Source organism: Eleutherodactylus coqui, chromosome 2, assembly GCF_035609145.1.
Source record: "Eleutherodactylus coqui strain aEleCoq1 chromosome 2, aEleCoq1.hap1, whole genome shotgun sequence".
NCBI classification, from domain to species: Eukaryota; Metazoa; Chordata; class Amphibia; order Anura; family Eleutherodactylidae; genus Eleutherodactylus; species Eleutherodactylus coqui.
Window position 1 is genome coordinate 84,414,814 of NC_089838.1, and position 144,179 is coordinate 84,558,992.

The window sequence follows — 144,179 nt, forward strand, 5'->3', positions numbered from 1 at the left end:
GAGAGGAGGAGAGAAAGTTTAGCAATCACGCTGCTAAACTCCCTCCCACCTCCCTTCTCTGGCCGCTGTCATTGGCTCCCATAGGAGTCTATGCAGCGGCCGATGTATTCTGGCCGGGAAGATCCAGGACTATCTTTCCTGCCTGGCGTAAAAGCGCCTGACGCTATATATTGGCCCGGCTGGGCGCTTTTACGCTGCGGGAATACGCCTGTGTGATCTGATGCATTGGAATCCAATTCATCAGATGGTAGCGTATATCGGCCGGCCGTAAAAACGGTGGCCGATATACTCTCGTGTGAAAAAGCCCTCACGCTGAGAGTTCCATAGTCTCACTGTAAAGAACCCCCTTCTATGTTGGTGCAGAAGCCTTCTTTCCTCTAGAAGCAGAGGGCGCCCCCTTGTTACTGTCAGTGCTGTGCATAAATAGATGATGGAGAGATCTCTGTATTGTCCCCTGATATATTATACAAAGTTACTAGGTCGCCCCTCAGCAGTCTTTTATCTAAACTAAACAATTACAATTTTATAACTTCTCTGCGTATTTGTGTAGTTTATATAGATTTATTATTTTTTTAATACTTTTGCACAATGAAAACATGCTTTTAAAGAAAAATTTGAATCTGCATCATCACATTCCAAGACCTTTCTTCATACACACCCCGACGCTCCATCATGTACCCTTACGTCCTGGAGCAGGAAGGGGTTAAACAGTATTGATTGAACTTTCTATAACGCTATTTTTTAGTTCCTAAAGGGGACTTGAAGTTTAGATTGTTCGAGTGTTAGGATAGTACACTGCATTACTTATGTAATGCATTCTACTAAGCTATGACAGCAGCCTATTAGACTCTGCAGGAGGCAGGGCCTAATAGGCTGATTTCCATGGCATACATGGAGGCCTTTGTGGGGCTTTAAAGCTGCCATGAGAAGCTTTGGAACCTTGCAATCATACTGTGGGGTGCTGATAGGTGACAGAAAGAGCCTCCACCCCGTTATCTGCTTACATGCTGCAGTTGTTATTGATTGTGGTATGTAAGGGGTTAAACTGCCAGGATCTGAGGTTTCTGCATCTGGTGGTTAGAGTAGGAACCTGGCTGTCAGTCTTAAAACGATGCATGTATAGGTTTTAAGACCATTAGTGAGGTTGGTAAAAAGGCATATTGGCTGTCACTTAGGCGACTCTTAGGGCTCCTACTCACTTGCGTTTTTTTAACGCCATGTTAACGCTGCGTTTTCTCAACGCAAATGTCAATGGGACTTTCTATTGTTAAAAACGCATCGCAAGTTTGTGCTTTTCGATTTTTGTGCGATGCGTTTTTAACATTAGAGAGTCGCATTGACATTCACATTTAAAAAACGTAGCATTAAAAAAATGCAAGTGGGTAGGAGCCCTAACACAAGCATTTTTTGCTGCATATTACGTGCGTTTTTGCGCACGTAATATACAGCACTAATGCTCCATGTATTTCAATGTGGCCTCTCACACTAGGGCTTTTTGCACTGAGTATTTTAGGGTGGATACCCACTTGCGTTTTTCTTGCGCATTTTTCAAAACGTGATTGTCAATGGGACTCTCTATTGTTAAAAACGCATCGCACAAAAATCACACAGCACAAACGTGCGATGCGTTTTTAACATTAGAAAGTTCCATTGACAATCGCGTGGGAAAAAAATGCAGTGATATCGCGTGAAAAAAGGGCGCAAGAAAAATGCAAGTGGATGTCCACCCTTAGGCATGCAAAATTGCACACAGCATATATAATTATTCGGCATTTAGGCAAGGTGCGTAAAAAATACAGTAAATACGCAATTGCACATGTAATACTGCATTTTACTGCATTTTTTACACCGGGAGAGTAAAAAAGGTTGTGGCTTGCTTGCCTACTTCGTTATTGCACAAAAATACACAGGCAGGCAAATGCGCACAAAAACACAAAAATTCTGCTCTGCAAACAGTAAAATGCGGTATAAAAAACACTGCATTTTTACAGACACTTGTGTGAGAGTGGCCTACGGGGATAATATCATGGTTATGAGGGATCATCAGTAGCCATGAGTAATTAATGGAATAATCGGTTTGTGTCGATATCAGGACAATTTCACGAAAATCCTCGTGGATTGGGAAGGTCGATTCCAACTTCTATTAAAGCCAATGGGAGTAAAAATTGGGTCAACTAATTTACCCTCCAGAAGGTCCCCAACACAGCCAAAGGCCCCCAAATTGCATGGGAATACAGTCACACATCTTTGGAACACTGTGCTCCTTGTAAAAATTGGTCAAAATAGTGTACAGTTGTGTAGGGGTTGATTGTAGCACACGGGGGTCACTGAAGATAAAAGAAGGCCCACATAGTAACATAGTATTTTAGGCCGAATGAAGACAATGTCCATCTAGTTCAGTTCTAGACCCAGATCAACAACCCACTAGTCACCTAAAATCTATATCCTGTAATATGCTTCCGCTCTAGAAAGACATCTAGTCTCCTCTTAAATTCCTCCGTGGATTTTGCCATCACCACATCCTCTGACAGAGAGTTCCACTGCCTCACTGCTCTTACAGTAAAGAACCCTTCTCTGTTTTTGTGATGAAACCTGCTTTCCTCTAAACGTAGCGGATGCCCTCTTGTTACCGTCGCAGTCCTGGGTATAAGCAGATCATGGGAGAGATGCTTGTATTTTCCTCTCATGTATTTATACAAAGTTATTTGGTCACCCCTTAGGCCTCATGTCCACGGGGAAAATCAGATCCGCTGCAGATTCTACATGTAGAATCTGCAGCGGGTCCCTCCTGCCCCGCGGACATGAGCGCTGAAAATAGAAATTTAAAAGCATTTACCTTTCCGTAGCGGGCGGCGAAGGTCAGCTGTTCCTCACGGCCGGATCTTCATTTTCGGCCGGCGGATGAATTCCTGACGCCGGCGGCACGTCGCCGGCACGTCGTCGACATGCCGCGCGCATGCGCCGGGCACATCCGCCGAGCCGAAGCAAGGGAGATGCGGCCGTGAGGAAGAGCAGAGCTTCGCGGCCCGCTGCGGGTGAGTAAATGCTTTTAATTCCTATTTTAGGTCTCCCGCGGATCCGGACGGCTTCCATAGGCTTCAATAGAAGCCCGCGGGAGCCGTCCCTGCGGGAGACCCGCATGAAAATGGAGCATGGTCCAGATTTTTTCATGCTCCATTTTTTTTAAAATGCCTTTTATTGACGATCCGCGGGTATTTATCTACCCGCGGGTGGTCAATGCATCCCTATGGGGTGCGGATCCGCGCGGGAGATCCGCTGCGGATTTTAAATCTCATTTTGCCCGTGGACATGAGCCCTTAGCCGTATTTTTTCCAGGGTAAATAATCCCAATTTTGATAGCCTTTCTGGGTATTACAGTCCCTTCATTCCATGTATTAACCCCCTCAAGCACTGTAACATCTTTCCTGAGCACCGGTGACCAGAACTGTACACAGTATTCTATGTGAGGCCTGACAAATGCCTTATATAGTGGGAGAATAATGTTTTTGTCCTTCGCCCCTATACCTCTTTTAATGCACCCAAGACCTTATTTGCCTTTGCAGCAGCTGACTGGCATTGGTTGCTCCAGTTAAGTCTACAGTCCACTAGTACCCCCAGGTCTTTTTCCATATCACTTTTCCCTAGCAGCATCCCATTTAGTGTATATTGGTGACATCCATTTCTCTTGCCTATGTGCATAACCTTACATTTTTCAACACTGAACTTCATTTGCCATTTTTCTGCTCAAGCCCCCAGCTTATCTAGGTCCATTTGTAGCCGTACATTGTCTTCTGTTGTGTTAATTATCTTGTATAATTTTGTATCATCTGCAAATCTTGATATTTTGCCGTGCAGCCCCTCTATCAGGTCGTTGATAAATATGTTGAACAGAGTGGGGCCTAATACCGAACCCTGTGGCACCCCACTAGCAACGGTGGCCCAATCAGAGTATGAACCATTTATTACTAACCTCTGCTTTCTATCTCTGAGACAGTTCTTTACTCAGATACACACGTTTTCACCCAATCCGAGCTGCCTCATTTTGTATATCAACCTATTATGCGGCATGGTGTCAAATGCTTTAGAGAAATCCAGATATACAAGATCAATAGACTCTCCCAGGTCCAGCCTAGAACTTACTTCAGCGTAGAAGCTGATCAGATTGGTCTGACATGATCGACCCTTCATGAACCCATGCTGGTGAGGAGTTATTCCGTTGTTCTCCTTGAGGTATTGTACGATGGCGTCTCTCAGAAACCCCTCGAATATTTTTCCAGTTACTGAAGTGAGACTTACCAGCCTGTAGTTATCAGACTCTCTTTTGGTCCCCTTTTTGTATATTAGAACTACATTGGCAATGCACTAATCCAGTGGTACAACCCCGATCTTGATAGTATCCATAAATATTAAAAATAGCGGCCTAGCTATCACATCACTTAATTCCCTTAGAACCCTTGGGTGTGTTCCATCTGGGCCTGGTGATTTATCGATTTTAATCCTCTTTAGCTGGTTCCGCACTTCCTACTGTGTTAGGTATGTAATATTTTGTGAGGGGTTCATTTTGTTCCCCTGCATCTCATGTGACATTTCCTTTTTGTTCGTGAATACACTTGAAAAGAAACTATTTAATAGGTTTGCCTTCCCCCCATCATCTTCAATGATTTCACCTGCATTATTTGTTGAAGGGCCAGTGCTCTCAGTGCAAATCCTTTTGCTGTTAATTTAGTTGAAGAATAGTTTAGGGTTGTTTTTGCTCTCTTTGGCGATCAGTCTTTCTGCCTCCTCCTTAGCAGTTTTGATCTTTTCTTTGCATATTTTGTTTTTTTCATTGTATGATTTTAGTGCTTCTTCGCTGCCTTCTTGCTTTAGTAGTTTAAACGCTTTCTTTTTTTCATTTATTGCCCCCCTTACCGTTTTGTCGAGCCACAATTGTTTTTTTTTTACTTGTAGTTCTCTTATTTTTAAAGGGAATGAACTGCTCACATGAGGTGATTAGGATGTTTTTAAACTTCCCCCATTTGTCGTCTGTATTGTTATTTTTGAGGACACTGTCCCAATTAATGTTACCGATAGTAGTTCTAAGCTGATCAAATTTTGCTTTACTAAAGTTTAGTTTATTTGTCGCTCCCTGATAAGGCTTCCTATTGAATGACAGCTGGAAGTTGATTATATTGTGGTCACTGTTCCCTAAGTGCCCCTCAACCTGTACCCCCGTTATTCGGTCCGGTTTGTTAGTTAATACTAAGTCCAGAGTGGCCCTCGCTCTAGTTGGTTCCCGCACAAGTTGGATAAGGTAGTTATCTTTAATTGTTCACAAGAATTTTTCACCCCTATGAGATTTGCAGGTCTCGTTATCCCATATTATATCCGGATAATTAAAGTCTCCCATGATAATTACTTTGTTGTGGTTTGACACCACTTCTATCTGCCTTAATAGTAAGGTTTCAGTTTCTTGTGTTACTTTTGGTGGTCTATAGAAAACCCCTATCAGGATTTTGTTATTTCTTCCTCCCTGTATTTCTACCCACAGAGATTCCACCTGTTCTTCTCCTACTCCTATATCCTCCCGTAGTCTCAGCATTAAGTACGATTTAACATACAGACACACCCCTCCCCCTTTCTAGTTTCCACGGTCTCTTCTGAATAGATTGTAACCTTGTAAATTGGCCACCCAATCGCACTTATCATCAAGCCATGTTTCCGTTATTCCAAGTATATCATAGTTTTCATCAGTCATTCTCACTTCAAGCTTGCCCACTTTGCCGATCAGACTTCTTGCATTTGTAGCCATACAATTTCTACGGTTGTTTTTGTTCTTTAAATTCATTTTGCTACTAATGGTACTATTGGCTGTTCTGCCAGTTCAAGCTGTACTAACCCCACCCCCTGCTCGACCCCCATTCCCATTACTTAGACCCAGGTTGCTAGCTACACTGATTACCCCCTTGTTTCTCTTTTTGCCCTCACACATAGGGTCCCCTAGATCAAAAATTGCATGAAGGAAGATAGCAGGAGGGCTGTTTGTTATAAAAACAATATCATACATTTTACAAGGCCAAATTCTGCCAGGTGAACACAACAGTCAAGCACGGGCCTCCTACTCCTCCTCCTCCAAAGAAAAGCAGTAGAGTTACCAAAAATTACTCAAAGGGAGACAGAAGTTGTGCTGCTTGTTTTAAAAGCAATGTTAAATTCTACCAGGTGAACAGAACAGCCAAGCACGGACCTTCTCCAAGGAAAAGCTGTACATCTCTTTTTCGTATGCTAGAAATTTTTCGTTTTGGGAGAAGTAGGAGGAGGAAGAGGAAGGAATTGAGGATGAGACAGACAAGAATGAATGTCCCACAGCTCTTGGGGGTAACATGAAACATGGGCTACCACACAGAGCTTGCGTTTTGGCTCTGTTTTCGTGGAAGTTGGAGCGATTTTTTTTTATGTTCCCATAGCTGGGAGATGGAGGGCTGGTTGCTGATCTGGAACACACTGGAATATGGGGTAGATGTCAATGTTGGTGAAGATGGTGGTGGTTCTGTAGTGGCCCAGAATAATGGGGCACCTCCATAATGTGTGCTATCTCTTGTGTGTATTGTCTTGTACCTTGTCTTTGAATGAGGGATGAATCAGCAAAATGTGTGTTGGAATTTGCAGCACTGAATGGGTTAATGTCTGCAAATGGGGTGTCTCTGTCTGGAAATGTATCATTTTATGTTGTAAGTTTGGAGTCATGTGATCATGATAGATATATGTGTTTGCAAGTGTTGGTGAAGAGAGAGAAGGAGTTGGAGTAGTGGTTCTTCTGTTTCGGTCCTACCCCTCACCTTCAGTCTGTATGGGCCGGAATGGAGGAAGCTAAGAGACATCCCCAGCCGTCCCTGGGCCAGTTACACCTAGGAGATGCCAATGATATTCTCCCACTGAGGTACAGAGAGAGAGAGAGTGAACCGCCATGGCAGTGTAGAGTGTGCGCAAGACATAAGTGCAGGACGGTAGAGAGTTGAAGAGTGGAGAAGGTGTTTGTGCCGGGCACGGAGCCCCACATATAACGGAGACTGTGGATTCCTTGGTGACCCGTGATTTCCTCCCTGCCGCACCACCTTGTGATTTTTGCATAAATTGTCCTGCTGGTGTGAACTGTACCGTGTTGAACTGTAAATAAGTTTGCACATGTAAAGAAGAAATGCCGATCGTTCCCGACTCTGCTAGTTAAACTAACTCTGTGAGTGTGCACCAGTTCTTTCATCACCCAGATTCACCGCAGAGGTAAACTGCATTGTGGGTTACCCTGTTTGCAGGCCTTCCTTTAGCTACTTGGAGAGGTCCTGTGCTACCCACAGAGGGAGATGGTAGAGCCCCGTGACAATGCCCAAACTCTACCATGCTGTCTCCTAGTCTGAGGGCTCACTCCTGGATGCCCCTACACAAAACTGCCTCTCTGTGCTCAGAGGCTACTGCATGAACACGGAGGGTGAGCAGTGGAATACGGAGCAGGATAAGACTGACCCTTTGCCCTCCGGCCCAGGTGGCCTCTCCAAGGCGACGGGTGGTGAGAGTCCATACATGTTGAGTTAAGGTTGTTAACGTTCATGCCGCCGATCTTACAGATGACTGCTCTTCTGTCAAGTCCAGTGAGCAGACCTAGCTATGTGCCTGATGTTGGTGCTGCTGTTACTAGTAGTAGCTGATGGTGATGGTACAGCCCTTATGTTTGTCTGCGACACCCTATTCCCTGGCTTAGCATGGCGCTACTTGGCAACATCCGCCTCTTCCTCCTCCCATTGTGAGTTGCTATCATAACTCTCCCGATCTGTCCATATTGGGTCAAGCACCTCATCATCTTCCACCTCCTCTTCCTCTTCATCGTCCTTGTCCTCCTGAGTGGATTCTATGTCACAGTGAGCATCAGGACCTCGTACTTCCATTTCTACATCCCCCTGAGTGACCCCATGCACAACCCACCCTCATCTGCCTCTTCGGAGGAGAAAAATAGTTGGTCATTAGTGCATTCAATGTCTTGATCTTCTCCCTCTTTCTGGTTGTTTGGACTGCCCGGTTGACATCCATGACACTGAATGATGAAACAGCTCCTCAGACTAATTAGCATGGCCTGCTTTGGAGGGTGCAGGGGATTTGGCATGGGGTGAAGTAGAGGGGAGATGCCCATGGCCAACTGGTGCAGACTGACTGCTGTGTGCCTATGACAGGGAGGAAGAAGAGGGTGTGGTACTTGAGGCGCACTGTGTCATCCACTATATGACCTGTCCTGCATCTTGTGGATGGAATGCAGAGCCACATCCAAGGAACAGCAGCGGGCTTGTCTCTCCTCCTGCAGAAGGTGGAGCCGTTGCTTCAGTGGGAGGTGCTTGAAGTGCCAACTTAGCCCGTCCTCTACCACCGCCACCGACACGTTCCCTACACCTTGCTTTCTTCATGTTTCTTTTTAATTTATTTTTGTTTACTTCTTTGGCCGGTCTCACATGACCGGATTAGAATTGCGGATTCCGCAATTGCTGTCCGCATGGACGATTCGTGGTAAATCGCAGGCATTGAAAGGCATGTAGTTTGAAAGTTTCCTTCACACCTGCAGGTACAAATTGCGTATTTAGCGAGCAGAAGAAAACTCACAGCATGCTCTATTTTAACCCGGATTCCACGCAGTTAGGCTCTATTGATTAACATTACGTATAGGTGTATACACTCTGCCTGTTATATATGGCTAGGTCATGTGATGCAGGGTCCAATAAACCTGTTATTCCTATGCAAGATGGAGGACACATTCGGTGACATCAGCAAGGTGCCTTGGCTAATGATTGGCTACATGCTGACCTCTGCAGCAGGAATTATGGGAAATTCGATTTTCTAGCAATTCATGCCAAAAAGCTTTCAATTTTGCCGATCAAGATGAGTAACACCAGTCCTCAGTCTTGGGATATAACAATACCATCGTGTGGTCCGTAGTATTATGGGATGCAATAACACCATTGATATGAGGGGTCTCTAGTATTATGGGATGCAATAACACCATTGATATGAGGGGTCACTACTATTATGGGATGCAATAACACCATTGATATGAGGGGTCTCTAGTATTATGGGATGCAATAATACCATTGATATGAGGGGTCTCTAGCAGTATGGGATATAATAATAATATCATTAATACGAGGGATCTCTACTATTATGGGATGTAATAACACCATTGTTATGGGGATCTCTAGTATTATGGGATGTGAAAACACCATTGTTATGGGGGTCTCTAGTATTATGGGATGTAATAACACCATTGTTATGGGGGGCTCTAGTATTATGGGCTGTAATAACACCATTGTTATGGGGGGCTCTAGTATTATGGGATGTAGTAGTAGCATTATTATGAGGGGTCCTCATGGGATGACAACACTTTGTAGGTTCCTTCTGCCACCGTGGTGATTCGTGAAATGTCTGGTCTGGAGCAGTGTGACCCCCATAGACGGAGCACTAGGGGGGGATCTATGCTCCGTCCCCGCACTAGGACCCCGCAGCTCCCTCCCTCGGCCCTCCCTCCCCGCCGCAGCTCCCTCCCCTCCTCCCTCCATCTCTCTCCTCCCTCAGTCCGCTGCCTCGTCTCTCCATCCCCCGGCACACAGTCAGCCCGCAGCCGGCATGGCCTCCGTTAGCTTCAAACCCCATCGCCTGGAGCTGCTGGCTGCCTACCATGATGTCATCCAGGAGCAGACCCCCGTAGACTGGTGAGTACGGCTGGCAGTAGGACCCTGCTGTGCCCGGGGCACCTGGCACTGTGCTGTGGGCATCCGCACGTGTGCGGGCACTGCATTGTGCTGCAGCATTAGGTGAGCGTGCAGTGGGCATGGCCATGCTGGGGTGACATTGTCATTCTTCACAGGGCATCATCAGGGTTAATTGCACCAGCGGTGGGTGAGTGGGGTGCATTGGATAAAATGGTGCAGTACATAAGGTAATGTGGAAGGGCAGGGCTGGGGGAGGGGCCTTAGTCCCTGCAGGGATTGGGGTGTCTAGTGACTGTAGATGTAGGGCACAACTACAAAAACAGTGTAGTGATGTTTTATCATGAGCAGCATGGCAACAGCTGGCATATCCTAAGTGATGCTTGGCACATGATGGCATAAAGGGGTGGGGCACAGCACAGTTAGGATGCACATTTGGGGCCACCTGTCATGTTATAAGCCATGGTGCAGGATCTGCAGGTGGGCACTGAGGGATTTGTTGGCCTGATTGGATTAATAACAGGCAGGCTTCTGTAGCTGTCATTGATTCTCAGGCTGGGCTGGTGTTAGTGCAGCGAGCTGCCTCCAATTGTACATTTTTTTCCCCTCTTCATTGTTGTGTGATTGGATTGGCTGTATTTGCAGCTAGAATAGCAGGCTGGTGCTGCATTGGCAGGCAGATGGCATTGTACCCTCATAGGATGCTGAGCTGTGCAGAGAGGGTCTCTAGGAGATCTGCCTCTTTGTGTCTGCTGGATTGGAGGACATTGCTGGAGAACAGGGAGGGTGGGTCACCACATAGGAAAGACTCCAGGTCTCTGCTCAGTTATCTGAGATGATTTAGGGGGGATTGTGTGGGAGGGGGCCTTGGGGAGACATTGAGAACTTACATTTGGGTGGGGAAGGAATGAAGGGAGGAGGAGGAAGGGGGTGTGAGATCAGACAAATCATTACAGCATGTGAGAAAATGGTTGAGATCAGCTCATAGGATTGCTGGAACTTCCTATACTGGGGGGTTAATTTACCTTTTTAGGGGGTAGAAGAAACCTGTGGGTGTTACAGGAGGGGGGATGATGCAGCTCCATTACTAAATCTCCAGGCCAGCTCTGTCTATTGAATTGTCCTCTTGGCTCACAATCCCCACTGCTGTGTATTACCTCATCCCTTGTATTTCTTTACTTCTTCTTTGTTCCCCCTTGTTTGTTTTTGCTCTGTAGCTTGTGTTTATTTTTCTTATATAATATGTATCTACATGTATTTCTTCTCAGTCTGCAACATGTTACAGTCTGTCTTCAGCTGGCCTTACATGTAATGTTTTATGCACCTCTGGATGAGTTCTGAGATTTTTTTATTATTGAAGCCGATGGAACAGATTTCTTTTTCTGATCATTTGTTCTAATGGACTTAATTGTCTCCTATTAAAAAAATTGTCTGTTGCAGCATGTGATTCATTCTCAGATAATGGTCCTGCTATTCCTTACGGGGCTGCACACACCCACCGGCACATGTTTTATTGCCTTTGTCTTTCTTGATAACTCCCTGCAATGTTGCACTTTTAGACTCTCTTCACCATTTTTCTGCATTCTTAACCCCTGTTCTAGCCTTTTGCTTATCTCGATCTCTGGCCACATACTTCAGGTTGTTAAGTAAACAATGCCTCCAGGATTCTTCCTTAAATGTATTTGCCATATTTGGAGTTGGGAAGGAATTCCCCACCACACTAATATGGGGCAGCTGGCATTTGTCTCATTGGAGGGGGATTGCCTTCCTCTGGATCAACACTGTAGTATTATAAATTGGAGTTGAGGGACCTGTGTCTTTTCTACCTTATAAAATATGTAACCGTGGTCATTAAATTCCTATATTATTCACCTTTTTTATTATAGGGAATTTAATGTGTTCTGCAAGGTAGAATGTGGCTATAACTATATTAGTCCAGGGGTTTTCCAGTGAAATACCGTTGATGACCTGTCCTCAGGGTAGGTCATCAATAGTTGATCAGGGGTTTGCTGCTTTTGACCAAGGTTGATCAGCTGATTGAGCGCCCTCTGTCAGCGCCGCAATACACAGGGGTTGGAGTAGAAACTGCTGCTCGACCCTTGTAGTGGCTGGCACTTGTAACTGCAGGCACAGCTGTCATTAAAATCAGTGGGAGCTATGCCTGCAGTTGCAAGTGCCAGCCACTACATGGGTCGGAGCAGCAGCTTGCACTCCGACCCCTGTGTATTGCAAAACTGGCATCAGGTGCCTGATTAACTGATCTGCCAGGGTCCCGAGCAGGGGCCCTCAGCCAGTCAACTATTGATGACTCATCCTAAGGTCAGGTCATCAATGGTATTTCTCTGGAAAATGTCCTTAGAGAATGAGCGTGTTTGCAGTAAGACAGTCTTAAAATGTGCCAGACTCATCACAACTGAATTATAAATCTGTTGAATTTTGAGACTGTTTAGTCTTAGTGTATATCACGTATTAGTTGGCTTAGTAAATGCCAAATATTGTACCAAAATTTGTGTAATTTTCTGTAATTTGACACAATTTAAGCCACACCCATTTTCAGGCGAACTGGAAAAGGTATTTAAAAACGAACAGTAAGTATGGTGCAAAGCATATATCTGTTTTCTGGTTCTATTTGCACCATAAGGGCTTATTCAGACGACTGTATATCACCCGGTTTTTACGCCTGGCCTATATATGGTGTCCCTCTCTGCAGGAATGGGGAGGAGGCTGGAAGAGTCGGGAGCAGTGCACTTAGCTCCCGCCCCCTCTTCGCCCTCACCACTATTTGCATTGAGATGGGAAGGGGCGGAGCTAAGACACAGAACTTGGCTCCGCCCCATCCCCCCTCACCTGCCCATTGCAAATAGTGGCGAGGGGCGGAGAGAGGGCGGGAGCTCAGTGCACTGCTGAGAGGGACACCGTATATCGGGCAGGCATGAAAATGCGGCCGATATACGGTCGTCTGAAGTCGCCCTAAAACTGTTGCATTGTGAATACTACATCTGTCCCAATGGGTCACTAGGGCAGGGCTTAAAATCTTTCTAAAGGGCACCTGATAAAAGTTCATCAGTTGGCACAACTTCAGCCACAGAATGATCTCTGGAAGTTGCTTTCAGGCTCAATTACCAAAGTTAGCCTTTGTTAGTGGTCAGGACTGCAGCAGAGTGTGTTTTGAGTCTGCCCAACCCTAGATCCCTCCCCCTTAGGCCGGGCTCACACAAGTGGATTTGAATTGCAGATTCTGTGACCGCGTATGATCCGTGGTAATACACGGATCAATCAAATCCATTAAATTGCACAGTTCCTCATGTTTTGTGGCTGTACACAAGGACACGGCTGGGGTCACAGCTGGTATACGCATCGGGCCTGGACAAGCGGATTCCGCCTACGGCCGTGTGAGCCCGGCCTTGCTGTGGTGTTTATGCGCCAAACCTGTCGCCATGTTCTTCCTTTTTTTTTTTTTTTTGTAGATCAGTGTTTCCTGACTTCAGCCTTCGTGTATCGCCCCAATAGGTCGTGATTTTAGGATGTCTTACAGAGAGAACACCTGTAGAAATTTCTGAGGCGATGACAATAATTACATCCCTGGTGCAATACTAAGGAAATCCTGAGAACATGTTGGGTTACTTGAGGACTGGAATAAGGAAACACTGTTCTAGACCTCTAATAAAGCCCTTTTATTATATTGCTCTACTTGACGTCTATTTTGGGTGACCGTAGACATTACATGTCTGTTAGCATGGCCACACGATTTTGCTGGTATCTACTGACTATCTGACATTGTGGGCCATAGACATCAGGTTATTAGCAGACTGCTGCAGACCTCAACAACCCCGTAATGTATGTGACCCGCGCCATGGACCATCCCAGTTCACGACCAGACTGCTCTCCACCCAGCATTCTTGTTTCGCGTCTCTGCCAAGACTCCACCGAGGTTCCTCATCCCTGTCCACACCGCCTTCGGTTCCTTGTTGAGATACTTATCACTTTTGGGAGTTGCTTGTCTTCCTAAATAAATGCTGGTTATGAGCCATTTCATAGTTCTCATTTCTTGGGATGAGCTAGGAGTCCAGTGATGCATATTCTGGCACACTTCCCTTTTGTTTCAGTCTACTAATGAAATCTGAGTCCTGATGCTGAGATTGGCTGGACGCTTAGCTTCACTGCATTACACGTTTGGCCGTACTGAGCCGGGATACAGCTGTGTCTTGTACCACTGCATTGTGCGGACATCTGATAACTGGCAGCAGCAGCTGGTGTTAGAGCATGGGGAACAAGCCGGAATGGAGTTTTCTGTTGTGCAGAATCTGTAGGCTATAACGCTAATGCTATCTAAAGGACATAACGCATGATCTGTTTTGGCAGGGGTGTCAAACTCATTTTCACCAAGGGCCACATCCGCCTTATGGGTGCCTTCAAAGAGCCAATTGTAAGATTGTATACTAATAGTGGCCAGGGTAGCGGTGGGCTGCCGTCCCAGTGGGCCCAGTAGCGGTGGGCTGCCGTCCCAGTGGGCCCAGTAGCGGTGGGCTGCCGTCCCAGTGGGCCCAGTAGCGGTGGGCTGCCGTCCCAGTGGGCCCAGTAGCGGTGGGCTGCCGTCCCAGTGGGCCCAGTAGCGGTGGGCTGCCGTCCCAGTGGGCCCAGTAGCGGTGGGCTGCCGTCCCAGTGGGCCCAGTAGCGGTGGGCTGCCGTGGGTCACGGAGTTTCTCCCATTGTTTTCAATGGGGAAGCCTCGCATTGCACCATGTGCACCTAGCATGTGGTGTGATACTGCCGTCGGCCCCATTGAAAACTGGGAGATGCAATGCGAGGGCACACACAAGATAGAACATGCTGCAATTTGTTTCCTGCATCACACCACCCTGAAGGAAAATGTTGCTCATGTGTATGACCCCATTCAAAAGAATGGGGTTCATATTTGTACGTCTTCCCTGTGTAAGGGCGCGGTCACATGAGCGTAGGCGTATTTTCGTTCGCATGTGCGCAGCGTTTAATCGCCGGAAAGAACGTTTTTCGGCGATCATGACCAGAGCTAGAAAGCGTATTATCGTTTGTTCCTACTTTGCAAACTATCTTTTCGGCCATCGAATATGCGTTGGCGCATATTTCGGTCACATATGTTCCTTTTTTTTTCGGGTTGCCGTTTTTACGCGCCGTAAAATCGCCTGTGCGAACGAATACATTGGAAACCAATGCCTCAGATGGTCACGTTTATACGATTGGGCGCAAAAACGCGCCGTTTATGCGCTCGTGTGAACGCACCCTAAAGGCGGTCTAATTTATTTGACTTCGCCATTACAATTAACATAGATTAGTTAACATACTTATTGTCAGTTTCTACATAAAATAACCACATTTTAGTCTTTAAGGTGTCCTTCTTTGTCAAGTTGATAGTAAATTTTATGCTGTGTGTGAAAGTGCCCCAAGACCGCATTCACACAAACTTATATGCGCAGTGTATTACACACACAAGGTTGGTGCACCTAATGGGCAAGGAATAGAGCCCATTGACTTCAATGGGTTTGTGCGCTCATATTTTGTTTGTGCAAAAAATGCAGAGCGTGTTCGATTTATTTGCGCAGGGAAAGAGCAAATATTCAATTGATTACCCATTTCAATGAAGGAGAGCATTGTTGTGTGTTTTATTGCAAATGGTACAGTAAAACGGGAGCAAATACTCAATACCCATTGGTCAAATACGTGCCGCAAATGCATGCGTAAATGTGCTTCCACCCGTGTGATACCCGCCTAATGGTATGTCTACATGGGGCGAAAATGCTGTGGAATGTCTGCTGATTACCCGCATCTGATTTCAGAACGTACAGCGCTCACCCCGAAGTCATCGGCTGTCAGCGCTCCCTATACCAGGCAGCTGGCGGCCTATACTGAGCGCAGCTCCGCTTGACCATTCTGGATAACTGTGTGCACATAACCTGAAAGCTCCAATACACATCAGCCTATGACAAATGTTGTCAGTCAAAATGGTTGTTCATTAGGGCAAATAAAACAACGAACGACTGTCTTAGCAGACTGATGGCAGACCATCATCTGGAAAGGCGAAAGATGTGGAGTTCACAGAAAGATTGGTCATCTGTCGTCCAGTGTCATCAAACATGTCTGGACACCAGTAATGGTCAGTATGGACTATAGTGTGTATGGCTGTGTCTGCAAAACAAGTGTTCACTAGACGACTGTTCAGCGGCCACCTTTCTTCTATCTAATGTGTCTGGTCACCTTAAAGGACTTGTCTCACTCCTACCTATTGATTCTCAGTATAGGTCATCCATGGCAGAGTAGTGTGGGTTCACCTCCTGGGACCCCTAGCTGTTGGCTGTTCTCCATGGCCGGTGTCTTAAGCCGTCTATACACATTCAACCATTATTATTTGTCCAACAGCTCTTTCCCCCTGCTGCCACATACACATGAACTAATTGGTTCTGTCGAATGTTCACGTGTTAAGGTTCTTTAAAATTGGGATCCCCAGGTGTGTAGAAAAAAAACCCACTTGTACCTCACCGCTCCAGTGATCTCTGCTGTGACGTTTGGTTTACAGGCTACAGCAGCCAATGACAGAGCACTTTCATACTTGCTAGGCCCTGTCTCTGTCGAGTCAGTGTGGACCAGCAGCTTGACTCTTCTGTTTGCACAAATCTCGTAGACATGATGGAAGTAATTTACATACATTCTGTGGAAAATCTGCAGCAATTCTGCCACAGCTAATCGCAGATAACCTTAAGACTACTGTTGCTCATTGTTAATGGCGGGGTGATAAAATCGTCCTGATTTTTGCTAAAATCTGATCTGATCATCCCAACCCAATTTTTTTGCAAATATGGCTAGAAAATTGTTGTACAAATACAAGTCATGTGTTAATTCATATGGTAATGCACATGTTGGAAACTATTGGCATAAGATGATGTGCAAGGCATCATTCTCTTTGTAGTTTTATAACATATTTACACGCTGTAATTCCAATACAAGTTAAAGTAAAATTAGAACAAAAATTGCTTTTTGTTTTTTTTGGAACTGAGCCACTTGAGAGAAGGCTGAAAAGAAAAAAAAAAAGAAAATAATAGACACCTTGCATATCATCCTATGCCCAATATTTTCAGAAGTATGAATTATCAAAGAATATGGGTCTTGGTGACATTCAGGAAATTGGCCAGAATTACCTGATGGGTCAAAAAAAATTGAGTTTTTTTTTAAAATATAAATTCTACTAATGAACAAATTAGCATAAAAGTCAGTGATGGTTGCGTTTTGAGGGGGGGGGGGGGGGGGTGTAGTCGTAAACATTCCCGCTATCCAGCTATTGTTGTTCAGCGTAAGTGCGTGCGCAGACTAAACTATGAACGAGAATTTCTTTGCTTTTTGTTTGTTGTTTAGTTTAGAAATGCTATAATTTCTTTCCTAAGAGAGCACCTAGACAATGAGTGAGGAGAAAGAAAAGGCCATTCATGCTCCTCTGGGTAATCTGCAAATAAGGGGGAATAATACCTTCACAGCGCCACCTATTGGAAGGCAGCATTCCTTCAAGCCAAAGTTAGACTCTTTATAAAAGCCTTGTTACAAGGAGCATGAATGAGGTTACAAGGTCTCCTCACTCACTGTCTAGGTGCTCTCTAGGAGAAAAGATAGCGTTTCTGACCCCCGTCCCAGGCCCCTCACTAGTGAAGCCAGACTCCTACTGTACACTGATGAGGGACAAACACCTTGAAACAGCTGTCTGTGCATGGAGTCTGTCTTTGCTTTTAATTCACAGTCATTGTTACAAGGCTTGTAACAATGGGGGGAAGCCTAATACTCACTTGGTCCACGGCATCCCGATTCCTCCCGATTGTCTCTGGCGGCGGCGCTGCGGTAAACTTCGTCTTCCTCATATCACAGCTGAGCTCCTGCTGGTGACGGGGCTTTGAATAGCCCGCCTGCAGCACAGCGAGTGCTGTGATTGACTAATCAAGCGCTAGCAGCCAATCACAGCAATTCAGTGAATTACATAGATTTTTTTTTTGGGTGGAGGGGGGGGGGCACTTTAGCTAGGTCCTATTTTCAGAGGAGGCCTTATATTTTAAGCCTTCCTTGAAAACCCAATAGGTCTTACCATTGGGGTAGGACCTATTTTCGGGGAAACTCTGTACTAGCAGTTATTTACTCCTAGGGATCATACATTTATCTTATGGAAAGGTTCATCAACTCATGCTGCTTGTGGCAAATTCTGACCTCCCATTGCATTTATCTGACTAAGTGATTTTTGTTTTTGCCCCACTGCTCAGTGATCCAGTTTTAGCCCTCTTACATACCTTGCCTTTCAGTTTCCTTTAGGCCCCATTCACATAACCTTTAATGGCCCAGATTCCATGCTATTTTTACATATGGATTATAAAATCTGTGTAATGGGGAAAAATGTTTTGTATGGGGCTAAATCTACATGTAAATCCATGGCAGAACGTCAAGGCTCATTCTTGGATTTCAACCATGGACTAATTGTCGAGGGAACGTTCCCATAGACAGAAATGGCACTCGCACTGGTCATCTCTTGTAATATCCCATGTATACGAATCCACAACAATCTACATGTTCACACACATTAGTGGGAGCACCAGCATTGTATTTAGCTACAATTTTCTTGACTAGATATGGTCTGTCTGTCAGATTGATTCTTGACATCCTCCTCTGACCCATTTGTCGACGAGTTGTTTAGGTCCATAGGATCCCCTTTTGCTGGATGTTTATCCCTTATCACACCATTTTTGGTCTACTCAATACAATCGCATGAAAAAAGCGCACCAGGATGACCCCTTTTGGAACGTTGGCACTGGCTAGTCTATCACCAAAGTCACCCAGCTCGCCATTTCCCCCCCCCCCCCCATTCTCACGTGGATTCACGCTGAGACTGATTCGCCAGAGGACTTGCTCCCTTAGTTTTTGGTTGCTCCCCAGGGTCATGGGGCTAATTTCCGTACGGGGCGGCTCCAGTTGTGAAAGAGCTGGTGTCTCGCATTAAGTGGTCATTCAGTCCATGTATCTCTCATGGAATAAAGTTGATCCTATTTCTACATGAATGTACAAAAGAATTGAGAGAATCCCAAATCCCAGCTCCTTATATGGTAATTCTTCCCTTTAGAGATTTAGTACAATATAAACTGGTTCTACAGTCATTTCGGGAAATTCTTCACGTATGAAGCACGCTCCTTCTGTTTATTTGATGGATTTTACACCGATGGCACCTTGAACTTTAAAAGTAAACCTGTCCAGCATACTGACACGTGTGATTCATGTAGGCGTATGGGCACGGCGTATTACACACATGGGTTTTGCGCACACAATACACTGTATCGCTCACCTATAAGCGGCCATGTTGCTGCTCACACAAATTGCGCAAAATATGCGATCAAGAAAAATCACTGCATCAACTATCTTGGCGCATATTATGTGTGCATACACACCAAGATGGTACATGGCAATTGGCGGTATTTCCGCAGCGGAAGACCTGCGATCCTGCGCGGTAGATTGCGGATGGGTTTCAGGTTTGCTGTGCATGCAAGTTCTATGTCTATAGGGAGAGGGGGGGGGGGGGTGTATAAGAGTCCGGAGACAAATGTGTATGTTAATTTGTTTGGCAAGAAGCATCAGCTGCTAAATGCCTGTGGTGCTGTTTATCTAGTGGAAAACAATAGAAATGGATAAAAGGAGTGATAATCTGTAGGAATCTCGTTTCCTTGGGGAAATATTTGGAGACTGTCACAGGAGGCCAGACAGTAGAACAAGAAGCCTCTGGGTTTGCAATGGTATGTTCAGTGTTAAACAATATGGTCCAAGAAAAGCAACTCTTGTAGGGTAGAATACCTCCGTCGCGTGGCATCTGATGAAGCCTCGTGTTCAACTGCATTGATTTTTCAATAGAATTTAAACAATTCTTTTATAACACTACAATACCTCATTAGCTTTTTTCTTTCTTTCTCTGGATCAAATAGGTGGAACTGGATGGACATGGTGTTTCCCTAAAAATAAGCCCTGCGCCCACCCCCTCACCCCCTCCCCTTGGAGGGAGGATTTTCAGAGAAGCTTGAAATATAAGCCCTACCCACATTACATTAAAAAAGGAATACTTGACCCAGCAGGCTCGGCCCAGGTCCCTCCCTCTGCTCTGCAGAGGTCTGGCGCAGGTCCCGCAGTCTTCGGCTGCTCATACAAGATCACCTCCTGGTTGCAAGATTTATAAATCCCGCCTCCAGGAAGCGGAAGCAATAGCTGTGATTGGTTCTTCGAGTGCTGCATTGATAGGCTGGGCCGCAGTGCTCAAAGAACCAATCGCAGCCACTGCATTGTGTAGGCGGGATTTATAAATTGGCTAAATGGCGGCTCAGCCAATTCGTAAATGCCGCCTCTACAAAGTGATGGCTGTGATTGACTGAGCAGAACCAATCGCAGCCATCTTGTCAGGGAGGCGGGATTTCTGAATTGGCTGAGCAGCACTCGAAAAAGCAATCAGTGCATCACTCGATGAACGGATGTGATGGCTGTGGCTGGTTCCTTGAGCGCTACATTCATTGGTTTAGCAGCGCTCGAAGAACAAATTGCAGCCACTGCTTTGTGAAGGCGGGATTTATGAATCCCGTAACCAAGAGGTGATCTTGTGTTGGCAGCCGAGGAGTTTAGGAACTGCTCTGGAGAGCAGCGAGAGGGACCCAGACCAAGCCTACTGGGTAAGTATAATAAGATCTCTCTGAAAATAAGACCTAGCACCTCTTTTCGGGCAAACAATATAGGACTGGGTCTTATTTTCAGGGATATGCGTATGTCTTTTTTCGGCCTTACATGCTATGTTACTATGAAAAGGATCAAAATGAGCCATCAACACACATCAGTTATCACTCTGAACTAAGCAGAGTGTGAGCAAATGTAGACCTGCCTAATATCCAGTACGGTAGTTTCCTTCATTGGACAGTTGGAAGGAAAAACAAACACAAACTTTGTTTGTTTTTTGTGTTTAGTACATTTAGTAGATTGTCATAGGCAATAATCCTGATATTGGCAGAAATATTCTGCAGTTCTCACCCTATTTTCAGGTTCTTGAGGATCAGTCCGTAACCTTCTGTACAGTACAACAGCTACACTATTTGATGTCTTAGGCCTTGAGAAGGCCAGCAAGAGGTGGGGTCGAAAACCATACGGAATCGGCCTCCGCATGCCAATATTAGAGGCAGAATCCTGGCATCAAGACCAAGCTGTAATCTCAGTCGTGTTCTGGAAGTAAAAAGCATTTATATTGCACTAAATATTCTTGGCTAGTTGGAATTTTTATGATTCTGAAGCTTCGTTATATAAATGGCGCCATCATGAATATCAAGTGTTCGATCTGAACAGATCTTATCAGTACTTTGTGATTTGTCGGGGTAATTGCTGTAATCTTATTGGAACCATTGGGAACTGTAATTGCCAACCTGGGCTGCTAAAATGTGGTCTGAGCGGTCTGCTTCCGCCAAGTCCCCACTCATATCCGCGAAATGCCGGGGGAAGGGCCTGAGCAGCGGAACCAAAGCCCTGACGAAGATGTGCACCCAGCCGAAGCTGTCTATAGAGTACATACAGCTAATGGAAATGACTAGGGATTATTTTTAATGGTAACTATAATAATCTGTAATGCTATCATTGTGTCATTAGGGCTTTTTTTACACGGGGAGGTGCGGTATCAGTCTGAGATAAATGGACCGATATCTCACTCGTAACCTGCAATTTTACCTATGATTGCGATGTGTTTTCCAAGAAAATCCACATCACTGTACATGCAAATTTCATGCAAAATAGTAAACACATCGCTCTCACGTGAAAATTGCTGCAGATTTGCTGCAGTTTTTCCGTTGCGGTTGTGCCGCAGAAGAACTGCTTCTGCGGCAAAACCGCTTCAAAGGTTAATTTGGGCTTGCGGATTTTCGTGCGGAAAAATCCGCGCACGTTTTTTTCCGCAGCGCTTTTTTACTTTTTGTCGCGGATTTGGTGCGGTTTTGGCTGCGTCCATAGAGGTCTATGAACAAAAAAGCGCTGCGGAAAAGACCAAAGAATGAACATGCTGCATCTTAAAACCGTTCCGTCCTGTGAGAACAGCTTTTTGGCATATCTCATTTGTACTGCATTGCACTGCAAACGCAGCGGTTTTGCCGCAGTGCGGATATGCAGCGGCAGTCTGCGGCAAAACCGCAGCAAATCTGCCCTGTGTGAACCCAGCCTTATAGTGAAAGTCGCCCTCTACTGCTGGACCTGTCGCACCACAGGCTCTCCTGGTGCTAGACTGACCACGTTGCACCATAATTGTGGATTCTGCCAAGTTTTCTGCTGCTTTGCCTGGAAAAATAGCGCTGCATGCACAATGCAGCTGCAAAAATCTGGTCCATGTAAAGTCCTCTCCATGACGCTACAAGATTACCTTTCCAATAATGGAAAAATATTAGGTGGGATATAGTTGTATGTGAGGCCAGCCGTAGAGCTCCACACTGTCATGGTGACGGTAGTGTTCAGACTATGGAGCACCTTGATCGTTCTACCCAGCACTGCTATGTTGTGTGACAGGACTCTGAATTATCGGGAAGGTTTTGGGACAATTCTCCTTTTTGACTAGAATGGATGCTATGTTTGATGAGACAGATCCCTGCAGGGCTGATCAGTATTTCCTCAGTTACTCCCTTTGCTTCCTTGGAGCTGGCAAACAGCTGTCAAGTCATTGATTGCAGTCCGTGGGACGTCTCGGTAGCAGGAAGATCTACATATCCTTTTACATTTAACGTTTGGGTTTCTTTTTTTACACCATCTGTCAAAGAACCATAATGCCTGGTCATACGAGTTACAACAAAGAGAATGACCTCCACAAAGCCCAAAAAGAAGGGGGGGGGGGGGGGGATTTAAATTTTTTATATATATATATATATATATATATATATATATAATATAAGTGTGTGTGTGTGTGTGTGTGTGTGTGTGTTTACCCAAGCCGATCTGTCTTTCAGTTGTATGCATGCCTAAACTGAACAGCAAACGAGAAGCAAACGAATTGTCATTCAGTCGGTACAACATTTACCCGGAATGCTTTATCTGTCCATGTAAAAGGGCCCTCATCTACAGAATAGGGAATAAGTATCTCATCAGTGGGGGTCCGAGTGCTGGGACGCCCACTAATGACGGGGATGGATGAATTGAGTCTTGATTGAGCATGTGGGCTACTGCTTCATTCTTCTGTATGGGACTAATTGATATGAAAGGATCTGCAGGAGCATTGCTCTCAAAGGGGTTGTCCCGCTTCTCGCTGCAGGATGCAGGCCGCTCGTTACTTTGCACAGTGGTCCTGGTTGGTTCTGTAAGCTGAGTCCCATTCACATCACTAGGACTCGGCATGCAATACCAACTTGGTCCACTTTACAGAGTACAGAGCTGTCTGATTCCAGCAGCAAAACAGCTGCAAGTGGGACAACTCCTTTTAAAAGATCGGGGCACCAGCCCCTCGGAATAAGTCATGCCCATTCAAAAATTAATTAAAATATATAAACATTGCTGCCACTATAACACGACCAAACATTAACCCCATAAGGTCATTAGAGTACCCGCACTTTCACTTCGAAGCACCTCTCTTCCGGGCGTTTTTGTCACTTTCCGGCAGCTTAAGATGGGCACCGTATAGCGCTATGTAGGTGCTACATGGGGCCGTCTGCTGGAAGGAGCAGAAACCCTCCGAAGTGAAAGTGCGGGTACTCTTTAAATGTCCCCATCATAGTATTACTGAACAAAACACACTTAAAAAGGACAGTATTACCAATACTACCACTATACTAGTAAATAATACCTTCACACCATAAGGCCCAAATCGTCTGCCACACTAAGACCATAAAGACCAGTACCGTCAATGCATAATGACCTCACGCTGCTACTGAATACAATCCCCAGTACAAAGATGGACATTTCTACAATATAGCAGTGGATACCAGTTTTACGCAGGCGCTCTATGGACTGTGTAAGTGATTACAATGCAGTTGTTTCCAGTGATCACAGGTGGTGGTTTCTCTGACATGTCGGGTCACTTTTTTCCCAAACTATCATAATAACTTCTTCCAGCCTTGACTTTTGTCTGCAAAGTTGGCAGACAATACATTTTTGGCTCCTTGCTTTTCCAGCACTCTTTCTTCCTTTCCCCAATCTGCACAAACTCCTCCAATTCTACTATTACCCACAATTCTGTGCCTGTTGTTGTTCCACCTGCCCATATTATACCTGCTGTGTCGAACAGTCTCCCGGAAATACCGTACTTGAGATATAATGTTGCCATAACAATAGTTACAACCTAAAAATAGTGCAACATGGACAGCATCTCCTATAAATAGTGCTCCAGCGGTTAATGGTGCACTGCACCGCGAATATGCCATCTGTTATACCCTGACAGTAATGGTATTCTCCTTCACCTCATGCTCCTATTATAGTGCCCCTTACAGAGTAGTAGAAAATAATGCCCTGTGACAGTAGTAATGCCCCTAGTGCCCCTTAAAAAAAAAAAAAAAAAATTAGTGTCACCTGCATGCATTTTCAGTCACAGCAGAAGAAAAATTGACAGCATGCACTATTTTAGCGTGGATTCCCTGCTGTCGGCCTCTATCGAAGTTAATGGATGCGAGCGTTCCATTACGCATATGTAATTAACATTGCATATGAGCGTTGGAAACATTCGCAACTTCAAAGGAAAATAGATAGAAAAGTCAGATTGCCGACTGGAGCAGAGATCTACCTACTGCACGGTCGATGCACTATGCATAGTCACTATGTGACTTCATGCACTATGCATAGCGTGCATCCGCAATCATTCTCAATTATTTTCCTCGCGTGATCGCAGGTTTTTCGCTGTGGAAATCCACATGCAGAATCCGACCTGTTTGTGTAAGTCTGGCCTTAGCCCGCCTTCACAGGGCCAAGAAAATTGCGGGAGATTTGTGTATTGCGAGACACACTAATATGAACCCCATTCTTTTGAATGGGGTCATATACATGAGTTACATGTTCTATCTGTGGGTGTTCCATCCGAATGCCTCACCCATTGTTTTCATAGGGGACAGAAAAAACATTGCACAGAGTGCGAGGTGAGGTTTTCCATCGACAACAATGGGAAACACTTGCCAATCCTCCGGCATGGCTGATCCCTACTTCCTTAATGTGATGGGAGCCGTTTTTGACACAAAATCACCTTGCATCCTCGGGGACATTGCACGCTCTAGAGAGCGATACTGGGCTGAGATTCACACGCCGATATCACGCTCAACTGGGGGAAATTGACCTTGAAGGTAATAATTCTCCTTAATGCCCCCATTCAATATTAGTGCCCCCACTCAATATTGTTGCCTCATAGTTTACCCAGTTAGTTGTAGTATTTCGCCCCACCCCCCTTCCCCTTTAGTGTCTTAACTCAGTATTGTGCTCCAACTCAATAATGGTGCCCTGTTAGTGCCCTCATACTGGGGATTAGTACCACCAATCAGTAAGGGTGCTCTACACTTAGTATTTCTACCTCCACTTCACTAATGGTGCCCTTAGTGGCCCAAGTTCATTATTGCCCCTTTAGTGCCTAAACTCTATATTGATACCCCTTAGTAATTTTGTGCCCTCCACTCGGTATTGGTGCCCTCATAGTGCTTCCGATTTTACGTAGTCCCCATATACTCAGTAATAGCGTCTATAGTTATTATTGCTGCCCCTAAAGGCCCTTTTATTGTTCAAAATTTGTTCAAACGGCCAAAAATTATCGATAATTGTTACATGTAAGGCCTCATGTCCACTTGCAAATTCTAATTTAAAATCCGCAGCGTTTCTCCTGCATGCAGATCCGTGCCCCATAGGGATGCATTAGACACCCACAGGTAGTTAAATACCTGTGGATGTCATCTTTTCCCTGCAGACGCGGATCCGCGTGCAGAAAAAATCTGGACCATGCTCCATTTAGGCCCGCGGATCCGCACCCTATAGGGATGCATTGACCACCCGCGGGTAGATAAATACCCGCGGATGGTCAATAAAAGTGATTTTTTAAAAAATGGAGCATGAAAAAATCTGGACCATGCTCCATTTTCGTGCGGGTCTCCCGCGGGGACGGCTCCCGCAGGCTTCTATTGAAGCCTATGGAAGCCGTCCGGATCCGCGGGAGACCTAAAATAAGAATATACTCACCTGCTCTGGATCTTCCCTTCGCCGTGGCTTCATCTTCTCTCCGTCGTGGCCGGATCTTTTTTCTTCGGGCCGGCGCATGCGTGCGGCACGCAACCGACGTGCCATGCACATCCGCCGGGCCGAAGAAAGAAGATCCGGCCGCAACGGAGAGAAGATAAAGCCCCGGCGAAGGGAAGATCTGGAGCGGGCGAGAGGTGAGTTAATTCTTATTTTAAGCGCTCATGTCCGCGGGGCAGGAGGGACCCGCTGCAGATTCTACATGGAGAATCCGTAGCAGGCCTGATTTTCCCCGTGGACATGAGGCCTTAGGTGCGGGTCTCCCGCAGGCTTCTATTGAACCCTATGGAAGCCGTCCGGATCTGCGGGAGACCTAAAATCAGAATATACTCATCTGCCGCGGGCCGTGCGTGTCTTCCCTTCTTCCCGGCCGGATCTTCTTGCTTTGGCCCAGCGGATGTGCCGGGCCAAAGCAAGAAGAAAGAAGATCCGGCCGCGAAGAAGGAAAGACACGCACGGCCCGCGGCAGGTGAGTTTATTCTAATTTCAGCCCTCATGTCCGCGGGCCTGACTATTCCCCGTTGACATGAGGCCCAAACATGAGCATCATGCACTTTTCGTTTGAACGATGGATTTCAGTCTGCACAAAATCCCCCGTTCAAGCCTCTGAAAGACTGAGCAAATTTGTTCCATTTGAATGAATTTTGCTCCTCTTTCAAAAAACTACACAATACACCATGTACTCCTTGTGTTTTACTCTGCATACATAAGTACACTGTATACTCTGCCAGGAAGAGGACAATGGAATCTGCTGGCAGATGTTTGCTCTGCTGGGCAACTGTTTAACACGCCCAGCTGAGTAAACAACTCATGGAGGAAAAAGGTGATTTTAAAGGTCCTTTGCATGCAAATGAAGATGATTAAAGTGTTAATGGACATTAAAGCCATCAACACTTTATGCAAATACATCGGTAAAACTTTCAAACATTTGGAAGATTATCTTTGTGTGTAAAAGGACCTTAACTTAGCAATGGTGTCCCTTAATGCTCCAATACTTAGTAATTGTGGTACCTTTTTAGTGACCCATGCTCAGTAATAGTGCCCACTATTAGTACCCTGACTCAGTAATTGTGCTCCCTGTTCTCTCCCACCCCCATTCTACACTTAAGACCCATTTAGAAACAACAGTTATCGCTCAAAAGCCATCTGTTGAGCGATAATCATTGCGTCTAAACGTGTGGCCATCGTGCACTATTCGTTCATCTCTGATTTCTAGCAAGCTAGAAGTCACCAATGACTGTTATCAGCGCCGCACACTGATTTTTCTCAGCGGGCGGTGCTGATAGTGTTCTTTCAACTGGTATCCCGCTGACAGTTCTCAGCGGGACACCAGCTAAAGGCACCGAGAACAATGCAGCTGTTTGCATATAAACAGCTGCTTTGTTCTCAGAGCTATAGCAGTGGTATCCCGCTCCACCTGCAGTAACTCTTAAGTAGCTAATTAGCTACTTAGAGTTATGCAGAGATGATCGCTCAAAACTGTCACTCAAACTTTCGTTTGAGTGATTTATCTTTCAGTATTAATGGGCCTTTAGTAATAGAGCAATATAAATAATTACTCTTATGCACCTGGCTTTGTTCCCACACCAAACTGTGAGATGACCGATTCCGGCGTCATAACGTGCAGTCCTGCTTCATATTTAGAATATGAACACAATTTTCAATTGGATGCTGATAGAACTAAAGAACTTACGATATACATACAAAAAGTAAAAGGACCGTTTCATACCAGCGTAATATGGATGTTTTTGTGTTCCCGTATTATGGGTGCAGATCCCGGACTGACCATGGGTATGATCATCCAAGCTAAGGATTTATGATGGCATTAGGTCAGGTGATCAGACACATTGTCAGGGAGGAATTTTTTGCTGCATTTTTGTGGAGATATTTGAGTTTTTTTTGGGGGGGGGGGGGGTTGCTGCAAAATCAGAAAAATTGCAGCCAAAAATGCACATTGAATGTGACATGTAAATACACCCTAAACCTGCCACATTGTAGCCTGTGATTATTGCAGCTTGTGATGACTCTCCGGACATTTATTGTACAAGACACTATTCCATATACTCTACAACTGGACAACCCCTTTACAATGAGCAAACTATTGATGGCCTATAGTAGATCGGCAGGGGTCAAACATGTGGGATCCAAGCAGATCACCTGTTTCTGGGCTGGTGCACTGAGCTGATTTCTGCAGGAAGCAGACAGCTCTGTTCTCACTGTAATGGCCAGGCTTGGTACTGCATCTTAGTTCCCATACATTTAAATTCCTGCAATACCAAATTTGGTCACTACAGTGGGAATAGAAATGTTCGCTTCCTGTGCTGAAATCAGCTTAGTTCAGGAGCACTCTGGCCTGAAGAATAGCTGATCGGCAGGAGTCCCTGCTGATGGACTTCTACCAAGCTACTATAAATGACCTATTCTGAGGATAGGCCATCAATAATTTATAACTGGACAACCCCTTTAAGCTTCTAATCATCCAGCATGTGCTTTATTCAATAAATGTAGTAATTAGTTTGTGCCTACTTTGGTCAACTAGATTAATAATTCAGATGACAGTTTATTCTCCCATCTACTTGGTTGGCAGCAGCTGCAGATGACATTTTTTGCAGTGACAGAGTACAAAAGATTTGCAAAAACAATTAGCGACAAGCAGGTACGTAGCACTTGTCAGCATTCTCATTGTAATGAAGATGGACATCTGCTGCCCCCCCCCGGTACTAGGAGGCGGGGGACCATATGAACAAATAGGATTGTCTCATTCTGACTTTTCCTTCTGCCATATGAGAAAATACAGTGAATTTTCTTATCTTGTTTCATTATAAATTCCATGATACTAAACCAAGGCTGGGGCTGCTGTTTGCTAAATGGAACAGTCAATTCTTCACAGGCAAATAGACTATAACATTTCACAATTAAATACATTTTAAGCTGCTTTCACACCTGCGTCCTTAAATTTTTTAAATTATTTTTATTTTTTTTACTGGAACAATTAGTGCGGTCTAAAGAAACGTTTGATACAATTGTTCTACCCCAAAAACGGAACAGAGATGGAGTTGTGATGAAATCCCTAACGTAGGAGTGAACGGGCCCTTACACGTTCGTGATTTTCTAAAATGCACAACACGCTTGTTAGTGCCAAAAAAAGTATAATGTTCTGCGGGATGGAAGGGGTTGTCTTTTATGACTCATTGGTGAGCGCACGTTCTGCGGACAGACGAGGATCAATTTTGATGCCTTTAACAATTTGAAATGAAAGATATTTCCCTTAGGGTGCCAGCCCACATTCATGTTTTGTTGAAGCCAAACCACAAGTGAATTAAAAAAGAAAAAAAAATTCTGTTCTTTCAACGTTCGCTCATTTTTATGACCCATTCCTGATTTTGCCTTCAGAAATGGCATCAAAAAACCTGAGCAAAACCTAAACGAGTTAAAAAATGTAAAAAAAAAAAAAAAATCATGTTCCCTGTGTATAAAAAATATTCACTAATCCCTATACTCATTTCTCCTGGTTGCCTGCAGCTGCAGCACCGCATCCTCAGGTCTCTTGCTATGATGCTGTGTTGACATGCTGCAGCAGCCTGTATATGGGTTGTGGTAAGCTGTGATGTCCCATACATAGGCTGCTGCAGCCTGTAAACAACACATCATAGGGGGGCCCAGGGCTGCCAGCACAAGAGTTGTAGGGTCCCAGGAGAGGTGAGTATAAGATTTATTACTTTTTGGCATGGGGAACAGAATTACAAAAACAAAAATCTTGGGCAACCCTTTTTAAAGTGGACCTCTTGTCAGTGGGGCCGGTTGTATAGCTTTGCAACTACGGTCCCACTTACTCCAGCGATGCCCTTTTTTTTTTTTTCTTCTTTTCTTTGTTTCTCTTGTGGCACCTGGTCCCCCATTTGGGCTCTTGGTTTCAGTGTGAATGTGCCAACTGGGCGTTCACCACTACTCTCTGTCAAGCGAGTCTGACGTCACCCATTGATGGTGAGTGCAAGGATTGCCTATTTGAAACATTCACAATTCTGGTAACTGAAACTTAGAGGGAACTGGAGAGGAAAAAGAGACCTTGTTGGTGACAGCGGAACCGCTGCTACAGATCTGTGCTGACGGTCCCGCTGACGTGTGGCTTAGTTGCTGACCAGTGACCACAAAGTCTTCTCACTGGTCCGTATGCAGATGTACAGCAACAATCAGCTGGCACAAGTTGAACTGCTTGGATTTCTATAAGTGCTCCTAGCTGACGTTCAAAGCTCATAGTTCATAGACGCTCTACTACAATTAAAAGCTACCAGTGCAACAGATGACCAGGGAACAGATGACGGGGCCAGTTCCTTGTAAATAACCACATTTGATGCACATGGCACGGCTCATTCCCTGTATTCTGGGAGGATACATTATATACTGTTCAGCTGCTTGGTGCATTACATACTGATCACTTTGGGATTTTTAATGATTGCACAATTGCCATACACTATTTCCTGCAAGGATAACTTAACATTAAAGTCGTCTTAGCGCTCCGTAGAGTGTGTGTGTGTGTATAACTCTATTACTATATAAAATCCATTTACGTAAGCTATACCTTTTCTGTTTGGAGGACCTTTGAGAAGATGTTCCCTAATATATTGGTATCCACCAAATCTCTTGGCAGTCTTTTTGTCTTTAGAGTGCTTGGAAGTTGACTTTCAGTCGGCCAGTGACTACTTAAAGTCAACCGTGGTGAACAATTTAAGGGTGCTTTTACAATCTGCTGGGTACAAATGCCCGACAGATTGTCGCGGCGTCAATCGTTCTAGTGCTTTTGCAAGGAAGGAGCATCTCTGATTAAATGAAGGAGGAGCAGGGATTGTTACGGCCCGCCCATCTCCATTCACAGTAAGCAGACAGTCACTTATGAACGAATGCTTATTTATACTGAAAAAGTAGCTTGGTAGAAGTCCATCACCAGGGACCCCTGCCTATCAGCTGTTCTCCAGGCCAGAGTGCTCCTGCACACAAGTTTTGAGCATGCAGAAACTGAACTGCGAACGAGTTCTCGTTTGTTGTTCAGTCGGTGCAGCATTTACACTGAAAGATAATCTTTCAAAGTCTCGCTGGATCTCAGGAATTTGAAGGATAGCACAGATCTGCAAGGTTTTGTTTTGAAATGAAGAGGTGTATCAGAATGGATTTTTCCAGCAGATTCCAAAAATGGCCTTCAAAATTCCATATCACGTCAGTTTTTTTTCCAAAAAGTCACACAAAAATCAAGGAAACTTGGTGTAGCCTGCTTGTTGGCCGAGCAATATTGCAATCCCCTTGAAATCCCGGCACACAGACTGTTCATGAAGCTTGTACTGCGCACTTTCCAGCAGAAATGTAAGGTTTTCGTATGTCTCTTTCATAATCTCAGAATGTGCTACTGGAATGGATGCATGGTTTTTAGTATTGTGTAATAAAACACCTTTTTAACTGGATTTGCTGGCATCTATGAACAATCTCCACTCTCCTGAATTAAGTATTTCACGACTGCTGGAACGTCTCGACAATATACCAAACCGACTTCCTTAGCAAAAACGGAAGCAATTTTGAGACTCAGAGTCTGTACCAGAAGAATCTCGTATTGGGACACAGTAAATTCTTTTCATGAAGTGTTGATCCTAACAACTCTGATGCGTCTTTAGGTAAATTCAGATCACGAACCAAATCGTTCAGTTTATGCTGGGTAAATGGCACTGGGGTTTCATCCTCCATATTGTCTGGTTGGTACATCTCCTCACTTGTGTCATAGTAACATAGTATGTAAGGCTGAATGAAGACAATGTCCATCTAGTCCAGCCTGTCTATCCTCCTGTGTTGATCCAGAGGAAGGCAAAAAACCCCAAGAGCAGAAGCCAAATAGCCCTTTTGGGGAAAAAATTCCTTCCCGACTCCCTAATGGCAATCAGACTGTTCCCTGGATCAACCTTTAATAGTTCCTACCTGCCTGTATACCCGGATTGACAATTAACCTAAGATTTATATCCTATAATGTCCTTCCTCTCCAGAAAGACATCAAGTCCCCTTTTAAACTCCTCTATGGATTTTGCCATCACCACTTCCTCCGGTAGAGAGTTCCACAGTTTAACTGCTCTTACAGTAAAGAATCCCCTTCTATGTTGGTGATGAAACCTACTTTCCTCCAATCGTAGCGGATGTCCTCTTGTTACCGTCGCAGTCCTGGGTGTAAACAGATGATGGGAGAGATCCTTGTATTGTCTCCTCATGTATTTATACATAGTTATTTGATCACCCCTTAGCCGTCTTTTTTCCACCATCTGAATTGGTGTCTGTTGGGGGCTTAACATTGGATAGGGATGGATTCACTATGGGGCACTGGTCTCATGGCAGATGGCATATTTGGATATACAATGTTCCACTTACTGGTACTGGTATGGCCCACGAGAAGTAGCAGTAGTCACTGTGATTTCTTGGCTCACACCACACCATGGGTACACCGAACGGCATTGATTCCCTTTTTCCACTTTTCCAGTTCCTCAACCCCTCCACAGATGTACGGCACACTTTGTATGGAGCCCACGCTTTGTTCTGATCTGCTATTTTAATCCCGAAGTATTGAAAATAAGTATTTTTCACGAAAGGCGTGATATTTTGCCTCTGTTTTCCTGTCATGTAACAGACACATTTGTAGCAAAATATGTCTGGATGATTGACACAACCACGTGAAGCCATTGTACACGCCAACTGAACGGTCACTATAAAGAACGAAGGGAGAGGTAGCGTGAGGTATGAGTCATACTGGCATTCCAAGATTACTTTCTCTCATGTTTAGGCTTTGTGAGTGCGGCAAATCTTGACGCGATACAGATAAATCAATTTTATCGGCTATGTATTTGTTTATCTCTTTCGCGCACATTCCTTGGATCATTCCAGAGAACATTTTCACACGTTACAAACGTCATTAATTTTTTTTTTTTTTTTTTTTAAATCTCACATTTTTGTGTTTTGTGGGAAAAAAAAAAAACAAAAAAAACTGACGTGATACGAAATTTTCGAGGCCATTTTCGAAATATGGGGAAAAAATCCATTCCGATATACCTCTTTATTTAAAAGCAACAAACAAAAGTTGCAAAATTGCAGGTCTGTGTAATTGTTTCAATGTAAAAGTGCTTTTTTGAAATGTGACCACCTATGATTTTTACCGATTTTATGTACTTTTCAGACTGTACCAGGGATGGAGTCATTCTAAAGTGCACCCAAGTAACACGTAATGCACATTTATCATCAATTCAATCAGTTTTTATTCATATTATACTTTTTACCAAGCAAAACATTAATATAATTTGTAGATTTTTTTTTTTTTTTAACGATTTGCAGTAATTTTACGCCGCTGTCCTGAAGCTGCAAATAAACCACAGACCTAGCAAAACATGTCCAGGTGATTTTTGCATTTTCTAGACATGCCAACAAATATATTTATGGCAAGTGAAACCCAATTGGAAATTAGAAATATTGATTACATATTGTGTTTCCCAGAACATAAAACACTCATATTAATTTTGCCCCCAAAAGAGGCACATTTTTCACCGAAAGGACCAATAAAATTAAAATATAACCTTTATTTCCAATATTTAAAAGAATGGCGTGTCCACAGACAACATAAAAGAGAGAGTTGAGATCTTATACCGGACAATTTATATGTCCCTTTTTTTTCCTTAAAATGTATTTTCTCTCAACTTGTTTATAATGAATATAATTTGATAGATGTGCTATGACACACGTTGTGCTATAACATCTATCAAATTATATTCATTATAAACAAGTTGAGAGAAAATACATTTGAGAAAAAAAAGGGACATATAAATTGTCCGGTATAAGATCTCAACTCTCTCTTTTATGTTGTCTGTGGACACGCCATTCTTTTAAATATTGGAAATAAAGGTTATATTTTAATTTTATTGGTCCTTGCGGTGAAAAATTCCTCTTTAGTTAAAAGGACATTACTGTCACGGTGACATTGTCAAAAGAGGCACATTGTCTTATTTTCAGGGGGTGTCTCAATACTCCCCTAGCAGGCGCCATCCGGGTCCCTCTTGCTGGTCTCCGACAGTCGTCCATATAGTCCTCAGCGCTGAGAGAGCATATTCTTTCTGGTAACGGGGCTTAAATACCCTTCCTCCAGCAAGAGATTGCTGTGATTGGTTCAGGAACGCCGCCTTAGCCAATCCGAGCCGGAGCTCAATGAACCAATCACAGCCATTCAATGATGTCATTCAATGAATGGCTATATGAATGATGAACTGGCAGCATAAACGGATGTATGAAGGTATAAAAGCGTTTTATTACCCCATTACAAATGAATGCGATGTTTCGGCACTGTTGTGCCTTCCTCAATGAATGGCTGTGATTGGTTCATCCAGTTCTGCCTCTGATTGGCTAAGGTGGCATTACTGAACCAATCACAGCAATCACTTGCTGGAGGCGGAGTATTCAAGCCCCGTTACCAGGAAGAGAGTGCTCTCTCAGCACTGAAGACTACACAGAAGACTGCTGGAGAGCAATTAGAGGGACCCGAACAGCGCCTGCTAGGTGAGTTTTTTTTAAAAATTTTTATTTATTTTTTTATAATGTAGTGTAGCTAGGGCTTATTTTTGCGGAAACACGATAGTACTCTTATTACAACCAATACTGAAACATAAAGATCTCATTACAAAAACTAGAAGTGCTACGAAAAAACTGAAAACCTATCTAGTCCACCGGAAACCAACTCTGATGAAAAAAGTTTGTTGACCAGTGTTATCCATGGTACTCAGTACAAGCAGCTGGGAGGCCAATGGACCCAGACATTTTCTTCTGAGTTCTTTGGCCTTCTCTATCCATCTGAATGTCTATTGTTGGACTACTAAAAAAAAACTAGCACCTGCAATAGTGTTCTGTAACTTGGCCACCCTCTGATGTCTTGCTTATGGGTAAACGGGTATCCCTGCCACCTGCTTGGATGGCAGAGCCGTTGTATATAGTGAAAGGCAGCATGTAATGTGGTGAATGATCATTTCACAGACACAGCCATACACATTAGTCCGTACTGGCCATTACAGTCATTAAATCTGGATTTGCGTTTTAATGAAACCGGGCAAAAGACCATCTCTGTTTTGAATTTTCTTTCAATGAAATATCTTCCGTGCTACTCTCCGTGTTAGCATCTTAATTTCTATAGAGATTTGTTGACCATGGATTTGCAACATAAAAAAGTATGGAGTATATTTGTGGTGTTCCACTACTGGATCTGCAAATAAGGAAGATGGAACAACAATGCCCTTGCAGCGTCACTGCTACAGAGGTGTTGTTCCATCTTCCTTATTTGCATATTACCCAGAGGAGCATGCATGGCCTTATAAGTCTGCTCACTCACCCTCTTGGTGCTCTCCCTAAGGAGTAGTGATACCCCTCCTGACTATTGGATGATATGTTATTCTTCATTGATTATGCTTTCATAGCTGTGTAACAGGACCATGTTAGAATGTTTGTTGTGCTCACACAAAAAGGTAAGAGGATGCGGACTCCTAACTGTTTTAGGCCACTTGTTTACATGAAAGAAAATTGCCAGGATATTCGCTGGATGCCCTGAGGTCGGCGTCTGAATTCCAAGTATGTGATGGATGTAGTAATAAAAACATATGGCCAGATGTTGCCATAGATACCAGGTCCAAGGTGGTGGAGGAGAAATGGGGGAGCCAGTTGAGCTAAGGCTATACCGAGACTGTTTGTTTTTTTAGCGCTACTGATTGATTTTTAATTGTTTAATATCTTGTTATGGCTGCAGTCCAAAGGAATACATTGAGTTATCTGCAATTCTATGGGCTTTTAACTCAGAAGTAGCCTTTACAGCATGTTCAAACAATCGCATTTGCGTCACAGATTGTGTGCAAAATTTTAGCGCGCAATACACAGTGAATATAACCTATTGATTTTAATGGGTTTAATCACACAGTGTTTCCCATGATGGCCAAAAAGTCCAATTTTAGGCTGCATGATTTTATAGCGATGTGGCAGTGCTGCAAAACACATGTATATGAAGCCCTTGGTTTCCAATGAGTTCTTTCACATTAGCGATGTTTTGTAGGCTGCTACATTGGCCTTATGCCTTTTGAACACCAGACATGTCTTCCTATGTTTTTTTTTTCTTTATGCAATGGCTTTTTTTCTGGTAGCTTGTTCAGAAAGCCCCACTTTTTGTACTATACAGCTTATAGTGGACAGATACTTCCATCTCTGCTGTGGATCCTTGGAGCTCCTTCAGAGTCATTGTTGGCTTCTTTGAGTCTGTGATTAATGCCCTCTTTGCCCGATCTGTGTTTTTTTTTGTTTTTTTTTTAAGGGGGTTTTCCAGTCAAAAATGCTATTGATGACCTATCATCAGGATAAGTCATCAATAATTGATTGGGGTCCGCCACTAGGGACCCTGACCAATCGGCTGTGTGAGAGCAATAACAGAGGTCTGAGCAGAAGCCTTTGTGCCAATCTCTATGTAGTGGCCGGCACTGTTAACTGCAGGCACGGCTCTCATTGAGGTCTGTGCAGGGGCTTTGCCTCCGAACTCAGTGTATTTGGAGTGGAAGGCTCTGCGCTGTCCTCCCATGTAGTGGCTGGCGGTTGTAACTGCAGGCCAGGCACCCATTGATTTCAATGAGAGCTGAGCTGTGCCTGCAGTTACCAGCGCTGGCCATTACATGGGAGGTCGGAGACGTCCGCTCCGACCTCTGTTATTGCAGTGCTGACCGCATGAGCTTGCACAGCTGATTGGTCAGGGTCTCGAGCAGCGGACCCCGGCCGATCAACTATTGGATGGACTTCTCTTGTCAGCTCTGTAGTTGTGCTATTTTCTGCCTATTCTGTTATAATGGGTTTAACGGTGCTCTATGGATATTTGGGTTATACATCTCAAGTTTGTCTCTGACCTGTTTGGAGATCTCCTTGGTCTTCATTTTGCTTACATAGTGGTGTTTCGGACTCGAGGAGCTATCAGAACTGGTGTATTTCTACTGATGACATGTGACAAATCATGTGCCACTATGATTGCATACAGGGGGACCTTTGATAATGAAGTGGGTGAATACATACACTCATAACTTTTCAGTTTTAATTATTTTTCTTCACATGGTATGTATGTTGTAGATATGGATTAAAAATAAAATGGTGATTTTCTTCATACATGAATTGATATACAGCAGCCAGAGTGACTTGAAGAGTTGGAATAACTGTGCATGTTTTAATGCACCCTACAGACATTCAATGAGGGTGCTGTTGGTGACATGACAATATGTCAAGTTCTGCCCAGATGTATCATAGCATATCCTCTGTTATCGCTTCCACTGCAGCAGAGATGCATTGTGTCAGGTCTACTATTGCCACCATTGGTGCCCATCTCAAACATCTGTAAGGGTGGCTTCACATCTGCGTTAGAACCTCCAGTCAGAGGTTCACTAAAACAGTGGTCCCCAACCTTTTTGGCACCAGGGACCGGCTTCAAGCAAGACCATTTTTACAAGGCCCGGCAGGGTTGGGCGGGACATGGGTGGGGCTTTGGTTATAGGGGGCGGGGTTACGAAGGGGGTTGGAGTTTAGTGCATTCTTATTTAATTAAGACATTTAGAATGTCCTGGCAGTGCACACATAGGGCAGTATATAATCTATCCCCCCCCCCCCCAGCACACACATAGGGCAGCATATAATTTATCTCCCCCCCCCCCCCCCAGTAATAGACAGCCCCCATCCCTCAGTAATAAGCAGGCCCCCCTCCAGTAATAAGCAGCCCCCCCCCCCCCAGTAATAGGCAGCTCCCCCCCTCAAGTAATAGGCAGCCCCCCCCCGTAATAAGCAGCCCCCCTAGTAATAAGCAGCCCCCCTAGTAATAAGCAGCCCCCCCCCAGTAATAACCAGCCCCCCCCCCCAGTAATAACCAGCCCCCCTCCCCCAGTAATAACCAGCCCCCCTCCCCCAGTATTAACCAGCCCCCCTCCCCCAGTATTAACCAGCCCCCCTCCCCCAGTATTAACCAGCCCCCCTCCCCCAGTATTAACCAGCCCCCCTCCCCCAGTATTAACCAGCCCCCCTGTAATTAGCCCCCACCCCCCCAGTGATAACCAGCCCCCCAGTGATAAGCAGCCCCTTCCCCTGTAATAAGTAGCCCCCCCAGTAATAAGCAGCCCCCCTAGTAATAAGCAGCCCCCCTAGTAATACTCAGGTCCCCCCAGTAATAAGCAGCCCCCCCACCCCAGTAATAAGCAGCCCCCCCCCGTGATAGGCAGCCCCCCCCGTGATAGGCAGCCCCCCCCCCCGTGATAGGCAGCCCCCCCCCCCGTGATAGGCAGCCCCCCCCCCGTGATAGGCAGCCCCCCCCCCCCCGTGATAGGCAGCCCCCCCCCCCCGTGATAGGCAGCCCCCCCCCCCCCCCGTGATAGGCAGCCCCCCCCCCCCCGTAATAGGCAGCCCCCCCCCTTGTAATAGGCGGCCCCCTTGTAATAGGCAGCCCCCCCCCGTAATAGGCAGCCCCTTCCCCTGTAATAGGCAGCCTCCCGTAATATGCAGCCTCCCCAACCCATATACTTACCTCCTCCCTGCTGTTGCTCTCTCTCTGCTTGCCCTGACGTCAGTGTGCAGCCCGGAACGCTTTCTCCCCGAGTCCTCTCCTGCGGAACTAATGAGCAGGGGACTCGGGGAGGGGAATCTGGCTGCACAGACGTAAGTGTGTGAGCCGGGAACAGCGCGATTACCAGCGGGGAGCTGCGGCGCCCCCGCTGGTAATGGCTTCAGTGGTCAGCGGCGTCGGCACGCCGCGGGCCACATAGCACAAGGCAGCGGGCCGGATTCGGGCCGCGGGCCTTGTGTTTAGAGCAAAAGTTCCCGGCGGTGCCGCGGACCGGCGCTAACCACCCAACGGCCCGGCCCCGGTCCGCGGCCCAGTGGTTGAGGACCCCTGCACTAGAAGGTCCAGAATAAAATACCAGAAGAAGTCGTCTTGCATGCGGCTCTTTGTCTTCCATCTTAAGGGCTTATTCAGATGATCGTATATAGGTTGAGTATTCATGCCCGACCAATATACACTGCCCTTCTCAGCAAGGGGCGGAGGCGGCCCGGGTCGGGAGCTAGTGCATTAAGCTGCCGCCCCCTCTCCACCCCTCGCCACTGTTTTTAATGGGAGGGCGGGGCTACATTCCCTTGCAGAGAAGGGCAGCATATATCGGTTGGGCGTGAAAACCTGACCGATATACGCTCATCTGAATAAGCCCTAAAGCTCAACAGATACCATTATAGTCAATAGAGTTGGTGCGGTGCTTTTTGGTTACATCATAATGCAATGCCGTTCGGCCCGAAGATTACCCTTTCCTGCTCTCCAAATGGAGCAGGAATCCGGAACCCCAAGCACAGGTTTGAAACCACCCAAAACTGCCTTAAAGGGGTTGTCCCGCGCCGAAACGTTTTTTTTTTTTTATTCAATAGGCCCCCCCGTTCGGTGCGAGACAAACCCAAGGGATGGGTTAAAAAAAAAAAAAAAAAAAGGTTTAGTACTTACCCGAATCCCACGCTGCGGCGACTTACCTTACCAAGATGGCCGCCGGGATCTTCACCCACGATGCACCGCGGGTCTTCTCCCATGGTGCACCGTGGGCTTTGTGCCCTATTCCCTATTCACCAGGGAGAAGACCGGACTGCGCAAGCGCGTCTAATCGGGCGATTAGACGCTGAAATTAGACGGCACCATGGAGACGGGGACGCCAGCAACGGAGCAGGTAAGTGAATAACTTCTGTATGGCTCATATTTAATGCACGATGTATATTACAAAGTGCATTAATATGGCCATACAGAAGTGCTGAACCCCACTTGCTATCGCGGGACAACCCCTTTAAAAGCTTGAAGAGTTCTATTTTTTCATGTCATTCTGGCTGCAGTATGCCAATTGTATGTATGAAGAAATCGGCTTTACTTCTGCATTCTTTTTTAATCGTCTGTATAGAGATCAAATACAGACGTAGGCTCGGTGTGTTCATTGCAGCTGATGCTCTTTTGTGTTTGCTGCTAAGGTAACCGGATAATTTAAGAGGATTGTGAAGATTAAGGGCTTGTTTCCTGTTTTTATAATTTTTTTTATAACTTTTCGATCGCCTAGTAGATGATGAAAGAGCTCGTTCACACCTGTTGTAGGACTGTCCGTCTGTTTCGTTTGTTGAGCAGAAAAACTGCTACAATTTTCCTCACTGATTTCAATGGGCTTTAAAAAAAATTTTTTCAGTTTCCTCTTATTCTGTTGTGATTCCTTTTTTGACTATTACTCAAATTGAAAACTAATGTAACAGAAGTAGAGATGAGCGAACGTGTTCGGCTCCGCCCCTTTTCGCCCGGACACCGAACTTCGCGAGGAATTCCGTGTTCGGGCGAAAAAAGTTCGGGGGTCGCCGTGGCAGCGCGGGGGGTTGCGGCGGGGAGTGGGGGGGAGAGGGAGAGAGAGAGGGCTCCCCCCTGTTCCCCGCTGCTGCCGCCCGCGCCGCCGCGCCTCTCCCCGCCCCCCGGCGCCCCCCGAATACTTACGCGCGAACACGGAAGTCCTCGGAAAAGCCGGTGTTCGGGTGCGTAAGTGTTCGTTAAGAACACGTTCGCTCATCTCTAAACAGAAGCAAACTGAAATCAAAATTTTTTTTTTCACTTTGTTTTTTTGAACAGTGAAATCAGTGGGGGAGAAGCTGTAAAGTTGAATTCTGTTTTAGTTCCTTTCTTCTGCTCCCAGAAATGGAATTCCACCAGAAAGCCCTAATGCAGGTGTGAATGACCCCCTACTACTTGGCTCATTATGTAACTATAGGGAGCATATTTTCCACTCCCGAGGTAGCCTGCAATATGCCTGCTGAAGATCCACTAGTAGCTCTAATGGGTAACCACTAAATTGGGCATGACCCAACACATTGTAGTGCGATAGACCTTGACTCGCAATGTTGTGTTTTTTTAATGTGTAGCATAGCTACAATGGAAATGAATGGCAAGTGTCCACTTTCCCTGTTAATATCTGATTTAGTTAACTGCATTGTGGCTCCCTTTATTTGTAGAGTCATATATTTTATGGAATTGTATACCTAGCAATTGCAAAGTATGATATTGAATTTGCTTTTTTGATGCCTCATACTTCAGCCTCTTCTGTTAAGTTCTATGGAAACTTTTTATTGGGCAACTAAAAACAGTCTAGTATCAAACACATTATTTTATCTTCCCTGCGCCAGTTTGTTAAGGCTTGTGCACATCTGTGTTGGAGGGTTTGTTTAAAGCCTCTGTAGCAGATTTCTGCTATAATCCAGGACAAAATAACTGTGCGTGCCGCGCTACTTCATCCGGAAAGTTCTGGAAGGCATAATGGGAGATGGACGTGCCCCATTCAAGTCAGTAGTCAATTCGGCACCATCAGTTTGGTCATGGGACAGATCCAGTCAGGCCAGGGATCCAGATTCCCTGCTCTTGTGATGAACAGGAAAACAAAATTCCTAAACGCTGATGTGAACGAGCCCTCGCATAGTCGTCAGTTAACTGATAACAAAAAGCATCTGCCCTCTTTTAAGAATTGATGGTCAATCTTGCCTAGTTACTAAAATATCTTGAGGCTCCATTCCAGAAATCTTACAAGGACATCTAAACCATGTGAGTCAGGGCTTGTACCGGTTTGTGTCAGATACTTTTCAGCGCATGTAAATATATTACCTAATGGTTGTTACTAATTAACTTTTCCCGTTTCCTTTAATGTGGAAAGTACTGGCAATGCTCTAGGTTGTAATATCTAACTTTAACAAACTGAGCAGGCAACACATAAAGGTCATTGTGTTTTAACACCTAGAGTATGTGTCCAAAGCCTTTTGATAAATTCGAGGTGTCCATCCCCACTTACGGAGTATAATCTACCTCTACTACATGGACCTGGATATTCTACAAATTGCTAATGTGTGCATTTTTTTCCTGTTCTTCTTTTTTTTCCCCCGCTCTTGTTATGGGCTGCATTTAAAGGAATTGTCCACGTGTTAACTATTGATGACCTATCCTTAGTATAGGTGTTATCATTAGTAGAACAGCTGATCAGGTGGTATTCACTTGTGTTTGAGCTGACAGCTCCATTCCCACTGCAGTGGCCAGGCTTGGTATTACAGGCAAAGTTCTCTGAAATGAATGAAGCTGTCTGCTTCTGGCAGGAGTCAGCTTATTACATGAGCCCACAGAACAGCTGATCAGCAGTGGTTCTGAGCGGTGGCCCCCTCTGATCTGTTATTGATGGCCCATCCTGAGGATAAGCCATCAATAACTCAAAACTGGACAACCCTCTATTAGGTCAGCAATGATACTATATGGTCGATTATCTCGCTAATGCACTGTCAGTAGGGGACGTATTACTTTGGGGTCACACAATTTGTGTGTGTATATATGTGTGTGTGTGTGTGTGTGTGTGTGTGTATGTATATATATGTATATATATATATATATATATATATATATATATATATATATATGTATATATATATATATATGTGTGTGTGTGTGTGTGTGTGTGTATGTGTATATATATATATATATATATATAAGGCTTCATTTCTTTAAACTTGAAGCCTTTATCAGCGTCCTCTTTGAGATGCGGCATTCCTTTTGTATTTGCATATGGATTTTAAGTAATGCATGGACAAAAAAAAAAGATAAACAAATACACTGATGCAAAATATTTCATGTTTTTATAGTTGCTTATGTCTAGGGAGTACATTATTGAAATGATGAGGACAAAGCCATTAGTGTAGATGTTGGAGCAATTGCACCAGCGTGTGGGCACTGTGTATCCAATGGCAAGAGAAATAAGTTGCAGCATGCACGATTTCTCTGCATATGATACGCTGCCCTACGCAAAAAAAAATTACGCTGCACATGTCCGTAACGTCAGATTCCCAGGCATACGTAGTGCCACACTCAGCCGGGGGAGCAGATGGGCTGTGTATGTGTAAAACACCGCTGGGGAACCACTGTGTTTTACGCATATGCTCGTAGGCATGAGCCCATGCACACATCGTAAAAAAAACCCTACCCCCTAGAAAGAGTTGTCGGAATGGAATGAAACTTTCTATGTGTGATTGATTGTAACGTTGATAGAAATAAGTGATATCAGAGCAAAAAGATAATTTTTTTTGCAAAAAACTGAATACTTAAAGGGAGGCTCTACTACCCTGTTGTACCGCCTCTAGCTTGGATACAAGATGTGATACGGGCAGGCATGGAGGCTCTAGTACCCTGTTGTACCGCCTCTAGCTTGGACACAGGATGTGATACAGGTGGGCATGGAGGCTCTAGTACCCTGTTGTACCACCTCTAGCTTGGATGTAAGATGTGATACCTGCAGGCATGGAGGCTCTAGTACCCTGTTGGGCCACCTCTAGCTTGGATGCAAGATGTGATACGGGGTGGCATGGAGGCGCTAGTACTCTGTTGTACCGCCTCTAGCTGGGATGTAAGATTTGATACGGGCGGGCATGGAGGCTCTAGTACCCTGTTGCACTGCCTCTAGCTTGGATGTAAGATGTGATACGGGCGGGCATGGAGGCTCTAGTACCCTGTTGCACTGCCTCTAGCTTGGATGTAAGATGTGATACGGGCGGGCATGGAGGCTCTAGTACGTTGTTGTACTGCCTCCAGCTTGGATGTAAGATGTGATATAGGTGGGCATGGAGGCTCTATTACCCTGCTGTACCGTCTTCAGCTTGAATACAAGATATGATACCTGCAAACATGGAGGCTCTAGTACCCTGTTGGGCCACCTCTAGCTTGGATGCAAGATGTGATACGGGTGGGCATGGAGGCAGTGGTGACAGACTCTCCACTGCCGAATCATAGCTGCAGGCTGGGTGAGTGAAATGTCTGTAGGGATGCTGGCTCCGGACTGGAGACTGGATTTAGCCCATGGGCCTTACGGTCGATTTGTGCTCTAAATCATGCAAACTCATAGGCTGTTGAAATTAGCATCACAGATGGTCCTATACATGTTCTTTTGACTATAAAAAGTGTTGACCAGGCAGTGATATAAGTATAGCAATGTTGTAGGGACGTTGCTGTGATGCCCTTGTGTGCGCGGCCGAGTATTATCTGGCTGGAAAGCTTTTGAAAAGCCTGTCATTTCTGTGCAGAATTCACCCCCTCATTGAGAAGAGATGAATTCTACAGCGGAAACGGCGATAAAATTGACTTGCTGTAGAATAGAACTCCGCACAGCATATCAATCCCCACAGGGGTTTTGTGTGGATCATTTCTGCATCTTGTGGATGAGATTTTCAAAATCTCGTCCACTTTGCTGCTACTGTAAATCTGGCCGAATTTCTATGCGGAGGGTCTACATCACATGTGTCAAACACAAGGCCCGCAGGCTCGTGTTATGTGGCCCGCGGTGTGCCGACGCCGCTCACCACTGCAGCAATTACCAGCTGGGGTGCCGCAGCTTCCCGCTGGTAATCGCGCTGTTAGGCCTGATCCCGGCGCACACTGACGTTAGTGTGCAGCCAGGATCCTCCTCCCCAAGTCCCCTCCTCATTAGTTCCGCAGGATAGGACTCGGGAGAGGAAGCGTGACGGGCGCACACGCTGACGTCAGTGTGCAGCCGGACTCAGCGCAAGCAGAGGGGGAGCGGCGCTGACAGCTAGGAGGAGAAGGTAAGTATATGGGTTGCGGGGGGCTTATTAGGGGCTCGTCACTACTGAGGGGGACCTATTACTGAGGGGGGCTTATTATTGTTACTGAGGGGGGCTTATTACTGAGGGGGGTTAACGTTGCTATGGGTTTATTACTACTGAGGGGGTTAATATTACTAAGTGAGCCACTGTGGGCGTCATTATTTTTACTGGGGCCACTATCAGGGTCACTATTAGGGCTCGTTCACACGGGTGAAATTGTATTTCGGTTGCGCAAATACGCTGCGTATTTGTGCAATTGTAAATCGCTTAGGCCTGTATATTTGCGTACGTAAAAAGGAACGCAGATGGGCCCACTGAGATGGTGCGCAAATATGCAGTGAATACAGAGGTCTCCTGCGCATTCACCACGTATTTGCGCGGCCCGTTCACTTCAATGGCCTATCTGGGTACATAGTACGTAACAAAATAGTTCATGCTGTGTGAAAATATACATCATGTAAATGAACTCAGTGACATCAATGGCTTCTATTCATTGCATATTATCTACGCAAATAGGCTTGTGTCAAAAGGCCCTTACTATACTGACTTAGGCCCCCTGCACACAGGCAGAAATTCCCACAGAATTTCCGCCCATGGAAGCTGCCATAGGATTGCGTTAGAAAACGCAATCCTATGCAAACCGCCGCGATTTGTCCATGCAAAAGCTCGCGCGGAAAACAAATTGCGGCATGCTCTATTTCTGTGCAGAAATGTCACGCCCCCCCCCCCCCCCCCCGGCCACTGGCTCCACTCTGCGCCGGCACATTACAGAGCCAGAGCAGGTGAGTGCCGTGCTGGTTCCTGCAGGGGATCAGGTCGGGACCCGCTGCGAGAATTCTCGCAGCGGGATCCAACCTGGCCGTCTGCAGGCGACCTTACAATCGGCCCTTTGAAGGTCACCATAAGCCTGATGTGGCCCTCGGTGAAAAACGAGTTTGACACCCCTGGTCTACATAGAAATTCAAGCAGCAAATCCGCCCCATCTGGAAACCCCCCTTATAGGGCCTTAGGTGGCAAGACCATTCATCTAATCGCTCCACAACTCTATTCATTTGCATATTTGCCCAAGAAACTGCATGCCGAGTGTTGCAGCAAAATTACAACTTCTAGTTGTTTTTGTTTTTTAAGTCCATACAGTAGGAGACACATTAGGCTGGGTTCACACTGGCGTATTCCCGGCGGAAATCCCGCAGTTTGGCCACAGCAAAAAACGCGAGATTTCCGCCGGGAGAACGGCCGGGGAAAAACCTGCGGCGGCTTTGAAGCACCCCGACCGCTCGCTTTTCCGCTGCGGTCGGCGCTCCCATAGAGGAGAGCGCGGCCGCGTGGAAAGAAAAGATAAATAGACATGCTGCATATTCTGAAACCGCGGCTGCAGCCTGACTTACCGCAGCGGATTGGCCGTCCCGTGTGGACGAGATTTCTGAGAAATCTCGTCCACATGGCTGGCTTATCCCGAGATTAGCGGCCGCGGGTGGATGTACCGCGGCGAAATTCTGTGCGGAATTTCCGCGGCAAATCCGCCCTGTGTGAACCCAGCCTTAGAATTGTGCGATGTATCCTCATATATCACCGACTTTGTGCCATGTTCATGTGCCTAATTCCTTTTTTATTTTATTTAATGCTCACTGCCCTGTTTTATAACCCTATCTTTGGAAAACATGGAAACTAAGCGCTTGTAACGTCTCCTACTGGACCTAGTGTTTTGCATTGGCCCGGCGCCTGCCGTGGAAGTGATAATTGCATGAGAGGGTGCAGCATGTACTGTTGTACAGATGACTCGAAGCTGCGTAGCACCGCCACCATGTATATACTGTTAGATGTTACACTTAGTATATGATCGCCGTGTACATAGGCAGAGCGGAGTTAGCCTCCCACCTTTCCCTTGGCAGCATTTGATGCTGACCGTCTGTCAGATTTATAGCGTTTGTGCCAAACACCCTGATGACAATAGTAGTGCTGGCAGTGCAACATTTCTCTGCAATGACACAGTGCCAGTGTGGGCTACATCACATACAAGGTAATGAAATGAAACGGCAGCAGCATTTTTTTCTCCATGCAAGGCACATTAAATCCCGGCCCCATAAATAATTATACTTTATATTGACAGTTTTTCATAAAGCTATCAAGCAGACGCTTTGTGACAAATGGCGTACAGTGCTATTGTGGAAGAGGAGTTTAGTTACAGTGTAGCTTCATGTTGGCAGCATTTTATGGTTCCTGTCAATTGGCACTGATGCACATTTCTTTTGTGATGTAAGGTCCTATTCACACCTGTGTCAGGGCTTTCTGGCAGAATTCCGTCTTGCTGTTTCATTTTTGGGGCAGAAAAATAATTTTAAGGTTTCCCTTTTTTCCTGTTGCTTTCAATGGGTTAAAAATAAAAAGGTTTGCTGTCATTATTTCCCCATTCCGTTATGTTTCCATTTCTTACTGGAACAAGTAGCACTGCAGACCGCGCTATTTGCTGTGGTTAAAAAAAAAAGAAGAAAAGAAGAAGAAAAAAAGGAAATATAATGGACTGTAAGAAAACTGACAGCAATCCTTTTTTCCCCTCGTTATCAGGACGACATACACATGGAGGTTGTCCTCTGGACTCCTGTAGAGACAGGACGCGGAAAAGTATAAAAGTAGCTCGCCCCCACCTGATCACCAGTGTCTTCCTGTCCCAACAGGAGACCCATAGCAGAAACCTCCATTTATGCTGCCTGGCCTCCCCCGGTGGGGCCTACCCTTCCAGGCCTTAACCTCTGCCGGCGTGGTCAGGGACCCAAGGAAAGGGTTCTCTGTCTGCTGTGACCGCTATCCGGGTGGTCACCATATCTGCAGCCCGGCCTCCCTAGAAGGGGAATAGGCTACCTGGGCTTTGCCGGTGTCTGCTTAGGCCGGGGCTCAAAAAGGAGTCCTCTGGCTTGCGGTAGCCGCCTCGTGGGTCTCCTCTGCGGCGAGCTTCTTCCAGGTTCTGACGCTGAAGTGATGTCAAACACCCCGCATGGGGGCGTGGCCTAGCAGAAATCCCGCAAATTTTTTCTTAAAAAATGGACGGCTGCCTCAGTATGCTGACCTGGGGCTTACAAGTCAAATCCAGAAGGCCAAGCATAGGAAGAGCTCTGAATCCTTCGGTGGTCACTGAGATGTCTATCAGAGAGGACTCGGAAAAGCCACAAACAGGGAGTAGTGGTCTGGTGGGCCGACTAATGCACATTGCCACCATGTCACTCACTCGAATATCTGCACTCCATGTCTTGTGTGCGGCATGTACCGCAAAAATTTTGCAAGGGGGAAAAAACCTCTGACGGCGGATATCCGCGCTATCGTACAGGAGGAAGTCCAACCCTGTGTCCAGCCTCTATCAGCCAATCCCCTCTACATCTGCTAGAAGGGCAAGGCTCGTGGCTCCGGATAGCATCTTCATTCCATACAGGACGAGATGTTTGCAGGTCTTATACCCAGGCATAAACACGGTTTTCTTGAAGTCCAAAAGAATGGCAATACACTGAGCATAGTCCTGTGTTATCAAAGGACTTTACAGATATATCCTCCTCCGAAAATAGGAGTCTAGCAGTTTTCGAAAATATCCCCAGAGTTGATACATCCATCTCTAAAATATCCAGAAAATCCGCCTTACCCTTTGAGGATGTCTCCCACTTACGGTAGACCATGGATAACAAAGTGGATAGTGTGATGTGGAAAGCTTGGGCTACATCTGCCCTAACAATTAAATCTAACATCGCGGCCATGTCTGTGGCTAGATCGATGTCAATATGGCTCGATCAACTCACTACCCTAATTGACCAAAAAGCTACAAGGGAGGAAATCTCTAATTGTGTCTCCCTCTTTTGCAAATGGCCACAGGGTTCCTAGAAGACGCCTCTATGGAATCAGTGCGCTTCGGGACCCATACTGTAGTTCTCACTAACGTCGCCAGAAGAGCCACATGGGTTAAAGACCAAGCCCAGGGATTGCTCGTCAGAGTAGATTCTGCGCCCTGCCATTCCAAGGCCACCACATATTTGGCCCGGACTTGGAACGCCTGCTGGAGAAAGCAGCTGGTAAAAGCCCGGGGCTACCGGAGAAAGCCGATAAAAGCCCCCCCCCCCCCCCCGCCCCACATCCCCAAGAGACCGTACACACCCCATCCCCCATCTAAAGGATACAAGGGGAAGGGAAAAACTGGACGATGGTCTTACCCTAAAGGAGGAAGGGGTAAGTTCCATCCAAAAGTCTCTAGTCCTTTGTGGGAGGCTGTCCAATTTTCGTAGCGCATGCGAGAACAGTGCATCTAACGAGTGGAATTTGTGATTAATAGCAGACTGGATCTGGATAGGATCGACTTCTCCTTGTTACCTCCTAGGAGAGTCATGAAAATCTCCCACCAGTCACCCTCCCTTCAACAGGCCTTATGTTTAGGGATTCATAATCTGTTGGCACTAGGGGTCCCGAACAGGACTAACAGAAAGGGTTTTATTACCTATTGAATGCAAACGGAAAAAGAGGGAAACTTAATGGGGTATTCGCATTTTTTCAGACTTGCCCAATTCCTGGTGCCCGCCGCTGAAATCTGAAAATAGCCAGATTTTGTAGAGTCCTGTGCGTCCGCTCTTCCAAAGACTTGTATGGAGAGCGCATGCATGGGACTCTGAAGAGAGTGACATTTTCGGAAGGCACATGGTCTTCAGCGGCAGGAAGCAGGTGAGTATAAAAAAAAAAAATACAGCGCCCAACTTCATCACCTCACCTACCAGCACCATACGTTAGGTTATTGTGCTTTAGGCAGATGACAGGTTTCTTTTAAGGTGAATAGTAAAAATTGCTGCTAGTCTAATTTTTAGCACTTGTAGTTTTATCACTTCCTGACGCTACATTAAGATGTGTCCACTTCACTGCTCTTTATGGCTCATGCCATGTGCATGTTGGATCACGAGACGCATTCCTTCTAGGGGAAAAATGCCCCATGCCTAAATTTTGTTTTAATTTTCTACGTAAAAGGGTATAAAATTGGAGGCCCTTAAAAGTTTGGCAAGCTATGGGTGCTATATTCGGCATCTTTGCATTTTCGGCTCCATGATGCTACCATGTGTATGAGGGCTTAGTGTTCGTTATAATGCATTTTTTTTCCCATGGGGGGCTAATTGGCTTCTGATTCTGTTTGTTTTTTTTGTTTTTTTTTCTTTTTGCCTTTCTCTGGATCAACAAGGAGGGGGGTGGAAACAGGCTGAACTGGATGGACATTTTCTCCCTTCAGCCTAACATACTATGTTGCTATGTTTGCAAGGGAAAAAATACCCCACCATTCTCAATAGTGAACCACCAAGACATGTCTGGCACTTAAGTCTAAGTTTTGCTAAATATTATGCCTTCAAGGAAAATAATTGCCCATGATAATAACATGATCTGATGATCTTGCACCCACCACAATTAGTTTACAAACTACGGTAAGTTGAAGTAAGAATTCGCGGTATCTTGCTCTACTTTTTTGCACTTGCTGGAGTTGGAAGGGTATTTTTCTTTCATGCTTACAAGCGATTTGTTACCGTGATTGATCATGACTGCACAGCTAGACGCTGAATGAACCGGGTCACAAGGGCAACTTTCTGGCCACATGCAAGTTATACTGTATTGTGGAGGAAGAACAACAAACTGTTGCTGATTTCCGTTCATATCCTTCATTGCATGTAATGCTTGAATTATCCTTTCCTGAAATCCTGTATGGTAACATTAACGCTTCCTTGAAGCTGCCAGATCCCAGCTGTGTGTTTGGTTCCTGTTGCCAAGTGTCCTTTCATTTCTACTGAAACATTCCTTCCTCGCTGTCTGCTACCAGATTTTGGTAGCCTGTAAAGTTCAGATTTCCTTCCCTCTCCCTCCTCTGACAGGGACTGTATAGTATGGGTTTTACCGATTCCCTTACTGCTAACACAGATTTGAGAATAAGCTAAATTCCCAGACCAGAAGACCTCAGAAACGTTTGTAAGAGATTGTTGATCACATTTATCTTGTTTGCCAGCAAATTCAATGTAATGTGGCATCCAGTAGTCCATAAATTTTAGTATCCTTGGACAAAACTACAAAATCACCTAAAGTCATACAAGATCCAGAGTAGAAAACTGAGCAGCGATTACTAATAAAAGGGAAAAGCCCTTCTGTATAATTTGATGAGCCACACAGATAATCCCTAAAGCCAGTTTCAGTTGGCCGTCATACAGTTGCCTGTTAATGTTCCATCAGATTTGAGCCGCCTTAGAGCTACTGAAACAGACGAAGATCACCATAAGCATTTGTCTGTGAGACCTTCTCTTATATGATGTCACCTTCAGTTTTTTGCATTAACCCTTTCCAATCCAATTTGTATTCTGGTTTTCCTAGGGGGCTTACTCGTTTTCTGCCGTTGTACAACGGCGCTATATGCTGGCTAAAGCCAGTACTGCATGAAGTGACACGTTGGATAGGCTCCAACAGCAGAGAGGCTGACAATATACAGTAAGAGAACCCCGACGGACGTCTTCCAACATTGGAGCTGTACAACCTTAAATCATAATGTCTTAAGACATCAGACAGTGGATTGGAAAGGGTTAAGTATGGCCCACAGGGACATTAGACAACTGCAAGGCTCCATGGGACAATGTCTAATGGGGACCCATTACATTATAACGTCTTTATGGCAAATAAATTGGCTCTGGGTCGCTCAATAGAGCAGCAGAGCCTGTATGTTCTGAAAAATGGTGGTCACGGACTTCTTTTCACACCATGGAAGCTATAAGTTCATGTAGTGAAATCAATGGATTGTCAGTGAAAAAGAAAATTTGGATGCCCCTTTTCACAATGTCCTGGGTTAGATCTGAATCCCTAATTCTAGGTGGAACCCTGGGATGGATTCGCATTTCTCAGAGACCAATAAAGTCTCCTTTCTGTTTGCATCAGGCATTTGTGCATTACAGAGTAACTTGGTTGACCACTCTCTTGTTCCAGAAAAAAACTAAATGTTGAAAGCTGCTCAACTGCAGACCTTATTAGTCTCCTTTTGAGCGATGGAAGTCTATTGGGTCCATCCTGGAGTTTCACCCTAAAATTAAGATTTAAATGTAACGCAGGACAAAACCCTTTGAGTTAGTAAAGAAGATCATGTCCCTAATTTAGGGCAGGGTAGGCCCTGCAGAGTGAGAGACGCTCTAGGTAACTGCTCTTCACTCTGGCGACCCCTGAATAGAGGATTCCCCTTTTGTTAAATTGGGTTTCAATAATTGGTTATATGAAAATGGGGTTTTTCAATTGGACAACCCCTTTTAATATGACAAATGTCTGCACACATACTGCATTCCAAATTCTACCCCATGGAGTTCCATTATCACATATTGTTTTTGTGTCTTTTAGAGTAAATAACAGTGTTAAGCCCTATGCATCACAAAAAGCATATGATAACTGACATACAATGGGATACTGAAGGATATGCTGCTGTATGTTTTTGTATTTTAAAAAAATCGGACTAGTAAAGGAGGATGTGATGGGACCTTATGGCTCCTTTGTTTTGTTTTTCTATATGAACATCAGCAATCGTCTTCATACACCAAAAACGTTTGTCTTTTTTTGAGATATGAAGAAAGTTAATGAGCATAAGATTGTGTTCAGGTAGGTGATGTTTTTGTCTGTAGACGCTCTGCTGGGGCTCGGGCTTCCGGAGATGTCACATATTTTTGTAGAACCATGTCTGTGTTCTCCCATTCCCCGACTTCAAGAGAATTCTTTGTTCTTTGTAGGGATGGAAGGTCAGATCGCTCTCTATTCCGCTTTCAGGATATGACCTCATTGGTCCATCACTCATTTCGTGAGCTCGGTCTGCTCCCCCTTCCTGCATATCACTTTGCATTTCCCAAGCCTACAGAAACTGTCATATCTGCTTCCCTATGAGTGTCTGATGACACATTAAGGCTGCTGAGCTGGATGGATGCATTACATCTCCAGCTCCTTTCAGACAATAGACAACCCCTCCTTCTCCCAGCTGCGCTAGATAGTCTGTAATTATTAGTGGGGGTTTCTTCACGGCTTGACTTTTTTTTTTTCCCTTTTGCTTGGGAATGGTGGGTCGAGGCGTTTTGTTCCTTCCATACTAAAGAACATCTCTGCTGCCCAGCTCGGCAGCCGCAGCATTGCCATGGTTACGGAGGGATGCCGCTTGTCGGAGTGCGCTGCAGTTTCTACATTTGCAAAAACACATTTAAGTACCTAGCTAGAGACCAGCGGCTGAACACTGATAATGATACGCCGCTTGCAGTGCCAAGACATGGGCGAAAGCTGTTCCTGTAAAAGATGTTGGCACGATTATGAATGGCTGATGAGACGGATTCTTCTGTACAATTAATGTAAAAAAAAATTTTTGTTTGTTCCTGTATTGCTATGTATATTTCTAATACCCTTACTACACCTTGTGATACTGCGAGGCATCCTCATGAACCCTCAGCACGCCTGCATTGAGTTCTGTTCTGACCCAGTCACCACGTGTTCTGACAACTACTGCAAAAACAAAATTGCCGTACAAGATTTGTCGCAACTTGCAACAAAAATGCGTGCACCGTAGATCCCTCTTTATAGTGCTATTGACCCCCTGCCGTTGTCTGTTTCTTCCATAGACAAACCTTTCCATGTCATGATCAAGGGACATTCATTATGTCTATTTATATACAAATCACTCTACTTTTCAGAATATGCTAGAGAATTGCTTGAATAACAATCTCCTAATACCATATTAAGAATTAGGGGAACAGTCAAAAAAATACAACTGGTGTAACTGGGGAACTTTGTATGTCTGCTCTAAGTATTCAAATAAGGAAGATGGAACAATACCTCTGTAGCGCCACCTATTGGAAGGCAGCTTCCTGCAAGTCAACGCTAGACTCGTTATACAAGCCTTTTAACAATGACTGGGAATTGTTACAAGGCCTGTTTAAAGAGTCTAACATTGACTAGCAACAAGCTGCCTTTCAATAGGTGGCACTGCAGAGGTATTGTTCCATCTCCCTGACGGCTCCCACACACTTGGGTTTTGCGTTTTTTGTTAAAGGGGTTGTCCCGCGCCGAAACGGGTTTTTTTTTTTTTTAAACCCCTCCCCCCCCCCCCCCGTTCGGCGCGAGACAACCCCGATGCAGGGGTTAAAAAAACCACCCGCACAGCGCTTACCTGAATCCCGGCGGTCCGGCGTTTTCATACTCACCTGCTGAAGATGGCCGCCGGGATCCTCTGTCTTCATGGACCGCAGGGCTTCTGTGCGGTCCATTGCCGATTCCAGCCTCCTGATTGGCTGGAATCGGCACGTGACGGGGCGGAGCTACACGGAGCCCCATTCAGAAAAGAAGACCCGGACTGCGCAAGCGCGGCTAATTTGGCCATCGGAGGGCGAAAATTAGTCGGCACCATGGAGACGAGGACGCCAGCAACGGAGCAGGTAAGTATAAAACTTTTTATAACTTCTGTATGGCTCATAATTAATGCACAATGTACATTACAAAGTGCATTATTATGGCCATGCAGAAGTGTATAGACCCACTTGCTGCCTCGGGACAACCCCTTTAAGGCGATTGTCAATGGGACTTTCTAATGTTAAAAACGCAATGCAACTGCGTTTTTAACATTAGAAAGTCCCATTGACCATCGCGTTAACAAAAAACGCAAACGCAAGCCCTTATTTGCATATTTCCCAGAGGAGCATAAATGGACCTCATAAGTCTCTTCACTCACTCACCTTCTAGGTGCTTTCCCTAAGGAGAAAATATGGCATTCCTGACCTGCTCTAAGTATCTAATGCCGTCTTCACATCTGGATTGGAACCTCTGGTCAGCGGTTCCGGCACACAATCCCGGAAGAAATAGCACTGCATGCAACACTTTTTTTTTTTTTCTCTTTAGGTAAAGTGCTGTTCAGCTGAGTGGAAACCAAACGGACCGCATTGTAGTTAATGAGGTCCGTTTGGCGCTATTCAGTTGCTTTTTAAGACGGAGCTGTTCGGCCATAGGATTCCCCTTTCCTGCTTCCCGAACAGAGCAGGAAAATGGAACCACCGACGCACTTTTGAAGGCAGTAGGCTCACATCCATGCTGGAGTCTTGGGGGAACAAAAACGGTTCCATCTGGAAATCCCAGATGAAATGGCACAGCATGTTGCACTACAATATTTAGTGCAGGAATCTACTAGAAAACAAAACTGAAGCTTGATGGACCGTCATTGCTAATGGGATCCGTCCGTTCCAGTAGTAGGTCGAATCTGTTGACCGCAGGACTTCTGTTTTTCTGTTCCAGAAGAACGGAAACTCAAAAACAGATGTGAACCAAGCCTTATAAAGGCATGTAGACTCTACACTGACAACAGGAAAGGTGTAGGACATGTGAGATTCCCCTGAACCTAGCTCTCCTTTCAGTCTGCTGACATAATGGTCTGTTAATAACTGATCTTGGCAATATGTTCTCAAAAACCTCATTCTTGCTGACCATGAGATATAAAATGTCAAAATTTAGAATTTCTGGTTTTGGCCGGAATTCTATTTGAAGCAGATCTGGATTTTGCATTTATTTCTCTCCCTCATCATGTGGTCAAAAAGAATCTTCCATCCTGATGATCCTATAAATGCATCCCCCGTCCTCCTAGCTCTGCTGAAAGCATATGGTGAATGTCTTTGCCTTCGTGTTTTAGAGGTCATCTGCGCCGTTCTCGATTTCATTCTATGCCTACAGCAGCAGAATATGACATGTTTATTAACAGGTAGCTCTGCGTTCATCTCAGCGCTTCGTGAATGTCTTCTATCGTAGGATTCCACAGTCTGCTACCATGGCAACCGATTGTAGACCCCCTGTTTATAGGAGAGCTGTGGGGTCGCCTTTTGTCTGGGTGTATTAGGAGAAGGAGGGGGATGTGAGGTTCTCTGGGCATTGCCCCAAAATCTCGGAAACCTCTTTCTTCACATGTTTATTTAATGTACCCCCTCCCCAGTCTTCCTTTCTTCGTCTCTATACGCCTTCATTTTCTCTTCCCTCTCATGTTAATTGTCCAGCTAACGGGAAGAATAATAATTGCGGCTCTTCATCTGCTTAATAAGCTTGTGTGCTATCGATGTGTGATTTTCATCTGTGAAGGTTTGATGTGTACAAGTGTCAAGTGTTGTACACACGAGGGACTCTCTGTAGCTGCGGAGCATGGCGGCGCTCCAGATCACTACAGCGGCTGCAATGTCCTGACAGTAAGCTTATGTCCCACATACTGGTTGGTGCTGGAATTGCCCAGGGGAAGCTATGACGGTAAAGCGATCCGCTTGCTCAGCCTAGTGTCACACATTGAATTATTACACAGTCTATACGCGGAAGGGTTGGTGAACTGGATCAAGGTTGCCAAGTTCCTACGCTTCTTTTAATACAGTGGGATAACAAGACAAGAGCTAGAAGTAGGGACATTGCACTTATCCCCAGTAGCCCATACCCTCACATATCGCACATGGTGCTACGAAGAGTTGATTAATTATGGTCCTCAGGCTTTTATCTCTCATTTATAGAACACCATGTCTGAGATATAGGAAAAACTGTACTAACGAGAGAATAGTCAACCATGATCCGGTACTGCATGTTGGCATATTTTTGAGAATTATGTCTGCAGATTTCCAGATATGCTATTTGGAGGACATTATGGAAAGAACTGTCCCTAAACAAGGTCACTATGGGAAGCACTGCAAGCGGCGGTCTAGACACATAGGGGGCATGCCTGCTACCAGGACATTGGAAGAAGTAGTAAATGACTACAACGAAGAGACAGAAGAGTTCTGATGGGCCTTAGGGCTTATACCCACGGACGGTCCCGCAGCGGAATAACACAACTATTGGGTTCTATTGAACCTAATAGCTCAGTCCTCACATGCGGGATTCTGCCGCCGATTTGCGCTGCGGGGAACAAATCGCGGCATGTTCTATTTTACCACGTTTTTCCGCCGTGGGAGATCTCCATTAACATAGTATTAATAGAGACTACAGAAAAACATGGTAAAAAGCATGTTTTTCCACTTTCGCCAGCGGGGACTTGGTTTATCCCCCCGGGATTCCTGTGGCGTAAAATCGTGGGCGTATTCTGCTCCGTCCGTGGGCATGAGCCCTTATGGTTGCTGCAGACCTTCTTTCTGACTTATGTGAAAGCTGAGGCCCGTATCTGTCCGTGATCTTTAGCTAACCCTACATCATGGAGAGCAAAATCCAGCAGGTAGAACAGGGTATAGTCCTCAGCCAACATAAACAAGGACTTTTTAATTATGCAGGACCCTGAAATTTCAGATGATTGCTCTGTTCCGATAATGCTCTATACTGTCCCCGATAAGGAGACCTCTTTCTGAATATATGGAAATCGCAGATTATCGTGCACTTTTGCTATATTTTTTTTGTTTATCAAGGTTCGTAATGATCATTCTGTTTCCATACTTTGATATTCATGTATGGGGTATAATGTGTAGTCTTTGAATTTTTTTTTTTTGAGTTGTGTGGGTCATCAGCACAGTTGTGGGACCCCCACTCCTCGCAACTCTTCCACACTGCAGACGTAGATGTGATGAGAAGGAGGGGAACTGAGAGCCTCATGCTTGTGATCAGTGGGGATCCCTTGCATCTTTTGGCACCTTTTCTGGATGAGTGATTAATGGACTGCACTGCTAAGGTTTGTGATAGGGCTGCAGGCAGTCTGTGACGTTCCATGTACAGGTTGACTGTGGTTTGTGAACGGGAGATGCCGGACTGGAGCTGCAGGGCTCCGGGACTAGTGAGTATATATTACTTTTATTTTTTAGAATGGCCAGTAGGTTTGTTTTTTAAGGCATGGGGGACTCTGTGACTGGGGTGTCTTTGGGGCTTCCTACACAAGGCCGAGTGTGATATCTGGCCATAAAACTCGCCCTGAAATTGGACTTGTACACATGTGATGTACCCATGGATGCGAGTCGTTTTTGTGTCAAACGCCTTCCATCAGTACAGTTGCTAAAAGCCGCACCATCTCCATTGCACAAATTTTTTTCGCCCATGTAAAAATTGCCTAAGGCCTCATGTCCACGGGCGTTTGGTATTCTCCCCGCGGCATTTTAGCTGTGTTTGTAACTGCAGAGACCACGTATGGGCAGCGAGTGTACTGTGCATGCCTGCATGCCTCACGCACAGTGTGACTCTCTGCCTTTTTTTTTTCTTTTCTGCTGTGCTTCATAGCGGGTTGCGTATGAATTGCCGCTCATATGCAATGTCTTACGTTTGCATATGTTGCCCATAGAAAAGTATAGGATTCATGGAGCATGCTGTGATCTATTTTTCGCGAGTATCTACACGCACATGTCCATTGACTTTTTCATTGACTCCATTCACTGCGCATCATGCGGCCGTGCATTGCACATGTAATGCACCATGAAAAAAACGTACATGGACATGAGGCCTAAAATGGATAACCTTTCTAAAGTTTTATGGTATAAGCTATTGATGGTTTCTTAATGGGGTGATGGCAGAGTCATGTCATAGCATTCACGTTATTGCTGCTCTCTATGTAAAGGCAAACTATGTCCACATGCAGTGCACCAACAGTCCACAACCTAGGTAGTCTTTATTTGGATAAAAATGGCACTATGCCAATCGGGAAAATGCAATCAAAGTGACAACTCCTTCAAGGTGCTTTTTTTTTTTTTTTTCTTCTTTCTATTTTTTTTCTTACTGTGTATCATATATATTATGTAAATGATTGTGGGCAACCATCTTGCTTGAGCGGGTATTGTGCTCTGAACAGCAATACTGAGATATACTTTACAACAGCCACATGAACATGGGAAATGTAAGGAGTGTGGTGAGCGTGCTCTGTGACCTGTGCAAGAACAAGGTGAGCCGTCCCAATCACCTACTCTCAGTGATAAATGCTGTATTGTCTACCTCCCAGTTCTATAAAATACAGGTATCTTTCATTGTAATCCTGCCTGTGATGATCAGGATGACCGCTGAGAGCTGATCTCTACCAAACAGGAAATAGCCTACTTTGAGAGTTCTGTGGTTGGTGTGAGAACTGTAAGATTTCAGGATTATTTTTTACATCTAAATTACTCAGAAAATAGAAAAAAGATCACCACCAAAGTTTAATACACAAACATTATTGAAACACTAATGTATTCTGTGCATTCTTTATTAAAAGAGCTGGAAAGGTTATAAATGGGCACATTATTTTCTATCGATGTTTTTAGAATGTTCCGTCTCCTCAGTTGTTCATTTACAGAATGAATAGTGCTTATAATGTGGAGAAATACAATTTGCATAACATTTATGCAAATGTCCTATTACCTTAACACAGTGGCAGGAGTTTGATGTTCATTATCAAAATGCTCCTGATTTTGATGCAAATGTTTGTTGAAACAATGTTCATCATTGTAACCATGGTGCGAAGTGTTCCTTTCATGTGACCAATGTCCCTTCTATGTTCTAGGGTCACTTTCTCACCTGCTGGTTCGGTTTTCTATGTAAGAGGTCTTGTAGATGTTCTAGTCGTGTGTTGGCAGAGGTTCCAGGACTCATTCATATTAATGATGCTTTGTAATAATTTTAGTGCAATATTTGACATTGTGACATTATTGCTGCAGTAAAGGTCACTACTGAAATGTAAACTCCATTGTATAATGTGGATAGGGAATCCTTTTTATTTTATCTAGCCCCCACTCATAAGAGCATGGGATGTACGAAGCGGTACCCAAAAGCAACCTGAATCGTCTTGTGGTGGGTAGGGCATTACTACCGTAGTAGAGCTTTCTGTTGCTAGGTGAATGTCTGCAGAACCCCACTGAGGTGGTATGGCAGCTGATGTTGTTGAGGAAGGTTGCTTTCAGCTCCAATGATTTTATTTATTTTTTTAATTTTTCTTTTTCAACAAGCTGTTCAGTTTTTCGCCTACTTTGTGATGGCTGATTCATACGAACAACGTATAAACAATGTTTTTTTTTTTTATGTGTGAAAGACAGTGCACTCAGAATTTGTAACACTGGGTCAAACCGTCAACCAGAGTTTTTATTTGAAAGTCTTGAACAGGGTTGTGTCACAATGTATGCAAAAAATGTCCAATTTATGGCAAACCATCTTGACAGCACAACTGCCTACACGGCGCTGAGTGTTTAAAAAAAAAAAAAAAAAGTGTGTGTGTGTGTGTGTGTGTGTGTGTGTGTGTGTGTGTGTGTGTGTGTGTATATATATATCTATCTATCTATCTATCTATCTATCTATCTATCTATCTATCATGAGACTCTTGCCTCCCCTTTCATATTCACCCGATCTCTCTCCGTGCAACTTCTTATTTTTGGGTTTAAAGTTACCGCAAAGAAAGTGTGTTTTTCTGATGTTGATGAGATATAAAAAAAAAAACTGTGCTAGTACTAAGACATCAATAACGACGAGTTTAAAAAAAAAAAAAAAAAGGTTTGGGCAGGGGAAGAAATGTTTGGACAAATGTATTGGTTCAAATGGAGAGTTTGAGGAGACGAAGTCTAAAAATGTAAAAACAAATAGATTATTTTTAATAAATTCCTGGGTAAATCCTCATACAAGCTTGCAACTGCTGATAAATGCAAATGTCATGTTGAACGTACAGTCTGATCCGTAGACCGTATTTCATAAAGCAGGAGCAGATTGATGTATAGTTTTATGGGAAAGATTCAGTATAACTTGTCATTTATTCAGTCAAATCCCTCCCCTTTCTATATTTAGGACCGCCCACTGGACTCCTATCAATGATTGACCGCTATCTCTATAGATGCACACTCCTACAGGGAAGGTTGTCAATCACGGAGTAAGATGCCCACTGCACCATTAAGCCAAGAGCAAGCATTGATGCAGGTTGATAATGATCCTCTTTCTACAAAACCATATGAATCTGCTCAGCTGCTCCTACTCTACGTGATGCTGTCCACTGATTAGACTTCATGTTCAATGTGACGGGTTTCCTTGAAGACAGACATGTTGGAAAATCTTTGCTCTTACCTCATTCAAATAGAATATCATAGAATAGAATAATGGGACTTAAGTTGGGTCCCCCCCACCCTTCTCTTCGGTCTCAGTATCCACTATACTTTATAATACTTTTACAGCTAGTATATTTTATACTATTGGCTTGAAGGTCCTGGAGTCCATGGTAAAGTATATTCATGTTTTAAGTGATTTTCATTTTAGTCGATTCTTGCCTGTGCATTTCCCAAGGTAAAGCAACCATTATAAGGTGAATCATGTGTAGTTCGTGTATCACTTAGCCAGTGTAATGTAATCTAAGTTTCACTTCTCTGCTTTCTGCAAGAACATGGCCTTGAGTTGGTTCATTATTAGTAATAGTTATGTTCAATAGAAAATCTCTATTAACCCAACTAGAGCTTCTGTTTTGGTTTTCTACAATAATGTATACTGCACATACCTTATTATATTTTACTTGCTCTGGATTTTGATTGGTGGCCAACACTTAATTGCCCTCAAATGATTCTTTAGAGTTCTCTCCCATCTTAAAAACTTGGTGTGTACTTTGTGTGTTCTCCTTTGGCCAATGCTGATATCCCGTTGAGGCTTTACCCAAACAACTATTTTTAACATATATGTACAACCCAAGACTTCTCGTTTACGTCATGCCATTTTGGCGTTTGATTCCTTTTAAGTGCCAGGGCTAGATGGTCTTGCTAGCTTTGTCCCACCTGTTACTACATCAGAAGCTTTTGTGCTTGAGCTAGGGGCAGTTTGAGAATGTTAGCCCCTTGTCATTATATGGAGGCATCTCATTAGGGCTCAGGGCTGAGTCAGTAAAGGCCCATTTACACCAGCTGATAATCGGTAAAAAGTGATCGTTTGAGCGATCACCGACACGGCCATCATGCACTTTTCGGGCACTGCTAGCTTGTCGTTAAATTCAGTAAAACCTAAAAATCGTCCATCACTCTTATCAGCAGTTCTTTAAGGGGAGTGCTGATAGACTTGTTTCCCATGGGATCTGAGCGCAGATAAGAGCCCTCAGGCTATTGACTGCATTCAATGAAGGCTTCATTTGCACACTTAATTGCTCTTAAGTAACTGAGTAGCTACTTAAAAGTTTATGCAAAACGATCACTCATAGCTGTCACTCAAACTGTCCTTTGAGCGATCATTGGCCCATGCAAATGGACCTTAAGAAATTCCTTCCATCACTGTTGAATTCCCTTTTGAGTAAACAAACAATTGTGGATGTCGTTGTTGGCCATACCTCTTATCTACAAATAATGACACTGATTCCCAACTGAATAACTTCATTACTGTCGCTCACTACTCCGGTAACTCATGACTTTAGAACAGGTACAGTAGTTGGTATATGGCGGAGGAGATGGGTTGTAGTCTTTGACCTTACTATTTTTTTAATCCCATTGGGGTGAAAAGCTTCTAACTATTTTCCACCACAGTTTAGGCATAATTTCCCATACCGATGGCATGACATTATGGGCTCTTCGATGGGGCAGTACACTTGCACACCGCTATAGTTTTCCAAAGACTCTGACATTTCTTCACTGCCGCATACTCCTTCTTTCCTCTGACTGCAACTGCCTCGCCCCAGCTCTCTGCTCATGCGTTCCCTTCTGTATCCGGGTTCACGACACCCAGTCAGGTGACTGATTACTTCAATCAACAGTCTCTCTTTGACACCATCCCCCCCCCCGTGCTCTTTAGCTCCTAACTATGACACCCAGTGTCATATAGTGATTTCTACACCATCATCCTCCCCATGCATGCACAAAATAACCAATGAGTATATATTAACCTCTCTGAATTAACAGTATTGGTAGCAACACAAAACTTTCATCTGTTCCCAACACCCTAAGAGCGGTCTAGAAGCCAAGTGATCCTGCAAGCCTATGCAGACATCAACTTCCAAGGGTCATAGTCCATTCTCCCAGATGAGCTGGCATTGTGCAAATTCTTGGATGAACATGAAAAAACGTTCAAAGTGATGACTTGGCCTGTTAAAGGAGATGTCCCGCGCCGAAACGGTTTTTTTTTTTTTTAAACCCCCCCCCCCGTTCGGCGCGAGACAACCCCGATGCAGGGGTTAAAAAAACAAACAGCACAGCGCTTACCTGAATCCCGGCGGTCCGGCGTCTTCATACTCACCTGCTGAAGATGGCCGCCGGGATCCTCTGTCTTCATGGACCGCAGGGCTTCTGTGCGGTCCATTGCCGATTCCAGCCTCCTGATTGGCTGGAATCGGCACGTGACGGGGCGGAGCTACACGGAGCTACACGGAGCCCCATAGAGAAGAGGAGAAGACCCGGACTGCGCAAGCGCGGCTAATTTGGCCATCGGAGGGCGAAAATTAGTCGGCACCATGGAGACGAGGACGCCAGCAACGGAGCAGGTAAGTATAAAACTTTTTATAACTTCTGTATGGCTCATAATTAATGCACAATGTACATTACAAAGTGCATTATTATGGCCATACAGAAGTGTATAGACCCACTTGCTGCCTCGGGACATCTCCTTTAATAGCTTAGATCTCAATTCGATCGAGCATCTGTAGGATGTGCTGCAAAACAAGTCCAATCCATGGAGGCCGCACTGAGCAACTTACCGGACTCGATATCTCATTGCGCTGGGCCTCTCTGCCCTGTGTGTTATGTGGAAACCAGTTGAGGTATAGCAGGTTGGTGCATCAATATGGCACAGAATACCTGATGTCCTGCCCATGCAACTTTAGGCTGGGCACACAAACATCATTTTTAACATAGATGTCACTTACCTTGAAAATATCTCTGGCGTGGATGAAGAGGATAAAGCGTTTCCCAGTAAGTAGGAAGTGTATGACAAGTGAATTTGTGTGCATAGAAATAAGATTTTATTTTTATTTCTAAACAATGGACTGTTCATATATATGTATAACACAATTATGTTCATATTCCTCCCACGCTTCCTTTTCCTTATGCACCGTTTACCTACTGCCATTCAGCTTCTCTCATAAACCCATTATGACTGTCAGTATAATATGCCGGAAACTTGGAGAAGCTTATATCTAGAGTCAGGCTTGGTTGTAGATGGTGCCATGTATAATGACACTTAGGATGATCAAAAGGGACTCCTAGTAACATATGTATACTTGACTTTATAGACTGAAAATGCCTGAGTGGGACCCATAGTTTTCCCACTAACCGGCATGTGACGCTATACCATACAAGTAGGACTCATTCACAGGAGTGTTTGAGGTTCCGTTCGGAACCTATGTCGCCAATTTCTGTTAGAAAATCCTGGACTGCTGGGCAGAGATCAAACAGACCCCATTATAGACATTAGGGGTACATACGGATCTGTCTTAAGACTGATCTATTTGAAATATAAGCCCTAGCAGAATCGATGTGCTGAGAACTGCAAGCAAGTGTTCTGTAGCAAAGTAGACCAGCGGACTCGGGCCGCGCCAGTTGGGTAATGTATTGTATTAGGGTTTTTTAATGTAATGCAGCTAGGGGTTATTTTCGGGGCAGAGCTTATATTTCATGCGATGCAACACAAATGAAAGCTCCATGGGGAGCCATGGGCTACAAAAATCACAAATCGTGGCTGTATAGAGCATGCCACGATTTTTTTTTTTCCTGGCAACATTGCATCAGACAAAACATCGCAAATGTGAAGCAACCCCTTGGAAACCTTGGGCTTCAAAAACATACGATTTGTAGCACTGTCACATCATGAGAAAATCGTGCCTTTTTTTTTCCTTCTGGTAGTCCGTGTGATAGCGGCCTAAAGGCTCCTTTAAACTGGTCAGAAAATCTTGTGCTTTTCTCGCGCTGCGAGAGTGTAAAACGCATGATTATGAAACCAGTGATTTTCAATGGTTTCATTCTCATTTGCAATGTTTTCACTCCCATGGTGCTGCGTGAAAAAAATGTGCAGCATTTCCTTTCTTTTTGCGATATCACCCCAGCAGCGCCGGCCCTATTAAAAGAAAAAAATGGGAGAATATCGCGATCTCCTGCCCTGGCTGTGACAGCTGCGGCGGGGATGAAGGAAACTCCCGCAGGTATGCAAGGCTTTTTCCATGTGAAAATGCTTGGCATCAAGGGGTTTTCAAAAGGATTGCGAGGGCGATATTGGGGTGTGAATCGTGGCCCGATATCACCCTCACCACTGTGCAGGAGCCCTAATGGTATGTTCACATGGTTGATTCTACTGTGCAGTTTTCTGCGCTGAATCTGTCTGAAAGAATGCAGCAAAAATCTGTGGCTACTCTTGCCACGAATACACAGATTTAGCCCTGTTAAATGGTTAAAAATAAACCACACGCACAATATCACAATAGTGATCATGGCCTGCATAATCAGCCCCATACTGTGGCTCAATAAAACCCACTATGCCAAGATTACCAATGTTAGAGTGACCATATGATTGCTGCATGTCACATGATCGCTCTACCAGGAACTCAACTGGTGAGCAGTGAGTGCAACATGCACTGCAGAGGCTAGGAATGGGAGGAGCACAGTGTGATCGTACTGAAAGAGTGGTCATAAATGGCTGCACATCCAAATGAAAGAATGTATCAAGTGGGGTACTACAAGGCTCTGTCCTAGGCCCAGTGCTGTTCAACATTTTTTATAAATGATCTGGAGGAGGGAATTGATGGGAAACTGATCAAATTTGCAGACAACACAAAGCTAGGAGGGATAGCTAACACTAGGCAAGAGAAAGAGAGTATTCAAAAAGATCTGGAAAAGCTTGAACAGTGGGCGGTGACTAACAGAATGGTATTTAACAAGGAGAAATGCAAAGTCCTACATCTGGGCAAGAAAAATGAAAAAAGCACATACAGAATGGGAGGAATTGGGCTAAGCAGCACATGTGAAAAAGACTTGGGTATACTAATAGATCATAGACTGAACATGAGTCAACAATGTGATGCAGCAGCCAAAAAGGCAAACAGAATTCTGAATTAGTCTTATTAATTAAGAGAAGCATAGAGTCTAGAACACGTGAGGTCATTATCCCCCTCTACTTAGTTAGACCTCATCTGGAATACCGTGTCCAGTTCTGGGCACCCCACTTTAAAAAAGACATAGACAAACTGGAGTAAGTTCAGAGAGGAGTTACCAAGATGGTGAGCGGTCTGAAAATCATGTCCTATGAGGAATAGTTAAAGGATCTGGGAATGTTCAGCCAGCAAAAAAGAAGGTTGAGAGGAGACTCAATAGCTGTATGCAAATATCTGAAGGGTTGTCACAGTGCAGAGGGATCACCCCTATTCTCATTTCCACAAGGAAAGACTAGAAGCGATGGGATGAAACTGAAAGGAAGGAGACACAAATTAGATATTAGAAAAAAACTTTGACGGTGAGGGTGATGAATGAGTGGAGCAGTTTACCATGGGAGGTGGTGAGTTCTCCTTCAATGGAAGTGTTCAAACAAAGGCTGGGCAAATAACTGTCTGGGATGATTTAGTGATCCTGCACTGAGCAGGGGGCTGGACCCGATGACCCTGGAGGTCCCTTCCAACTCTACCATTCTATGATTCCATGAATACAGGTGAGCTAAACTTGCAGATTATCAATAGGTGTAATTTTGGTGGTTGTTGGCTCCCCTGGAGCCTCGGGCTCTAGGCAGTGGCTGCTCTAAGCCCCTATTATGATCCACCATTGATCCGCTTCTCTATTGGCAGCCTATCTTTAACCAGATGTATTACAAAGTTTATTATATTTGCATACACTACTGATTCACTGTATATCACAAAAATGACATATTTAGGTACCACTGGAACGTAGCCTCATGTTGTGCAACCTGGGGTCAAAATATCAGTGAAGCATAGCAGAGGCGCTCAAAGTTCAGTGACCTCCTAATCTAGTTAGGAAAAGCGGATATCAATACTTGCAGCTCAAGCTCAAATGAGCCAATAAGGGTTTGTCTGCTGGAGAATTCACGAGGCAGCTGTAGTCATTCACACTCAAGGACGAACACTCATTGACAAAACAAAAATAATGCACTCAGAAATGTCGGATTTCTACAAAACCCAGCATGCAGTTAGGTCTCAGGCAGATGTATAAATGGTTATATTTGTGGTCTGATTAGACACTGGGTCTTGCCACCATTGGCCATAAACGTGAGAGACCACCAGTAGAAAGGATCATTTGATCCACTAACAGTGGAGTATAAACAACAATTTCATTGTCCACCATCTGGACACAGTTGGCACATTCATTACAGACTCCATATCGTCTTGAGCATCAAATGCAGGTTCTGTTTGGGAGCCAACAATGGGCATGTTCAATTTCGAAGCCTCTTGATGAGCGCTTCAATTCTGTCTTTGCTGTGGAGCAGCACACTGTACCCACTACTAGTTTCATGTAGGGAACCATGGTGTATGACAGTCGGTCCCCCCTAGTACGAGGGACAATTAACAGCTCAGCAATATGGTCTCAATTTCTGGCATATACATGTTGCCTCTCATGGCAGGACTTTTAACATATAATGTTCACCCGCACACAACAAGCATTTCGCAGGAATGCCTCTGACAGGTTGCCACACTTTATCGTCCTGCCTGACTGCTGATTTATCTCCAATCGAGCATTTTTAGGACCAAGTAGGACACTCGCTTCGGTATCCTACGAGTGTGCAGGATCTAGAAGCCTGGTTGCAATATATGTGGGCAAATGGGCCGTAGGATACTATACAGAGTCTGTATACCTCCATGCCCGACCTTATCACATCTTGCATCCAAGCTAGAGGCGGCCCAACAGGGTACAAGAGTCTCCATGCCCAACCGTATCACATCTTGTACCCTGTTGGGCTGCCTCTAGCTTGGATACAAGATGTGATACAGGCAACATGGAGGCTCTAGTACCCTGTTTGGCCACCTCTAGCCTGGAAACGTGATAAGATGCGGTCGGGCAAGAAGGCTCTAGAATTCTGTTGAGCCGACTCTAGCCTAGAAACATAATGAGATAGGGTCGGACACACAGACACTTGTACCCTGTTGGCCGCCTCTAGCTTAGATACAAGAGTCTCCATGTCCGACCGTATCTCATCATGTTTCTAGGCTAGAGGCGGCTCAAAAGAATACTAGAGCCTTCTTGCCCGACTGTATCTTATCACGTTTCCAGGCTAGAGGTGGCCCAACAGGGTACTAGAGCCTCCATGCCTGACCGTATCTCATCTTGCATCCAAGCTAGAGGCGGTACAACAGGGTATCAGAGCCTCCATGCCCGCCTGTATCGCATCTTGTATCCAAGCTAGAGGTGGTACAACAGGGTACTAGAGCCTCCATGCCCACGCGTATCTCATCATGTTTCCAGGCCAGAGGCGGCCCAACAGGCTACTAAAGCCTCCCTTGACTTGTGCTGTGTTCCCCCAAAAAACCTATACTTTTGCAACAAGTTCTTGATGCATTATTTTACTTGTCAATGAGTGGGTGTTCAAGGTGGTAAATGGCAGGATTGGGAAGATGGTGGGGTTTGTTTTACAACTACAGATGTTTTTTTTAATCTAGCTTTGCTGTAGCCAGTGTTTGTAGTTTGCGAGGATGTTTGTGTGCTGGTTAATGTGATTTTCATTATTTCTCCAGTGCACTGAACTTGCAGACTGAAGATGCTCCATTTCTTCTATCATTAATGTCTCTATTAAGCTCCAAACAGCAACAACGTTTGTAAATCCTGACTTTTTTGTTTCACGTTATTGCTCTCTTGTTTTTCTCTAGTACAAACACCCGCACTGGTTTGCCCTGAACCACCGCAATGCATTCTGGAACATATAGATTTTTACATGCTCAAGCCCTAGAAAGTAATATGACATGGATAATCAATTATGCATGCCCAGGGGCAACAGCAGGATTTTGTCGGGAGGGAGTTTTTCTAAATATACTTTTTACTTAGCATTTTCATCTCTGGCAGACATGTAGTATATGTAACTGCAGCTGATTAGGTGGCCACAAGTAACTGGCCTGTGGGCGAAATCATCTCGCAGTCACACTAATGGGATGCTAGAGGATGTATCGCTGCTCTGCTAGGATGCTGTGTTTCCAGAATTCAGACGATTTGAACACTACTCTAAAACTAATGTTGTTTTTAATATTTTTGGAATGATTTGTCACCAATATATGGGAGAAGCCAAACCAGCTAAATATTGAGACCTACCACCAAGGATAAAAATGTACATTGTTAACCATTTGCAGTGCAATCTCCCCAGCTTAGAGGGGTTGTCCAGGGTTAGATAAACATGGCTGCTTTCTTCCAAGCTCAGCATTTTCCTTTTCCGTGGGTTGTTTCCGGTATTGCAGTTTAGCTCCTATTCACTTTAATGGAGCTGAGCTGCATTACCACACACAACCCTATGGATAAGGGTGGCACTGTATATGGAAGAAATCAGCAATGTTTTTCGAACCCTGGACCACCTCTTTAATGTGTTCTACATGATTGATCAATTGACATTTTGCCTCCTAAGGCGTCCCGCACACGGGCGGATTTGAATTGGAGAATCCAGAGCGGGCATCCGCCTCCGGATTCTGCATCAAATGCCTCCATAGCATGCTATGGAAAGTGATTCTTCATGCACAAGAGCAGAGACCAATTGCAATTTCCGCTCGCGGAAGAAAAATCGCAGTATGCTTCATTTATGTGTGGATTCCGCGCAGACTGCTTCCATTGAAGTCAATGGAAGCCGTCCGATCTGCAGCCCTTCCACAATTGACATTGCGGAAAGGTCGCAGATTCAGGAATTAAAAAAATTGCTGACACTCTCCACACTGCTGCCTTAACTTTCCTTGCCGCTTCTCCATAATGTCCCCTGAAGGCTCCTGTGTGTCCACGGTGCTCCCTTCTCCCCTGCCTGCTCCGTCGCCGTGAGTGTCCCTGCCGGGTAACCATTGACAATTACGCTTAGACAGAGAGCGGGGCCAGCTTTTGGGCGTGGGGACAGCTTGACATATTGCGGCGAGGCCGGCGGTCACAGAGTTACAGCTGGGGGCATTTGCCGGGAGCCCGGCGGCTAAGGTGCTTGCAGCTTAGAGAGTAGGGCATTGGGGAGCTAGCATGCCTGAAGGACAACAGCGGAGAAAGGAGTCAAGCGCACAGCCAAGACAGGAGCCCAGCCAATCAGCAGCTGTGGGCATACCCTATACCTACCACAACACAATCCTCTTTCTGGTGGAGACCAGATGCATCACTAGCCATTAGATGTATATGGGGCGAACCTTTTGATCTTGGTGGCTCTGGACAACCGTTTAATTTGTGGGGGGATGAGGCTTAAGTAGTAGATTTCAACTACATGATCATTTTGTTCTTGGGGAGATAAACTGCTTCCAGATGTGCCTAGCAGCAACATCTTTCTCCGCTCTCTACCTTCTTCAGACAAGGACACTTGGCCAAGCTGAGTGTGCATGTTTATGGGTGTTAAGCGAGATAACGGTTCAGCAGACTGTTATCTAATGTGTATGGCCAGCCTTTGAGAAAGTGATAACTAGACAGACCTCTTTTTGGATGGTGGTCTAGTCATTATGGTGCCTTATGGGCCAGTAGGCACCACATACTGTCATCTCATTTACGTTTTGGCATACAGTTGGCCAAAAGATATAACGTGGCTGTGGCAACCAAACCCCACTGCATTGTAGATTGCATATGGTGTTTCAAAGGGATTATTCTTGATTAGAAAAACATGCCGCCTTCTAGAAATTGCGCCACACCTGAAGACAGCCTATGTGTAGTAGAGCGGTACCGCTCTGTTGACTTCAGTGAAGACCAGCTGCAATACCAGACTCGCCCAATGGAGATGTGGTGATATTTTTGGAAGGAAGCAGACTTGTTTTTTCTAATCCTGGAGAACCCCTTTAAATGTTTCCTCAAACTCCAACTAATTAAATCAAGGAAATTTCCTTCTCTTCATCCATGTGTCTTCCGCCCATACAAAGGCTTGTTTGGTGTGTATTGTTTGATTAATGCACTTTACATTGTTGCGATGTGGATGCTCCATTTCAGAACAGGAACACTACTAGTTTAACTTGCTTCCTATTGATTGTTTAGTCTATCCTATACATTAGTTTTCAATTAACTTCCTTGGCACCCAGTTATGGCTTTGCCAGTACATAGCTAAAAGGGGTATTGTCAGGATCTGAATTGTGGTCAGTGGTTTCTATGTAAAAGCATAATCATTCAGTCCATTGCAAATATTTTCCAAAAAGTCCTATTGTGGAGGGGTTATGCTTCCCCTCCTGACCACATTTCAACACACACTTCACCATTCATTGCTACTAGAAGCTACCTCCAGTAGTTCTCGGCTTGTTGGTAGAGTGTGCGCCAACATTTGGGCTATTTGCCGCAATGTTGTGGCTCCCCTCCCACATCTTATGGCCCGGCTGAGCAGTTATCAGGGCTTCTCTGCACAACTTCTGACTGTCACTGTGCACTGCTTGGCTGTGAGATCAAAGAGGTTGATTTCAAGATATGGACACATATGTTGGACCTAAGCAAGACACACGGTACTCACTCGCACAACATATACTGTATCGGGAGTGAGTTTAGGTTTACCGAAGAGATTAGGTGTTGTATGCCTATCTTCTGCTGTGCACTGCTGCTGTTACCACAATATACCCAACAGACTTTGGAGGTGTGACATCTTCAGCAGCGCACAGGAGACGACCGGCGCCTATAGCAGAGAGGAGAAGCAGTGTGCTGCTGGGAAATGTAGTTTCCCAGTGGTCACATGGTATGAGGAGGAGGAATGGGCAGACTGATTGGTGAAGGAGGAGGCAAACGCAAGGAGAAAAGGGGTCAAAAATAAATTTCCACTTGCTTTGTGATTCCTGCAATTTTTGGAAAAATAATTAATTCAAGGATAACCCCCTCTAAGTTAAAATGCAGTGAACAGTGGATTGATGTTTGCACGGTGTGGGGGGAAAAAACCTTCAAGAAGCTACTTAAGGCGATCGGTGTCCTTACATTCCCTTTGACTGATTGTGATGTGCATACAGTGTGATCGCAGTGACTCTATGTTACTTGGGTTCCTTAAAATTGAGAAATCATTTCCAGGAGTTTGTTTTATGGTAAAAAGGTTGAGAATCCAAATGATTTTCTGCTCCAGACCCTGCGTTGTTTTGAGATAAAGAGGACCCACGGACCTAATGGGGTGACTTAAATTGTGAACAACAATATGAATAGCTATATTGTAATTTGAATTAAGGCTTTTTTTATTCTTCTTCAGGGCATTGTATACATATGAGGATGGCACAGATGACCTCATCTTGTCAGCAACAGGAGGTAAGTGGCTAAAAGCGTTATATTGTAAATTTGCTCTGAGCTGGACCTTCTCTACAATTCATAGCTAGAAAGCTGTGATGACACCCCTATAATTATATTTAATTAGCCTCTTATTAAAATGTTTTCCTGTTCTTCTGGAATACAATATCTCAGGATTAGGAGTTTTAAGGAGGTCATCCAGCCTTTAAAAATTGATGGCTTGTCATCAGAATAGGCCATCAATATCTGATCGATGGGGGTCTACCATTTGGGATGCCAGTCTACCATCTGATTGAAGGGGCCACAGTGCTGGTGTGAGGGCTGTACCCTCCAATATTTACATCTTAGCATGAACCTGTTTGTACTCTGAACACCATATTTATAGCTGCTATTTTGAGTACTACAGCTTATCTCATTCACTTCGATGGGACAAGCCTGTAGTACTTAGAACGATCGCTATAAATATGGTGGTCTAAGTGCGAACAGGTTCATGTTCAGATGTAAACATGCAAGAGGCTGTGGTGTTCACACCAACATCATGGCCCCTTAAATCCCAGAATAGGGACCCCACCAGTCAAGTATTGATGACCTAACCTGAAGATAGGCCATCTCTCTTTCTTCTTTTTTTTTTTTTTATTTATTTTTTTTCAAGGCTAGATAATTCCTTTAAGAAACTAGATGGCATTGGTTCCTCTGGGATAAATTAAACTACAGATTTACCAATGTGTGTTGCCTTATGTTTAGGATTACTAATACTGGTAATTTTCGGAGGATCTGGATGATCATTAACCCTTTCCAATCCACTGTCTGACGTCTAAAGACATTCTGATTGAAGGCTGTACAGCTCCGATGTCGGAAGACGTCTGGCAGGGTATTTTTACTGTAGAATACTGGTCGCTGTGTTGTCCGGGCCTCTTCAGCATGTCACATACTGCAGTACTGGCTCTAGCCAGCAGATGGCGCAATTGTATAATGGCAGAAAGAGAAGGCCTCCTAGAAAACCCTGAATCCAAAATTGGATTGCAAAGGGTTAATAGAGATGAGCGAGCATACTTGCTAAGGACAATTACTCAATCGAGCATTGCCCTTAGCGAGTACCTGCCCGCTCGGAAGAAAAGGTTCGGCTGCCAGCGCCGGTGAGAGGTGAGTTGCGGCCATGAGCAGGGGGTAGCGAGGGGGAGAGAGAGATCTCCCCTCCGTTCCTCCCCGCTCTCCCCTGCCGGCAGCCGAATCTTTGCTCCCGAGCGGGTAGGTACTCACTAAGGGCAATGCTCGATCGAGCAATTGCCATTAGCGAGTATGCTCGCTCATCTCTAATCATTAATGTTTGTAGGTCATATTGGTTGCAAGCAAACCAAGTATCTAAAACTGCAGAAGGACATATTCTGAAGTGCATGTAACCAAAATGTTGTTGACTGTACATAAGCTCTACCTAGTAAGTAAAAATACATCCATTTTACAAATGGGTAACAAATAAACTTGTACTACTGCATATGATACTGTCAAAAAGTCTCCAATGATCCTTGAACCGCTTTGAGTGTTCCTTGAGTTGCTTTGTTGCCTAAAATCAATGCGTGAAATGACTAACTCTGATAATGAAACGTTTTTTGTTTTTTTTTCTTTATCGTATTTTCCATTTCTTATAATACTACATTTTGAAAACTTCTAGCTGGAGGATTACCTGACCTCGCGAGCCACTTTGAGAACCAGAAAGTGATGTATGGTTTCTGCAGTGTGAAGGAACCCCATGCCGTGCTAGCTCGATATGTGCTTATCAACTGGGTGAGGAACTTGCCCTTATTACTTCAACTGAGAACATCTCTTACATAAGGTTGTTTTTTACATGTTACTTGTTAGTTCTGCAGCACCACATAATACATATATTACAGACTGTTCCAGGGATGAGTCTTAAAATTGTCTCGGAAAGCACTTTTATGAAACGTATTGCATCGATCAGTCTTCCAACTTTACTAACTTTATCTGTTCTCGATAGCCATACCTAAAGGGTATTGCCATCATAAACCTTTATGGCCCTCTCCATTGAAGTATGTGGAGTTAGGGTGATTTCACATCTGGTTTGGGGATTCTACTTTCCCCACAGCCGAACGGCTCCATCTCTGAATGGAACCGAACAGCGCCGGACGAACCCCATTGACTATAATGGGGTCCATCCACTTTCCACCTAGCTGCCTGTCTTTTTTTGAACCAAAGAAAAAGTGCTGCGTGCACTTTCAGTATTTTCAGCCGCATCTGTGCAGGTTCCCACAGATGTGAAACTAGCCTTAAAGAAAGAGTTAGGCTCTGCTGTCTCTGCACTTAATTCTGTTGATGTAAGGGACAGGCCTGGGCATTGGCAATGCATATTGGTAGACTGAATATGGTTTTTTTTTTAATTTCTCCCCTGAGGATCATTCCACATTCCATCATGTTGTGTAATTGGGAACACTTGTAAGAAAATACATATCTTCTCATTACCCCGCATACCATGGTAGCATTTACTGCCAACTGCTGACAAATGCTGTATGTGCCATAAGCATTCCCAGAGATGGGACAGATTTCTGCTGCTGGTTTTTATTATCATAGACACAACCAGGATAGTTTCTAAAATGTGCATTATCGATGATGATTATCTCTAGTCGGCTATACTGGTGTATACTACACTAGGTAATCTAGGGTATTGTCATAATACACTATTCTGTATACATTCTAGTCCTCTCACCTGCTGAGCTGCTTGTTCACTCCCTTATATTCCTCTGGTCTATGGTAGATGCCACTCTTCATTATTACATCAGTCATAAATACTTTTTTTTGCTAAAAGCCATAAATGCTCTGCTTTAGTTCTTGTACCTTGGTTGCATACATTATCCCTGTGTATCGTTATCAGGTTGGCGAGGATGTACCTGATGCCAGGAAATGTGCATGTGCTAGTCACGTGGCGCAGGTGGCAGACTTTTTCCAGGTGAGTTATGTATATGTGGTTTTACACGTGGATAGATGGTTGGCTTGTGTAAATAGGAAAATGATTTCTCGCTCATTCACGCATGGCATTACTCAATTTGTGCAAATATTGTTCAATTGTAACTTTGTTTTCCACAACCTCTTAGCAGTGTACTGTATTTCTTGTACAAACATGTATATAAATCAGATTATTGTAGTTTGTACAATGGAAGTAAAGTTATAAGATACTCTGCTGGTATTCTCCAACGATTACTGGTCAAAATCCTTTTCATCCTAAGCGTATCTGGAGAATAAATTGTTTAACTCCATGTGATCGTACATACAGTAACCAGTATCGATTGTGTGATATTCACTTGTAACATGTTATATCCTATAATTTGTCCTGTAGTACTGCCATGTATCTTTAGAGAATACCTGTGTGTGCAAATTCAAGTTTCTAATCACAAATTATAAATGAGCACTCTGTGGTTTATAGTTTCATTCACCTGTAGGCTTTATTCATTTCAGTATCGAGCAGAATAACAGAAGACTTGTATTACTGCAGCCCTGTAAGCCCTGTTTAGACGGAACCATTATCGTTTAGAAATCGCTCAAATGAATGAAATTGCCAATGTTTAAACTGAATGATCATCGCTCAAACAATTGAATGACTAATGAGAATCATGAGGTTGTCGCTCATAGTTCAGTTTCAGCCGGCATAAAAACCAGTTCTGGCTCATACACATGGGATATGATACACAGCATGAGAACGGCATGGTTTTGCAGTGAGAGTTGTGCAGTCTAAACGGGCTGCCCGAGCACAGACAGGCTGGTGATGTCATCAGCTCATTCGCTCAGGCAAATGAATTGTGAAATTCCTGCCCCATGTGTAAAAGGGCCATTACTTCCTCCTTACTAAAAGACAGAGGCAGAAGGAGACTGCTAGATACAGGCAAAATGACTTGAATATTTTATCCAACTTGGAAATTACAATCTGGCCATGTGTCTGTAGAGAGAACCTAGTAGCTAATAACGTCCTGTTATTACTGCAGCATCATGGGGACTGCTTGTCTGAATCAGTGTCAAACTCCGTCTCTCTCCATGCAGTGTGAAAATGGGAGGGTGAGGTAGCAGAATTGTTGACAGAGTGACCATGACCGGGCTGCAGCTCCACTATATTTGTTACATAGACACATAATTAGCTAGGTGGAAAGATCTGCTGCTCTAATAGTACACTGTACAGGATCAAAGTACAATGTGAACTTTTAATTTTCCATTGGAGGTACATTTCAAGTAGGTAGTGAAACTTATTAAAAGTACTTAAACTTGTAGTTAATTATCCATCCTCTGGCTCTAAAAATTTCAGAATTAGTCTACTATTAGTTTCTCATGTCAATAGACTGCTATGTGTAGATGTTTGTGGTGATCAAGATTCTGTATACATTTGCTTCCCCATTAGGACAATCTTCTAAGTGACTTGACCTTCATTAGGGGCTCTGTTTACTGAAGTGTCTTCCTTGAGAAATCTTTTAGTAATTTTTTTTTCGTATCTGTCCTCATTCAAAACTTTTTTTCTTTTGAAAATTATGTTTTCTCTTAAAGTTTTCAATATAAGGAAACCGAAGAAAAGGGAACATTTTCAAAACAAATGCAAAATAAACCATGGTATATATCCAATATGGGATTTAGCGAAGCATGGTTTGAAGTGGAAGGCCGACCTTGCTGCCACAATAACTTTCAGTTTTTGAATGTTCTCCAATATATGTTTGTAACAATTGTCACTTATTCTGTAGACCATAGTGACACGGGTGTGTGTAGCATGATGTGCTAACTCTTTTTGTGTATTCCCACTTTACTGTATGCGGTGTGTTCATTGACTATTATGTCTTGTTTGTCTGATCCCACACTTGGGTTGGGTTGTGTTATCCTACTACTATCCTCTTTTATGGTTTGGATCTTATTAATCTCCTTTTTTATTTTACTCCATTGTATAAGTGTTTGCATTCCTTGTAACTTTAATTCTTTGTTATCTAGGGTGTGGATGTTATAGTGAACGCAAGCAGCGTAGAGGACATAGATCCTTTGGCCATAAACCAGCGCCTATCTAATGGTTCGGGGCGGCTGGCAAGTCCAGTCTTGCAACGACTGCAGCTCAGAGATGAAGGAACTGCAGATCCTGTGGTAAGCAAAACCCAATATGCTGAGTGTGTAATGTAATGTGAAGCTGGCCATAGATTTTACTATTATCATTAATAATGCAAACCATTTTTACAATTGCAAACTTTACTGCAAATGACTGATATTATTGAATCTTCTCTCACTGGTCACACAGCTTAGGTTGCTTTCACACCTGCATCGGGGATTCTATTTTCCTTCATCATTACGTTAGCAGAAAGGGGGAATCCCCTGGCTGAACTGGTCCGTCTTATGACTGAACCGAACACAGCCCATTGACTATATTGGGGTCCTTTCAGTTTTCATTCAGCTGACCTGCACTGTACTGGATGAATAGGTCCTGCATGTAGGACTTCTTTTTTTCGTTTTTTTTGTGCCGGATTTCTGACGGAACCTTCTAAATGGACCTACCAGCGCAGATGTGAAAGAAGCCTTATTGTACTAGATGGGGTTCTTTTTTTTTTTTTTTTGCTAGGGGTAAATGTAATGTATGTATTCAATGAGAAAATGTATGTGGGCAGTGCAAATGCAATGGGGTAAAAATCGCCTATCTTGTTTTGGTGTCCCTCCCCTACTAACCAGCTCTCTGATTTTTATTTAAATCCTAACTCTCCGCCTCTTACGGCATCTGTATGTGGCCTGATTGTTAGAAGAATCACAACTTGCAATGTGCTGTTATTTACCAGTGATTACGTTTTGATGTCTGACGGTATCCTTTGTGGTCACTACCTATGTGGACACATTTAGGTTTTATCTTCTCTTTCGCAGGGAACCAATTACCAGAAAACAGACGCAGCAGTGGAGATGAAACGTATCAACAGAGAACAGTTCTGGGAGCAAGCAAAAGTAAATACCCCCTTATCTTAATAGTCATTGAATGCACATATTTGCCCCAAGGTCCTTCTGTCTTGGCATAGTCTTCAGCATTGTGCAGTAACAGCATAGACTATAGCTCCAAGGTCCATGACTTCACCATGTTATATTAAAACAAAGTCCTTTCTGCAGCCAAAGTATAATGGATTTGGCAGTATAACACTCAGGTTTTGAAGGCGAGCTCTAGAGAATACGTTTCAAAACTCTCAACCTCATGGAAAATGAAGAAGTGTTTGCTCAGTTAATGTGCAAAGATGATGTCAAGGCTGTTTTATGCATTTAACCCCCCCCCCCCCCCCCATTGTACACTGTTTTTATAAAACAATGTGGTCGTCCAGTGCATACATTATAATGGCAAGAAATTATCTACTTCTTGGTCCAAACCGCTTTCCTTCCTGTTACTTCTTTTACTTGGTGTCTTTTTTATCATTAGTGTTAAGGCCCATTTTGACACAACGATTATCGCTCAAAATTCTCTCTTACCTACTATTGATATGTTCTTGCTAGAGAGAAGAGGAGGAAAGGAAGCAAGAAGAAAGGCAGAAGGCTCTTGAGGAAAGATTACGCTTTGAGCAGGAACGTATGGAGCAAGAACGAAAAGAACAAGAAGAACGTGAGAAACGTTACCAGGAAAGAGAGCAGCAAATAGAGGAACACAGGTACCTACTTCCTTCTAAGCAGGGCATCTAACTGATTTAATAAGGCAGTTTTCAAAAGCCTCTTTAAGGGGAATGTATCATCAGAAATCGGGGTTTTATAGTAAATGTACTGTAGTCTGCATGTTTTAGGCCCTGTGATGATGTCACCATCATGTGATCAGGGGTGGAGCTCAGAGCCTCGGTGACTGATCACATGATGGTGACATCATCAGACAGGTGTTCATTAGTATTTTGACACCGGATGAAGAGCATCGTCTCCTTATCTTTAACCACTCAGTGCCGGCCAATACCCCTTTTTACTAATAGGCTTTAAACCTGGACATATGTCTTGTTAAAAGGGGGCTTGGCTGACTGACAGCCAGACTCCTGCTCTGTTAGGGCTCATTCACACTGACGTATTGCGTATTCATTTCACTTTCCGGTATTCAGACCTGTATTTTTTTTGTTGTTTTTTTTATGTGTGAAAAAAATCGCAGCAGGTCTTATTTTGATCTGTATTATGGACTGAAATAGCTGATTGAAGTCAATGATGGTGCACAAATTCACTGTGTATTTATGCATGAAATCAATGGACCTGCTTGTGTTTTTTGGGGGGGTTTGATGCATAAAAAATGCAGTAAATATGTGCACAAAAAATGCAAATCGGGGCCAGATATGCAGGGAATACACTGTTTCGGTACGTGAAAATGCTGTATATATTCACAGACTGAAAATTGCATTCGCCCATGTGAATGAGCCCCTAGAAGTGAAGAAACCTCAGACCCTGGTAGTTTAACTTATGTGCTGTAATCAATAGCAACTGCAGCATGTAAGCAGATGACAGAGGGAAGGGGGTCCTACTGCCACCCATCAGCCCCCCTTAATGCAGTCGCAAGGTACTAATGGGTCCCGATGACATCCAGATGCCTAACAAAGACCTCAATGTCTGTCATAATACTCATCCTATTAGACCTTGTCTCCGGCAGAGTCTAATAGGCTGATGTCAGAGGCATAGTAGAATACACTATAGAGGCCCCAAACTTTTGTTAGGTAGGGTTTGATTCTGTAGAACACTTTTTTTGGTCCTTAAGACACAAGATCGGCCCATCAATGGGGGCCAATGACAGCTGTATTAAACTGCTGAAAGCCTAGGTAAGGTAGGATAGTCTCATTATGCATCTTTTCTGGCCTCTTGAGGAGGAGGCTGGCACATCAAAGAGACTAACAGTCTATAACATTTCTCTGTCAATTATGAAGAGACTGTAACAGTCTATAACATTTCTTTGTCAATTGACTCCTATTAATTGCACCTGCCATAAGGCACGCACCCCTTGATATGTTGGAAAATGCCAGAACCCAAACGGACTCTCTTATAATCGCCCTTTGGTTCCATCATAAGAGCCTTAATTTACAGCTGATCTTCTGCTATGGCTAATACGTCTCCTGTAGATGTACCATTAACATCGCCATCATTCATGCTCATGTTCTCTATTGCACTTGCAGGAGGAAATTGCAAAATGAAGAAGCAGAAGAGGCAAAGAGAAGATCACAGAGCAATTCCATATTTGTGAGTGAATCTCAAACCCTAAGGCCTTTTCCACTCCTTTTACATAGCCAGCAGTGCTTTATTATTGCTAATAGAACTGTCTGTTTATACCCTGCCAGATGGACCAGAGGGAGGATGAGGAGGCAGCGGAGCTGAAGCGGACAGAAAGTGAAGTGGAGGTACATGTTATTTCTTCTGACTGCAGTATGGAATTGCTCTTTTGATATGCAGTTTAGGCCATTATTTTGTCTGCTGTGGATGAGTATATTGTAATCTAGTGGTCAACAAGAAGAACATCCTGATCCAGTTTTGAGAATCTGAACAACTGGATCTAACAGCTCTGAAGAGAAATGTAAAAGGGTATTCCATCCATAAGAAATTTTCGCCTAATCACAGGATAGGGGATATATGCTAAATTAGTGGGGGTGGGGGTGGGGGGGTTAGACTGCTAGGACCACCACCGATTTACCAGAACATCAATGCTATATACTTTGAGTAGGCAAAGTGCATGCTCGACTGCTGCTCCATTCAGTCTTTTCCTAGCCATAGTCTTGTAGCTTGGAGGAACGGGGTGGGGGGTTGGGGGGGGGGGGGTACAGTGGTCAGACTCCCACAGATCTAGCATTTCTCAGGTATTGCTGCTGACTGAATACCCCTTTTTAATAGTTGATGGATACTTTCCAATTAAATACTACCGTATGAGCATTTCAAACGATGGTCTTAATGTTCTTTCTGCTGGCACGCTATGTGCATGCCTCTTCATATATTAAGCAGTTCTATGCATCTGCACACATAAGCACATACATAGAAGTGTACACCAGATCCGATTTGGGGTACTATTCTGGTATAACCTATGCAGAAACCGTCATAAATGATGCAACTCTTTTTTTCCCAACTGACAGGGAAAAGTCATAAGAAGTTTTATGCCACTAGGTCTTAAAAACCATTTTGACAAAATGTGCAAAGGTATCATTAAAGGGCTATTTGAGTTATTGATTTCATATAGTTTGGGGCTCCCCATACCCAAAATCATATAAAATTAATATAGTCCCTGTGGTGACGGACTGCCACTTCGGCATCTGACCATTAATATCACCGGTCTAGAAGGCCTGGTAATATCCTGTAAAGCTGTCACGCAGGCTTCTAATGCAGAAGCCCTGAGACAGGTTTATGAGCTGTCACTGACATCCGTATCCGTCTTCTATTGACTGTAGCAGTCACATGGGTAAGTAAACCACATGGCTGCTGCAATGCTTGTAACAGTGGACCGTTATAATCACTATGACTAGCATCTGGTGGACAGTCGTGGGTGCCAAGCATTTACGTAGTTACAAAATTGTGGTGGCCATCATGGACGGCTAAAAACTGAACCCGGAACAGGCAGATCATGGGGCTAGCTGGGAAGTTCAGCTGAAGTATTATACTTCCCTCCCCTTACAGTCCCATGTCAGAAGTTTTGTTCTGAAACCAGAGGCTCACTTCAACAGCTTTTCCCCATTGTATGTGATGAAGGCCCATACTTTATTAATGATACATGTCATAAACTTTACTCACAAACATATCTTTTGTCCCCTTTTTTTTTACAGGAAGCTGCTGCCATTATTGCCCAGCGTACAGAAAACCCCAGGGAATTTTTCAAGCAACAGGAGAAGGGTGTAGATGTCAATATTTCATTGCTAGCTCCTCGGACCGGTATGTCTCAAGGAAAAAAAAAGACTATAATATGCGATTTCATGGGTCCCTTCCCGCAGCTCCCTTTTTTATTTATTTTTTTACTACCATGTGTGCCAATATGTCCCAAACAAATAATAAGGGGGGGGGGGGGGACCACTGAGATCAGAGGATTGCTTTGTTTTCATACTCTTCAGCTCTCTGCTTCAGGTAATAGAAGAATAACCCAATGGTGGCTCCCCCACACTTACCCTAATCTGACATTGGAGAAGAAAATTTCTAACAGAAACAATCTTTTTAGGGGAGACCTTAAAATGCATACTTTGTCCCAAAATGACTGAAAATCATAAGCGTATTAAATATGAAAGCCTACTTTTCTGACAACACTATTTCAGAACGTTTGTTCTCAAACTATGGATATCCTCAATCTTATCTGAAAAACTTTGTCGGATAAGCACAATCAAACATGTGCCTCCTACTTTGGGTAATGACTAATGGGATATGTGGATACCTTGAGCCACATCTACAAACTATTTTACGCCAGTTTCATGCATTAAAAAACATGCATATTTTAGCACGTACGAGTATTTGCACAAAAAGTTTGCAGCTTTGTTCGAACCTGGTATACATTTCTCTATAGGCTCTGGGAGCTGCCGGGGATGTGCCGAATACGTAAAGAGCAATGTGCCTCTTCATATATTCAGTGCTCCTGGGAACATTGTACCAAGCATGCCACAGCAGAAGCTAGACTTTTCGCTTTGACTTTTAAAGGGTTTTCCGTATCCGTCATTTGCAGTCCTCTTGGGTTGCACCTTGCCTACAGGATGTCCTATGTACCTTGCTTTATTGGTACATTACACATCAGCTGTACTGATCTTTGTGAAGTTCGAATGAAATTCAGCAGCTTTTTAGAGGTCTCCAAAATTTTAGATTTTAACTTAAACTGTAAAGTTTCTATAGAATTTGTGATTTTGTGGATTTTTGTATGTGAGTAGTAATGTTTTGCTGTGAGCACCTTACAGACTTTGTGAGCTGTCCGTTACACTGTTACGCCTTTTTCTGCATTCTATAGAAAACATATTTAGCTTCTCTTTCCATTGGTGAAAAAATTAACTTTTTAATTTTGTCTTTCTCAACGCATTCCCTTTTTGAAGATGATAAATGTACTTGGCAATACTCTACTGTAGGTTCTGTTTCCCTTTAATTGATGATTTTTCTTCCCTTGCAGCTGTGAGAAGTTCCTCAGAAGCAGGACCACCTCGTAATCCTGAGAAGGAACGTCATAGCAGCTTGGGTGAAGAGTGGAACAAAAACCTGAGTTCTGAGCAGACTGTCCAGGACGGTGCATGGGAGCCTCAAGGGCTCAGTGAAGATGTTTTTATGGAGACCAGGGATGAATATGCTGGATTCCCAGCTGCTCCTCAGTTGACAGGGAGTGAGGAAGAAGCTGTTATGGAGCTGGGAGAGGTTGACTTGATGTCTGATGCTCATCCCCCTCCAACACAAGAAGTTCCTAGTCTTCTTGATCTGTGGCAGAATGATGAGCCTCAGGATACCACCTGGACAGATGGCAATTTGATGACATCTCATGAGGACATCCAAACAGAGCAAAAACCCCTTGGGGAAACAGAGGCATGCCCTCCTGTCCCTGAGGATAATCTTCTGAACTTTGAGGAGCTACCACAGCCACCCCCTACCTTCTGTGACATGGAGGCGGAGGAGGATCCCCAGAGTATCATTCACATTGAGGGTCCTCATCAGATGACTCTGAGCTATCAGCATGCGTTGCAGGAAGCTTCTTGTCATCAACCAGAGCTTACAGACTCTCTTCTCACAAATGGGGAGACATCTCAAAGAGAAGGAACTCAGGTTTGCTACAGATTTTAATATCTATACCATTTTTATTTAACAAATCTGTCTTCCCCCTAACCAGTTCAAGACCGGTTTAAAAGCTATAATGTGGTTTTCTTTTCTTTTTTGATGTGATCCATAGGGTTTTATTTTTTTCACTGTTAATATATATATTATTTTTAAAGAAAATTTTTTTAAATGTTCAATTTTTGTTTTTATAGTTTAAGGCACCACTAAAATACATTGTGTCACCCCTTTTTGTTATGGACCATTTTTATAGGGGAGGTATAGTTCCGGGTCATTTAGGGTAGGGCTTTAGTTTCTTGGGACTTGGTGTTCATATTTTTCCATGTCTTTATTCTTGAATACACTGTTTACCACATAAGGTCAAAAGAACTTTTTGTGGAAGTATTTTAACAATGTTTTTACATTGCTGACATGGCATTACATACTGTCCCCAGTTATAGGATAATTACAGCCCCCCAACATGCACTATAATGCTCATCTGGGTCTGCAAAGATCCAACAGCTCAAACATCTAACACCTGATCATATGATCACCGGAGGTTGAATGTAGGCGGTGTTGCTGCTTCCTATATTCACCGCACTTGTTAAGCGCTGTATTTTCTGCAGTTTAGGGAAGCAGAGATGACAGCCGGCTCCCCTCTTCCCTGGTTCAATGAGTTTTATGCAGCCGCAGAAACATTTTAAAAAGTCTGCAGAGTTACATGTGAACCAGCTAGAGTGCTAAAAACATTGAGAGGTCTGGAAGTGATTAAATACAGTTTTGTATACTTATTCTTTGCTCCTTATAAAATACAGACTCATTCATTATGGCCACCAGCTACAATCCAGAGTAACCGCTGGGTGTCGCAAGGACAGTAGCTGGGAGGGACTCATTAAGGTGCTGGTAGGTTGTCTCGGGTATCTGGAGCCATGCTGACTGCAGTCCATAACAATGTTGCTGGAGGGTGCGTGGAGGAGGATTCATAGAGAGCACTCAATGATCGAGGTGGTCCCACATATGCTCAGTTAGGGGAATTATGGGCCAGGGAAGTACATGGAAGTAATGGTAGTGCTCTTCCAACCACTGTCAGACATTTCTTGCTGTGTGAAATGTCGCATTGTCTTGCTGGAAGATCCTAACTTTCCCCTGTAAGACAAACCGCGTCTATGAGGTGCGTGATCTGCAAGGAGGGATTCATAACCAAATTGGCTCAGAGTGTCCACATGGATAAGTGGGCGCAGAGAATGCCACAAAAAAATTCCCCAGACCATAACGCTGCTGCCACCACCAGCTTGTGTTCTTCCAGCAATGGTTGAAGGGTGTTTTGTTCTCTGATATATCTTGCCTGACACGCCAACATCTATCCGTTCAGTGAAGCAGGAGATGTGACTCATCAGAAATGGCAAACCTTTGCCAATCAGCTGTTGTCCATTTCAGGTACTGCCATGCAAATTAAAGCCTTTTCTTCCAATGAAACTTTGTTAGCTCAGATGCAGTGACCATTGTTAGGGGTATTCCAGGGCCCCCTATAATATGTTGCTGGGCTCCAAATTAATAGTGAATGTAAAGCAGGCCTGCAGAATCAGTGACACACAGACAGTTCGCTGTATTAGAAAAAATTCTAAAGTTTATTCTAAAAACATAGACCTTTATGGAGAAAGAAAGGGAGTGGCTTTATACCAAAGTTGTTTCTCACAGATGGCAAGTGTAGTCATGAGAAACAGACATTTCATTGAAAAACAGACAAACAATACATGTTTTCACTAAACTTAAGACATAACAATTATATATGCCAGCCTAAGAATCTGCTGCACTAGTGATGCTGGCTGCACACCTAGACAATTCCTATCTCAATTTGTAAAAGAGAATTGGGCTAAAGGGCATGAGATGCTGAAAGGAGACAAGATGGACAGTTAAAACCAGAATCTTAACACCATCTGTCTGCTACAGAGCCCCATATGCAGTAGGGTTTTAAACACATGCCTAATAGCCCCCTGGTTCACTTTTATGGTGAACTGCGCAACTGCAGCCTATTGGTCTGCCCTCGTGCACCTTCATATCCAATGTCAACCGCACACATCAGTGGCACATGGTGCTCTGCAGTTTCTACACCTGTTATTCCTGATGGTGCAATTTGTCAAGTCATCTATGCTTTTTCACCACATTAGCATGCAGACCGTTCACAAACTGCGCTGTTTGAGAAATACCTCCACCCTTGGCCCGAAAGCCACAATAATCACCCCTTTTTGCAACTCTGATAAATCGCCCCTTTAGCCATGTCAGCAACAAGTGATTATATACCCACCAAGCCAGCCCACCCACAAGTCACTTCCTTCATGGGCTACGCACTGTCATCATTGAAAGTAGAGGGTGGTTATAATAATGGTACTTGACTGAAGTTATTTAGTTCCATTAGATATTTGTATGACATTGCTGTTTCCTGTTATAAAATCGGTCCTTTCGTCTATCCTTGAAGATGGTCAATCCTTTTGTGTTGCAGTGATTCGTCCTAAAGTAGCCACATTATGGAATGTTAATTGAACCTTCAACTTCTGTAAATTACAGGGCTTACTATTAAGTTGGACTTGACGTGTGATCATGCTTCAGAAGGTCATCAGATCTTGACATTTCTCAGCATCTGTCCCACTTATATTGAAAGTAGCATGCTAAAGCCAGTGATAAGATTCACTGTGGACCAATATTATGTGTGATTCATCATGTAGGCAACATGAGAGCCTGCAGGCAAGTCCTGTATGTACATATCATATATCTAGGGAATAGAGGAATGGTGGAATGGCTCTGTTCTCCATTATTCTAAGATGGGGTACACCTCATTGGTTTTCTCTTCACTGTCTGCAGTAACTTTGAAATTTAACTACCTTATTTTCATATCCTTACTCCTTTTTGGGTAGTGACTGGTTTACCTGGCTTAGTCTAAACTTGCCTTCATTAAATAATGCATGCTTAGAAAATGCTGAGTATTTATGGCCCAGGAGCTGTGGAACGAAGATTTGTGGAAGGATGAGAATTTTTACATATGTAATGAGGTGAATGCAACTTCCTCAAAGGACCACGTGTCTAATTTTACCATAATACGCCTTATGTGTCATTTGACCAAGCAGTATAAAGACTAACATAGATCTGGAAATTCGGCATGCTTGACGTTGCAGCCTTTGCTGATTTGAAAACTAACATTTTTTTCAGCAATTTTAATTTTATTGATCTGAATTACAATTTATTTCTAATTTTGCAAAGATTATCGATTTTTATGAGTTAACTTTATGCCTAAGGCCTTGCTACATTGTGCAGCTCCGGTGATATGTATTATGCATTGTTTTAAGCAAATCCCAGGAATGGATGTATAAAGTGGCTTACCAGTCTGTGTGTCGTTTAGCACTAGCGTTACAATCCTCCAATGTACATTCGTTAGTTTTGTATTTAAAAGGAGGTGCCCTCACTTTATAAGGCACATGGATGTCTTATAGAGTAGCCCGCCCCCCCTTAGCGTAGCTATAGCAGAGAACAGCCATGAATGACTGAATTCACGCAGCCTTAAGGCTGGTTTAGACGCAACGATTATCGGTCAAAAAATCTTTTGAGCAATTAATTGTACTTTTTTAATGTTGAGCGATCACCTTGTGCTCCAAGCAGAGGATGCAGAAGACAAGTGGGGGGGAGGAAGAGGAGGGCGCTTGTTTTCTGCTTCCAGCTGTTCCCCGCTTGAAGTGCCTGGCTGTTATACAGCTGAGCGCTCTGTGCTGGGGATTAAGAACACAGCTGGACAGCTGTGTTCTTCATACCCCACCTGTCTTCAGGGTGTGGGATACACCTGAAACAATAGTATCAGCTGTATCCCACTGTGAATTCCTGATGAGGCTGATTGTTGTCTTTCAGCATGCTGAAAGATCAGCGATGGCTTAATGAAAACTGCAGGATATCAGTGAAGTTAGACACAACGATTATCGCTCAAAAATCGTTGTCTAAATGGGCCTTTAGGTGTGTTTCACCCAAGAAACTTGAGTGCAACTTACATTGACCATCACATGGTCATATGTCCATGTGCTGTCCAATTTTCATGGACCCTGCACATTGTATATCCAATTCTATCCTGAATTGAATGGGAATAGGACATGCAGCATTGTTTTTTCTCACATGGACAGTTGATGTGAAAAATTGCTCACCTGAATAGCTTCATAGGATATTGTGGGGTAATCTTCTGTCCTTGGAAACCCTGGACAGTGCATGGCCCATACATACGGCCATTTGAATGAACCCAAAGAAAATGGGAAGATCTAACAATACCACAAAATTCCATACAGCGCCACCTATTAGAAGGCAGCATTGTCAGACTTTTTAGGCAAGTCTTGTAACATTGACTAGGAATTGTAAGTGAAAGCCAGAAACCTTACACAGACTGGCTCATGAGGGGTAATCGCTCCAAAACAGCTAACATTAACTTGCAGGAATGCTGCCTTCCAATAGGTGGCACTGCAGAGCTATTGTTCCATCTTCTCATTTGCATACTTCCCAGAGGAGCATGGATGGCCTTAAAATTCTCCTCATACCTTATATGTGCTCTCCTCTAAGGAGAAACTATACCCTGGGGGTATCATTCGCCAAACCTTGGAGATCAGCGTAATGCTATTGAGTCTGCATTTAAGGGGATGTCTGAGTTTTAAAAGATAAACTGCAATAAATGTTATAAATAGAGAACAAACCATACTCTGCCTGTTAAATCCCCTGCCCCTCCAGCGGCAGTGGTCTGGTGGTCCCGGCGGGTGTTAGTTTATTTTTCTACAGAGATGATGTGCTGTACATCCACATGAGCACTGCAACCAATGACTGGCTAGATGACTGACCAATGACTGTTTAGATGTACGTAACAAGACTGCCAAACCAGTGATCATCCGCAACCAGGTAAGTGGGTGTACGGCACATCATCGCTACAAGAAAAGTAAACTGAGACCCGTGGCGACCACCAATGGCACAATGCAGGTTCTAGCAGGTGAGGAATATGTATTTTATAACATTTATTACAGTTACATAAGTATATTAGGCTGAAAAAAGACTTGTGTCCATTCACTTCAGCCTATTACTCCCCTCCGCCCCCCATGCCATCTCCAATGTTGATTCAGAGGAAGGCAAACAAAAAAAAACAATGAGGGTAGAAGCTAATTTTCCTCGATTCAGGGAAAAATTCCATCCTGACACCCAAGTCTGGCAATCACAATAGCTCCTTGGATCAACAAGCCTTCTGAAGTAAGAGGTTGTGCAGGGTTAGAAAAACATGGCTGCTTTATTCCAAAAACAGCGCCACCCTTGACCATACGGTTGTGTGTAATATTGCCGCTTGGCTCCATTGAAGTTGCACGGGAGCTAAGCTGCAGTTCCACGCACAAGCCTATGGACAAGGGTGGCGCTATTTTTGCAGCCATGTTTGTCTATTCTGGACAACCTCTTTATACTGTAAAACACTCAGACGACCTCTAACATAAAACACAAAGTGTAGAATACAGGCATATGTACAGTAACTATTTCCATGTCTATCTTTAACTGAAAATGATAGATATTTGTCCCTGATATTTGGGGAATGGCCATGTTTGTAGATGGCTACAGATGGAAGAATTCCCCACAGTTCATTCCTACATATTTTTATCTTTGAATGCTAGTTTAGAAAGTGGTGAGCAAAATATTTGCCACAGTACAGTTTTCCTTATTGAATACTATTCCTAGATTGCCCCCCCCCCCCCCCCCCAGTGAAACAGATGGTATCGCTTACTGCAAACCACAATAATGGAAAATGGTAAAATAAGTGCAGTGTGGAACCTTAAATCTAAGATATGATTAACTATAATCTCTATGCCGGCGGCTACTATGGTCATATCGCCTTTTTGATAGGAATCCGTTGAGAAAATCTAAAGTTCCCTTTATTTTTTTTTCTTTCTATTGACCCATTTCCTCCAATAGCTGATCGATCAGATGGGCACTCATCTGTCCAGCCTTTACCCGGGCTGCTCCACACTTTATATGGTGTGAACGATGGTTCATGCATTTATTTACACAGGGAGATGTGCAGCTGACAACGAGCTTTTGGCTTGTTCATTGACTCATCGGGTTCAGCTACAAACAAATCAACATTCAGGCAAAAGAGCATTTCCACGAACACTCATGTCACGTGAAAGGCCTAAATGCTATCCATGTTTTACCTTTTCCCTGGCATGCCAAGAAGCGGTCTATATCTATCCATACTCATTAGACAACTGTCAGCAAACCATGCTCATTTTGATGAGATTGGTCAAATATTTAAAATGTATAGCCGTCTTTCTACTCTCCCCCGATTGCAGATATCTCGAGAACGATGGTTGGCCATGTTACATTTCAGCATGTGCGTTCCTTTCTTCTCATGGTAGATAAGGAGAGGAGTCTGGCAGCTACTTGTTTCCTTCTCCCCGCTGAAGAAGCATTCCTGGCTGGCCAATCCAAGTATGCAGAATCGGGAGGAATGGCTGTTGGCCATACTAGTATTCTACGACCGCTCTTTCAAGTGTATGGCCGGTTTAAGAGTCACCTTAGACGTAATCTCGGACAATTCCACTGCTTTCTTTGGTACCTGCTGACAATGTAACACTTCTGGGTAGCCAAGCTTGATGTTCCCAGCTAAACCTATGAGTCACTTGACTCCTCTGTGCGTCACTTACTGCTCTCTTTACAGATCGGATCAAAGCTTCCAAAAACAACCGTGTTAATTAAAGATTTTTACATTTTCAATACATCATAGAATATTGCTGTCGTACAGATGCTGGTGTGTGTAGGGGGGAGAGGAGTGGGGGACGACAAATTAGGGGAGACCGTAGCTTTAAAGGAAGCTGTCAGCAACTATAAACTCCATAAACGTAAGTTGTGGTTCTTACAGTTTAGGCGATGGGGAGTCCTGAAAGTTGTCTCGTACTAGCCTGGTCGCCCAGTTCCTGTAGTGTTCCCTGCATGTCATCAGCTTGACTTTTTCTGCACATACATCTCTCATTCACTTCTGTGGGAGGTGTGTGCACTTACTTTGCCAGAGGGCCCTTGCAGTAATTGGGGGACCAGGTGAATATAAGACACAGCTCCCCGACTCCCCATCACTCAACTATAAGAACCATAACTTAGTTTATAGTTGCTCACAGGTTCTCTTTAAAGTTATGGTGACTCTAATCTTGTCATTCCACAGCTTGACGAATCTGTGCGACAACTACATTTTATGAAGGTTCCCTTTAAGTGTTCACTGAGGGTTTTTGACTTTATCTATAGCTGATGGTCTTTTGGTTGTATGTTCAGGTTAAGGTGTTATTACACGGGCCGTTAATCGCTCAGATTCCCGCGATCCAGCGAGAATCTGGACGATTATCATTCGCAATAACTGCATGCACCAACTGAATGCCGAAGGAGATGTCATTCACTTCTCATTCATCGTTTAGTTTCTGCATGCAGAAAACCAATGATGAATCGGCCCGTGTAAACAGGCAGTTAGGGAAGGCAGTGGCAAACCACCCCTCAAAAACAGCCTGCCAAGAAAACCTCACGATGTGACGTCATCCTAGGAGTCGGTCATGACTCGGAGCTCACACCAGGGGACTCTGCCTTGCCTAAACAGGCAGTATCACTTATGAATGACTGCCTGCCTACTGTGAATGGAGGTGGGCTTGCCTGAACGATCCCCAGACGTCTCATTTACATTCACTAGCGATAATCGTTCCTGTATAAAAGCCCAGGAATAATCCTCGCTGGGACGATCTGTCGGGCATCTCTGCCCGACAGATCATCTTGTGTAAAGGCCCCTGTAGTCAGAGGCTTGAGCTACATGCATGGTAGTGGCAGCCAGGCACCAGCAGTACAGGGGAGCATGTAGCCATAGTCTGCTTATTCCACGACCTTCATATGAATAATGTAAGGGACAACGTATTTCTGATCTTGTACGTCTTGGACTAATAAAAGCTTCTTGTCTTTGCTGCTTTCCAGGCAAGTGAAGGTTACTTTAGCCAGTCACAGGATGAAGACTTTGCTCAGTCCGATGACATGTCTGCAAAAGCGCCACCACCAGTGTTTTACAACAAGCCACCAGGTAATAAATCATTTTGTCAGCCGAGGTTATTTTATTTCTTTTTCCTCAGCCAAATTCTCAACGATGTGAACTAAATGACAAGAATGGAGGTCATGTCTATAGCACTTTATTACTGTACAGAAAGTCTACGAAACTTCTGAAACCGCTAGGATGCAGAAATGATGACATTATCCTCCCACTAGAAAATTACATGGGTCGGATTGCATCAGCGCTTTCCACACTTGTAGCTGACTTCTACAACTTGGCTTCCCTACGATACGTCCATGCTTTTACCTCATAGCCCTACAGCAGAGGTTCGAGAAACCTCAGTCAATTTAATTCCTCATATGCTGCAATCAAAGCTACTCATACAAGAGAAAAGGCAAAAGTGGATGGAGAATTCATTTGTTCATTTCCCAGGGATGCCTTGTGACTTCATATATACCCTGCTTATAGACTGCAGACTGCACAGGGTCCACTGAGTCTCTGATGCCTGTTATAATAATCTTATCGGTATACGATATACTTGCATACAAGCAGGGGCGTAGCTAAAGGCTCATGGGCCTGGGTGCAAAAGTTTATCATGGGGGGGCAACTTCTCTTAACTCAACGCAGGGGTGTAACTTGAAACTTCTGGGCCCCAATGCAAAACCTGTAACAGGGCCCCCAACTATAATGCTTTATTTATAGTACTGGGCTCCCTATATGGAGACGACAGGCCTTATGGGCCCCCTAAGGCTTCTGGGTGCAACCGCATCCCATATAGTTATGCCAGTTCATACAAGTATATGTGAGTACATTTATCAGTGTTATTAATACTTTTATAAAACTATGAACTACAAATAGGTTTTCATTTGTAATGAGAATTGCTCATGCGTTGTTATGGCGTCCTGTAGTGTACATTTAATTTTTTTCTCAGCCACCTCCACCTAATGTGTCCAGGGTTGGTGGTCACACATGCTCAGTGGATCCTCCCCTCCCCCCCCCCCCTGCTGTGCAGGTGTCATGGCAACCTTCTAAAAGGCTCCAGGGCTGCCTTGGGAAACTGCCCATCAAGCCATCCCCTGTGGGGTGGCTTGGTAGGCTGCCTGTGAGAATGCAGTATGATGTAATGCTATAGCATTACATCATACTGCAGGAGCGATCAAAGCATCGCATGCTGTAGTCCCCTAGGAGGACTAAAGGAAAGTGTAAAAATAAGAACAAAAAAGTTTTACTGATTATTTAAAAAAAATAAGTAATAAAAGTTAAAAAACAAAAAACAAAACCTTTTTGCCATATTCGCAATAAAAAAATTAAAATAATGAACCAAAAATACGTGCTTGGTATCACGGCATCTGTAAAAGTACGATTTATCAAATTAACACATTATTTACCCCGCATGGTGAATGTGGTCCGAAATGAAAATAAAACAAAAAAAAAACGCCGGAAATTTACTTTTTTGGTCACCCTATCTCCGAGAAAAAATGTAATAAAGAGCAATCAAAAAGTCAATTCTATGCAAAAACGGTACCAACGGAAACAACAGGACGTACTGCACAAAATGAACCCTCAGTGAACTATGTCAACGGAAAAATAAGTTATTGTGCGCAGAAAATGGACACAGAAAATAATTGTTTTTTTTTTATAAAGATTTCATTTTTTACAAGTAGTACAGCAAAAAAAACCCCCTAAGTTTGGTATCGTAGTAATCGTACTGACCCATAGAATAAAGTTATCATGTCATTTGTGTTACAGTTTGAGCGCCATAGAAACAAGACGCACTGAAAGATGGTGGAATGTGGTTTTTTTTCCCATTTCTCTCCACTTAGAATTTAAAAAAAAATTTCAGTTCATTATATGGTACAGTAAATAACACCATTAAAAAAATACGACTCGTCCTGCAAAAAACAAGCCTGCATACAGCGACGTCGATGGATAAATAAAGGAGCTATGATTTGTTAAAAGGGAGGCGGAAAAAACGAAAATTGAAAAGGCAAAACAGCTCCGTCACTAAGGGGTTAAGAGGGAATTAAAGTACAATAGGGGGCTCCATAAGAAATGTAAAAAAAAATAAGCATATAATTTTTTTTAAAGTTCTTATTGGACATGGGAAGGCCTGGAAAAAAAATGAAAAATTGGGAAGCCATTTTTTTATGTTCTATAGTTTTAATACCATATTATTTATCATTGGGAAAAATATATTCTAAACAGTTTTTTCCAATTGTTTCCAGAAAAAAATGGCTTAGGAAAATAAAAACCTGATAAAGAGCTCCAAATCCCTAGTAAAAAGGCAATTTACCCCATTACAAATCTGCATGCAGTAAACTAGTAACTTCCCCTAGTGGTGGCTGTGTGCATGCACAATTTTTGCACTGATGGAGATAGCTCCATCTTAAAGGGGTTGTCCTGCGAAAGCAAGTGGGGTTCAGCACTTCTGTATGGCCATATTAATGCACTTTGTAATGTACATTGTGCATTAATTATGAGCCATACAGAAGTTATTCACTTACCTGCTCCATAGCTAGCGTCCTCGTCTCCATGGTGCCGTCTAATTTCAGCGTCTAATCGCCCGATTAGACGCGCTTGCGCAGTCCGGTCTTCTCCCTGGTGAATGGGGCCGCTCGTGCCGGAGAGCTGGTCCTCGTAGCTCCGCCCCGTTACGTGTGCTGATACGTGTGGAATCGGCAATGGACCGCACAGAGCCCACGGTGCACCATGGGAGAAGACCCGCGGTGCATCGTGGGTGAAGATCCCGGCGGCCATCTTAGTAAGGTAAGGAAGAAGTCGCCGCAGCGCGGGGATTCAGGTAAGTACTAAACGGTTTTTTTTTTTAACACATGCATTGGGTTTGTCTCGTGCCGAACCCCCCTATTGAAAAAAAAAAAAAAACGTTTCGGCGCGGGACAACCCCTTTAAGTGTTTATAGCAATAACCTAGTCATAGAATGTGCCATAAAGGTCTGAGTGTTCACCCAGAAGAAAAACAAACACAGATTGCAATTGAAAACTGCAGCAGAAATCAACACCTTAACATAACTCATTGTGATGAATTTTGCTGATTAAGACCCCATATACACTGAAAGATGATCGCTCAAATGACGTTTTAACAGTTTTGAGCGATCATCTTTGCAAGGTCTATAGTAGCTAATTAGCTACTAAAGAGCTATGTAGATGAAGCGGGATCCCGCCACTATTGCTCAGCGAAAAATACAACGGTTTTGCATAAGCAAACAGCTGTATTGTTCTCCGCGCTTACAGCTTGCGTCCCACTGTAAACTACCAGTGGGACACGAACTGAAAGAATCTTATCAGCGCTGCCGACTGCGATAGCAGCCTACACCGCTGATAAGAGTTCATTGCTCAATTCTAGAAAACTAGAATTGAGCGAGGAACAAATCGTGCATGAAAACTGCACAATGTTCGTGCATTTAGACACAATGGTTATTGCTCAAAAGACGGCTTTGAGCGAATTTTGAGCGAGAATCATTGTGTCTAAATGGGCCTTTACTAGAGATGAGCGAACGTACTCGTCCGAGCTTGATACTCGTTCGAGTATTAGCGTGTTCGAGATGCTCGTTACTAGAGGCGAGTACCACGCGATGTTCGAGTTACTTTCACCTCTGAGACGTTAGCGCGCTTTTCTGGCCAATAGAAAGACAGGGAAGGCATTACAACTTCTCCCTGCGACGTTCAAGCCCTATACCACCCCCCTGCAGTGAGTGGCTGGCGAGATCAGGTGTCACCCGAGTATAAAAATCGGCCCCTCCTGCGGCTCGCCACAGATGCATTCTGACATAGCTCAGGGAAAGTGCTGGTGCTGCTGCTATAGGGAGAGCGTTAGGAGTTATTTTAGGCTTCAAGAACCCCACTCAGGGAGAGTGCTACTGCTGCTATAGGGAGAGTGTTAGCGTCTTCAAGAACCCCAACGGTCCTTCTTAGGGCCACATCTGACCGTGTGCAGTACTGTTGAGGCTGCTTTTAGCAGTGTTGCACAATTTTTTTTTTTGTATATCGGCCGTGCAGAGCATTGCGTCCGCAGTCTGCAGTCATTGTACAGAGCATAGGGCCAGTACTGGTGAGGCAGGGAAAGAGATATTCAGGCTATATAGGCAGTGGGCTTTTTCCCGCCAGAGGGAAACAGTATACATAATATTATACGCTGCCTACAGTATCTATCTGCTGGGGGTTGTAGTCCTAATTAATACGCAGCTAAGCGTTACAGCAGGCTTGCGCAAAATTGTTTCCTGGATCTGCTGTCTGTTACATGATCGTTGTCATCCCGCCAGAGGGAAAGAGTATACATAATATTATACGCTGCCTACAGTATCTATCTGCTGGGGGTTGTAGTCCTAATTAATACGCAGCTAAGTGTTACAGCAGGCTTGCGCAAAATTGTTTCCTGGATCTGCTGTCTCTGTTACATCAGCGCTGTCATCCCGCCAGAGGGAGACAGTATACATAATATTATATGCTGCCTACAGTATCTGTCTGCTGTATCAGCTCAGCATTTTAAAAAAATAGAAGCAAAATACTTAAGGCCTACTACTGGCCTTTGGCCACTTGACTGCTTCTGCGCTGTGAATTCCACTAGCTCAGTCATACGCACCTACGTCTCACTACAGGCGTGCGCAAAATTGTTTCCTGGCTCTGCTGTGCGTTCCGTAAGGGAAGTCAGCCTCCAACCACAGGCCAATAAGCGGCACATTTAATTACAGCGTTCTGTTTCTGCACTACTGGTAATACAGCATGCTGAGGGGTAGGGGTAGGCCTAGAGGACGTGGACGCGGGCGAGGACACGGAGGCCCAAGTCAGGGTGTGGGCACAGACCGAGCTCCTGATCCAGGTGTATCGCAGCCGACTGCTGCGGGATTAGGAGAGAGGCACGTTTCTGGCGTCCCCACATTCATCTCATAATTAATGGGTCCACACAGTAGACCTTTATTAGAAAATGAGCAGTGTGAGCAGGTCCTGTCGTGGATGGCAGAAAGTGCATCCAGCAATCTATCAACCACCCAGAGTTCTACGCCGTTCACTGCTGCAACTCTGAATCCTCTGGCTGCTGCTCCTCCTTCCTCCCAGCCTCCTCACTCCATTCTGAGGAGCAGGCAGACTCCCAGGAACTGTTCCCGGGCCCCTGCCCAGAATGGCCAGCAATGGTTCCTCTCCCACCGGAGGAGTTGGTCGTGACCGATGCCCAACCTTTGGAAAGTTCCCGGGGTCCGGGGGATGAGGCTGGGGACTTCCGGCAACTGTCTCAAGAGCTTTCAGTGGGTGAGGAGGACGATGACGATGAGACACAGTTGTCTATCACTCAGGTAGTAGTAATTGGAGTAAGTCCGAGGGAGGAGGGCACAGAGGATTCGGAGGAAGAGCAGCAGGACGATGAGGTGACTGACCCCACCTGGTTTGCTAGCCTACTGAGGACAGGTCTTCAGAGGGGGAGGCAAGTGCAGCAGCAGGGCAGTTTGGAAGAGGCAGTGCGGTGGCCAGGGGTAGAGGCAGGGCCAGACCGAATAATCCACCAACTGTTTCCCAAAGCGCCCCCTCGCGCCATGCCACCCTGCAGAGGCCGAGGTGCTCAAAGGTCTGGCAGTTTTTCACTGAGAGTGCAGACGACCGACGAACAGTGGTGTGCAACCTTTGTCGCGTCAAGATCAGCCGGGGAGCCACCACCACCAGCATGCGCAGACATATGATGGCCAAGCACCCCACAAGGTGGGACGAAGGCCGTTCGCCGCCTCCGGTTTGCACCGCTGCCTCTCCCCCTGTGCCCCAACCTGCCACTGAGATCCAACCCCCCCTCTCAGGACACAGGCACTACCGTCTTCTGGCCTGCACCCACACCCTCACCTCCGCTGTGCTCGGCCCCATCCACCAATGTCTCTCAGCGCACCGTCCAGCCGTCGCTAGCGCAAGTGTTGGAGCGCAAGCGCAAGTATGCCGCCACGCACCCGCACGCTCAAGCGTTAAACGTGCACATAGCCAAATTTATCAGCCTGGAGATGCTGCCGTATAGGGTTGTGGAAACGGAGGCTTTCAAAGGTATAATGGCGGCGGCTGCCCCGCGCTACTCAGTTCCCAGTCGCCACTACTTTTCCCGATGTGCCGTCCCAGCCCTGCACGACCACGTCTCCCGCAACATTGTACGCGCCCTCACCAACGTGGTTACTGCCAAGGTCCACTTAACAACGGACACGTGGACAAGCACAGGCGGGCAGGGCCGCTATATCTCCCTGACGGCACATTGGGTGAATTTAGTGGAGGCTGGGACAGAGTCAGAGCCTGGGACCGCTCACGTCCTACCCACCCCCAGAATTGTGGGCCCCAGCTCGGTGGTGGTATCTGCGGCAGTGTATGCTTCCTCCACTAAACCACCCTCCTCCTCCTACGCAACCTCTGTCTCGCAATCAAGATGTGTCAGCAGCAGCACGTCGCCAGCAGTCGGTGTCGCGCGGCATGGCAGCACAGCGGTGGGCAAGCGTCAGCAGGCCGTGCTGAAACTACTCAGCTTAGGAGAGAAGAGGCACACGGCCCACGAACTGCTGCAGGGTCTGACAGAGCAGACCGACCGCTGGCTTGCGCCGCTGAGCCTCCAACCGGGCATGGTCGTGTGTGACAACGGCCGTAACCTGGTGGCAGCTCTGCAGCTCAGCAGCCTCACGCACGTGCCATGCCTGGCCCACGTCTTTAATTTGGTGGTTCAGCGCTTTCTGAAAAGCTACCCACGCTTGTCAGACCTGCTCGGAAAGGTGCGCCGGCTCTGCGCACATTTCCGCAAGTCCCACACGGACGCTGCCACCCTGCGCACCCTGCAACATCGATTTCATCTGCCAGTGCACCGACTGCTGTGCGACGTGCCCACACGGTGGAACTCTACGCTCCACATGTTGGCCAGGCTCTATGAGCAGCGTAGAGCTATAGTGGAATACCAACTCCAACATGGGCGGCGCAGTGGGAGTCAGCCTCCTCAATTCCTTACAGAAGAGTGGGCCTGGTTGGCAGCCATCTGCCAGGTCCTTGGAAACTTTGAGGAGTCTACCCAGATGGTGAGCGGCGATGCTGCAATCATTAGCGTCACCATTCCTCTGCTATGCCTCTTGAGAAGTTCCCTGCAAAGCATAAAGGCAGACGCTTTGCGCTCGGAAACAGAGGCGGGGGAAGACAGTATGTCGCTGGATAGTCAGAGCACCCTCCTGTCTATATCTCAGCACGTTGAGGAGGAGCATGAGGAGGATGAGGAGGAGGGGGAAGAGACAGCTTGGCCCACTGCTGAGGGTACCCATGCTGCTTGCCTGCCATCCTTTCAGCGTGTATGGCCTGAGGAGGAGGATCCTGAAAGTGATCTTCTTAGTGAGGACAGCCATGTGTTGCGTTCAGGTACCCTGGCACACATGGCTGACTTCATGTTAGGATGCCTTTCTCGTGACCCTCGCGTTACACGCATTCTGGCCACAACGGATTACTGGGTGTACACACTGCTCGACCCACGGTATAAGGAGAACCTTTCCACTCTCATACCCGAAGAGGAAAGGGGTTCGAGAGTGATGCTATACCACAGGACCCTGGCGGACAAACTGATGGTAAAATTCCCATCCGACAGCGCTAGTGGCCGAAGGCGCAGTTCTGAGGGCCAGGTAGCAGGGGAGGCGCAGAGATCAGGCAGCATGTACAGCACAGGCAGGGGAACACTCTCCAAGGCCTTTGACAGCTTTCTGGCTCCCCAGCAAGACTGTGTCACCGCTCCCCAGTCAAGGCTGAGTCGGCGGGAGCACTGTAAAAGGATGGTGAGGGAGTACGTAGCCGATCGCACGACTGTCCTCCGTGACGCCTCTGCCCCCTACAACTACTGGGTGTCGAAGCTGGACACGTGGCCTGAACTCGCGCTGTATGCCCTGGAGGTGCTTGCTTGTCCTGCGGCTAGCGTCTTGTCATAGAGGGTGTTTAGTGCGGCTGGGGGAATCATCACAGATAAGCGTACCCGCCTGTCAACCGACAGTGCCGACAGGCTTACACTCATCAAGATGAACAAAGCCTGGATTTCCCCAGACTTCTCTTCTCCACCAGCGGACAGCAGCGATACCTAAACAATACGTAGGCTGCACCCGCGGATGGAAGCATTGTTCTCTATCACCATCAAAAACGTGGACCTTTTAGCTTCATCAATCTGTGTATAATATTCATCCTCCTCCTCCTGCTCCTCCTCCTGAAACCTGACGTAATCACGCCGAACGGGCAATTTTTCTTAGGTCCACAAGGCTCAGTCATATAATTTTTGTAAACAATTTTTATACGTTTCAATGCTCATTAAAGCGTTGAAACTTTAACCTGAACCAATTTTTATTTTAACTGGGCTGCCTCCAGGCCTAGTTACAAATTAAGCCACATTAACCAAAGCGATTAATGGGTTTCACCTGCCCTCTTGTTTGGGCATGGGCAATTTTTTCTGACGTACATTAGTATTGTTGGTACACCAATTTTTTGGGGCCCTCGCCTACAGTTTAATCCAATTAATTTTTTGCCCACCTGCATTAAAGCTGACGTTACATCAGCTGTGATGGGCACTGCAATGGGATATATTTATGTACCGCCGGTGGGTTCCAGGGAGCCACCCATGCTGTGGGTCCACAGGGAGTTGTAACTGCATGTGTCCACTTCTAAAGAACCCCAGTCTGACTGGGGCATGCAGTGTGGGCCGAAGCCCACCTGCATTTAATCGGACGTTACCTCAGCTGTGATGGGCAATGCAATGGGATATATTTATGTACCGCCGGTAGCTTCCTGGCACCCACCCATGCTGTGGGTCCACAGGGAGTTGTAACTGCATGTGTCCACTTCTAAAGAACCCCAGTGTGACTGGGGCATGCAGTGTGGGCCGAAGCCCACCTGCATTTAATCGGACGTTACCTCAGCTGTGATGGGCACTGCAATGGGATACATTTTATGTACAGCCGGTGGGTTCCAGGGAGCCACCCATGCTGTGGGTGCACACGGAATTCCCATTGCGGAGTTGTACCTGCCTGTGACTATTTATAAAAAAAACGCGGTCTGACTGGGGCATGCAGACACCTTGACAGAATGAATAGTGTGTGGCACATAATTCCCCATTGCTATGCCCACGTGTGCAGCTCCTGATGGAGGTGGCACAGGATTATATTTCTCATTGCTTCTGTACAGCATTGTGGGCTATCGCCCCGCCCCTTTTAAAGAGGGTCGCTGCCTAGCCATGTCAACCCTCTGCAGTGTGTGCCTGCGGTTCCTCCTCATGGCAGACGCACTTATAAATAGACATGAGGGTGGTGTGGCATGAGGGCAGCTGAAGGCTGCGCAGGGACACTTTTTGGTGTGCGCTGTGGACACTGCGTAGTGCGGGGGGGGGGGGGGGGGTTCGGCAGCATGTAACCCAGGAGAAGTGGCAGTGGAGTGTCATGCAGGCAGTGATTGTGCTTTGTTGTAGCTAGTGTGGTGCTTAGCAAAGGTATGCCATGCTAATGAGGGTTTTTCAGAAGTAAAAGTTGTTGGGAGGGGGGGGGGGCCCACTCTTGCCGCTATTGTGGCTTAATAGTGGGACCTGTGAACTTGAGATGCAGCCCAACATGTTGCCCCTCGCCTGCCCTATCCGTTTCTGTGTCGTTCCCATCACTTTCTTGAATTGCCCAGATTTTCACAAATGGAAACCTTAGCGAGCATCGGCGATATACAAAAATGCTCGGGTCGCCCATTGACTTCAATGGGGTTCGTTACTCGAAACGAACCCTCGAGCATCGCGATAATTTCGTCCCGAGTAACGAGCACCCGAGCATTTTGGTGCTCGCTCATCTCTAGCCTTTACAAGTAGGTTTTTAGCGTTTTTCAAGCTTGGTTCCACTGTGTGAACAAGGCTTAATAGGTGCTGGCCCTTATCATCCCCACTTGTGTAATTCTTTATGTAGCTGTACTGGCTTTGGTCTACTGCATGAGAGCACTTGTTCTCCTATCAATGCTAGAACTATGCTTTCTGTGCACACAAAACTTTGTCCTCTTATGCCATGTTTACACAATGTAGATTAAGCTTTGAAAATTTTAAAAAACGTACAGAACAATGAAGTGTACGTGATTTTTCAAAAGGGGAAACAAGTGCAAAACCCATCATTATGGAAGTCAGTGGAAGGTATACAGTAGATGGTCTATGAAGTTACATATTTTTCCCAGTATGCCACATGCAGTTGTCAAGTGTGGTGTAAACAAGTACAGTACGACCCCCTCCTAGGTGCAATCAAGGTGTATTTTTTTCGTTCCTTGCAAAAGCATGAAAGTCAGATTTATAGCAATAATTAAAACTATGGCACAATGGCTAATAATGTGTTAGGAAAGATCTACACTGGTGAAGCGAATCTCCACTTTTTAACACCGTAATTTCTTGATTTCTTAAAGAGGTGGTCCCATTCTTATCTATTTTGCTGCAGGAAGCAGACCGCTCCGTACATAGCTTGCAGTACCAGCCTGGACCACTATGCTAAGTCCTAGTCACTTCAATAGGACTCAACCTGCAGTACCACCCCAAGCCACTGTACAATGTACAGAGCTCTCTGCTTCAAAACAGATGGACGTGGGACAACCTCTTTTAAGATTTATAAAGTATTTCTGGTACTTGATGTGTGATGTATAACGTCCTCTCCTCCTGGCAGTGTGAGATCGGCGGAAAGAGGAAACGGCTGCACAATACAATTTGGCTGAAAGTAGTGACTCCTTCTGCCCGCCTCATGTAAATGAATAAGCTAGTAGTGCAGTCCGGCCATTTTATGTGCCATGTTTGAAAATGTGCGCCCTCAATTGAATGAGGGTGTCAATGTGACACCCCAGTTTTGTACTGCGATAGCAAACTGAAATACAATGTCCTTACATGTGAAACTCTGGGAAGGGGAACAAACAAAAGAACACTAATGAGACTTTGATCTTGCCGCACAATATGATATCATAAGATACGCAAGGGACATAGAGGATTCATTTTGGGGGTAAATATTAATAAACTGCCTTAAAACAGATGGAAAAATAAATTTTTTTAAATTATTTTCCTCAAAGTATTGGTTGGTATTTTTATTTATTTATTTATTTAAATTTCATATACATTAAAGCAACTCTCCAGTCAGGAGCTCAAAATTGATATGTAAGTTAGTACTTACAGGGGCTGATTACCTGCTGTTTATTTTTCCTCATATCTTGTTCCTTGGCTACCTTTTAGCTCAGCTATATTAGTATAGAGCTCTAATCTGTGACTATAGTTTAACTATAGTGCCTAGTCTGTGGCAGTCTGAGACACACCCAATGTTTCATTATTGCTTCAAACTGCATCCTCCGTAGCCTGAACCAATGATTATACAGGGGCGTGTCCCAGACTACCTCTGACTAGGCACACTAACTAAACTATAGTCACATAGTAGAGCTTTGTCCTAATATAGCTGAGTGAAAAATAGCCAAGGAACAAGATGTGTGGAAAAATAAACAGTAAGTAATTGCTTAGAGGGGATATCGACTTCCATATCAATTTTAAGCTGCAGACTAGAGGGTCACTTTAAGTTTTTTTTAATTTTTGTCTTTTTTTTTTACAAATTTGGAACAAGAACCCTGCTCTGTCCTGTAAAAATGAAGGAAAAACATTTGAGTAAATTTGTTAAAATTATTCCCATCTCCTGCAAATGTGATATATTCTAAATTGTGTATTTTTCGATCATCTAAGTAAGCGTTCTCTTGTTATGCATTTCAGAGATTGACATCACATGTTGGGACTCCGACCCAGTCATGGAAGAAGAGGAAGAAGACGAAGAAGGAGGCGGTTTTGGTGAAAGTGCTTAGTAGTAATCCCTCCTTCCTTCACACGTGCTAACACACGTGACTAAAACATGTGACACAGCCGTTTAACAGCAAAGTAATGTAGTGATGGCTGAGGCTTCTGACCCTGCTGGAGCCATGCTAGTAAGACCCTGCCTGCTTCCCCCCTCTCTCTTAACCACCATATGTGATTGGGGAGGGGGAAGGAGTTGGAGTCAGGTCGTCATTTTACTTCTCCACCTTTCAGTTATTCTTTTCTATATATTCTAATAAGCCAGTCATATCCTTGCTGGTATCTCTCTGCTTTATTTGACACGATTCTGGGGATTGCTATTAACCCCTTTTAGGTTGAGCAGAAGTTGTGCATCGGATCCAGGAGCAGCAGCCAAGCACCCTGGTGCCCTCAGTGTTATTAGCTGGATTTCTTTTCTGACCAGCCTGTGCCGACTGCCTTTTGCATTCGGATTGAAGGATGCAAAGAGCATTTCTTGTTGTAGTTTTATCTTTGTAACTTTGTTCCTGCAGCTTTTTGAGGAAACAAAATAGAAACTTATGGCAATAATTAACCCTTTAATACCCCTGCACAACCCCACAGGGCAGGGGGGCATATTTTCCACTGTAGCATCCCCCCCCCACCCCCAACCCTTTCATATTATTCATTTTGCTCTGTGCTCCTATTTATTCCCTGGATGCGGGGGTGCCATGCCTTGTTCTTGGATCATGAGCTCCTGCTGGTAGGTTAGCGAAGATGGAGGGAAGTTGTGCACACAGATATTTTTTTCTGTTGACCACCTCTTTGACTCCTTGCGCCTTATCATTTCATGACCTACAGCAAAGCTTCATTTTCTTTTCCATGTTTAGTAACGTTCTGAAAGCACAACACTGTACAGACTGTGCTCGTGTGTTAATAAAGGAGTCTGGATCCAAACATGGGCTCTTGTGGTTTTTTGGGGGGGGAAATTGGATATTCTGGTCAAGTTGAACTTTATTCTGCAATTTGATCATTTTGGGGATCTTATTTTGTTGGCTGATTTAAAATATAACACTACTCTAACCTTATAACGCCATCTGACATGGTGTTTGCGCTTTAGTTCAGTAATAGAAATTTAGTTGCGGATGGTTTTTCTTTTGTGGTTTCTCCATAGGATTCTCTACGTGAATTCAGAGATGCCTATAAAAATGTCAAACCAAAAATGCTACCAAGGGTAAACCAAGGGTGTGAAGCAGATCCTAAAGAGAGGAGATAGACAGGTTACTAGAACAGGCATAAATTGGCATATTAGTATGGTATTGTGTGGAGACCGTCTAATCTCACACTAGAAGATATAGGGTTAATGAAATTAAAAATGGGAATAGAGATTACTTTGTAGTCAGATATTAAAAAGGGTAAATCCAAAGGTGCTTTTAGACAGAACTATTATTGTTCACCGAATGATGATCGTTCACTTTTCGTTCATCGTTTATTTTATGGAGGCATAAAAGTAATCGTTGGCTCATTCGCTTATCATTCGGTCTGAACAGCACCTCTTCAGTTGTTCTCATTTACTTGTACAGCGAATGTGAATGATTGAACCATTCTGAATAATTTCTTACTGGAACGAGTCAACGATGTATTTGACTGTCTAAACAGGCTGCCCGAGAGCGAGCAAGCTAACGATGACCTCACTCGTTCAAACGATAATCAAAAAGAGCCCTAAAAAGGAAAAAAACTACAAAACTAATATAATGTCTAACAGGCCTTTTTTTCTAATCCCAGATATCTCCTTTTTTTTTTCTTTCAAAAACTAGCATTGATCTTGTCCATGGGCTATCTGGTTTTCCTCCCGCTCCTTCCCATTCAAGTCAATGGTGCTGAGCTAGAATACCGTACACGCCTATGCATAAGAGCGGCATTGTTTCTGGGAAAAAATAATAGATCCACTTTTTTCTTCCTGAGCAACCCCTAGAAGGGTGCCTTTACATGAAACGACTGCGGCTCCTGTGCTCTCATGCAGGAGCCATAGCCGATCGGTGAATGGAGACGAAGTGTGCCAGACAACTCTTGCCGCCGCCCACCTCCATTCACAGTGAACAGGCTGTTATTCATAGATGAACGACTGCCTGATTACATGGAACAAGAAGTTTCTTTGTTTCATTGAACTTAAATGAAGCAACTAATGAGTGATTTCTCATCAGTAACTGCTGCTCCATTCCATCTCCTTCTCCCCATGGGGGGGGGGGGGGGGTGCAGTAAGGAGAAGATGAGGACACAGAACCCTCATTCTTGGGACCGGTGTTCAAGTCCTCTGATCCTATGAAGAGGTGATAAGTCAGTCTTGAGCATACTCCTTTAAAGTACTGATATTGGTCTGTTTTTGTGTTCTGGGATTTAACACATAAAATTGTAAAGTTGTCTAGACTTTCGACACCTTTTGCTAAACTTGGATAGCTGTCGGCCCTACTCTCCCTAATGTGCATGTTATTTGAAGAGGAGGAAGAAGATGAGCAACTGCTTGGTACCTCTTGCTTTACTTATCTCCCAATGAAACAGGAATGAACAGGTAATCTTCTCTGAAGGCCCCATAGATGTTAGAAATATTTTAGATGGGGTGACGGTCCTGTATGAAAGCACAAGAGCAACAAACAGTCATTCAGTGAAGGGAGTCAGAGACATCAGAGATCTCTTCCGGCCGTCCGCTTCCATTTGCTGTGAGCAGGCAGTTGTCAAAGATGAGCAAAAAGTCCCTCACTACTGGTTACACTTCAGCTCACTATAACGGAACAGTTAGTGACTACTGAGTGACTTCTTGCTCCGTACCCGGTCAGATGATGTTTACATGGGCTGTCCGCCACCTGTAATCACTCGTTTGAGCAATTATTCAGGTGACTTTCAGTCCATGTAAAAGTAACTCTTAAGTTGTATTAAAATCCACTGACAAAACTGTAAAGCGTGTTTGCAGCTCATATCAGTCATACTTACTGATACAAGTTAAAGTACCAGTTCCCTATTATGTTATGCAGGAGGCAGACACAGGTGCAGAATACAGCAAGCAGCGGGGAGGGTCACTGCCTAATATTGCAATGGCATATAGATAAGGCTTTATATAAGGGGTCAGTCACATCATTACGTGTAATGCCCCATAAAGGCTTACAGCCGCTTGTTCATGCCCATAATATCAGATCAGGCTGCCTGCCCTGTGTACTAGACAAAGCACTGACATCCAAGGATCCCTTAGCAGCTCAAAGTGAGACTGCATCCTGCAGAAGCACTTAAAGGGCTACTTAGGTGAATTTTTTTTATTGCATTATGTAGCTATCCCCAGTATATATGGCAGCTAGTGTTACCTTGGTTAGTTATTCCTTTCTGTCTGAAACTCCTGGCCTCCTTCTCAGATGGTCATGTGATCTCCGATTTTGACCAGTTCATTTACTTAGGGTTATGTGTTCAGTTTCTAATCAGTTTCTCAATCTGTGTGATGCTATAACATGATCCCTACCACTCTCACAGTTACGGATTATGATCCCACCGCTCCTGTCACACCGTCATAATAGAGGAGATCACAGCTTGTGCTCCTGACTGTATACTTTATGGTGTGTAACGTATTTAGATAAATATAGATGGTTAAACAACCGCCACCCTCCTCCCCAAGCAGGCACAGATTGTACAGCTTCTAGCTAATTCTGTACTGCAGCATCATGGGATTGATTTGAAAGTAAAAGCCTAATTTTCACCATCAAGATGGTGCCTGATGAGCATCAGACAGAGGGCTACACTACATTGTCACACTTTGGGGTCTGTTATATATATTGCAACCACTGCAATGTGTCTTTCTGGGAGTCGCCCTTTAAAGGGGTTCTGACATGAAAAAAAAAAATTGTACTCACCTGGCCTGGCCTGGCCCCATCGCCAGGCATGTCCCCTCCAGCCGGCATCATCTTCTGTGCCTTTAAAGCAGAGCAGGAGCGGTCAAAAAGACCGATTCCTGCTCTGGTCCGTCCGTCAGGCACTTCCGAGGTCAACGGACGGACCGCCACAGCAAGCACGTCACAAGCAGTGCTTGCTGTGGGCGGCCCGTCCGTCCTGGCTGAACTCCGGAGTGCTGAGCATGCGCAGTGGAGACGCGGCCCGTCCTGACTCCTGTCAGAGGGCACCTCTCCACTGCGCATGCGCGCGATCCCGGAGCGGCGCGGCTGCTGGAGGAAGAAGACTGCCTGCCGGGAGGCATACTAGCACTTTCTGCTTAGGTTAAGCAGCGCTGCTGATTAGAGCCACCTGATTGGCTCTTCGGCACCACGTGACTGCACAGCGTGCACCAATCAGGTGGCTCTAGTCAGGCTGCTTAACCTAAGCAGAAAGTGCTAATATGCTGCCGGGAGATGACCCCCGATGTCAACAACAACAGGAGAACAGGTAAGTATAAGATTTTTATGCTTTAGCAGCCATTAACCCATGGGTTCCCTGGGTCCATTAGGCAGACCAGGGAACAATGGCTGCTAAAGCATAAAAACATTATTTGTGTCAGAACCCCTTTAAATAGAATAGTGGTTGCATTGTGGCCAACCTAAACAAGATGGCAACCCACGTCAAGGCCCTTCTCGGCAGTTTAACACAATAATACAGCTGAACCAATGATGAAAGAATTGAATATTTATTATAACCGGTTTTAAAAGTAGCTGCCCCTCTTCTGACTTGTCTGTTTCAGTACATACATTCCCGAATATATAACCATTCTGAAGCATTGTTTGTGTTCTGTCACTCTTATTTCTACTTGAATCTTCTGAATAAATTGGCATCTGGGACGCCCCACCTTTTTATAAGTAACATGGACAACTTCTTTAAGCAAAAAGCTGTACTGTTGAAATTTACACATGACAGTGGATTACAATGTAAAGATTCCCCAGTTCGGGTATTAACCCCTTCATGACATGGCCTATTTTGGCGTTGAGGACCAAGCGATTTTTTTTTTTGGTATTTTTCCATCTCCATTTTTCAAAAGCCATAACTTTTTTATTTTTCCATGGACGCGGCCGTATAAGGGCTTGTTTTTTGCGTGGCGAACTGTAGTTTTTATCGATGCCAATTTTGGGTACATAGACTATATTGTAAATTTTTTTTTTTTTTAATGATAGCAGAGAGAGAAAACGCATCAATTCTGCCATAGATTTTTTTTTTTTTTTTTTACACCGTTAATCATGCAGCATAAATGAGACTTTCCATTTTTTCTGCAGACCGGTACGGTTACAACGATACCAAAATTCTAACATTTTTTGTAGGTTTTCCCACTTTTCTGCAATAAAAACCCTTTTTTTTGGAAATCTTTTTTCTATTCTAAATTGCTGCATTCAAAGTCACGTAACTTTTTTATTTTTTGATGTACAGAGCTCTGAGGGCTTATTTTTTGCGAGACGAGCTGTAGATTTTATTGGTACCATTTTGGCGTACATACGACTTTTTTGATCACTTTTATTGCGTTTTTAGTGAGGCAAAATGCTAAAAATGAGCATTTTGCCTCAGTTTTTTAGCTTTTTTTTTTAGCGTTTTTTCGGTGCACAGTCAAAAGCATGTGCAACTTATTGTACGCATCGTTACGGACGCGACAATACCAAATATGTGGGGTTTTATTTTTTTTTAACCTTTTTTTTATGCTAATCTGAGAAAGCATAAAAAATGGTTTTTTTACTTTTTTTTTTTTACATTTTTTTTAATTCATTTTTTAAATCTTTCTTTTTTTTTACACTGTTTGTGTCCCTCTGAGGGACTTTAACCACTGCCCTGATGATCGCTGTCATAAGGCATGGCAGAGCTACTGCTCTCCCATGCCTTATCGCTCATACAGCGATCTCAGGCATAGGCAATACAGGACGCCAGTGTCTGGCGTCCTGTTGCCATGGTGACAGGCCGGGCTCTCGCGATGACATCGCGAGTTCCGGCCGGAGACACAGAGGGAAGCCGCGCTCCCGCTGTGAACTCTTCCCCTGCCGCGATCTACTTAGATCGCGGCAGGGAAGGGGTTAAAAGTGGCGGGCGCATCTCCGATGTCCCCCCGCTGCTGCAGCGAGACGCCGGCTGTGACTGACAGCCGGCTCCCGCTGCGGGATAGCGCTGGATCACATATGATCCAGCGCTATCTCCAGGACGTAAGTTTACGCCCTGTTGCGGGAAGTACCCCGCTCCCAGGACGTAAACTTACGCCCTGCAGCGGGAATGGGTTAAAGGGGTTGTCCCGCGCCGAAACGTTTTTTTTTTTTTCAACCCCCACCCCCACCCCCCCCCCCGTTCGGCGCGAGACAACCCCGATGCAGGGACTTAAAAAAAAAAACAGCACAGCGCTTACCTGAATCCCCGCGCTCCGGTGACTTCTATACTTACTGGTGAAGATGGCCGCCGGGATTTTCTTCCTCCGTGGACCGCAGCTCTTCTGTGCGGTCCATTGCCGATTCCAGCCTCCTGATTGGCTGGAATCGGCACGTGACGGGGCGGAGCTACACAGAGCCGGCATCCTGCACGAGAGGCTCCATTGAAGAAAGCAGAAGACCCGGACTGCGCAAGTGCGGCTAATTTGGCCATCGGAGGCCGAAAATTAGTCGGCACCATGGAGACGAGGACGCCAGCAACGGAGCAGGTAAGTATAAAACTTTTGATAACTTCTGTATGGCTCATAATTAATGCACAATGTACATTACAAAGTGCATTATTATGGCCATACAGAAGTGTATAGACCCACTTGCTGCCTCGGGACAACCCCTTTAAGGAAATCTTCCTATTTTTATTAAGGGTAACCACTAATGTATCAGGATTAGGGCACAAGAAAAGTGACCCAAGATTGCTAATGAAGAGTTGCTGACATGGCGCAGTAAGAACTAGGGAGAACTTCAAGACCCGATCTAAGCTGATGTTTAAGGTACAACGTTGTAACACTGAATGAAAATGGGCTCAATGGGAAACTACATTATAACAACTACATTATAACAAAGTCTGCGTCTCTCTATGTAGAGATGAAAGCAAGTTTACACCTCTCTGGTAATTCTGACCATTTATGGAAAATGATGCTTTAAAAAAAAAAAAATCCCATTTGTACTGAAACACGGAGGAGACTCCCTGTTTTTTGCCCCTTGCATTGGGTACCTAATGCCCCCTCAAATCACCCGGTTTTACAAGGATCATAAAAGGAAGACGTGACCTCATGCAAGGTGCAAAATTTAAAAGCCTTTTATTCCTCTAAGGATCTGACAGCAGCAACTTTTTGACCAGAAGATCTTTGTCAGGCATGCTGGTCAAAATGTTGCGCCTATGTCATGTCCTTAGAGGAATAAAGACTTTTACATTTTACACCTTGAATGCCGTCACATCTTCCTTCTTTGATTCTAGATCGGAGCCATGGACTCTGGTTGCAGGTGACTATACATGTGTTTCTCACTATTAGTGTTCCGGATCATGCTGCTGGTACCGTATCCGTTTCTACTGGTTTTACCAGGAATCACCTGTTTTTATACCCTCTTACCCAGTCAACTGCTCACTAGTGGTTTTCATTTAGTTATCTGAATGTGCGCCCTCCCCTAAATAAGATGGCATAACACTAGGTTGTCCAGCTAGCCGTAGCGAGAGGTACCCTGCAGGGGCAATGTGATGGGAACACCTATTTGTAAAAGGAATTGAGCGGCAGCTTAGACCAAAACAGAGTAAGGACGCTGCAGGGGTTGGTTGTGAACCTGTTGGAGCCCTTTTACACAGGACAACTTGTCGGGCGCAGATGCCCAACAGGTTGGTCCAGCGATGATGGCTTTTTCACAGGAGCAATCCTTGCTAGTGATAGGAGGCAGAGTGTTGCGGGAGTCGCCTCCATTCACAAGCAATAGGCAGTTGTTCATAAGCGAATGATTGCCTGTTTACATGGGCCAATTCCCTCATTCGGTTTTCTGCATGCAGAAACTGAATGACGACCAAGAAGTGAACAAATTCCCATTTGTCCAATCGGCACATGCATTTACACTTAATAATTCTTCTGATTTCTGCTGGATGTGGGAATCTGAATGATTTATTGGGCCGTGTAATGGGGCCTTTACACCTCTCCTATAAGCACTCTGAGATCACTAGGCAGTGGGAGGATGTAAACATGGCTGGCACACTCTCAATATTTTCCCAAGTGCTGGGAAACTACTTGGAAGTAAGTATATTTGTACACAAAGTAACAGACTGAGTATTGCACCCATTGGCATAGCTGCCTGAACAACTAGCGCCTGGGGAGATTAAAGGAGTTGTCTCTCTTCCAGCCGTTTTGCTGAAGGAAGCAGGCAGCTCTGTACATAGCTTAGTGGCCTACATTGGTACTGCAGGCTTAGACCAATTGAAGCTAATGGGACTCAACCTCAACTACTGCGCTATGTATGCAGCTGTCTACTTCCTGCAGCAAAACGGCTAGATGTGGGACAATATCGTTTAGGCTATATCTACACAGACGATATTCTGATATGCCAGACGCACAAGTCACACGAAGGTAGACCCCATTATTTGCAATAGATCTGTTAACATGGGTGATTTTTGTCTCATGGTGACACTGAAAAGTTGCAGCATATCCTATTTTTGTGCGAGACTTGCCCAAGAGTAGGACATGCATATGTGTGGTGTCCCACACATCGCACAACACATAGATGAGCTGTCTGTGTGATGCAAGTTGTGCCAGAGAATCTTGGGACAACTTTCTATTGGCCGTGTAAATACGGCCTAAAGAGGTTGTCCACCTGTAAACTCCACATGCTCTTATCTTCAGGATAGATCATCATAGAGCAGGGTTCCGGTGCATGGGCTCCCCACCATTCAGCTGGTCGCTGGGTTGGAGGGGGGGGGGGGGGGTCCATACAGTCAGCTGATGTCGGCAGAATGTGTACAGCTCTGTTCACACTGCAGCCACCCAGATTGGTATTGCAGGTCAAGTTCTCATTCATTTCATTGGGGAACCTGGCGTACAATATCAAGCAAGGCCGCTGCAGTGGGAATTGAGTTGACTGCTTCTTGCAGAAATCAGCTTGGTGCCTGAGGGTACCACCCCACAAAATAGTTGATCAATGGGGGTTCCATGCAATGGACTGCTGCTGATCTACTATTGATGAAGTATCATGAAGATGGGGGAATTTATAGTTTACAAATAGACAACCCCTTTAATTCTGCAATGCATCTCATTGGCCACCACACTAACTTCCCTTTTTTAGTATTCCTTTCCTTACGCCTGTTTCATCCATTGGGGGATACATTGCAGGATGTCCATGGGGCAATACAAAAATCTCTACACTCCACCATAACACACATCTATACTTTGTACTGAGTTTCCCTTTAATGACCTGCTTAGAGAATTGTATGCTGGGTTCCCCTTTGTATATCTTTTCATTTACAAGCTAAAACAATCATATAATACACATGTCAGGGAAATTTCTGCGTACAGCACCAATCAGGCCCACCCCAATATGCCCCGCTGCCGGCGGTAAAGAAGAGACACCACACACGGAGGTCTGGTATAGTTCCTCACACGGGGACATGACTGTGTACTTTATTACAGATTACATGGGATCTTATACCCTTTGGTCTCATCACTAGGAATGGGTGATGGTCGCATTTGCTCAAATTCACCGCATAACCATATATGTTATGTCCGGATTTCCGGCTGAGGCACTGATAGTCATATACGTAGTTAAACAGTCGTTATCTTGATACGGCGCCTCTGGGAAGACAGCCAAGCACGCGGCCTTCGTGTTCGGTTCTGTATCATCTCTGAATTTCTGGACACATCTCTCTCAGCCTTGCAAACTTTTGGAATATCTGATGTAAGGCGACATATAAGTTTTTCTCATTTTAACTTTGAATACTGCTGTATTATCTCTGAATTTCTGGACACATCTCTCTCAGCCTTGCAAACTTTTGGAATATCTGATGTAAGGCGACATATAAGTTTTTCTCATTTTAACTTTGAATAGAACTTGCATACAGGTATAAAAGCATAAAAAACATATGGCAATATATACATATACCCTCACACACAGAGTTGTTCACTATTTCTGCCCATGCAAACCTATATGCACATATCTACAAGTCCACATTGCGTTGAATTTGGAAGCCACAACAAAGTCTATCGTCCTCCTACAAGGTTACAAATTTTTTTTTTTGCAATACCATATCCTAAGCTCTTCCCACCGAGCTGCCACTCCTACTGAGCATGCGTAATTCTTCACTTTACCTGCCCTGTTTTTAGAGTAAGTTTGCAAAATGCATGTCTCTTAAAGGTGGTGTATCGGGCATGGATAGGGCATCCTAGAATCAGCTGTGAGGTTTACAATTTGTAGAGCTTTTTTATATACCTATTTGGATTAGTCAGTGTTCTCAATACTACTGCTGTAGCCTACAGTCCTACACCTGCTTGAGGTTAGCTACACCCTTTTATATAAGCCATGCCCTGGAAAAGTCACTCTTACTTTCCCAATACCCCACTGCCTGAGTATCACACTACAATGGTCTCTCCCAAGTTGACATGTCTGTACTTATTACCCATTGTAATAAGTACAATGGTCACAATGATATGAAGACTATGAAGTTGTTTTGGAGCAAAATGTTGTACACTTTGTCGCAAAACCCTGTCTGTACTGCGGTTCATGGGTGCCTTTAGTAGGGTAATAACCCCAAACACACCAATACAGAACCTAAAAGGGATGAAGAAAATATTGGACTGCTAACCCCTCACTTATCTCCCTTATTTGATGATTACTTGACATGATAAAAACGGATTCACTAAAAAAAGCAAAAAACTTTTCTTTACCCTTCATGTATAATCACTAGAGATGAGCGAGCGTACTCGGAAAAGCACTACTCACTCGAGTAATTTGCTTTATCCGAGTATCGCTGTGCTCGTCCCTGAAGATTCGGGTGCCGGCACGGAGGGGGGAGCTGCAGGGGAGAGCGGGGAGGAACGGAGGGGAGATCTTTCTCTCCCTCTCTCCCGCCCGCTCTCCCCTGCTCCCCGCTGCAACTCACCTGTCAGCCGCAGCGGCACCCGAATCTTTAGGGACGAGCACAGCGATACTCGGATAAAGCACATTACTCGAGCGAGTAGTGCTTTTCCGAGTACGCTCGCTCATCTCTAATAATCGCACAACTCCAGGCGAGCATCATTTTACACGGTGGTTCCAGAGGTTCTCGGACAAACTTCAGAAGTGAATTGTGGTTAGCATTCAGCAACGTCTTTTCCTATTGTATGTCTTATTAGAGTACATAGAAGAATTTAGGGCCTTTTGTATGGCACAATTATCGTAAAAAAAAAAATTGTGAAAATCTGCAAAAGTGAGCAAAAATTATTAATTTGTCAACGAGAAAGTAGGAAATCTTCCCCACTTCCAGCGGACCAGGCAAGTCTTCTTCAAAGGTTGTGGGCTGACACCACTAGGGGGCGCTTTCTGCATTTGTATTTATATTGCTCCATTGTCACACTATTATGGCATGGGTTTTCAACTGTCCAACCTGTAAAAATAGGAAACTCTTTTTTCTGCTGTCCATTAAAAAAACCATGATGTATCCATGATTTTCCTGAAGCCGGAGGCGCTTGTACATATTATTGTGACTTGAATTATCAGCTCTTAATTGTGAACTGTTAAATGATAATGTTCACCTATTAATGTTTAAGCTGTGGACATGGATCACTTATCATTTGTGGGATTCTGTAAGGTTTTCTAATGTGTTCATAAATGTCAGCCGTCCATGATTTTTGGATGTCCTGTCCAGAAAAGCGAAAAAACTCCAGTTGGCAAGCCAGGTGGTGGCCTGTTATGGGGCACGTGGGCTGCAGGTCATGGTCTCTACTGGTGGATGGGGCTTGTTTAAGATATATGGATGAAAGTAAGACACATATGGTATCACTACAGGGAAAAGATCAGTCAGCCGCCTCTTCTGATCAGTTCTTACAGGGGTTCCCAATGTGTGACACCTTCCCCTTCATAAGTTCATCTTCACACACCCGACAAATAAAGTGAAGGTTGCACTGCAATTAGTTGCTATGGGCAACAGATTTTTTTTTTTTACTTGGGTGGCACGGACTCCTTTTCTGTGGCCCTCCTATATATATATATATATATATATATATATATATATATATATATAAAGGATTAGACTGCATACCATACAGTGTTATTTCCCCAAAGTTTCTACATATGCAACCTTATCAGTGGAAAATACATATAGAAACAGATACGGTCACGAATTGAGGAAGAGGTTTTATAAAGTTGCCTTCAACACTAGCTACATTATAGATAGATATAATGATATAGATTGCTATAGATATGTATATGATTTGTATAGTGGGTGCATTCACCTACCGTATTTTCACTCCAGGTTTCAACGAGAGCCAATCTGTAGAGGCTTATAAAGCTTCTGTTCATTGGCAAACACAATTCTGGGATGTGTTAAGAGAAGCACAAAGTCTAGATCACATGAGGTAATTATCCCCCTCTACTTTTCCTTAGTCAGACCTCATCTGGAATACTGTGTTCAGTTCTGGGTACTCCAATTTAAAAAAGACATAGACAAACTGGAGCAAGTTCAGAGAAGAGTTACCAAGATGGTGAGCGGTCTGCAAATCATGTCCTATGAGGAACGGTTAAAGGACCTGGGAATGTTCAGCTGGCAGAAAAGAAGGCTGAGAGGAGACTTAATAGCTGTCTACAAATATCTGACGGGCTGTCACAGTGCAGAGGGATCAGCCCTATTCTCATTTGTATAAGGAAAGACTAGAAGCAATGGGATAATACTGAAAGGGAGGAGACACAGATTAGATATTAGACAGTGAGGGGGATCAATGAGTGGAACAGGTTACCACAGGAGGTGGTGAGTTCTCCTTCAATGGAAGTGGTCACACAAAGGCTGGACAGACATCTGTATGGAATGATTTAATGATCCTGCCCTGAGCAGGGGGTTGGACCCGATGACCCTGTAGGTCCCTTCCAACTCTACCTTTCTATGATTGTTAGGAACAGTCTTCATGAGTTCATCAGTTCTTTCTATACGATAATTAGACCTACAGTACAATATGTTTAGTGCCATTTGTCACAATAGCCCATCACACCTTGACTTGAATAAGGGCAAAATATTAGTGACAGATTGACTTTATGGGGCACTTTGGCTGTGGGCACTTCTAACGCACCCAGCCCTTAGGTAGTGTCCTGTTGCCTGGCTATATACTTCTAAAATAGTGTCTGCTTTATCTCTGCACACTGACCCAGTGTAGAATACCTCCGAAATATACAAGTAATAGATTTGAGAGTTACTGTGACATAACATAATATTGCACTGTGTAATAATGGCACAGAACACAGTGGACTTACTGAATGACTTTTTAAGTCTGTATACAGCAGCTACCATTAATAAACATGGAGATGTAGGGGAAGCCAGTACACAGCCCTATTAATACAGCAGACTCAGCATGAAATTGCTCTATTCTTTCTATGAGGTTGTCAGACAAACAGCACAACACCGTAAATGTTTCTGAGCCGTTTGTCACAGTTGCCCATGGGCTTAACGAGGGGAGCATATTATACTGAGAGATGCTTTTAAAATACACAATGTCTGCTTGCCCTTGCCTCTAGAGGGCGCTCCTCACATATAGATATACACAAATAGTCAGTTCAATGGGAGTTATAAAAATCCTGTTGGCATTGAATTCCTACTATTCGTGGCTGCAGGATTTTTTTTATTTATCACGATATAGAACCACCTTTTAAAGGGGTTTCAGTGAAATGTTTATTTTTAATGGGCTTGCCATAGTGAAAAATAATGAAATATATAATCGCCCATCTAGCAACCCCCACAGCTCCTGCATCACATCTGCTGTTGTTCCCGTTAGGTCCTTAAGTCGGTCTGTAAATAGGACCTTACAGAGGTGCAGTCAATCACTAGCCTCAGCAGTCCCACACTGAAGTCTATGATTGGCTGCAGCAGTCTATGACGTCCCTTATAAAGACTGACTGAAGGATGTAAGCAGGCCTTACAGTGAGAACGGCAGATGTGGTGCAGGAGGTATGGGAGCCCAGGATGGTGAGTATGTTTTTTAATTTTTTTTTCACGATGGCCTGTTTAAAGGGGTTGTCACGCGACAGCAATTGGGGTTATGCACTTCTGTATGGCCAAATTAATGCACTTTGTAATATACATTGTGCATTAAATATTGGCCATACAGAAGTTATACACTTACCCCCCCCCCCGGCGCTGGCGTCCCCGTCTCCATGGCGACGATGAAGCCTCTTCTCTGGTCGCACAAACAGTCGCTCTTGCGCCCTGAAGGATTCCTCTTCTGTCTCCCTCCGGGCTCACGAGCTGCGTCCTGGCTCCTCCCTCTTCTCCGCATCATCGTAGCTCCGCCTCCGTCACGTGGTGCCAATCAGCCAATGAGGTGGCTGTAATCGGCAGTGGAACGCAAGACTGGAGAAGAAAATCCACGGTGCACCGTGGGAGAAGACCAGCGGCGCCATCTTTAAAGGAAGAAAAGAAGAAGCTGCAGAACGGGGATCCAGGTAAGCGAATTTTTTATTTTTTTTTTAAAAACCCAAATGCATTCTTTTTAACAGTGCATAATGTAGGGGTCTATGGAAAAAAAAAATTTGATTTCGCCGCGGGACAACCCCTTTAAAGTATTTTTTTTTAAGAGATGCCATCATAAAGGATGTAGTTAGGACAGTGGGTGCAGAGTGCCCATTGTATAAAAGCACTATCCTGAAATTTGCCAGGGTGACATATGAAGAGAGTAACTTGGCCAATCTGTGGTTCTCTTCAGTCAGGGGTGCTTTCTAGAGCCTACTTTTCTAACTGCTCATGTATTTTAAGGGGTCCTCACTTCATTTCTCTATATGATAATACATGCTTTATTAGATGTAGACTCTTGGAGGTGCCAGCCACTGTTTGTGGTGGAAACTGCATGCTATTTGATATACTGGTTATGCTACTGCAAACAAGCCATCAATTGCGAAGCACACTATATCGGCCCGTCTATAATAATACAAGGAGCATCGCCATTGGACAGCTGAGCAATTGAAGAGCTTTCTATGATGTGCTGAATCACACTACTGCATCTTCAAAGCAGTCGGACATACCCGGGTGTGGAACAGGGGCGTAGTTAAAGGCTCATAGGCCCGGGTGCAAAAGTTTATCTTGGGGACTCCAACTTCTCAAGGTGTAACTTGAAGCTCCTGGGCCCCAATACAAAATCTGTGACAGGGCCCCTAACTATAATGCTTTATTCATAGTACTGGGCTCCCTATATGGAGAAGAGAGGCCTTCTGAGCCTCCCAAGGCTCCTGGGCCTAGGTGCAACCACATCCCCTATAGTTACGCCAGTGGTGTGGAGGATACCCGGGGAACGCATTTTGCCCGAGTGTGTTGTGGCAACAGTGTAGTATAGCAGAGATTCTGTTATGGTCTGGGAATATTTTACGTGACCTGATCTCGATCCGTTGATTGTGGGGGCAAGATCCATGAACATGGCGGTGTATCTTAACGTTCTAGATAGTGTTCTGCTGATATTGTGGCAATACTCTGGAAATGGTCAGCAATATCTCCAAAATGACAATGCGCCTTGTCACAAATAGTCTCTGGTTTGAGCATATCTGATTCAATGATTGGACTGGCCTACACATAATCCTGACTTAAACCTTACTGAACATCTTTGGAACAAACTGGAACTTCGGGTCAAGAAATATGAACATCATCCATCTTCTTTGAGAGAACTTGCCAGACGTTTGCAGGATGAATGGAGGGAAATATTAGCTAAAGTGTGTCAGACATTAGTAAAAAGTATGCCATGGAGATTATCTAATGTCATTCGGGCTGAAGGAGGCTGCGATAAGTATTAACATATATGTCTAAATACTACTTTTGATTCTTACTTAGGTGTCCAATTACTTCTGGTAGGATAGTGCATACAACTCTGCTGATCTGAAAGATGGAAATGAAATATTACAATCTGTTAAGTGCCGATTTATCAGGACTGGATTCTATTTTGGCTTTCTGCACGACCCTTATTCTATGTTCCTGGTAATGTGATTGTTGCTAGTAATGTGTTCTGAACTAGTTTTCATATATTAGTTGGATGTGTTTGACTTTTGGCTTCAAACATGCATTATCTGCTTTATACACCTTGATGTTCAAAATCTGTGACCTAAATTCTGTACATAAGAAGTAGAATATGTTCTATTCTAAATGTGCTCGAAAATAGGATTGTATAATAAATCGCAGTTCATAATACATTTTTGAAAAAAAGGAATAAAGTGTTAAGGAATTAGGTTACTGTAATTTCTAGAGCGGGAACAAAGCACATTGTACCCTCCTATTTAACACAGTTATGTACAGCCAAAAAAATATATATCAAGCCTTGTGCTCATTAATGCACAATATTTTGGACCTTTCAGTCCACCGAGATTGCTGTGACTTTTATATTAATAATTTTTAAAAAATATTTACAGACACAAAAGGAAATGCAGTTCGTCAAGTGGTTTCCAGTTGATTAGCCCTGTCCTGGCCCGCATCCAGCTTCCATGAAATGACATAATAGGTGTAATCGACGATTACCTTTTAAAATCAAGATAACTATAAATATTTATAAATGTAGTGGTGCTCTTAAATTGTGCTGTTACTATGGCAACCGCAAAATTGAGGAGGCGTCTCGCTTGCTTTTGTATTGTGTGCCCTCTCTCGTTTCTCCCCTGGTTTTCTTCTCTGGAGAGGGGCCTAGAGCTCCGTCCTTTAAATAACATATTTCAATGTACGGTATTAAAAAGTAACATTCTAATCTGGTGTAATGCTGCTGGATTTATGAGCTGCGCACATAGAAATGAATAGAAAGACAACAAGCTGCATGATTTAGTTAAAACGGGAACAACTTAATGAAGGAAACGATTGCAGGCTAATAGTTCAAGAATTTACAGAATGTAAACTAATGCTATAGAATAAAGGCAATCTCCTATAAGTAGTTGATTGGGCACATTTAGAAGAACTAATGCCCTTTTAACACAACACATTCATAAAGTAACTGTACACCAATATTTACAGTTATTCAAGCCAAATAGGTTTAAGGGTAGATTCACATCTGCGTTGGAACCTCTAGTCAAAATACTGGAAGAAAAAGCGCTATTGACTATTGGGGGTCCGTTTGGCACTGTTTGGTTCCATCCAGAGACTAAACAGTTTCGCCACCAGATTCTTCTTTCCAAAATCCCGGAACAGGTGAAACCTCCCTAACTCACATATACTTCAATGGAGAGGTCCATAAATGTTTATTCGGACATGAGTACAGGTGTAAAACAGCTCTAAATCCGTAGCATTTTTTAGAATCTTGTGCATGTCATGTACAAATTCCACCACTTTGGAGAGCCGCTGTGCTGATTTGTTTTAATTTAACATATATTAAATGTGTCCCATTGTCAGGAATCGAACCGGTGACCTCCTGTGCTCCAGTCGGTAGCTCTGACTGAGCCATCCAGCCTGTGGACAGTTCCCCTGCATAACTTTCAGCCTTGTTCCATGATTTTGGTTATCCAGCTCCTGACCCCGCCTCTGTTCCTGATTAAGCTCATTATAAAAGCCTGACCATGCCCCTGCACCAGTGCATGATTTTTGTGCTCCAAGCCTTAATCAAGCTCCAGTTTTTCCTGCTCCTCTGCAATTCTATTAGACCTTCAGATACATTACCGACCCCTGGCTTCCCTCCTGACTACTCTCCAGACCTGCGGCTATAACACCTGAGGCTCCAATTCCACTGCCTGAAATCGCTACACCCATTGTTATTCCTGATCCAAATTCCTGCACTTTCACACATAGCACCAGTAGAAAAAAAATATGTAGCTACATTATTCAAAACTTTATCCTCTTATCGTCTCCTACATCCTCTTTTCACTGCTACAAAGTAATTACAGTGAAGTGCATTTTATTGTAAATCATATCTCACCATATAAAAAACCATATTAAAGGTAAAAGTTACATTTTTGGGTAGCACTTATAATTTGTGATGTTGCATCTAGAAATCTTGCTACTTTCTGCAGCCACGAAATGTACTAAATGACAGGAGGCAGAAGCAACAGTGACACCTGCAGGCTGTAGGCAGACCCCTAACATTTTACATCTGCTTGAGTGCAGCCCTACTCCAGGGTATTAGTGGTACTTGCACTAGATGTATTTCAAAAGCACCTATTTTAATTTTTTAACCATTTTATAGACCAAAATGTTATAAACTTTATTTTCTTGAAGAAGTAAGGTGGCTTCACATGTGTGGTGGAGCTTCCCGTTGGAGGTTCCCTCGCAGACCCGGGACAAAATACCGGATACAGTGCTTTTTCTTCCGGTAAAAGGCCGGGCAGCTGAGCGGAAATACGGGCCATTTCATGCCAGGGGATTCCCCTTTGCTGTTCTCCGAATGGAGCACGAGACTGGAACCTCCGAGTCAGATGTGAAACCACTACTACCATTAATGAATTGTGGTTTTCAAAATCTGCAATGAATTTGAGTTCTTATGCGTGTATAATATGGTGCTGAATTCTACTTTGATATTTGCTAAGATGTGCCAGTGCCACTGCTGCAAGTGCCCTGGAGAGTGCCCTCCATAGCTGTCAATCAGAGTAAATGGGCGGAGTTAGGGAAAGACTGGAGGCACTTCAAGGAGACCTTTCCATACTCAGCGGCTGAGACCCTGTTGGCTGATTTGTTCTCGGTGAACTGTTGAAGAGATCTGCACTCTTTCTTGTGACTATTACTGAAGTTCTTGCAGTTCTCTCCAATCACTTTACAGGTTTATTAGAATCAGGTAGGGATTGGATTCCAATGCATTAGATCAGACGGGCATATTCCCACGGCATAAAGGTGCCCCAGCCAGCCAATATAGCGCTGGGCAGGAAAGATAGTCCTGTCTGGAATACCTCGTCAGCTGAATAGACTCCTATGGGAGCCAATGACAGCTGCCAGAGAAGGTAGGTGGAATGGAGTTTAGCAGCGTGACTGCTAAACTCCCTCCCCCTTCTCTCCTCCTTGTCAGCAGCCAGCAATGGGAGGGGCGTGAGCTTAGCACACTAGCTCCCGCCCCATTCCACCTCCTACCCCTGTCGAGAGCTGGTGAGGGCGAGGGAAGGGGGAGACAGCTTAGCAGAGATAACCTGTCTGTCTTCACTCATCGACAATGCGGGCTTGGCATATATGCGCTGGGCCATCTGAATGGGCGCACAAACGTTAGATTTGTGCGCCCGTTCACACATTTTTACGTCACCGGCTGGCTAATGTAGAAACACCGATGCCCGTGTGAAAGACGGAACAGAGAGAGACGGAATTCAAATGGAAATCAGTAATGCAAATGTTAATACTAAAGGCCCATTTACACTGAAAGATTATCGCACAAAAATTGCTCAAACGACAGTTTGAGTGACAGTTTTGAGCAATCATCTTTGCATAACTCTTAAGAAGCTAATTAGCTACTTACAGAGTTAAATGCAGGCGGAGCAGGACACCGCTGATAACTCAGAACAAAGCAGCTGTTTTGTATATGCAAATAGCTGCTTTGTTCTTGGACTTTTCAGCCAGTGTCCCACTGAGGACTTCTCAGCGGGATACCAGCTGAAAGAATACTATCAGCACCGACTGCTGAGAAAATCAGCATGCGGCTCTGATAACAGTCATGGTGACTTCTAGCTTGCTAGAAATCAGCAATGAACGAATAATGTATGAACAGTACGCGATGGCCGCGCGTTTAGACGCAACAATTATCGCTCAAAAGATGGCTTTGAGCGAATTTTGAGCGACAATCGTTGTGTTTAAATAGGCCTTAATACACTAGATAAACAAAGTTTAAAAGTCCAATAGTGCCCACCCTTTGTCATACTACCCAAATTCAAAGGAAGTTTTTTTCCCTTAAATGGGGACAATTGGCTACCTTTTTGCCTTCCTCAGAGGAGGAGATGGTCGTGCCACCATGACATCCCTAACAGATACCACTCCATCTCCTCAGCTGTGGGCACTGCGCCTCGGTCAATCCCATGATACATCAACACAGCATTAGCTGAGGCTATACCATTTCTGTCTTCTGGGGGATGGTTTAATTATCATTACCTCCTTTATTCTTCTAAATAAGCTACATACCATAAGTACACAGTCAGGAGGACACACAGCTGTGATCTCCTCTATTATAACTGTGTGACAGGAGCTGTGTGATCAGTAACAGTTTCTGTGGTAAGATCCATGTAATAGCATCACTCTAGCTGTATTTATATGGGTGAGCACATAGTAGGTCTGTAAAAATCAGACCTATATTGTACTCAATTTTTCTGCTATTACGATATGTTTCAGCGTTAAAAAAACATCAAATTGCTGTAGATGTATTCTTCAATTTTTGAATCTAAGTCTGAGAGAAAAATTGCTCACATGAATTAACCAACTGAAATTAATAGGTTCTTTTCACATGCGAGTTCTGTCCTCACAATTGGACAGAATTTGAGCTTGAGAACTGTTTGTGTGAATGCACCCTCATGGCGGTTTCAGACGAGCGTACGCGCAACTGCGTATGCTTCATCACAACGTATTTGCGCAGTGAACGACTTGTGTGTGCATAGTCTGGTACTTTCAGCACACGCACATGGGCACCGGATATTCCCCTGCATTTATAGTAGCAGCAAAGTGATGAGATTTAAAAAAATCTCATCCATAAGTTGCAGAAATTGACATGCGCTGCAGATAATCTGCACCAAATGGGGTGGGTTTGGAGGAAGGCTTCCAGCGGCTGATCTATGGAATGCCCACTGTAGACATTCCGCTGCACACCAACCCCATGTGGACCCAGCCTTAGGGTGCATTCAGACGAACGAATATCGGCTGGGTTTTCACGCCCAGCCGACATACGGCATCCCTCTCTGCAGGGGGAGGGGAGGCTGGAAGAGCCAGGAGCAGTGCTCTGAGCTCCCGCCCCCTCTCTGCCTCCTCTCCGCCCCTCTGTATTATTTGCAATGAGAGGAGGCGGAACGGGGCGGGGCTAAGTTCCAGGAATTAGCTCCGACCCCGTCCTGGCTCTCCTTATTGAAAATAGTGCAGGGGGGTGGAGAGGAGGCAGAGACGCCCAGCCAATATACGGCGTCTCTGTCTGCAGGGGGAGGAGGCTGGAAGAGGCGGGAGCAGTGCTCTGAGCTCCCGCCTCTTCCAGCCTCCTCCCCCTGCAGACAGAGATGCCGTATATTGGCTTGGCGTGAAAAACACCGCCAATTTACGGTCGTCTGAATGCACCCTTAGGCCCAATATCCATGGCGGATGATCCACAGTTCAAGTCGCTCATAGAGAAACATGGGTGTCTGCAACTGAATTAAAGCATGCATATTTGATTTGCGGACCTTCTGGTCCAGAAAACAAATAGCAGCATGCTCCATTTCAGTGCGGTTCCCACACGGACAGCTTCCATTGAAGTAAATGGAAGCTGCCCAACCGTGGCCCATCCGCAAATGACATCGTAGACGGGCTGCAGGAAAAGCAGGAGATTAAGAAAAAAAAAACTGTACTGCGCATGTCCGATGGCGAGCTGTGTGGACCATCTGCAGTACTGATAACACAGAAGAAGAGGGGTCCATGCGGTATTCTGCACGTGGAATCCAGCCCGCCTATGGACATGAGTATTTAAGGACCTTTTCATATACGTCCACTTACATGGCAGACCATGCTAATTTACCGTATAATATAGTCTGTGTTTTATTCATCTGCTGATCAATCTGCACAAGGAAATTCCCTGGCACCTTAAGGGTTATTTTTAGTATCCCTCTGGGATATTAGCAGCATATTAGGGAATTGGTATTAACCTGCTCCTCACTACTATATGATCAGATGGCTCTCACATGGGAGATTCTCCTATCTCTGTGCAGGTCTGTGCTGTGCATGGCTGATAGTACTTGCCGAGATGACAGACAGGCGATATAATGGCTGTTTGCATCTGCTAATGTAATCGTCTCCGATGAGCGGTGGTGCGCTGCTGCACGGTGCAGCGCTGCTGCCTGGCAGAGGTTAATGCTGAGCATATGCTGGACAGGACCTGTGTCACGACGCAGTACCCCATGCAGTGAGCCAGTGTGTGTGTCACTCTGCTGTGCCACCAATCACTGTACGTGCCAGTGTGTCGCCTGGTACAGAATGTTCCCAGGCAGTATTTAGATGTGTCAACAGCCTTCAGATGGGGGTTTTTACCTCTAGATGACATGAGTGTTTCTAGTACAATGCATGTACATTTATGCTTTTCAGTTCAGACACCTGTTATTGTATCTTTGCCAATATCTCTTCTTCCGACCATCCTTCTACCATGTAATCATTTTCCATGTGCAGCCGGCCATAGACTTCACCCTTCCTATTAGTAGTTGGTATAGTTAGAACTGTGCTTCTTAAAAGGGTGCCTTAACGCTTACGAAAAAATTTTCACGCACAATTTTCACGCGATGCGAGAGTGAGTGAAGACATGGAGTTATGAGACCAATTTCATTCCCATTTGCGATGTTTTCACTCATGCGTTGTGGCGGTAATAAAAGCCTCGCAGCAGTGAGGTTTTCTTTCGGTGTTTAGCAATTTTTTTCTAGCCCATGTTTACCTATAGAACCTCCTGTTTGTCACATCGTAACGCACAAACCTGCGAATTTCGTGCAATGCATTTTTAACATTAGAAACTCCTATTGACTTTCGCACCAGAAAACCACGTGAGAAAATCGGTGGCGGTAGTGATGAAATGCGCATTTTTTCACAAGAAAAAGGACAGCTGATGCGCAAAAATTGCTTGAACAAAGCTGCGATTTTGCCGTGATTTTCTTGTGGCGATATCGCCATCGCCAGTGTGAAGGAGCCCTTGCAATGATATTTTGCTACTATGGGAATGATTTCTACATGGAAATAGAATGTGTTCATGTCTTTGTAAAACTTTGGACATCCATGGAGATAAGTTTGAAATACCAGTGGAACAACTAAGGAAGCCCTTGGATGCAATGTGTTGTTTTGGTAGACAGCAAGCACAATGATCACCAGCACTTCATACAGACTAAAGGCCCATTTACACGCAAAGACAATCCTTCAAACGATTGAAGGATTGAAAGTTCTAGCGATCATTTTTCATAAAGTACTAATGGGCACTGATGCCCATTAGCACTTTATTAGCTTAATTTGCATGTAAACGAGCCTCCAGCAGCTGTTTGCAAATCCCAGCATGTGGTCTGGACTTTACACTCAGCTGCATTGTCTTCGCACAGGCTGCAGTGTGCTGTTAGGTGAATACAATGTAATCAGTCGCTCCCATGGAGAACACAGCTTGCGGTCCCTGCTAGCTCTCTTGTGGTGGAAACCCAATATTGGACATTGGACCTGTATTCAGGAGTTAACACTTGGTATAACCAAATGTCATGTTTGCCTTCTATTCTTACATTTACGCAATATGTAATACTTCCTTTAATGAAACTTCTGTTCTCAAAACGCTGACAAGATAATATGTAGTGTAAACACGTTACATTTTCCATCTGTTTTGTAAATTTAGAAGTAGGACCAGACATAGATAACCGCACTTGAGACAAGTACCGCTTTTAGATACCGCAATAATTACCCAAGTAATTTTACTGGATACGTATGCAAATAACATGGGAGGTTTGTGCAATTACTAATTCATGATGTAACATCCAATCATATCAAAGGAACCACACGTGGGTCCAAGACAACCCACTCATCCCATCCACCACCTGATGGCCAATCACAGATGACCGGAGGATGGAAGAATTGCAAGATGCTTATCCAATAATTAAACAATACGTTGTATCTATGTAATCTTTGACCTGCCCAGATGGGCAGATATGTTAAACTCTTTTAAAAAGGCTGCGCCCAACAATAAAGGAGAATTGAGGAAGCTTATACATGCTGAACCTGTGTCAGTGTGAAAACTTCTTATGCGCATTATCAATTCAGAATTAATATGGAAGGGTGTAAACATTCCTAATTGAATAAGTTGTTGGACACAAAGTAAATCCACGACAGATGGCACCCCAGATGGGACGTGATCGATAGGCTCCAAAGAGCTCGGACACAAGGCACGGACATAGGCAACCTTGGACTTGGCGGGCCCACCAAATCATCAGAACACGGTAAGATAAATTAATTATCTATACCTGTGTGGCTAACTCCAGGCTTGCCTATGTGCCGTGTCAAGGCCGATCAATTTGGGACCGCACGATGACAGGTATTTCTTTAAGTCTCGATCACATGATAAGAACCTGTCATAAGATATAAAAGGAATGTTCACATGCCTGTTGTCTTGAGAGTACTGGTCGATTGGCGAGGTCAGTGAGTTGCCCTAAGGGAAAGGAAGACCCTGTACAGGCGTCCCTGCTCGGGTCAGGTTTGGTGACGAAAACCTTAGAGTAAGGGACCTGTCGGGGTAGTTTGACTAGGTGTCCCTGCTCGGGTCAGGTTTGGTGACGAAAACCTTAGAGTCAGGGAACTGTCAAACGTCTGGACAGGCACCGCTGCTCCGGTAGAGTCTGGTAAAAGACCTAGGAGAGAGGGGACTGCCAGACAGCATCCCGAGGGGCAGTTTAGACTAAACCAGCCGTACTGGTGCTCTGTCTATTTGTCTATCTAGTTGGGTGGCCACACCACCCATGTCTTGCCCAAATTGCCAAAAAGGATTGTTATTGACGATAAGTACCCTCGTATGGGAGATCTGTAGTCAGAATCATCCCTACCCCGCCCACCGGTGTGGTTATGGTCCACTGCATGAGGGTGGCAATCCACAAATATTTGTTTATCGTTTAAAAGTCCACGAGTGGATCCCAAGGTCTGAGGGTAGATTGTTGAATTGTGTAGCAGTAGAAATGCTAGAGACTCTAGGGCGGGACATACTGTGTCCGGCGTCTGAGGAGACCTCTATAATCATGAATCTGGCTGCCATGATTGAAATTGAAAGGCAACGAACATTGTACCAAGGCCAATTCTTACACCCTCCAGAACAGTGTGGAAGGGGTGGAGAGTCAAGTTATCATTGATTAATCAAGCAATCTTCCTGTGTGCTCAAAATGTCCTACCTGTCCGTTATATAAAGCTAGTGTGCTTGTCTGTTGTGTAAAGCTAATCTTGCTGAGTTGTTTATATAGAAATAGTCTGTTTGTCTGTCATATAGAATTAGCATCAGTCCTGCTAAACTGTAAGAAGGGATTGTCGGCAGTGAGAACGCATTGGCTGGGTTATAGCCAAGATAATGCACCGTACACAGCGGCGCGGACTGCTAAACTGTGAGTTGTTGAACCTTGAGAGTATAGGCTTGTGCCCGTAAGTGAATGTATAAAAAGGGTTAACTGAATTTGTTTAGTGAGGAAAGAAAAAAAAAAGGCTGCTTACTTCATTTAAAAAGAGGAAGTGCTGTAACACTGAATGTAAGAAATGATAAAAGAGAAAGTAAATTCATGTGTTGTGACAAATAACTACTGTTCGTATGTCTTGTTATGTAATCTAATCTTTGTTATGCGTCCGTCATACAAATGTAAAAAGTTATATGCCACTCACATCCTGTGGGGGCTTTTAAGAATACAAAGTTACAAACTGTAACAAACTGCATAACCCACCATGCCCACAAGAAAATACATCTATGTTTGCCAAATCCCCACTTCAATTGTAATCACAACTGTGACCGTAAAAGTTACAACATAGTAGTTATACATTAGACGTTAGAATTTCCCTGTATGTCAGTAAGATGAAGAGAAGGCAGGCTGGAATGGCGTCGATACCAACACATGCCAAAGACACCAGCGTTCAATATAACAGTTCAGTAAATAAGGAGATAGAATAATATCTTAGTCACTCAGCAACTTTGGCACATAACATGTGAATTACAGTACATTACCAATCAGATGGAGATGCCTCGCATCTAAGACTGCATCTGCCCGGTCTCCGGAAGGACGACCAGGAACGAGTCCGGGACAAAACTGTTGTAAAAGTAAATTAGCCACGTTCTCCCTTGTAATCTTGTCTCTTCCATTCTGTGTTAGAGGTAACGATAAGGCCAGGTATCCACAGGAGGGACGGGGCAGATTGACCCGTAAATTGTAAAATGTAAATTGTGTGATGCATAAGACTTTATCTTTATTTGGTTGTGATGTGTATCCAAACGTTGAATGAGAAAATGAGGAAGTAGGTATACAGCCACACTCAGAGGGGTGGAGCTAGATGATGCAAGAATACGTCTCTTATCCAAGGAGGGGGTAAGAATCATAGATTGCCAGAAGAAAAAGTTTTGTTTTTTTTCTCCTGTCCCAAAACTCAGCTTTCCACGGTTCCTGACAAATTATGGGCCACCTACAAGACAGACGTAGGGAAATTGAATGTGCCCACCATGATAATATACACGAGACCCAGATACACACCCCTGGGTCAAACAGTATCCCCTTAGTTAAAAAAAAAAAAAAAAGGGGGTGAAGGGTCAGCCACACGTTAGGTGCTGTGTGCTGATGCTTTGGAAAAACTGCCGATTGGCCACAATTTCACTGTTAATTTCCCTTGCAGAAGCTGTAAGGCCTGGAGGCCTCCAAAGACTAACCAAGTTCTGCAAGAAAGGTTGTTCTCCTGGCCAGGCCATACCTGTACCTACACCAGTTGCCAAATTCCGCACCTTTCTGGGCCTTGTTTCATACTGCCGCCCATACGACAGTATTGACACAAAAGCACGGAGGACAACCACGGCCACTGGGATACTACTCCATGTGGTTAGATCCAGTGACTCGAGGAGCTCCCTCATGTGTTTGTGCGGTGGCAGCAGTACAGGCAGTGGTTGACAAATCTTCTAAGTTGGTATTGGACTACCCCCTAGTGGTCCACACCCCAAATGACATCCAGAACATACTCATGCAAGTGCAACCCAAGCACTTATCCCTGGCCTATTAGATCCGGCTACAATGTGCTCTCTCCATGCCTCCCCCAATATTTCTTTCTGATGTTGTACTACCTTGAACCCGGCTACTCTTCTTTTAATCAGGTATTCCGGTTCAAACGGGGAAGGGGAGGAATAGGTGATCTGAGTATGGCAGATCAGCTATTTTTTTTAAATTTTTTAAAATTGTGTGCAACAAGATTCTGACCAAAACTGTTATTAGAATCCACTGTTAATGATGCATATTTTGAGTTTTCTTTTGTAGATGGTACCAAGGTGAGGATTGATGACTCCGAACCAGAGATGCAGAGGTCACACAACAAGATGTCCTAAACGCAGAAGCCCTGCTTCCACATGTCTCAGTGCAAGGAGCGGAAACGAAGGCCCTCACTGAGGCGTGTGGAGTGGTAGAAGGTAAGACGGCAACTCTTTACACTGACTCCTGGAATGCATTTGGCATAGCTCATGATTATGGCCCAATATGGAAGGCCAGACAGCTTGTTATCTCAGAAGGACAGCCAATTAGGAATGGTGCAGCGGTGCAGAGTCTCATGGAAACCCTACTACTACTACTACCTGGCAATGGAGAGTTCTCACCGATTTCTACAATGGAGAAGCGAGAGACGATACCCTCGCCGACAGCACAGCAAAGGCAGCGGCCCTCAAGCCGTGAAAGAAAGAAGAAAAGATACTGACAGCATGAGTCAGTGGTAAAAACTTTGGATATTGATAAAACTTTGGACATTGACAAAACTTTGGACATTGACAAAACTTTGGACATTGATATGTCAAGGACTTTACAGTTACAAGCCAACAAGGAAGGAAAGCAAAATGGGCTAAAAGACGGGAGCAACAGAACAGGACGGCGTATGGCGAACAATCAGCAGAACTTGCCTACAGAGGTCCCTGTCCCCCATGATGGACCGACTGGTACACAGAATCAAAAGCAGCAATGACGTCGTCACTGAACAAGAATGGGTGACACCTGGGTTCTCTGTAGCTGCTGCATCATTTGTCCAGTTTGCATGGTCTTTGCCATATGCGAGTCAGGACAGAAGTAAGGCGGCCATATAACACTTGCATTGACCATTCTACCCATTTCAGAGATTGCCAATTTGACCACATTCAGCTCACACCTGTTGGGGAGTATGAATATGTGCTTGTTGTTGCTCGAGTCTTTTTCAGGTTGGAGGCCCACCTTGATACTAAGGTAAATGAGCAGGTAACCACACAGAAGTTCATGAATGAGGCAATCTACAGATACAGGTGGTCCTTCGGACCGGAAGTGAATAAGGTAAACAAAGGTACACACTTCATAGGTGAATAATGTGACATCATGTCTGGAAGGTAATTGGACAGGGGAGTGTGCCTTGGTAAAGCCCTTATGCTCCTCCACATCCTGTCAGACAGCATTGAGGATAATGAGGTTACCCCCAATAGTTACTCCATCTTGATCCAACTCTGCTGTGTTCTGTAGTTACCCTGTCATGTTGGTCTATCCTTGTTTCCTGCATAGGTACGGCGGTTCTTTCCAGTCTTGTCACTAGGTAGTGTAAGGTCAGTGTAGGCGGCCTGGACATGTCCACCATCAGGGCTATCTCCAGGAGGGACATTGGCGTGGGTGAAGATCAGGGAGTCCCACGCCGTGCGTACCTGTGCATACTACTAGTATTGTAACAGTACACTAGAGTGAGAAGAGAGGCTCCTGGTGGTAGTTTTGACCTACACATGTACCTTGACGTCATAGGACAGCCAAGGGGGGTACCTGACGAGTTTTCAAAACTTAGAGACCACGTTAAAGCTAGATTCGAGTCCATTTTGCTGATCATTATGGTAAATAAAATGTTGACTGGATTAATTATGTTTATTATAATTAGCAGCGATTTATAAATTATACAGAGACGCCTTATAGGGACTAGTCGACCAATAAGACCTACCTCGACTATGACTTTTCAAAAATAGAATGGCACTAAGTACGATTTTAGCCAAAAAGGGGAGTGTCTGTAAGATGATAGGAGTGACTTGTACCTACATTCCAGACAACGCGTGACCCGCAGGTAAAGACGCAGTTGCCATTAAGAAGCTGACCGCACTAACTAAAAAGAGCTAACCTTAGTCTGTTTTCCTCAGTAAGGTACCTAACAAGAGAAGTAAAAAATATATAAAAAATAAGTTTTGGTGGAAACCCAATATTGGACATTGGACCTGTATTCAGGAGTTAACACTTGGTATAACCAAATGTCATGTTTGCCTTCTATTCTTACATTTACGCAATATGCAATACTTCCTTTAATGAAACTTCTGTTCTCAAAACGCTGACAAGATAATATATAGTGTAAACACGTTACATTTTCCATCTGTTTTGTAAATTTAGAAGTAGGACCAGACATAGATAACCGCACTTGAGACAAGTACCGCTTTTAGATACCGCAATAATTACCCAAGTAATTTTACTGGAAACGTATGCAAATAACATGGGAGGTTTGTGCAATTACTAATTCATGATGTAACATCCAATCATATCGAAGGAACCACACGTGGGTCCAAGACAACCCACTCATCCCATCCACCACCTGATGGCCAATCACAGATGACCGGAGGATGGAAGAATTGCAAGATGCTTATCCAATAATTAAACAATACGTTGTATCTATGTAATCTTTGACCTGCCCAGATGGGCAGATATGTTAAACTCTTTTAAAAAGGCTGCGCGCCCAACAATAAAGGAGAATTGAGGAAGCTTATACATGCTGAACCTGTGTCAGTGTGAAAACTTCTTATGCGCATTATCAATTCAGAATTAATATGGAAGGGTGTAAACATTCCTAATTGAATAAGTTGTTGGACACAAAGTAAATCCACAACACTCTCTGGCTGAACAATTGATTTTATGCTCACTTAATCATCACCTTTAAGCCAAAGGGTGAAAGATGGAAGTGTTTACACGCAACAATTATCGCTCAAAAGCCATTGTTTGAACAAATTTTGAGTGATAATCATTGCATGTAAATGGGGCTTAGAATTTGGTTCATACTACATTTGCAGTATACATTTATTATACATGTAGGGGCTTATTCACACATCAGTATTTTTCATCAGTATTTTGTGAGCCAAAACCAATATCTGGTCCAAAATATGGAACACATTCAAATATTTCCATTATACTTTCTCATTGTATGCTCCATTCCTGGTTCTAGTTTACAAAATACTGATGAAAAATACTGACGTGTGAATAGCCCCTAAGACTCATTTCCATTGTAAAACAAAGTGTATACCCCACTGTACTTGGCCTGTATGGAGTGTTGACCATGATTACTGCTTAGGAGCCATATGCCTTCTCTCTTTGAAAGTGACCTTCTGGTTTTAGGACAAAATTCTGTCCTAGGAAGGGGGGTATATTACCTGAAGTTGTTCTTGTTGGAGTACTCCTTTAAATTTAGAATCTGCACTAAGGCTACCGGGATCTGAGTTCTCTCATGTGTCCAAATTAATTAACAATGATCATTGTAGAAGGAACAAGAGACATCAACTATGCAAAGTCACCACTGTCCTCTGAGGGTTGAGATAATGAAAAAAACTGAAAAAGCAGAAAGCGTTTGAGGATAATCCTATGTACAGTAAGTATAACCTAATAAGAAAAACAGGAAAACGTACTTTACCAGGGCGGCACATAGGTCCTGGGCAGACCCCCATCAACCCTCTTTATCCACAAGTACAATGATCTTTCTGAGGGGATCAATTCAGTTGTCTTTTCATTAATATTGCAAAGTAGAACAAAGAAAGGTATTGTTGTCCAACCACGGTGGACACCTTAAAAGTAGCAAATCATTACAAAGTCTTAGTGCTGACAAATGAATATATTACTACCTTGATAAGCGTAAATGAATACAGATACACTGACTAAATATGGTCTCCATAAAACGCTCAACCCCCCACTACAAGGACAGCTCAGTCATGGTGCTGTTTTAACAGCTTCAGACTAAGCCCTATTAACAAGTTCAACACAGATCACCTTACAACTTTCACATTCTTCTGTGCCATCCCTCCAATCCACCAGTTTACGGCCCCATTTTCAGGCATCCAAAATCACAGCAATTTTTAAACTAACTAATGGAAACCGTGCACTGATCTCACATGCGGAGGTAAAGCAAAAGATTAAAGGGGTTGTCTCGCGAAAGCAAGTGGGGTTAAGCACTTCTGTATGGCCATATTAATGCACTTTGTAATATACATCGTGCATTAAATATGAGCCATACAGAAGTTATACACTTACCTTCCCTGCGCTGGCGTCCCCGTCTCCATGGCTCCGTCTAACTTCAGCGTCTAATCGCCCGATTAGACGCGCTTGTGCAGAAGGGTCTTCTGCCTTCGGGTCTGTTCGGCAGCAGCGGCGTTCTGCCTCCGCCCCCTTCTACGCGTTATCGCGTAGCTCCGCCCCGTCACGTGTGCCGATTCCAGCCTCCTGATTGGCTGGAATCGGCACACGTGACGGGGCGGAGCTACGCGATGATGCGTAGAAGGGGCGGAGCCAGAACGCCGCTGCTGCCGGACAGAGTCGAAGGCAGAAGACCCTTCTGCGCAAGCGCGTCTAATCGGGCGATTAGACGCTGAAGTTAGACGGAGCCATGGAGACGGGGACGCCAGCGCAGGGAAGGTAAGTGAATAACTTCTGTATGGCTCATATTTAATGCACAATGTATATTACAAAGTGCATTAATATGGCCATACAGAAGTGTATAACCCCACTTGCTTTCGCGAGACAACCCCTTTAAGTAGTCTGAAGATTGTTTCAGCCATTTTGGACAGCCAAAAACAGGACCACAACTGACAGATTAGAGGGGCAGCAGAGAAGAACAACTGAAGGGACTAGGTTCTGGTGTATCTTGTCTCCACCAGAAGAATGGTTGGACACAAGCTGCATGCCCACAACCGATGCCCACAACTTGATTGGCTGGGCTGGAGAATGGGTGCCCATGATCTCCCCTCTCACCTTGTGTCACCCCGTCCGCTGCTCTCCCTTGTCCCCTTCCCAGCTCCTGCGCTGTTAGTCTCCTTGCTGCATCACATATTGCAAGCATTATGTGAGGTCGGCGAGGAGACTGACAGCGACTTACCAACTGCACCAGAGCAGGGACAGGAGAAGGAAGAGTGCCAGGGGGCCTGTGATAGCAGGGGAATGCAGTGGAGGGGGGAGGAATTACAGCGCCGATGCCAGCAGCGAAGAAGGTTGCCGGGGAGAGCTAGGGGCCCACAGCAGTGCCGGCTTAAGGGGTTGCAGCTCAGGGATATTGACAGCGAGGGAATGCAGTGGAGGTGGGGGTAAGGGGAGGGAATCCGACACTGCCGAAGCTGGTAGGGAAGAAGGTCGCTGGGGAAAGTATCACAGCAGAGCTAGGAGCACAGATGTGACCCCGGTGTGACAGGACACAGGAGGGCAGAGACATTCTTCGTCCCAGCCAATCAAGTTCTGGACGTTGGTTGTGGGCGTGAAGCTTGTCTCCACCCATTCTTCATGTGGAGACAAGATACACCAGTACCCAGGTACTATACCTCCCCCTCCCCCCCCCCCCCCCCCCCCGCTTCCTCTCTGGTCTCGGTACAGAATTTTGTCCTGAAAGCAGAAGGTTGCTTAAATTTTATTGTCTTGATTCTACGATCATGGCGCACAGGGTTCTTTATTCCACTAGGCTAGATTTCTCTTTATTTTACATGCATCTGGTTATTCTGGGGGAGGCGGGGTGGTAAAAACTGGAGAAATGTTTGTTTTATGGATATATGGATAGACATTCACTGATCTGCAGAAAAGTTAGAAAACCTTAAAATGAATGTAAATGAAAATGGGGTGATCAGCTATGCAGATCTTGGACTACAGAAGTAGGATTAAATTTTATACAAGAGGAAGAAAATACGATTTGGTTATCTGACAGCAGGGAAGCAATCATATCTGTAACATGTGGAGAAATTACAATCAAAATATTGATTATATGCAAACCATTATAATTGGTCTCCAGCATGTTGTTATATAAGGAAAGCTTTCTAATTTCCACACCGGAAAGCTCCAATCATGAAAGGTCAGGTGTCTCTAATAAAGTGGCAATTCAGTGTATGTAGGGCGGTAAGTGAGTTACTTGCGGTTCAGCCTTTTACATAGAGCACACATGCCAAACAAAAGGCCCGCAAGCTGAATCTGGCCCACTGCCTCATTTTATGAGGCCCGCCGGTGCACTCACCAAGCCTGCTGTCCTGTACGCAGCACAGACGCCTAGCGGAGATGTCAGCGGTCACAGACTTTGCACTACCGCCACTGGACCAGAGCTGCAGACTTGGTGAGTGGAATGCCTGTAGGGATGTTGCCTGGCCAGAGGTCAAAAGAGCCGTCGCTATTACTACTGGGGCCAATATAGGGGACACTATTATTACTGGAGCCACTATGGAGGACTCTATTGCTACTGTGGTCACTATGGGTGGCCACTATTACTACTGGGCTCACTATGGGCTCACTATTATTGCTGGAGCCTCTATGGAGGTCACTATTAGACCTGGGACCACTGTGGAGGTCACTATTAGAAATGGGACCATGAAGGGGGGGCACTATTATTACTGCGGCCCCCATGGAGGTCACTATTAGAACTGGGACCACTATGGGGGACACTATTATTATTGCGACTACTCTGAGGGTTACTATTAGGGCTCATTTACACAGTCGTATGCTCATTTCAATCACACAAATGCGCAGCGTATTTGTGTATTCAATGGCTTATTGCAGTGTGTAATACGCACCAAAATAGGCCATGCCAGGTACTTTTTCACGCGTTCCTACATTGTGTGAAAATATACGCTTGTGTGAATGAACCCATTTAAATCAATAGGCTCTATTCACTGCATATTACGTAAGAATTGTGTGAACAAGCCCTTAATATACAGTCTTACAATTACAATCGGCCATTTGTAGGCAAACATAAGGCTGATGTGGCACTTGGCAAAATGAAGCAATCGAATGCAGAGGTTTGTGCGGTGTCAGCCAATCAGCGCAAGGGCCATTACAACACTCTGCCCACAGCGGACCTACGTCACCATGGTAAGAACCGCACGCAGGGTTGGCACAACTTCACAATGGAGTGTTGCCCCATTTTTACAAAGTCCTAAATATTCATCCAAGAAGGTAATATTCCAGGAATCTATAGTACTCTTTTACAGGAACACTTAAATTATCCACTCAATGACCGTGGATACTCTGACCACGCAGCCCCCACCGCGGGGACCTCTGCAAAGAAAAAATACTTTTACAAAACATAGCTACATGTCATAAAATACTGCACCAATTGCCAATACATATTGGGTTATAACTGGGAGGACATACTGTATATATATATACTAGAGATGAGCGAACGTACTCGTCCGAGCTTGATACTCGTTCGAGTATTAGCGTGTTCGGGATGCTCGTTACTCGTAACGAGTACCACGCGATGTTCGGGTTACTTTCACTTTCATCTCTGAGACGTTAGCGCGCTTTTCTGGCCAATTGAAAGACAGGGAAGGCATTACAACTTCCCCCTGCGACGTTCAAGCCCTATACCACCCCCCTGCAGTGAGTGGCTGGCGAGATCAGGTGTCACCCGAGTATAAAAATCGGCCCCTCCCGCGGCTCGCCTCAGATGCGTTGTGACATAGCTGAGGGACAGTGCTGTTGGTGCCGGAGCTGCTATAGGGAGAGCGTTAGGAGTTAGTGTAGGCTTCAAGAACCCCAACGGTCCTTCTTAGGGCCACATCTAACCGTGTGCAGTAGTGTGGAGGCTGCTTTTAGCAGTGTTGCACTTTTTTTTTTTTTTGGTATATCGGCCGTGCAGAGCATTGCGCCCTGCAGTAATACTCCAGGGACAGAAGTGTGTAGGCAGGGCCAGAAGACATATATTATTGATTGAATATACGCAGTGGTCCTTTTCAAAAAAATATTGGAAAAAAATTTATTTGGCCTGCCTGTCACTGTGCTCAGTGTTCTGGGTCCGTGTCTGCTGGGGGTAGTAGTTCTCCAAAATCATACGCAGCCAGCTAAGTGTTACAGCAGGCTTGCGCCAAATTATTTCCTGGCTCTGAAATCACCGCTCTGTTGCAGTTAATAACAGTGCAACACTCTGTAGTTCTGTGACACACTCCAGGGACAGAAGACATATATTATTGATTGAATATAGGCAGTGGCAGTGGGCCTTTTTTAAAAAATATTGGAAAAAAATTTATTTGCCCTGCCTGTCACTGTGCTCAGTGTTCTGGGTCCGTGTGTGCTGGGGGTAGTAGTTCTCCAAATAAATACGCAGCCAGCTAAGTGTTACAGCAGGCGTGCGCCAAATTATTTCCTGGGGTTCCGTAAACGAAGTCAGCCTCCAACCACAGGCCAATAAGCGGCACATTTAATTACAGCGTTCTGTTTCTGCACTACTGCTAATACACCATGCTGAGGGGTAGGGGTAGGCCTATAGGACGTGGACGCGGGCGAGGACGCGGAGGCCCAAGTGAGGGTGTGGGCACAGGCCGAGCCAGTGCGGTGGCCAGGGGTAGAGGCAGGGCCAGACCGAATAATCCACCAACTGGTTCCCAAAGCGCCCCCTCGCGCCATGCCACCCTGCAGAGGTCAAGGTGCTCAACGGTGTGGCAGTTTTTCACAGAGACGCCTGACGACCGACGAACAGTGGTGTGCAACCTTTGTCGCGCCAAGATCAGCTGGGGAGCCACCACCACCAGCATGCGCAGGCATATGATGGCCAAGCACCCCACAAGGTGGGACGATGCCCGTTCACCGCCTCCGGTTTGCACCACTGCCTCTCCCCCTGTGCCCCAACCTGCCACTGAGATCCAACCCCCCTCTGAGGACACAGGCAGTACCGTCTCCTGGCCTGCACCCACACCCTCACCTCCGCTGTCCTCGGCCCCATCCAGCAATGTCTCTCAGCGTAGCGTCCAGACGTCGCTAGCGCCACAGTTTGAGCGCAAGCGCAAGTACGACGCCACGCACCCGCACGCTCAAGCGTTAAACGTGCACATTGCAAAATTGATCAGCCTGGAGATGCTGCCGTATAGGCTTGTGGAAACGGAGGCTTTCAAAAGCATGATGGCGGCGGCCCCGCGCTACTCGGTTCCCAGTCGCCACTACTTTTCCCGATGTGCCGTCCCAGGCCTGCACGACCACGTCTCTCGCAACATTGTACGCGCCCTCACCAACGCGGTTACTGCCAAGGTCCACTTAACAACAGACACGTGGACAAGCACAGGCGGGCAGGGCCACTATATCTCCCTGACGGCACATTGGGTGAATTTAGTGGAGGCTGGGACAGAGTCAGAGCCTGGGACCGCTCACGTCCTACCCACCCCCGAATTGCGTGCCCCAGCTCGGTGGTGGTATCTGCGGGGGTGTATGCTTCCTCCACTAAACCACCCTCCTCCTCCTCCTACGCAACCTCTGTCTCGCAATCAAGATGTGTCAGCAGCAGCAGCACGTCGCCAGCAGTCGGTGTCACGCGGCGTGGCAGCACAGCGGTGGGCAAGCGTCAGCAGGCCGTGCTGAAACTACTCAGCTTAGGAGAGAAGAGCCACACGGCCCACGAACTGCTGCAGGGTCTGACAGAGCAGACCGACCGCTGGCTTGCGCCGCTGAGCCTCCAACCGGGCATGGTCGTGTGTGACAACGGCCGTAACCTGGTGGCGGCTCGGCAGCCTCACGCACGTGCCATGCCTGGCCCATGTCTTTAATTTGGTGATTCAGCGCTTTCTGAAAAGCTACCCCCACTTGTCATACCTGCTCGGAAAGGTGCGCCAGCTCTGCGCACATTTCCGCAAATCCCACACACACGCTGCCACCCCGCGGACACTGCAACATCGGTTTAATCTGCCAGTGCACCGACTGCTGTGCGACATGCCCACACAGTGGAACTCTACGCTCCACATGTTGGCCAGACTCTATGAGCAGCGTAGAGCTATAGTGGAATACCAACTCCAACTTGCGCGGCGCAGTGGGAGTCAGCCTCCTCAATTATTTACAGAAGAGTGGGCCTGGTTGGCAGCCATCTGCCAGGTCCTTGGAAACTTTGAGGAGTCTACCCAGATGGTGAGCGGGGATGCTGCAATCATTAGCGTCACCATTCCTCTGCTATGCCTCTTGAGAAATTCCCTGCAAAGCATAAAGGCAGACGCTTTGGAATCAGAAACGGAGACGGGGGAAGACAGTATGTCGCTGGATAGTCAGAGCAACCTCATGTCTATATCTCAGCGCGTTGAGGAGGAGGGGGAAGAGCATGAGGAGGAGGGGGAAGAGACAGCTTGGCCCACTGCTGAGGGGAGATGCTGCTTGCCTGTCATCCTTTCAGCGTGTATGGCCAGAGGAGGAGGAGGAGGAGGAGGGGGAGGAGCATGAGGAGGAGGGGGAAGAGACAGCTTGGCCCACTGCTGAGGGTACAGATGCAGCTTGCCTGTCATCCTTTCAGCGTGTATGGCCAGAGGAGGAGGAGGAGGAGGAGGAGCCTGAAAGTGATCTTCCTAGTGAGGACAGCCATGTGTTGCGTACAGGTACCCTGGCACACATGGCTGACTTCATGTTAGGATGCCTTTCTCGTGACCCTCGCGTTACACGCATTCTGGCCACTACGGATTACTGGGTGTACACACTGCTTGATCCACGGTATAAGGAGAGCCTTTCCACTCTCATTCCCGAAGAGGAAAGGGGTTCCAGAATGATGCTATACCACAGGGCGCTGGTGGACAAACTGATGGTAAACTTCCCATCTGACAGCGCTAGTGGCCGAAGGCGCATTTCCGCGGCCCAGGTAGCAGGGGAGGCGCAGAGATCAGGCAGCATGTACAGCGCAGGCAGGGGAACACTCTCTAAGGCCTTTGACAGCTTTATGGCTCCCCAGCAAGACTGTGTCACCGGTCCCCAGTCAAGGCTGAGTTGGCGGGAGCACTGTAAAAGGATGGTGAGGGAGTACGTAGCCGATCGCACGACCGTCCTCGGTGACGCCTCTGCCCCCTACAACTACTGGGTGTTGAAGCTGGACACGTGGCCTGAACTCGCGCTGTATGCCCTGGAGGTGCTTGCTTGTCCTGCGGCTAGCGTCTTGTCAGAGAGTGTGTTTAGTGTGGCTGGGGGAATCATCACGGATAAGCATACCCACCTGTCAACCGACAGTGCCGACAGGCTTACACTCATCAAGATGAACAAAGCCTGGATTTCCTCAGACTTCTCTTCTCCACCAGCAGACAGCAGCGATACCTAAGCAATACGTAGGCTGCACCCGCGGATGGAAGCATCGTTCTCTATCACCATCCAAAACGGGGACCTTTTTGCTTCATCAATCTGTGTATAATATTCATCCTCCTCCTCCTGCTCCTCCTCCTGAAACCTGACGTAATCACGCCGAACGGGCAATTTTTCTTAGGCCCACGGCTCAGTCATATAATTTTTTCTAAACAAGTTTTATACGTTTCAATGCTCATTAAAGCGTTGAAACTTTCACCTCAACCAATTTTTATTTTAACTGGGCTGCCTCCAGGCCTAGTTACTAGAGATGAGCGAACGTACTCGGATAAGCACTACTCGTCCGAGTAATGTGCCTTATCCGAGTACCGCTGTACTCGTGCTGAAAGATTCGGGGCGCTCCGCTGCTGACAGGTGAGTCGCAGCGGGGAGCGGGGCAGAGCGGGCGGGAGAGAAGGAGAGAAAGATCTCCCCTCCGTTCCTCCCCGCTCTCCCCTGCAGCTCCCCGCTCCGCAGCGCGTCCCGAATCTTTCAGCACGAGTACAGCGGTACTCGGATAAGGCACATTACTCGGACGAGTAGTGCTTATCCGAGTACGTTCGCTCATCTCCACTAGTTACCAATAAAGCCACATTAACCAAAGCGATTAATGGGTTTCACCTGCCCTCTTGGTTGGGCATGGGCAATTTTTCTCAGGTACATTAGTACTGTTGGTACACCAATTTTTGTGGGCCCTCGCCTACAGTGTAATCCAATTAATTTTTTGCCCACCTGTATTACAGCTGAAGTAACATCAGCTGTGATGGGCAATGCAATGGGATATTTTTATGTACCGCCGGTGGGTTCCAGGGAGCCACCCATGCTGTGGGTCCACAGGGAGTTGTAAATGCATCTGTATCCACTTGTAAAGAACCCCAGTCTGACTGGGGCATGCAGTGTGGGCTGAAGCCCACCTGCATTAAACATGACATTATTACCTCAGCTGTGATGGGCAATGCAATGGGATATATTTATGTACCGCCGGTGGCTTCCTGGCACCCACCCATGCTGTGGGTCCACAGGGAGTTGTAAATGCATCTGTGTCCACTTCTAAAGAACCCCAGTCTGACTGGGGCATGCAGTGTGGGCCGAAGCCCACCTGCATTTCATCTGATATTAGCTCTGCTGTCCAGGGCACTGCAATGGGATACATTTATGTACAGCGGGTGGGTTCCAGGGAGCCACCCATGCTGTGGGTGCACACGGAATTCCCATTGCGGAGTTGGGGATTCCCAGTTGTACCTGCCTGTGACTATTTATAAAAAAACGCGGTCTGACTGGGGCATGCAGACACCTTGACAGAATGAATAGTGTGTGGCACATAGGTTCCCCATTGCTATGCCCACGTGTGCAGCTCCAGATGGAGGTGGCACAGGATTGGATTTCTCATTGCTTCTGTACAGCATTGTGGGCTATCGCCCCGCCCCTTTTAAAGAGGGTCGCTGCCTAGCCGTGCCAACCCTCTGCAGTGTGTGCCTGCGGTTCCTCTGGCAGACGCACTTATAAATAGACATGAGGGTGGCGTGGCATGAGGGGAGCTGGAGGCTGCGCAGGGACAATTTGGTGTGCGCTGTGGACACTAGGTCGTGCAGGGGGGGCTGGGCAGCATGTAACCCAGGAGAAGTGTCAGTGGAGTGTCATGCAGGCAGTGATTGTGGTTTGTTGGAGGTAGTGTGGTGCTTAGCTAAGGTATGTATTGCTAGTGAGGGCTTTTCAGAAGTAAAAGTTGTTGGGGGGGGGCCCACTCTTGCCGCTATTGTGGCTTAATAGTGGGACCTGTGAACTTGAGATGCAGCCCAACATGTAGCCCCTCGCCTGCCCTATCCGTTCCTGTGTCGTTCCCATCACTTTCTTGAATTGCCCCGATTTTCACAAATGAAAACCTTAGCGAGCATCGGCGATACACAAAAATGCTCGAGTCGCCCATTGACTTCAATGGGGTTCATTACTCGAAACGAACCCTCGAGCATCGCGAAAAGTTCGTCTCGAGTAACGAGCACCCGAGCATTTTGGTGCTCGCTCATCTCTAATATATACGCATTCCTAACGAGCTATCACTAAACCGAAGAGAGAAAGACAGTACACCTAAAATACTGCTAATGTTACATTCAATATTCAAACCTCTGGGGTTCAATATTTGCAACGTGTGGATCCACTGTAATTCCTTCATTCTTAACAACATTTCTTGATCACCTCCTCTCCTTAACCCCTTCCCGCTCCATGACGTACCGGTACGTCATGGGAGCCTGGTACTTCGCGCAAAATGACGTACCGGTACGTCATCGGGATAGCGCGAGATCATGACTGACCTCGCGCTATCTGGCAGCGGGAGCCGGCTGTCAGTCACAGCCGGCATCCCGCTGCAACAGCGGGGGGGGGGGCATTGGAGATGCGCCCCCCCCGCTGTTAACCCCTTCCCTGCCGTGATCTAAGTAGATTGCGGCAGGGAAAGAATTCTGTCTCCGGCCGGCTCTCGCAATATCATCGTGAGAGCCCGGCCTGTCACCATGGCAACAGGACACCAGACACTAGCGTC

General features: G+C 44.9%; 1 protein-coding gene across 4 annotated transcripts; it reads left to right on the plus strand.

The window, feature by feature from the left end:
- The first annotated feature begins 9,577 nt into the window (after window positions 1-9,577).
- Window positions 9,578-104,393, plus strand: DBN1 (drebrin 1). Of its 4 annotated transcripts, none has more exons than XM_066591159.1 (13): window positions 9,578-9,725; window positions 71,868-71,923; window positions 73,572-73,684; window positions 74,787-74,861; window positions 76,874-77,020; window positions 77,762-77,860; window positions 78,395-78,546; window positions 80,029-80,092; window positions 80,167-80,250; window positions 81,658-81,763; window positions 82,971-83,611; window positions 91,598-91,700; window positions 103,401-104,393. In XM_066591159.1, the coding sequence occupies exons 1-13, from the start codon at window positions 9,640-9,642 to the stop codon at window positions 103,487-103,489; spliced, it is 1,815 nt and encodes a 604-aa protein (XP_066447256.1). In that variant the 5' UTR covers window positions 9,578-9,639; the 3' UTR covers window positions 103,490-104,393. The 4 variants fall into 4 exon arrangements, with proteins under 4 accessions (XP_066447256.1, XP_066447258.1, XP_066447257.1 ...); XM_066591161.1 differs by having other exon boundaries at window positions 80,191-80,250; XM_066591160.1 differs by having other exon boundaries at window positions 77,783-77,860.
- The last annotated feature ends 39,786 nt before the right edge of the window (window positions 104,394-144,179 follow it).

Bases quoted from the DNA above. Each gene is read 5' to 3' on its own strand.
- DBN1 (XM_066591159.1), top strand. From the start codon at position 9,640: ATGGCCTCCGTTAGCTTCAAACCCCATCGCCTGGAGCTGCTGGCTGCC. The intron at 80,093-80,166 runs GTGAGTGAATCT...TATTGCTAATAG, and splicing joins CACAGAGCAATTCCATATTT to AACTGTCTGTTTATACCCTG. The intron at 80,251-81,657 runs GTACATGTTATT...TTTTTTTTACAG, and splicing joins GGACAGAAAGTGAAGTGGAG to GAAGCTGCTGCCATTATTGC.